Raw genomic sequence first — 123,689 nt, 5'->3', positions numbered from 1 at the left:
TCTCTGAGTTTCTCCCATTTGACGTGAACCTGCACATTCACACACTTTATAGGCACATCATCCTGCATAGTCGGATCCCAGACATTCTTTCTATATGCTAGCACAGTCTCCTTTTTTGGTTTACAACACAATGCATAACTGAAAAAGAAAAAAGAAAACCTATTCAAATTATTGATGACGTATGCTGACTGTACAAAGATTACGCTTGTAAAACCTGTCTGGTTTTTCACTTGTAAGTAAACAGATAAAAAAAATCTACTGTCATGGTTTTGTGATTGTACACAGGAGGTATTGATAAATTATGCAAATTGTGCTGTAAAAATGGCTGTTGCCCCATGTCTAGATATTAAATATCAGTACAAATGAAGTGTTGTTGTGGTCTGACTTTGTTATATACTGCATTTTATTAGTAATATTGATTGCAACACAGTTTTATTTTGAAAAATCATAGCTTCCATAGCTGGTCTCATATGATGTTATAGCAATTATATGAAGTTACAGCTTATGACCACAAGGTGGCACCACATGCTTTCCCTTTGAGCATGTCCAAAGACTTATAAGTCCATGGTGACAACCTTATAGGGGCCTGCACAGATGTGGTTCACATGCACAGGTGTTTTCATTCATTTAAAGTATGGTATGGCCCCACTGACTGATATATTATATAATTATATTATTAATACTTACTGATTAAAAGCATGGTGGCATCATTCAAACCTCATTCAAACAGTTTGAATGGTGGTTCCATTCTGTGGCTTTGATCTAGTAAAGGATCGAAGATGAAAGACAACAGATTAAAGCCACTGAATGGAACCAACCTTTAGAACTCTGCTAGAGTTTAAAAGGCAGGTCTAATATTCAAACCTTCACGCACGTGACCACATTGGAGTAGGATCAACCAGACAATCTTCTATAGACCACAGTCTACGGCAGATAGCTACAACTTTGCTTCACTGAACACTTCGAGGCCATTTCAACTTTGTTTACCACGAACTGAAATGTCTCGACAGAACAACCCGAGAAACGGCCCAAGAAACATGGAGCAAGTGGTTCACGCCAGTCCTCAGGGCCGCCCAGTATCTCACCAGAACGAGGGTCCCTTTGACTTCATAGAGAATCCAGCTAAACGCTGGGCAATGGAGAAAAAGGCTATGGGCTTCAAGATCCACAACCTCAAGTATCAGCTCAACAGACTTGAAGGTATTATGGAGCTCAGGGAGAAAGCGTTCAAGGTCGAGTACAAAAACAAGCACGAGACCATCGCATCTCATGAGGCCCAGATCTCAAACCTGAAGACCGATCTCCAATTCCAGATGGCGCAGGTGGATAGCCTCCAGCACCGGAGCAATCAGGAGAAGGAAGACATGGCAGCAAGACTGGAGGCAGAAAAACAAAAGCTGTCTGAGCAAAACGATCAGATGCTCCAGCTGAATCTCGACAACCAGAAGAGCGTTCTGCTCCAGATCGACCTGCAGAAGAAGGTGAAGCAGTTGGAGCAGGAGCTCCAAAAGAAGGACGATGTAATCCTGGATCTCGGGAAGGAGAACGTGGGTCTCACTCACAAGCTCACAGAGACCACAAACCAGCTGACAAACAACAAAGCTGAATTTCTCCAGAGCGAACAGGCTTGGCAGACAAAATATAAAGCTCTGCAGGAGAATTTCAGCGAGCTGGAGGACAAAGAACAGAGCTGGAAGACGAGAGTAGAACAGGTGGAGGAAACAAACCAAGAGGTAGAGGAAACAAACGAGGAGCAAAAGGAAGGTAAAACAGATAAGAAGATCAGGAAGAAAGAAAAAAAAGGGATGAAAATGAAACAAAAACAAGAGATGGGAGACCTGAAAAGGAAACAAGAAGACGAGAAAGAGGACCTGAAAGCTAAACAAAAGCTGGAAAAGCATCAGGAAAAGGAGATGAAAAAGAAAGAAAAACAGATGAAGGCAGAGCTCCAAAAGAGAGCAAAGGAGGAGAAAAAAGAAATGAAAAGAAAATCTCCCTCCTCCCGTCCTCGGATGACTTTGCCTTCATTCCTCCATCCTCGCTCCACCCTCTCCCCCTCGACCTCATCCTCACCCCCCTCTTCCCACCTGCCTCCATCTCTCTCTGAACCCCAGCCCGTCTCCTAATCCTTTCCGATTTCCACCATTCCATCGTCCCCCCCATTTACTTGACAGTGGCTCAGCAATCAGCCTCACACAGAAGGGTTTTCTCCTGGTGCTCAGGTTTCTTCCCACAATGAAATAAATATTTCATTTAAAAAAACACTAAATTGCTGTCCACTGTCTCAACTTGACTTGACTTGACTTGACTTGCCCAAGAAAAAGTGACTTGAGACTCGGACCAAATGACTTGAGTCGAATCAAGTCATCTGGTCTCAGGTCAAGTCAGGTCAAGTCAAGTCAAGTCAAGTCAAGTATGTCTGTGTGGGTTTTCCCCTGGTGCTCAGGTTCCCACAATAAATTCAATTCGCAAATAAAAAATGTTAATTAGATATATATTATATTCTGTCACATTCATCCTTTTAAAAGTCTAACCTCAATGTAGCACTGTAGATGTTTACAGATAGCTAGGACCAGAGTCTGGGTTCAGAGGAGCAGTTTATAGCTCGACACAAGAATAACAACCTAACACATACTGTGCACTTAAATCCCCTGAACATAATAAAACAAGATCTCTAAACAGTATTTAGTATGTCTGAATAAGATTTAGTACGTGTCAATAAATAGTATGCCAAATGCAGCATGCCAAACAATGGCTGGATGTCCTACTGCATTGCCCAACTGTATGTTCCATTGATGTAGATCTAATATATTAACAATCTAGATTTTTTAATTCACCGATTGCGTAATTTGTGTCAATTAAACAGTGTTGATGACAATATTTTCACCTTGTAATTACACATTACAATCATTTGTTGCCCCATTGTTGCTCCCATCCTCAACACAGTCAGATTTCTCTGTGTCTGTCCCTCCACTGACTACACTCTGCTCTTGGAAACTGGAAGAGTGCTGAGTGCCCTAAAATGCTATCCTATAATAATTACTGTCAAAGCAGGCAAAGAGCCTCACACTACAATCCTCTCCAAAAATACTAAACTCTTTACCATTCACACTGCTAATACATTTGATGTGACTGTAAATTCAAAGGCCCATTTACATTCTAACCGGTGACAATTTCGGTGGGGCATAGCCTATTTGTTCCACCGAAGCTAATGTTCACAGCCCAGATGGTCAGACTAGCAGCTAGCGAGCTTCTACACATCAGTGCCCTACAAACGTTGTCCTACAGGTTGATGGTGCTAGTCAAAATGAGCAATGTCACGAAACAGGGTAGTTTGCAAATTGACAATGTGCTATTAGCCATTAAAAAAACTAGCTACCAATGCAACATCTCAAATACATCAAATACACACTTATTTATATACAAATATACAGAAACTAGGGCTGTCAAAGTTGAATATACCTGACATTATCGTAGTTTTATGGTCACAGGTTCAGTACTTAAGATGCTTTTTACCTTTAATCCCTCAGGTAACTGATGAAAAAAAAAAATACTCAGACCACATTTAGTGCAAAAAATGTCCCATGTCAAAAACTTACATAAAAATACTCAATATTAATATAATTTTCAACTTTCACCAGGTTACATTAATAATTACTACCAACTATTCATTCATTTTCAGGATATCAACCCTTTGTTTACATGATGCCACTGTTTTTTAAAATAAAAAAAACACACAAAAAAGTTGTTTTCCATGTACATAAGATATAGTATTTTATTGCAGTTTTTGACATGGAACATTTTTTGGAACGAAACGTGGTCTTTATCAGTTGCATGAGGGTTTTGTTTAATTATGAGGCAAAGCCCTCTAAAGCACACAAGGGAAACAGCATGTGTTTGACATGTGGGCCAAAATACAGGTAAATTGCCATATCTAGTGAAAAATAGTAAAAATTACAAGAACACATCCAGGACCACAGAATGAGAGCCTGAAAACATGGGATGCATTATTGTATGCTGTAATGACAGTGGGATGAAAGAAAAAAAGTTTTAATGGCACATAATAGGCTATACATAGTGTATTATAGACATATTGTATGAGCTGAGGTTGAAATTTAGAAGAAAAGGCATGTATGCAATACGCATTAATACAGCCAAAATGATCTAAAACTGAAAGTTAAAAAGACGTATTTAACAGTTGCATGAGGGTTAACATAATATCTTTACTTTCACTCAAGTGTGACTTCTGGGTACTTTTGACAACACAGTATGAGAGAAGACTATCAGACAGAAGACTACATGACCCATAAATGGTCGTTAATCAAAACAATGGCGCCCTCTGGTGGTGAGATATACCATTACAGTGCGAGCCAAGACGGAACTTCCTGTTCACAGTGGATGTTTCCTTCTATTTCCTACTTTAATACCCTGGTGCTCTTGATATAAAAACCCTGGAGTCGTGCAGTTGTGACTTTGCAGCACAAATTCCTCTCTAACTCTTTATAACTCGTATTTCCTGTACAAGTCGCAGACTTGAAAATATGTCCTGAAAACAAAAAGCGTCTTATCTCTAACTCACAGTCGTGTCACCGCAGCTTCAGGACGTATTGGCGGTAATAATAATACCTGACATATAACACGACCTCAGCGCCGTTTCCTCTTTCTTTCTCCCAGCATGCACCTCCTCCTCCTTCATCTCTTTCACTTTCGCTCTTGGAAGTATTAGAACTACACTGCGTGCAGAAGACGACACAGTAAGTTGAATATTTCTAACACATAGCGCACGAACTGACTGATGTTGAGAGTGGAGGGTAACTGAAGAAATAACAGCCTCGGTTTGGGCGAAATAATAGTATTTGTCGATGTGGATTCGTGTCTGTAAATGAATGGAAATGTGTGTGAAATCGGAAGTGTCGCACTTCCAGCTCACCTGTCGTGTTTTAGCTTTGTCATTGTCTTATTCACTGTGTGTTTGCGTGGAGGTAGTTTGATTAGCTATTCATCTACCACTGAGTTTTTAGAAGACAAATGAGACAGATATTAGGAGCATATTAGTGTCACCTACACTGAATGCATTTATTTTGAAAGTGTTCTTATTCTAAAGACGTATGTGTGTCCTCAGGTCCTTCAGGAAATAAGAAGATGCACAATAAAGTTACAGTATATCTGATCATAACAATCTACTTGTATGGTGTTTGTGTTACAGGTGACAGGATTTCCTGCCTTCGTTGTCACCATGTTCGTGGCTCCTCTCCTGCTCCTGCTCTTCGTCCTCTTTTCTTCCTCATCAGGGGCGCAGCTGCCAAACCAAGGCCAAACCAAGGATGTCCCCATAGCCACCAACGGCCAGCCATTTCCCTGGGACCGCATGAGACTCCCCAAAACCGTCTTCCCCCTCCACTACGACCTGACCATCCACCCCAACCTGACCACCCTCGACTTCACTGGCGTTGCTCGCATCCAGCTGGACGTGCTGGAAGACACCAGCACCGTAGTTCTCCATGCCAAGCAGATGCAGGTGTCCAACGTGCTGCTCCTCGCACCTGAAGGTGTGAGGCCCCTCAAGGTTCTGGAGTACCCTCAGTTCCATCAGCTCGCCCTGCTGTCGGACTCGGTGCTGACCAAAGGTAGGAGGTATGAAGTTCACCTGGAGTTTGCTGCCAACTTGTCCGACAGCTTCCACGGTTTCTACAAGAGCAGCTACCGCACCAAGAATGGAGAAGTCCGGTAAGAGCACGAATTACCTAATTTTCTGTTTCTTTTAAAGGAGCTCGATGTGAGATAAACGCAATAATTCAAGCCCACAACTGCTAAGACTGGCTTTCTTTTCTTTAAACTACTTTAGTTGGATGTATTACAGGATACAGCTCCTGTGATAATGCTGATTGTCCAGACATATATGCAGGTGGAAGCACCAGGGTTGATGGGAAATGTAGTTTTAACTGTCTGTAGAGACAACACTAGCCTTTGCACCACATGCATGAGAGAGAGGCCATCAGTAATGTTGTTTATAGTATTTGTACAACAAATTTGCAATGATAAATAGATTTTTAAGTTTGCTACATACAGCCGCTTTAATTATCCTTGGTGTCTTCTTAGACCATGTTATGTTAAACATAAGAAAACATTTATTCCACTATATTTTTTTTTACTTTTTTAGGGTTCTGGCCTCCACGCAGTTTGAAGCCACCTTTGCTCGTGCAGCCTTCCCCTGTTTTGACGAGCCGGCCTTCAAAGCCAACTTCACCATACAGATTATACGAGAGCCGCGCCACATTTCCATATCCAACATGCCTAAGGTACACATTCATGCAGCGATATCAGTGTACTTTGTTTAAGGTACATAAGGATTTATAACAAATTGAGTTCTGCCTTCAACTTAAGAAGCAATAACATTTTTTAAGAGGTCCTAATTCACTGTACTCTGTGTTTAATTGACCTCTTTTTTTCTTTTCTCCATTTCTGTCACTTGTGTTTCTAAGTTAAAAACTGTCGAGTTGCCAGGCGGTTTGCTTGAGGATCACTTCGACACCACTGTTAGGATGAGCACTTACCTGGTGGCCTACATCGTGTCTGACTTCCTGTCTGTGAGCAGGACCACCCAGCATGGTGTCAAGGTGAGGAGGACAACTGACCATGCCGTCATTGAGCTCTCTTTCTTAATTTGTGTTTACCTGTCTTATAGTCTTGTATATTGTATTTTGAGGACACAGCTTTTGTCTTCATTGTGTTTTTTACTTATTTCCCAACAGATTTCAATCTACGCTGTAGCAGAGAAGATCGACCAGACAGCCTACGCACTAGACGCTGCTGTGAAGCTGTTGGACTTCTACGATGACTATTTTGATATTCCCTACCCACTTCCCAAACAGGGTCAGTGGAAATACATGTTACTGGAGTAGCAGTAGCTGCAGTAGTTTGTTTATGAGTCGGTTTATGGGTTAGTAGTGTTGTAATATACATACTTCTACTAAACTCAGAAAAGAATCAGCATAAATAACCACCCCGTGACAGGATCACAGGTTTGTGTCTGTTCGTCTGTGGAAATTGTGTGGTTGGTTAGTGAATGTTTGTCTTTTGCGTAAACATCTGGGATCACAGCTTGTTTAATGTCTTTATGTATGGTGTGAGACAACATTTAACTTTGCTAAGGCTGTGTGCCTGCTCTTGCCAGTCAGCTGGATTCACAAGATAACGTGATCTTGTCATCTTTCAAATCTATGTTTTAAAGACATGAAAATATTAATACATAAAGAAATAATTCATATACTTAAAGCTGATTTGTTTTGCTACATAAGAATTGAAGGGAGACCTAGTTGGACCAGTAGGTGACATGAAATAATTATATTTAGTTGTATTTATGTGCTTGCTGTTCTTCCCTGCAGACCTGGCTGCTATCCCTGACTTCCAGTCAGGTGCGATGGAGAACTGGGGGCTGACCACCTACAGAGAGACAGGCCTCCTCTTTGACCCTGACAAGTCCTCAGCTTCAGACAAACTGAGCATCACCAAGGTCATCGCCCATGAGCTTGCTCACCAGGTAGAGGCCTTGCATTTTTTTGAAAAACTGATTTATCATTCTGTACAAGAATAGTTGCTTCACTTTTATGGTTTCTTTCTACAAGCTGAGGCTAAATGTCAGCATTTGCATCAGTTATAGATCTGTCACATCCAGAGTCTTTAATGCCGTATAACAGGAATAAACTTACAGATGCATATTTTAAATTCTTCCATTCAGTGGTTTGGCAACCTGGTGACGATGGAGTGGTGGAACGACCTGTGGCTCAATGAGGGTTTCGCCAAGTTCATGGAGTTTATTTCTCTGGACATCACCTACCCAGAGCTGCACGTGGTGAGAGCTGATTTTTAAACTGCAGTGTATCTTTTTCTTTCTTTTTTTATTCATACTCTCCATCTGCCTCTCCAAGTCAAATTCAGAAATGTGTTCCCATAAAAACACTTTCTCTCTCCCAGGATGACTTCTTCTTGGGGAAATGTTTCGAGGCCATGGAAGTGGACTCCCTCAGCTCCTCTCACCCAGTCTCAACCCACGTGGAAAACCCCATGCAGATCCAGGAGATGTTCGACGACGTGTCATACGACAAGGTCAGGCTCATTCTGCCAGCGGAGTAGCCATGTGGTGTTTGCACACTTTGATATTGGGACTCTTGGTATAAAGTAGACTCATGTAATGTAATAAACATTCATTTTTTGTTTATTCTGGTTCTGGTTGCCTCTTTGGACGAAAGATTATGATGGTGAAAAAGGGTAGACTTTGTTTGTTGTACCTTACTACTAGACTACAGAGCAGTGTCTTTCCTCAGGCTCCTCAGTTGATCCTCAGCACTTGGCCATTAAAAAAAAGTTTTAATTTTATGACTTATCCCAGTGACAGACATTAAGAATAACTATAATAATCTTCTCGCTGATGTTAAATGGATCAGTTTTGAATTAAGACTGTTTCAAAACCAGTTAAAAGTTCCAAGTAGTATGTTTAAATCATAATTTGCGTCAATGAGTTATTCCTAAATGTGCAGGCAAACGAAACATAATAATACAGGTGCAAGTACTCATAGAAGTATTTGGATTGTTGTTGTTTTTTTCAACCCGCTTGTGTATTTTTCAGGGAGCATGTATTCTGAATATGCTACGAGACTTCCTGACTCCTGAGGCCTTTGAGATTGGCATCATCCGATACCTCAAACGCTACAGCTACCAAAACACTGTCAACAGCCACCTGTGGGAGAGCCTGACTGATGTGAGTGATTTGTATATTTGTGTGTGTCTGTGTGAGTATTGCTAAGTGGTTGAGGGATACACCGCAATGTACATTAGAGCTTAAAACAAGTTATGCATGTTAAAACCAAGTGCTTTTGGCCAGCATACCATCTGGTCAAATTGTCCAGTTTTGTCTCAGTAGTTAATATGGCCAATGACACAATAATCTTATTTAAAACACTGGTGTTGCCCTACAGACATTTTTCAGGGGACAAATTAGTTGATTTTACTGCTCATGTAGGCCTGTAGTACTGTTGTAGATACATCATTCAAGACCTGGTGTGTTTGAGATGAACGTGTCTGCCTTTGTTGGCACTGTTATAATTCACTGCTGAAATTTTGGGCCCCTTTCCACCAGATCTGCAACTCAGATGATCTGGACAAAGGCCGATTGAAACACAAGGAGTTCTGCTCCAAGCGCGACCTCCAGTCTGGAGCCTCTGTACGTTTTCATCCATAGCAACCAAGTTAAACAAAGCCCCCAAAATTCTTGTTTTCTGTCACTGTTTGTCATGTTCAATCAATTATTGTGTTGGCAGAAATGGTACTCTGGTGATGAGCTGGATGTCAGGGCCATCATGGACACGTGGACGCTGCAGGAAGGGTTCCCGCTGGTCACTGTGGAGGTCAGAGGTCGCGAGGTCAAGCTCAGTCAGGAGCGCTACCTGAAGACTGACGACCCCTCCCTCACTGAAGGGTAAAATGTCAGATAGAGAATGTCATGGCAACAAACACAAGTGTACAGTGTCAGTCACTGCAGAAGTCTCTTCCTGCATAAAACCAGGGTGTCATCTTCACTCACTTAATAGTTTAATCCTGAATGATTAGATAACTGATTGTTTCGTCCTTTATAATCATTCTTTTAATTATCATTGTGTGTTGATAGATTCCTTTGGCAGATCCCCCTGACCTACATGACGAGTGCTTCCAGCACCATCCAGCGCTTCCTGCTTAAGACAAAGACTGGTGAGTGGGGATGAAGCTTACTTTTAGATTGCTATATTTATATGTTTTTATCCACATTTTATACATGAAAATTTTGATCCTACTTCACGTCAGAGCTTGTCTTTACTCCTCCAACATGCAGACGTCCTGTACCTGCCGGAGGAGGTGGACTGGGTGAAGTTCAATGTGGACATGAGTGGCTACTACATGGTCCACTACGCAGGCGAGGGGTGGAACTCCATTATCAAACTGCTGCAACACAACCACACAGCCCTGACCAGTAACGACCGCGCTAGCATCATCCAGAATGTCTTCCAGCTGGTCAGGTCTGTTCAAAGATCCGTTGCCCTGTGGTTTTTAAATCAGCCAAATGCAAAATAGAGGAAATGATAGTGTTGATTTGAACCCTGTGACGTGTGTTTGTTGCAGTGTAGGGAAGGTGAGGCTGGACACGGCTCTGGAGCTGTCTCTGTATCTGTCCAAAGAGACGGCGATCATGGCTGTGACGCAGGGCTTTGGAGAGCTTGTACCTCTCTACAAACTGATGGAGAAAAGAGACATGGCTGCTCTAGAGAACCAGATGAAGGTTAGTGAAGGCAACATGCATGTCATGTCACAAAACAGTCAAACTATCTTATGGATAGTGTTGAAGAATGTGTACGGAGTCACCCAAGTGAGCATGCATGAGACAAACAAAATGGAGACCTACTCATGAAAAAAACTGCTCCATATTGCTAACAGAGATCAAGAACTCCTGAGTCATGCTTCCCTGCATAAGTACTGAAAAATCTTGAAAACCAACGGACTGTGCACATGTTGTTTCAGCAAAGTGCTCCTTGTCACTTCTGGTTATACAAAATAAAATTCCTTTCTGGCATCGAACCTGAAAACAACAAGTTGAAACTCTACTTTTTTATGATCATAATAAAGGTTATTTTAACAGTTGATCACTAATGTTATCATTTTAAAACCTTCATAAAATCTATAATCAAAATTGGAACTGGTGTCTAATTGACAACACCTCCAGCCCTGATTGAGACTGCATGTGTTTCTCAGGGCTACATTGTGGATCTGTTCCGGGGACTGATTGATCGGCAGGAGTGGACTGACTCTGGATCAGTGTCAGAGCGAGTGCTGAGGAGCTACCTGCTGCTCTTCGGCTGCGTCAGGAACTACGCTCCCTGTGTAGCCAAAGCCACCCAGCTCTTTAACAAGTGGAAGGACTCTGATGGCACCATAAGGTCAGGGGTCATAGTCCTAAAAGAGCACCCCAACAGTCTCCTACAGATAATTGTTCACAAGTCTTCTTTACAAATAACTGTCTGTAGTCAATGTAGAGATTACAAGCTTTTAGAGAGTTGTTACTGAACTGAATGCCTTCTCTGTTTTCAGCCTCCCTGTTGACATCACCATGGCTGTGTTTGTGATTGGAGCTCGAACACCAGAGGGGTGGGACTTCCTGTTTGAGAAGTACCGACAGTCGTTCCAAATGTCTGCAAAAAGCCGCATGAAAAGTGCGATGGGCGTCACCCCGCTGAAGGACAAGCTTCAATGGTGGGTACATTATATTACACCCTTTCTTTTTATGCTCCTTTCTGTGCTCTCCCACTGATTTCTCCCTTTCGATTTCTTTCTGCCCTTTCACAATCCTCTTTCCTCTTGCTTTCCCCTTTTTCCTCTATTCCTGTCTGCAGGATGATGGAGCAGAGCCTCAGTGGTGAGATAATGAAGACTCAGGACCTCCCAGATGTCATCGTCTCTGTCAGCAGGAACCCACATGGCTACAAACTGGCCTGGGACTTCTTCCGAGCCAACTGGCACACCATGATCAAGAAGTCAGTCAGCACTGTCATGCAAATACAGCATATACATACTCTAATTTTTAAACATTTTGCAACTATGTGAAAGCCAAAAATGTTTCACTTAGTAAAGTAGGCTCCTTCTTAAGTTAATTTGAAATAAGTGTTTGAAAAGAGTGTTTTGTTAGCTTGTCATCTTACAAGAGAGACTCAAAATGGATTCCTTTAAGCTTCAAAAAGTGTCAGTAACATAACTGTTTTGAAAAACCTGCCAAGCTCACTTTGAATACTGTTTGCTTCAGATTTGACTTGGGCTCTCACACCATATCATACATGGTGACCGGCGTGACCAGCCAGTATTCTACCAGGGAGATGTTAGATGAGGTAAGCAAGGCTGCGTGTCCATTATTGACCACACTTTTGGGCCTCAAGTACTTTTGTCTGTCTATTGTAAGTGTTTTCCTGTTGCCTCCAGAAATTGGAATTGTAATTATGTTCCTAATTTTAAAGAAATTCCGTAAAACTGATCCTTGTGATATGATATGATATTTTTAAATCCACCTACTCTGTACTCAGGTGAAAAGCTTCTTTGGCTCCCTGACCGAGGAGACGGGCTCAGAGTTGAGGTGTATCCGGCAGACCTACGAGACCATTGAGGATAACATCCGCTGGATGGACACCAACCTTCCTCTGCTGCAGGCCTGGCTGGACAAACGCAGCCGCAGAGCCGTGCATGAAGATTTATAACTCCAGCGGAAACAAAAACATCTGGAATGGACAATTATGTTGCTAAAGACGTTAACTGCAAGAGGTGTGGGTATGAGGCACAAGACTTAGAGCATCTCTTGAATCACAAATTTGATGACTTTATAATGAGGACAGAATTCAGACAGTTTAGCAATTCAACTTAATACCTATGACTCCTGACATCCCCTCCAAAAATGTGAAGATTTCAAAAGCAAAACTAACAAACAAGCAAACAAAAACCTTTGGATCCTGTGTAATCTCAATGCATATTATTAATTACCCACACCTGACCGACCTGACTTAGCACTTGCGTATCAACACTTGACTTGTTGAATACACAAGTGCTATGTTGACTTGCATAACAATGACTGTGCTACATCTGAGTGCTGATCAATGGGGGTGTTTCTCAGGTTTAAAAAGAGATCTAAGTAATCATAGATTTCCTTAAAGAACCCCCACATGGCAGAAGTTGAGGATGTTTTTCCTCACCTGACCATTTGTGCTCGGAGCTGTTTGTGTGTGTTTGTTTTTTGATGTGTGTGTTTGTGTGAAGTGAAGTTGGTATGTGTGAGCGTTTCCTATGTAAAATTTTTGTGAGGTTTTATTCATGCTGCATTATCACTGCAGAGAGCAACAACATAAATATTGTAGAGTGTTGTACCATATTAGATATCATATTTTTCTCAAAATATTAGGTACCAGACCACTCCTTTTCACATGAAAAACAAAACAAACAAAAAAAAGGTTCCCTCTAGAAAAATAAGCCTGATAGCCTCAGCCTTCAGTGAAAATGCTGCAAAATGTGGGTTATCTACAGCAGCTACACCCGAAAGATTTCTGAAACAATTGTTTGTACAAAAGTTACCCTAAAGCACTTGAATTATAATTGACTTAAATATGCTGAAAACTCAAGATCACTGATCACTGTTTTGCACTATTTGCCTGAGTTTCCAATGTTGGGAACATTAATATAAATTCTGACATCACTTCTCCTTCTTGGTAGCATTCTTAACTTTATTTAACTTCTCATATAGATGAGAAAGAAAGTGCACTATCAGGAATGTGTTGTTATGTTTTATGCCACTGTAAAATCACTCTTTTGTACGACAGGATTCAGAGCAATGCTATTGTTTTGTAAGGAGAGTATTGGGTTGTTTTATTAAACATCGGACTAATAAAGTTGATTTGACTTTTCATATTTCTATTTTTTTACTGCGTTCCGTTATTTGTATTGTGGTGATATTGCTAATCCTTGCTTCATAACCCCTGAGAGTGGATGAAACCTTTGTACCATTTCACCCTGATCAGCAGGTCCACACCCAGCCAGCAGTAAAGATTACATTTCCTGGTCTGTGGGGCAATTTTGCAATCATTTTGTTGACCTGTGTTTCTGTTCGGTCACACAGAAACTCATACGTAACATCAAACTTGCGCCGGTGGCCAAACCACCTGAGGAGTATTTGTCTTTAAAGGGAAACTCCGCCATTTTGTATACATGAAGATTTGGCAATGACGACAGTTTCCTTATGTCCTCTGGTTCTCTGGGGGACATTTCTCAAGTCTGTGAAAATAACCTCTGATGATGTCATTGTGATGTCAACAGGGGTTATCTCAGCTCGGATTAGAAGACAAACAGGGGTGGTGTGTGGAGTTAATAAGACATGGGGGTTGAGTTCCATTATAGTAAATGTTGGTCGAAAGGGTAATAGTAATATGTTAAATATCAGTAAACATGCACATGCAATATATTCACGTATAACTTAAATACCATTCTTCTTCTGAAACTTCATCTAGGTACAATACGAACCTTTTGATTCTGACCACTTTGTTATGTCCTGTGTGCTATTATTGTTCAACTGTCGTAAATTCTAATAGAAAATACCAAAAAACAAATAAAGAACAGAAACCAAACCAGGTTTCTTTTAATTTTTTTTTAAGCCTGTCTTTTGCAAGTGTCAAAAGTGTTACTGATCCATATTGGCAGAGCCCCTGTGATAAACAACAACTTCACCTGTCACTTTGACTGAGGAGCACCAGTATTGACTCTCTGCTCATGTAAACATTGAAGAACCTCAATAAAGGTGCTCTTGACTTGGGAAACAGACTTGTAGTCTTCCCCCTCTCTTTTATTTTATTTCTTTTCAGTTTAAACTAGTTATTTTACTCCTCCGCTCTTGTCGCTATGAGGCCTTGTGGGGAAAGGTAGCTGTTACTTTAAATCTTCTAATGCTGCCATAAATTCTTCTGATGGACCTTTAGCACAAACTAATAAAACACACTGTCCAGCTGATAAAACACACGCATGCATTCATATAAGTGAGAATATATATGAAACACATAACACCTGTGTGTATAAGTTAAACACACTGCTGACATACAAAAAATACTCCAGTTTCCAAAGGGGGTTTTAGGGGCTTATATATTGTACATGCTGGGCTTTGCACTCACTTACACGCATTTCACACACACACACACACACACACACACACACACACACACACACACACACACACCGCCTCCTCATGAGCACACCCACTGCACTCTGCTCCAGTGATTTTTCCCTCACCGTTGTACACCTGAGGAGAGTCGTCTCTGGACTGGAGGTAAGAGCCTGAAGTTTGTCTTTCTGCTTCTCCTTCCTTTTTTATTAAACTTACAGCTCAATTTCTAATCAAATCAAATTGAATGGAATCAAAGTATCTCAAATGAATCATACTGGGAGCTGTTTATTTGTTTAGTCAGTATTTACAGACCGGGGCCCTGTTCCAATGTGCTCGCTGATCATGTGCGTGTGAATTTTGACCTCACCTTCCTCTCGTGATTTTTGCGCTCTTTTGTTTGCCTGTTTTTGTATTAAGAATCTATGCAGCATGTATAAAGTGGTGATGTTTGACCACCTAAAATTATGTATAGTGTTTTTGTTTCCTTTCTGAGTACAGATTCAATATCATGTTGAGGACAAAGTACTTTGATGTTCTTACATAATAAAAGTAGTGCAATCACACTGTAAAAATAAGTACTTATTTGTGATTACCCTTTTATTGTAGTCCTTCTGTATCATAAACTAATATATTGTTCAATTATTATGGCTATAACATTGCTATTAGTGTTGTAGCTGGCGAGGGTAAGCTAATTTTTACTACCAAACTTTATATATCGGAGTGAAATGTGCAATATTCCATGTCAAATGTAATACTAATAATTAGAATAATAAAAATCTTTCTTTATGTAGCACCTTTCTTAACAAGGTTACAAAGTGCTTGTACAAATAAAATAAAATACAACACAGATAAGCTAGAAGACAATTAAAACAACATAGTCCCAAACACACAACACTAAGACCGATAAAATGAAATACTGAAAGAGTTCAGTTAAAAAAAGCATTGGACATGATTATGCAAAAACACAACACACAAAGCCAATTCAAGCTGTTTTAGTAAGTATTTAAGTATAAACAAGCAAAAAATATAAAATGCTCAAGTGAAATACAAGTACGATACTTGAGTAGATGTACTTTGTTATATCCACCACTGACTAAAAGTACAGTAGGCAAAAGGTTAAAGGTCAGTTTTTATTTGTGGCTGATGGTAATTTTGATGAACACCTGTGATCATGAGGTAGGAGTGGTATCTGAGGCAAACCCAGTTCAGTCTAGTCTCTGTGCATGACTCATGATGGGACACATAAGGACTGTGTCTGGAACATCTTTCAGGGTGTTAATGTGAACCTGCCCAACCCTCCTTTGATAGAAATGATGTCCTGTGAAAACAATGCATCTCTTAAACATCAACTTTTTATGAGCCAAGAACAGCCCTCCGCTCAGCTTGATGTTTCTGTTTTTTAAAAGGTCGATATTGGTAAAGAGAAAGAAGAACCTGCTCAACCCAGCTGAAAAGTTTTATGTTAAATTTATTTCAGACCACTGATACCAATGTCTCTGACCTTCTTTTACACCATAAACTAAGGCTGTTGCTCACCTGATTGGTTTCAAAGCATAGTGGAACAAATCTTATCACCAGACCTTTGCATAATAACACCAACTAGTTCAGGTAGACTGAATGATTGTAAACCATATGAGGTAACTACAGGACAAACTGTTTCCCAGTAAGAGTTGAGACAGGCAATTAAAATTGGCAAAACATTTATGGGTCTCAAGTTCAAAGTATAATTCATGTAAGAGATCAAGGAAGAATAAAGATGTGGAAACTCTAGTTGATAATCATAGAAATACAATTTTTAGATAAGTAAAGCATGCAATCGATGACAAAAATTAATATGCAGTGTTCTTCCTGTTTCCCCTTCAGGTTCATTCTGTGGTTTCTGCATCTGATACGTCCATTTTGGTCCATTAAAGGTTTATTCACGCAGCGCCAAGGATGCCATCTGAGTTCATTCTAGAGTAAGTCATTGTTTTTAATGTTTCTTTGGTAATTCATTTAAAGCAACATTATTTAACTTTTTTTTTTTTTTTTTTTTACCTTAGTTGCCTTCTACCTTAGCTTCAATATCAGCCAGGTTTGAGTAAATCTGTAATGGATCAAGTGAATGAATAGTGTTTAGGTTAGTCTAAAGATGCAGTGAAATGGTGTTTGCACTATTTCAATTGTTAATGGGGCTGGCCTCCATGGATCTAGCACGTCCAACAGATGCTCCATCAGATTGGGATCTGCGGAAGTTGGAGGCCCGGTCAACGCCCTGGGCTGTTTGTTAAACCCGTGTTACCCCTCTTATGACCAAACTGTCGTAAAATTACAGTAACAGAAATGTAATTAAACTTATATGGGATTTGGTAGGGGTTGTGTTGTGCAAAAGGTACTGTCACAGATACAGAGCATAAAAAATCCCTCATTTCACCATACAGCCGTGGTCTCTGAAATCATAAACAGTAGCAAAGTGTCATTTTCTCCCTGAAACAGGTCATCATTTATCTTTATGAGCACATCTACGTCAATAAAGTAGTATCAATAAAACAATAAAACCAGTATGTCTTTGAGCTCTAACAGGGCCCAGGACCTCCAGGACCCTAAACACAACATTTAAAAAGTATTCAAACTTAATAGTCATGACTATTCCTTTAGCAATAATGATTAAGACCATATGTATGTGTTTCCCACACTCTCTCTCACTATTTTCACCCTTCTCCTCTTCCTTTCCAAGGATCTTCCTGGGCATCCTGGGCTTCGGCCTCTCCATCTTGTTTTGCACGACTTTCTGCAGGGCTTGCAGTCGTTTCAGGGAGGAGCAGATAGAGAGGGAGTTGTGGAGGCGCAATGAGCAGGAAGTGCGCCATAATCCGATATTTTTCATCCCCTTCCCCAGAAATGTGTCAGAGGGCGAAAACCATTTAAGGCTGCCTCGATACAGCGAGGAGGTCCAATCACCACCACGATACAGCACTGCTGCTTACTGTGCGCCCCCACCTGCCTATAATGAGGTGATTATAAAACAAAACTCAGTATAACATTATAATGTAAAAACTTTTGTGTTATAACAATACACTACTACTCTTGTTATAACATTTCACACTTCACATTATAACAGATTAATTCATTGTTATAACATAAAATGTTTCATATTCGAAGATATTTTCCCATTAAGAAGATATTATCCCGTTAACACAATAAGTTTTAATGTTATAACATGAAACATTCCATATTATAACAAGATATTTTCACCTACTAACATGTTATTTTTCTGTTTTTAGATTATATATTCATGTGACATTATCACGTCATACATTTTAATGTTATAAACATAAGTTATCTCGTAAAAACATTAAATGTTTCACATTACAAGATGATAATTTATTGTTAAAAAAAAGCGTTTCACATGATAACAACACTAACATTACAGGTATTTTCTCACTAGAAAAGATATTTTCATGTTGTAACCACACATTTTTTCATTATATTATCACGTTGTAAGGTAATGTTATGTTCTAACAATACATTTTAATACATGAAATGTTTATTATTATATTATCACATCATAATGTTTTATGTTACAACAATGAATCATCACTTAATATAATGAAACGTTTCATGTCATACATGATTAATAGTATATTGTTATAACAAGAAAAGTTTGTGGTAAGTTTTTATGATGTAATAATGTGAAAATATTTCATGTTAAATTAAAATCATTTTGTTATAACAATAAACTACACACGTTGTTACATGAGACTGATTTGTTTTTCTTTTGTGGCGTGGCACCAATAGGCTGCCATATGATACAAAATGAAAACCAGTCAGACCAGGACGCAGCAGATCTTGTCCTATTTTGCCTTCAGGCAAATTCACAGCAAAAATAACACATAAAATCTACCTCAGTGTGTATTTTATAGCATTTAGATTCTAACTTTGTTCTTCTTCCTGTGTGTTTCAGCTGGGCTTTAAGCCTGATGATCTTCCCCCTGCATACACAGAATCTAACGCTCCTGGGTATCCCAGCACACCGCCACCACCACCACCACCTCCATCCCCACCACCCCTACCTCACACAGACATGGTTCAACCACAAACACGGTCACAACAATAAGCCAGGACCACAACGCTGTGCTTATGTTGACGTCATGGACAGTCTCGATTATAGGACTGCCTAATGGACTACAGTGAGCTGGTACTGGAGCTTATAATTAGTTTTATTGTGTGTGTTTTTTTTATTGTGGTAAAATGAATATGATGTCAACACACAGGGTCTTTAAAACCGCAGAGAGTATACAGGATATTCTCTGAGCCAAACACTTAAGACCCAAAATAGATTATATTTCCATGCATGATTATTGTTAAAATGGGATCTGTGTGCATAATTTCTCTTGCTGGTATTGTTGCCCACAAGGAGGTTATGCTTTTGGTCGTGTTCGTTTGCAATTACAGCTTTTCAATTTGCAGGGTATCTCAAAAAACACTTTAAAGGTATTCGTGAAATTTATTGTTAATTCAGGTGCAAATGTGAATCCAGTGGTGCCACCATGTGGCTATTTATGAAGCACATTGTTTTGGTTCATGTCTCCTAAAATATGACAAATGTGTGTTGTTTTTGGAGGACTCCTTTTACCAATATGTATTAGTGCCAGCACAGATTTTTCTTTAAATGTTTTCACACCAGTTTCTTCACACAAATTATTTTATAAAATGTTGGATATATTTAGTTCATGGTGGAACAACATCGTAATTGAATTTAATGGAATTTCCTTTACCCTTGTATTAAAACTGAAATATTCACAGACAGATTTTAGATATTTGCCAGAAATCATGGACAGTATCATCTACTCAGGATCAGTCTATCACTGTGCGGATTTTAATGCAAATTCTGATCCAGATCCAGATGATCTTTTGTAAAAATGATAAGTTTTGAAGATCCTTCAGCCTCAGGAATGTGTGTGCTCTCTGAGCGCTTTCTCGTTAATATTTAGTTTATGTGTAATATATAATGACACACTGGATGTAGCAGTTATTTTAAGTGGCTGAATGATGTATTCATTTTGCATTTAAATCAAGACCAACTTTCTGAAAGCCTTGACGGTGACTTGTTTTCAGGATTGAAATTGGATTATACGTAATTTATTTTCTTCTTTTCTCTGTTGTCACTCTTTTGGTGACACTAGACGCATGTAATGCTTAATTCCAGGGTCTCATTGTATTTACGTGAAAGCTTGAAAGCTGTATTTTAAGGTCAGAGGTGTGCTGTATCTAAAGTCTGTACCAAATGATGTGAAAAGTACAGATGACAAAATACTGTTTAAACAGCCTGCTCTGAAACCAAGAGAGCTGCTTTTTCTGTGTGAGACTTTTATTTAAAACTTTAATTAAACAATGACAACACTGTCAATGTAAAGTGTAAATGAGCAAATTGCACATCAGAATGGTTTAAATCTCAGGACAAGATGTATATGATACATATAGTAGCTGGTCTACTAACAGATATCTGGATAGAATGACAAAAATGTGTGTCACTCCAAGATACGTCTGTAATATCACACATATACTAATGTATCTGAATACATTTAATTTTGTACTATATTTCCATGTAAATATAAGATGTTCATAATGATGATATTATCATATGTGGCTTTAATGTTTTTCCAGTAAACAATAAATACAGCACTGTAACTGAACTCTTTGTTGTGTATTAACATGTATGCACAAGAGCCTTCCTAAAAACCTTGCAATAAGCAAAATATTATTGTATTATTGCACAATTTCAACAAGACTTGTCCAGCAGAGTCCACTATTGCACCAAAACTATGACCAACTGTATACACGTTAGCCAGAAAATTCTTCAGGTAAGAGTCCTCACTGTCAAATAAATGAATAATAAATGAATTCACAAGATCCTTCTTCTATGTGCACATTTTTCTTCATTATGCACTCACGATTTGTTTTTCCTCACTTAGAAAGTTACATGGAAAAGTCTTTCAAACTATACTCAACAAAAATATTAAGGCAAAACTTTTGTTTTTGCTCCTATTTTGCATGAGTTGGACTTATTTCTCTAAGTTCTTTAGAAGAAAATTTGTTTAAATCAGTGGTGGTGAGCACTTCTCCTTTGCCGAGAAAATCCATTCACCTGACAGGAGCGTCTCATCAAGTGGCTAATTAAACAGCACGATAGAGGAGTGCCTATAACTGGTCATTTTGAGAGAAATGAGCCTTTTGTGTGCACAGAAAAAGTTGATCTTGGGACCAAAAACAGAAGTTGTAAGTGCTACATTGTAGGCAGTTGGACTTGTTTATGTTTCTTGAGACGTTTCACCTCTCATCCAAGAGGCTTCTTCAGTTCTAACTAACTGGAATGAAGTTGCCGGCTGACGTGTAGGTGTGAACCCTTAAGGTCATTAAGGTCACGTGTGACTCATTAGAGCCACATGTGAGTCGCTGACCCAACCGGCATTCATGTGGGTCATTAGGGCTAGGTGGGTCCAGGCGTGAATGGGTGTCCCTCGGGCGAGTGAACTCAGGACAGCATTGTGAGTGAGTGATATGTAGTGTTGTAGGCCACGTCCTCTGTTCAACGATGGTTGTTCCAATTTAACACCTCTTTCAAACCGTCTGGTTTCTCTGGCCAAGATGTGTACATTGTTGTCCTTGTGCTTTGCGATATAGCACCTAGAATTACCCTGACCTGGATGAATGAGAATCTGCATCAACATGAAAACAGGAGTTTTGCGTTTATTAAATGTAGTTTGTGGAGAATCATAAATCAGATACTACTTGTTGTTGCATTCAAAGACATTCATGTAACTGAAATTGTGGGGATATCTTTTTCTTGCAAACACACGCACAGGGGCTTGGATTAACTCTTAATCACATTTCATGTTTCAAATTTCTCATTAAAAATGATTCACATCTCATACTCTCATCCATCAATTCTTCTTTCTTTCTTTTTCCTCATGTGCTGCACTGGTTAAGAAGAAAGTCAGAGTATGTTGCAGAATGGCAACAATCGCCGACATTGTGGAGACAGGCTGACATACAGCCACACATGGTCAGAGTAACATGTGCCCCAAACATGTGTCCCAGACATTTACACATGATCTGTAATCCTAGATATGTCAAGGGGGCTTCAACGTGTCCTTTCTCTCTGTTTTAAGGCAACTGGATGTGGTGTCGTCTGCCAGCCTTCCATAAGGGGAAATCATCTCCTCTTATACATATCTTTACTGAGCTATGCTATCACTTACACAGCACAGGGTGTGTGTCTTAAATCCCTTAACATCTTTCTTCCTGTGCTAATTTAAGAGTGTACTTTCACAACTTCCTGTCATTGAGAACACATCACAAACATGTTAGTCCAGGGGAGACAATATGACATTATTGGCAGCTTCCACAGCAGAAACTAGAAAAACCCATAAATGGAAAACATGTGCTGTGGTTTGCAGCTACACCCTGTCACCTCTCTTCTTTTTCTTTTGTAAAGTTTTTTCTCTCTACCTCCCTCTAGCTCACAGGGTTTTGTTAGTGGGGAGCGAGGGCTGCTAGAATAGTCTGTAGATAGTGAAATGTTGCTTTATAGTGCAAATTAAACACTAGAGGGCAGTGTGAGTGTGTAGACAGGCCAAGCGTGCGGACACTATGTCTTTATTTATGTTACAAGGCAGTTCTTGTTCAATGGCAGCTTGACAGCAACATTTTAGAAAAAAGAAAAGAAATCTCATATAACAGTAACTTATTTTAAATCACCTCTTAAAACCCACTTTTATGAACTTGCTTTCCTGTGAAGTCACCCTTCTTTTGTGATTTTTCATCTTTCCATCTTTTATTCCTTTTACTGCTCTTAGTCTATCAATCTGTTTTAATTCCTCCCCTGTGATGTCTTTTTTCTTACCGTCCTTTACTGCTTTCATTTGTTATTTTTCATCTATTTATTGTCCTTTATTCTTTTTACTGCCCATAATCTTTTTTTTATCGGTTCTTAATTCATTTGATGTGATGTCGTCTTCTTATCATCCTTTATTGATTTTATTCTTTTAAGTTTTATTTCAGTTTTATTTTTGCATTACCCCCCCTTCTTTTTCAGTGATTTTGCCTGTTTTATCGCTTTTATTCCTTTTATAAATAAAGTTTATTGTTTTTATTATTAGTTTTTTATTATTAGTTCTAAAAACACACCATCAATACCTAACATCTTTATTACAGTGATGATTATGACCTCCACTATCTTATTGTTTATATGTTACTACTGTGAGCCATTTAACAGCTCGGTGATTTTGGCCCATGCACACAGGCAAAGCAGCCCTTGTATGGTGATTTGACTCTGTACCAAAGAAGTATTGACTTTGGAAATGTGCCCGAGGTTATCAAGTAAAGTATGATTCAGAACGTTGATGGCGCAAGTGAGTAATACAAGCTTGATTGGGTGGACGAGTGACGTCACACTCCTGCATCATTCTGTAATCTGGCTGTCATCTGGATCACCTATTTCCCCACATGTCTTCACCTTTTTCTTTCTCATTAGACTTCCATTCAATCACACCAAATGTATCAGGAAATGTATTGTTATATCGCAATCAAACTCATTAATGGACATTTACTCCTTACATGCTTTGAATGTTTTGATATTTCTAAGTCGGCTCTTGTCTTTAAAAGTGCACATTTGTGTTTAAAAATCACTGAAAAATATTTAGGGGGACACCTTGAGTGTTTCTGCGTGGCACCTTTCATACCACAAAGTATTCAGACTAATAACCTCTGAAATCAAAAACAACTTCTCCTTTTCTACTGTATGTACATGGTGTACCATGTGCTCTGTCTCACATTTGTACCCACCCTCCTCTCCCCGTTTCCTCCACTCCCTCTCACCATGTTTTACTCTCTGTGTCCGTCTCTCTCTCTTTCAGGCCCACGGTTACACACTTTATGGCTTTTTCTCTCCTCACACCCATCCCCCCATCTCTCCGCTTTCCTCATGCATGGCTCCCTCCATGTTCTCCATGTGTCTATACAGTATTGTGCATTCAACCATATGTATATCTACTTTTTTATGCATATATGTCCAGTTATTCTGGAACGTAAACACATGTGCATACACATATGTTATTTACATTTCAAAGAGTGTCTTTATCGCAAGGATTGGAAGAATTTATTTTGAGCCCTACCCTATAACACATGCTGACCCTTGCTGTTTCAGAGAAATTGTTTTTTTGCTTTTCCACACGCACACTCACACTCAGGTAAAACTGTTTGGTCTGATAAAATGATTGGAGATGATACAGTACATATCACACAGGATCTTTACATAGTTACAGCCAAAATGAGTCCTTAAAAAATGATTTTGTATTTGCTTAATCCAGTGGCTCTTTACTGAAATCTGCTGCATTTTCATATCAATATTGAGATAAACACTCAAACCCTAATACACGTTGCATGCATGAACTACTACAGCAAAGGGAAATGTAGATGATCTGACCATAATTTACACTTTTCTCTATCGTTGAGCTGGATTTGTTTTGGCCAGACTGATCTGGACTACAATTCAAAACATTGTTCTGTTGGTTTGAATAATGTATCGTCGAAAATGACCTACATGTGGGCACTTCAAGCATTGGTTTAAGAGGTCAGTCTGCCCACTTAACTACAAAGAAATCTGTTCATTAGTGTCTTTCTTAGAGATCCTGCCGACAGACAGACGAACAAACAGATCGTTCTGGAAACAAACAAAGGAAGAACAGTTAAGCTCAAGTGGAGTTAATTTAGTATCTGATTTTTATTGAGAAAAGAAAGCAGATTGTTTAAGTTTTCTGGTGAATCCGAGTTTGAATACCGCTGGTCTGCAAGAGACACGAGGGATCCTGGAATAGATTTAGATGGAGAAACCCCCGAGGGGCTGCACACAGAGGGCAGCACAGATAATATACAAAGGAATGGATGGGAGGCTTTATCGTCCGTGCATGTGAGCGTGTCGGTCAAAGAAGAACAGTTTCAGAGCAAGAAGAGAGGAGAGACAGGAGACTGTGTTTGTCTGTCTATGTTTGTGTATGTATGTCTGTTCTCTGTTGAATGATCGCTGAGCACAGTTGCTTTTTATATTTTTTTTACTAAGATGACCCATGTCTCTCCTTACCTTCCTCCCATTCTCTTTAGTCCCCCTCCCCTCCCCCACTGCTTTGTGATATGAATACACGCTGGAGAGTCCCTGGCACTACACTGTCTGACGAAGCTTTACACTGTCTGACGATACACTCACTCACAGTGAGTCCCTGAACTGCTATTTTTGTACAGCCTCCATTACTACTGTGACTCTTCATCAACACATAAATGCTAACATACAATATGTTGAGCGGTGTGAGGTCCTTGGCCCTATCAGGATTTTAGTGACACCATCCACAGGCTGCAGGTTTTCTTGATCTTTCATTCTTACTTTTCTCAATGTAACTGCTGTGGTCTGTTTTTAATCTTCTTCTTGTGTGAGCAACCATGTTCATCCACTGTGCAGTGATTCTAACCTCACGTTTACCAACTCTACAACAAAAATTCACTGGATCTGATTGTTATTGAATGTAATTGTTGTCTATTGAATGGGGCATTACTATTTCTTATTCTCTTTTCTTGTTGGTGTCATTTAATCTAGTTAGTGAGAAACATACAGGGGCTTACTCGGGCTAAGTAAACAAAAACCGACACAAGAAGCAGTTGGATTGATTTGGAAATGTCTTCACTGACTGAGAAGGTAAGCCATGAGCCTGATTGGTATGGTAGTGGATGTTATGAGCTGACCAAGCTGGTTGTAAACTACTGTGAGCCGATCAGCTGGATCAAGCAGGTAATGAACTGGTGCCATACCAAGTTTTTCAACGGCCCATTAACCCAAACCCCCTGCCCATGTGGCTGAATCTGCCAGGGGTTTGCCCTTCATAAGCTATCTTTCTGTCCTGACACAAAAAATCTCCAGGAAGAGTGTTTATTTTCAGAACAATATACCTTTGGAGTCATGGACTTTTGGCCCAATTGGGACTTTTTTTTCAGACTGTTGGGGTTTCATTAAGGTGGTGTCATGATGATCAAGTCATGACACTTTACCCCCCCAAGTTGTTACCCGTCCTAGCAATCGCTGATATCTGACTAACCCTAAACTGCAACTGAAATCCTCCTGAAAGCAAAATAACTAAAATTCTGAAAGTTAAAAAAAAATATGTGAAAAAAACAGAGTGGCACCTTTCAGATTCTGTCTGTTTGTGTAAGTGGGTGGGCTGGCTGCTGTTGGTGGTATTCAGAAAGGTCAGGGGTCACAGGAATTGGTGGGAGTTGGTATCACTAGAGAGGGTGGGGTCAAGGGTTTGAGTTCAAGGGGTATCATCTTTCATCAGAAATTTGTTTATCGCCAAGGGTTTTCACTGTCCCACTTTACAGAGATGAAAAAATGTGAATATTGACACAGTCTGCCCACAAATCTTTGGAATATTGGAATTCTGCGCAAAGTAAAAGCTCGGAGAAGTGAAGTTCATCCCCCTAAAGTACTTTCTAACTCTTGTTTTGAGAAGCATGCTTAGTGGATTGCAAATGTTATTTATTTAGCCTCACAGTGGTGCTTGGAGACAGTATGTAGTCCTCTCTGGTCTCATCCAAAAATAACATCTCAGAAGTTTTTTGTTTTTTAAAAAAGTCACAATTTACCACGAAAAGACACAAAGTATTAGTAAGAAAGCCCCCACCAAATAAAGTGACCATCTACATCGCTGCTGAGTAGAAAACAGCCTCTTTCCCCAGTGTGAATTAAACAACTGAGGCCGCAGTTTCTCGGGACAAAAAGTCTGAAAATTCCAAATCTAAAATGAGGTATTTACGCAGTCTTTGTCTTTGTGTGTGTTTGCATTGCTGGGACAGGGGTGGTAACTATAGAGCTGACCTGGGGTGTTTGTTGATGAACAACATTCCAGTGTGTGTGTGTGTGTGTGTGTCTGTGTGTGTGTGTCTGTGTGTGATAACCCAGTTCAGCACAAGTTAACATCATACGTCTATTTAAAGACGGTGATTCCTTGCTGACCAGCTGATGTGTTTCAGCACAATATTAGCCTTCATGATGCCTCGGTACAACACAAAATCCCCCAGCAGACACACACATCTTGGAAAAACTGTCGTAAAAGTATTTACAGGAGTTTTATCCCCCCTCTATTTTTTTCCCCTGTCACACATGCTGTATATTCACAATAATTTACCATGAACTATGAGTAAAACAGGCTCAACATCCTCTGTTGTATTTGAAACAGATCTACAGCTTTTCACCAGCTCCATCAGCTACTATTTCATCATTTGAATGACTCGTGTCTGAGGGCATTTTTCACACTCACAAGTGAACAGGCCACGCTGAGGAACGTTTCACACCAACAGGCGACCTCTTTAACATGCTGCACCTCTGGCAAATGCCATTTGCAACTCAAACACATTCTCCAGGATCTGACTGTTTGCAAGACATGCGATCAGTCTTGCATCAGCTATCATCTGAATATTTGCATTGTAAACAGCAGATCAATTGCAGCTGGGTGTGTCCTGTCTTTTTTTTTTCTTCACTTTTTTTTTGCAGGCTAAAGAAAGAGGGGGGTTATCCATTGCTATGTCTCCATCGCCGCCCTGAAGACAAGATTGGAACATTGATAGTATTTAAGTCATGCATGTTTGAAGCATGTTTATAAACACAATCAGCCCCGTAATCAGTGACGACACCATCCATTGTATTCTGGGTTAAGATCACAGTGGTGATGAGGCAAACCCTGTCTTAAGTGTAAAGTTAAAAACTGCAGTTTAGCCCAGAAATAAATGCACTATTTCTTCTTAAGCGAGGCCTACTTTTGCTTGACTTGGCACTACTATTAACCGTTCAGTAGCATATGACCAGAAAAACCTGCTTTACTGACTGTGCTCAGCAGCAGCCACTTTAAACGTACACATGTGCTCATGGTATAGACAGACTGATGAATAGATAACCCAAGTCTTGAAGTTTTAACTGATAACAGCACAGGAAACTGCTGCATTTTATATTTGATTATTTAGACAAACTTTATTTTGAGCTTTAGCTTGACAAAACCTCCTTTTTTGTGCATGCTGCAAGGTCTTAAATGCATAGTGGTCAAACTAAAATTAAGATTGTTTTCCATCATTTCTTAAGATAATAGTAACAGTAACGATGTTGGATCCTAACTCACAATGAATGATTAGTGAGATGATCTCCTTTTAGGATCAGAACAGCTTTTGCATTGACCCAATCAGTCAAATCAGAAGGAATATAGCCATTCAGGAAATTCCACACTGGTGAGGGATAGATTGGTTGGGTGGTGGAGGTGTGAAGCTGGATGCAACGCGATACAATAATGTAACAGATAGTTTGAATACTTCTGTGACAGACTGATCACTTCATGTTTTGCATTCACAGATAATAACTAGACTGATGTGATGAGGATGATAGATAACAGTCTTCCTCCTTGAATTTATTTATTTAATTGTAAATAATTCTTAAAAAACTCTTTTGAGCCCAAGTTTGACTGTCGTCAGCAACTGTTCCTGTCTGACTGACATTGCTCTGCTGTGAATTTATCAACTCAGTCAAATGCAACACTGTGTGATTAATTGTTGATCACTAAACACGCAGTATAATCAACAACTTAATAGAAGAAGAAGTACAAAGCAAGTCTTATCAAAGAAAAATAGCGAGGTGAGGTGATCATACCCCTCTCTTACGCCTGTACCAATTTGAATATAACACAAGTTAACAAGATTAGTGTTTAACATCACAAAGCAGCGCCCTTTTGGCAGCGGTTGAACCATTTGGTACCAAATGTGATGGCTGCAACACAGACTGCAAATTACAAAAACAGAGCAATTTAGTTACTCTTTATGTTAAGCATGTTCGAAACCAGACATAGACATCAAAATAAACCCTAAATCACCCGCACACACAAAAAATTACTTTTATATTAATTTATTTATAGATTAATATCACTGTGACACAGATATGCAATACTTAAATGAACAGAAAAGATTACACAACATGTCCATTTAAAAGTGATCACAGCTCTAGTTTTTGTTAAACACTGACAAAACTGTAAATGAAAACAGAAAATGAAAGGAAGGCCCAAAATCTAAAAGGCTTATAAAAGGTCTCCCTCAGCTTAGATTAGAATAATTACATTAAAATACGATTTTGAATTCGAACATTTAGTTTCCAAAAATAGTCATAATCCAAATGATACTAGAAGTCCATTATTTCCACTTGCCCAACACGGTGTAGGTGTACTTGTCCTTGTTGATTTCATCAAGAAAGAATGTAGTATGGTAGCATTTACAGGACTGCATGTTCCTTGTGCTACAAAACTGACTACACAAAACATAAAAAACAGAGAAAGAAAATATATATATATTTTAGTGTGTGTGTGCTGCATTGCTATGCTCCAGTCAGAAACAGGTCACAATTTCCCACTTAGCCAACACTTCAATTTAACATACTGCAAAATCTAATGACTGAATTCTCATTAGTGTGATAACTGTAAGCATGAGTGAATGCTATGTTGGTGTTAAGCTCAGTGCAGACTGACCAAAATGTAGAGCTATGTGTGAGTCATGTCCTAAAAGAACGACTGTTTAGAGGAAAAACTCATCTATTTTTAAAAATCTGTACCAGAACTGAAGAAGCCTCTTGGCTGAGAGGTGAAACGTCTTCAAGAAACTGAAACAAGTCCAGTTGCCTATGATACAGCACTTAGTATTACCATGACCTGGGTGACTGAGAACCTTCATCAACATAAAATCTATATTACATTTTATTCATATATTTTAACTCCTGCACCATGTTTGTCTTTTCTCATTCCTCATTTTACTCGTGTTATTTTCTTTAGTACATTTTGTACGAGCATCATTAGAGGGAGCCTGAGAGCAAGAATGTCATTGCCAGCAACTGCTTCTGTAAGGAACTGAAACAAAGGAACTGTAAGGAACTCAAAGATTTGCTGCTTGGTAACTTACTGGTTAAAGCCACTACAGTAACCCGAAGGTCATAGTGACAGATGTCATGCAGAAGTTTACTCCAGCTACAGTGACTATAATGGAAAGATCACCGGTTCAACGTGTACATGCTGGTGACATGTAGAAGTAATGTATGAATGTAATCCATCTGCACTCCACTCACACTGTTGAGGGATAAATCAAGTTTCAAGCCCTCAGGCGAGACAGCCACGTTGTGTAATGTCAGCACAGTATGTAAAGAACAGTTCAGCTGCACACTGAAACTGCACAGCCTGTGTGGAGTAGAAACATTTTTATTCGAGCTCCTTGCTTCTTTTACAACATAAGGACAATGAATGACACAACCCTTGTTCTTTGCTGTAATTATGCACGAGTATGGCTTTACGAAAGGAGTTGGAGACAATGGGCGCTCACAGCAGATGTGGTGCAGGGGGGCGTTGGGCGTAAACATGTGTGCATGTTTTCTTTCTCTTCATTCTCCGGATGAGATGCACACAATGAATACTATTCTCTGGCTCCATCATTTTAATGAATTCAAAAGAGTTGACAGAGGCACACACTGTTTTGCTGTTTACTGTTTGTGTGTGTGTTTTCCTCTCAAGAATAAGGCTTTACATGAATGGTGGCATGCTTTATGTTCTGTATGTTGCAGACATATAGTAAGAAAGTATATGGAGAAGATGCAGTTGTTGCCATGTGCTCGAGCCAGAAAGTATTTCTAACTGATCCAGGAAAAGGGGGTGTGGCACTCTGAAAGAGCGTGGGCCACTCACTCTCTCCCTCTCTGCTTTGATGGAGTGGTTGCATAATATATCCCACCATCCAACCAATAGGTACTGATACAATCATCTCACTGAGCCGTCGTGCACGTGCACGAGTGTTAGGCGGGGGGTGTTTCTGTCTCTCCACGCCCCCCATCCTTCATCCCAGTGCTCCCATAGGTTCGGTTCAAAGGTAACAGAGGGACCGGGGGCTCTATAAAGATCCGGAGGGTCCACGCTGCCACTCTGCTCTTTGCATTTCTTCGGTTCTGTCTTGTTTTTATCACCAGCACACATCAAAATGCCCAGCAAGAGGAAGAAGAACAAGCGTCGCATGAGGAGGGTGGTAAGTGGTCGCAGGCGCTCTATTTCTTCGCGCTAGGTTTTTTTATTCTCAGCACGATCGTACCCGAAGTCTGTCGAACTTTATTCAGAATGAGGAAATGTTGATAAACAAATGTTGTTTTTGTAAGTTATGATGATCTTTTAATTTTGTTTTTCTCCAAATTTCAAAGCCTTGTTTGTATCCTGACCCATAGTGATTGCTGATGCTGATGCTGATGCTTGGAAATACAAATGCGTAGTGTTGATGAAGGGTGCGCGCGTGTGACCGAAGTCAACTTTTAAAGGAGCGCCGAATCATAACAAAAAGATATAAACCACAGGATGTTTTTATTCTAATTTGTACGACCGGTTGTGTTAATTCTCCTCATTGAAATATTTGTTTTTATATTACACATTCGCTTTGTTGTCTCCTTTCCGGTGACGCACTCATCTCCGAGGAGCGCTCCGTGCGTAAAACCTCGCAAAGATGAAAGTTGTACCAAAGATACGCGACCAAAATGATAGAATAATTTTCACTAACACGACAGTAAATATGCTTTTTCTGCACAAGACGCAAAGAAATTCCTTGGCTTTGCTCCCGCGCTCCACGTGCGCGCTGCATGAAATGGTTAAGTCCTGGTTCAGCCGTACACCTCTGTGCTTTCTTATCATTAAACGTGAAAAATGCCACGTTCACTATACTTACTTAACAGTAATTCAAGACGTTGAAGCGGTAGCGTTGACCTGATGATTGGCATATTTGACTCCGGTCCCGCCCCTCTCCTCTCTTAGGTAACTGGGAGAAATTTAACTTCTGAACATTGAGTGCCCAAAGAGAAGAAGTGGGTGTGACAGAGATGGGGAGGGGTCTATAACGACTGAGAAAGTAACACTGGAGTTCCAATGTCTCAGAGGGCAGAGGTTACTCCACCACCAAACACTCTCCTCAATCAGTGCTTATTATAATAAGTAATTGCTCTATAATCTTATTTCAACTTAAAAAACATCTCTTGCTTCACCATTAAAGGCTCAGTCCTCTGGCTCTGGGATGATTTCTCAGTATAGAGTTTGTGGCATTCTTCCTCAGGCACCCCCCCTCCCTCCCTCCTCCTCCTCCTCCTCCTCCTCCTCCTCCTTAAGCCTGTCCGCCTGGCCGGTCCGCGACTCAACGCCACACAACTGTATTTGGTAGTGTGTGCACCAGAGGAATGTCTTGCCTTAGTTTTGCCAGATTGGAGTCTGCACAATCTCTCTGATTCTCTCTCTGCCAGCGACACTTTGATAAAAACGGCCCCTGAAATGACTTACAGCTCTGTGTTATCACCAGTCCCCTCAGAGGTATCAGAGCACAGGAAGGGAAGGAGCTGCAGGACACTTAAAGGAGTCGAGCTTATCTTCAGCCACACATGCCTTTATATTTAAGAGCCCCCACTTTGGTGTTTCTCTCCAATTAACAACTTAGGTTAATTGAACTTTTTATTTGACTCTGTGGTGGTGAGGTTTGTATTTCTAGACAGCGAGCTATCTCGAGGCAAAGGGAGGGGTTGTTTTGACGGTGGCTAGATGGACAGGCACGGACACATGAACTTACACACACATGCCACATTGGCTTACAGCATCGGTCTCGAATGCCTTACTGGCTGTCGGCCTAACAAAAGCATTTTCGGCGAGTGATTGTAACCTGATTATAACCTGATTATGATGTGATTAGGCCCACTGTCTGGCCCCCTGGGCATCCAGCAGTGCTGCTGACTCGCACGGTTTCCATTCCCGCTTCACCAGACCTGTCAGGACTGCTCTGATTCAACTAATTAGCCCCCATTATCTAACTAGCTTTGCTGGGCCCACTCCCAGTTACCCAGCCCCTCCCTCGAGTGGTCTGCACTCCTAAAACCTCCCATCAAAGCCCGGGGGGGTTTTGTCCTGAGCTGAAAAACATGTTGGATCGGGCAGGGATGGCATGTCCGGTATTCCTGCAGACAGAAATGTGCGAGGACGAAGCTCAGACTGACAACAACATCAGTCAACACCATGAGGGCATCAGTAGCATTTATACCCCTAAACCTCTTTTTGTGTCTGTTTTTTTTTTCTATTATATTGTAATAGTCTCTTATCACAATGATAATGTAATATCAATATCTCACCAGGCCCACCATTATTATCTAACAGTTTACTCTACATACATAAAACTGAGCCAATATCATTTTCCGCGACAGAATGAGCCATAGCTGCAAGATCAATGCATGCAAAGAAACTTTAATAGTCATATCACTAACCCAGTCTTTTTTGCGCATTTTCCTCTTAACAGCAGGCCCAGAGGAGGGCGCTTGAAGAGCAGCATGCAGCCAACCCACCGGTCAAAGCAAGCCCCGGGATCGCAGTGAGTGCGCCCCCTGCAGCAGCCCCGAAGAAAGCTGCTAAAGTGCCAGCACCAGTTCCAGTAAAGATCCCAGAAGCCGTTCCCATCGCTGTCCCCATTGTTGAGACCCCTGTTGTGGAGACCCCCGTTGTGGAGACCCCCGTTGTGGAAACCCCCGTTGTGGAGACCCCCGTTGTGGAGACCCCCATCGTCGAGACCCCCGTTGTGGAGACCCCCATCGTCGAGACCCCCGTTGTCGAGACCCCCGTTGTCGAGACCCCTGTTGTCGAGACCCTTGAAGTAGAACTCAAACCAGTTGTACAAGAACCTGTCGCAGAGCCCGTCCCAGTCGAGGTAGAGACACCAGAGCCCGAGGCTGTGGTGTTGGAACAGACTCCAGCAGAAGTCGTGGTCGAAGTCGCAGCACCGGTCACTGAAGAAGCACCAGTTGTTGAGACTCCACCAGCAGAGCCCGCTGTAGTTGAAGCTGAGATTGTAGAGGAGGCTGAACCTATCATTCCCGAAACAGAACCAGAAACTGAGGTAAGATTAATTAAGAGTATCATTACTAATGGGTTTCTTCTAGACCAACCCTCTAAACCAACATATCAGTCTAAGGTTCCTCTGTACGTCTGGTGTGATGGCTCCTCAAAGGCCATTTACTTTGAGTGTAGATTTTGAACTGGGTAATATTGTGCAATAAGGCATGGTGAGCAAAACTGAAGCAACTAGATTTCAAAACATGTTGTTTGATTCTTTGGTGAATCAACCAAGACAGCTCACCAAGTTGGTTCCTTCTTGTTGCAATGAGTCGCACAGGGTTCACCATGTGCCTTCATTAAAACTGCATGCAGTTGCCAGGGAAGGGTATTTTTATTTTTTTGGCCCAGTTAGGTGCTTGTTATGTGTAAATGTCCTGACTAAGAAATAGTCTTTAGTAGGCTCCAATTTTGCATATGGTTACAGGCTGTTTCTGTATATAGTACTATGTTGGTTTTGGTTTTTTGAACGACCAGATTAGAGTCTGTTTGGTCAAATGGTATGTTCTGTGTGTCTGGGTCCTTATGGGAGAAGGGAGGCAGGTTTGGTGGGGGGTGGGTCGACAGAGGGAACAACGTGTTCCATTTAGCAACGAGGTGCAGAGTGGGAGAGATTGTAGGCTCCATCAGTGGGAGATGTCATTATACAGCATCCCTTAATGTCTGTGTTACTGAGTAGGTTTTCTTTGGAATTAAAATGTTTTTATTGGTGAGAAAAATAGGGAGTTTGCCCTCTTAACATATGTAGTTATCACCATGATGTACTTTTTCATTTTATCATTGTGCTAAAGGAAGAGATTTCCAAATGCTATTTTGGATGATACACAATTTTCTTGTAATATATTCGATCAATGACGTTGGTTTTGAGTTTTAAAGTCAATGAAGTTAGTGAATGGGATGAAAAAGCTTGCTGTTTGGCCTCAGTTGTAGTTCTAGAAATGCTTGGCCTTTGGCTTTTTATTTTAGCAAAGCTGTAACTTTTACTGCATTTTGCCTGAAAGAAGCTGTTTACCAAAAGAAAATTAAGAAAAGTCACTAAATAGTAATTGTTTTCACCTTCCAAATCTATACATTTTCCTTGACTAGTTAAAAAAAGGACAAATGATCTTTGTTGTCATGAAGCTAACATGTGCGCATTTGGGAACAGAATGTTCTGTTTCAGCTGGTAGACTGCAGGCTATGTGCAAACGAACACACAAAGCCGCACACAGCACATACATGTACATCTGTGTGCCTTGACTCACCGCTCATGCACCCGCACACACATACAGGCACTAAATTTATGGTCTTCGCTTTGCGACTGAGTCACGACCACATATGGTGCACATGTATGTGCTCACATGTGTGTTAGTGTGCATGTGAGTGTATGAAGGTTCCCTGTCGATGGTTGTTGGCGAGTAATCCTCGGGTCACCACGTCCAGATCCCCCCAACCCCACGTGTCCCCACCTTCATGCTTCCCTCCCACCAACCGACGGACTCCCTTTTTCCTCCCCTCTTGCTTTGCTTCTTCTCCGCTCCTTCTCACTCACAGATGGGCCAGATTCAGCTCAGACACGCACAGACACTCTGAAATTTAGTCATTCCTGGATATCACTGCACACACTTACAGTAGGAGGTTAAATAAATGGTGCAGGTAACATTTTACTTGCTTTGTTTTATGAACTTTTCTCAGATTTGACTTTGCTCACAGTCAACTTACACACCTAAGGCCACAGTCCTGCAAGAAAGTGTTGGCATATCGTGCGGTCAGTTGGTCGATAGGTGATAGAGCAGGTAGAAATGGGGCTCATATTCAGCTGGCTTTGGGACGAAAGAGAGGTGGCCCCTCCGCTTCTGGGTGTCACCACGGAGACTCAGGTGAGTGCGAACCCACCACCCGATCCACCCGGACCTACTGAGTGTGTTTCATTTTTCTGTGGCCTGAGGCAACAGTGGGTGTGGCTCCTGCCGAGGCTGAACATTTTGTACCAGCTTGCTCCCTCTGTCCTCCTGCAGGCCTCCACTCCTCCCCCATTCAGTCCCTCACCCCTCTTTTCCCTTGTAAATTCACTCTCCCTCATCACTCCTTCCTTCCCTCCCACCAGTTGTTCCTCTCCTCCGCCCTCCCTCTTGCACTTCTCTCTCCTTCTCTCTTCTCCTCTTGTCTTATGGCAACCTATAGGCTCTCTTAGCTCGTCTTCTCAGCACGTGCACTCGTTCACCCATGTGTCCCCCTTTTTATCACAGGAGGAGAAGGTGGGTTATGAGTTGCTGGGAGTTGGGGAGGGGGGGCATCTGTCTGTAGAAGTTTGTGTCTGTGTGTAGTTGTGTAGTTTAGCCTTTGGTATTTGGTGCTCTGAGAAGGAGCTTACAGACAGCTGCCACAACCTTGTTAAAGTATGTGACAGGTTTCTAGCTGAGGGATGACTTGAGGTGCGTTCACTGTCAGTTTGTTGACAATGAAAATGTTCATTATAGCATGCTTACAAATGATTAGTAAGCATATTTGCTTTTGGCACATTTGACACGAGAGAGAAAATAGAGGGTGACAAAGACGTGTAAAGTGACCCTCTTTAACGTTTTTGGACTAGGTTGGAAAAATTATCACCTCATGGCGAAGCACGTGAGGGGACCCAGCCCCCCCCAAACACTCCACACACATGTATGTACACATGCAGTCGCTTCCCTCCCTCCCACTTTTACAGGCAACTTTTATGGGTTTGCTTTCGGGGCACTGTAGGGCTTTGTTAGCTGAGCCATACATTTTTGCTCCCTTTTCGGTTAAAAATGTTTCCTTTGCATTTGTGATGACTCTTCTTTCATACTTTTCATAAAATGATTTAACAAAAACCTTTGTTGAAAAAAAAAGTTTTTCTTTATTTTTAGTTGTTTTGTTTGGAAGAAAGGAATAATTAGAGTGCAGGTACATTATGTCCTCTATGGGTTAAAAAGTGACTGATCCTAGATCCACTCTGGTTTGTCTGGAATGTGTCTTTTAGTCAGACTGGTGATGAAAGATCTGTGTGCAGATCAGTTTGGTACACAGTGTTCTGATGCTGGGACAGAGTGGAGGGGGTGTGTATACTTTATGTACATTTATGTGTGCACGTGTCTGTGTGGGTTTTCCTGTTAAGCAAAGGAAGCCCTATAGTCCAACTCCCCCCTTCTTTCCTTTCCTCCTTCTGTCCGCCCCCTATACTATACTATCCCCCCCTGGGCTATATAACTGGAGTATATATTTACCCTTCTCCGCTATACGTGCATTTCTGCCCACTTGGCTTTTGTTCAGGGGCTGTTAAAATCCAGGAGGAACCGGATTCCTCACCACCCATTAGAGCAGCACAGAGAAGAAGGTGGAGTTAGTCAAGAAGCTTTGACTGTAATCAGCATTTAGAGAGTTTTGACACTGTACTACCTACTGTACAAAGATGTTTTTCTGTGGATTTTGATGAATGAACGACTAGCAGTAGCAGACTGCATGCACCAGACTTGTCCTACATTGAGGACAGGCTGGTACAAGACAAATATAAATAATTTACTGTCCGACTTTGTGGTTTTGCAATATTTATGTGCTGCTCCATGTGATTGCCAGTATGGCTCAATTCACTTGGACGCACAGTGGGTGCCGCCGCCAGTGGCCATTTAGGCTACTGCCAGCTGCTCCAGTAAATCAGTGGCGAGGAAGATATGGTGACTTCTGTTGTGTTTTGGGCATTTTTTAATCATTATGAGAATTGAATAGTAATACAAAGATGTGATAAAAAGATGTTGGAGCTTGTGTGGGTTTTTAGAGTCAGGACCTGGTGACATAGGTAGTTTAATGAGGTGAATAATTACATTTTCTAAATGAGCGCTGTCTTGAAGAAAAGGGGGCGAGAAATGGGTGTACCAGCGTCCAGTTACGCAATTGGTTGTTAAATTCCTGTAGGATGTATAATGTTCCTCCCCTCCTCCTGAGCTACAGCTACACTCACACACAAAGCGTACTCTGAGAAAAGTGTGCGCACTGGTTGTGTGTATGTGTGTTTGTAGGAAGTGAAAGCACAATTTGATTTTTTGAACTTTTTTGGATGCAGTAAAACTGGCTCAGACTCTCACTGGCTTTTCTCTGTTAAATGCCTCGAGGCTGTCACAGCTACAGTTTGGCTGATGATCTGTTGAGAAGAAGATCAGTTTGCTGCGGGCACATTTTTTTGGACTGGTGTGTTTGTGCCGCTTCCAAAGCGCAACCTCTTAAAAGAATAAAACAGGATAATAGCATCAGCAGGCAAGAGGCAAACATTTTTAATGGCCTGTAAATGCTTGCTAATGTACTCCCGGGTGCCTAATGACATGTACTTCCTGCCCTCTCCGCTCTATTTTATTAGATTTCATACATGTTTATCTTCATGATTGTTTTGCTGACTCGTGAATAAACCCTCTCTTTTTCGCTCCACAGGTCATACCCCCAGCTGAGGCTCCAGTGGAGGCTCCTGCTGAGATTGAGGTAACAAACTTGCATTTCATTTTTACACACACACAAACTTGCGAACACACACTGAACCCCTTTTCTGGGCCCCTAACCTCCACTTGCTCAGGCAGCATATCTTTGTGGTAAAAGCCAGAGGCAGATTACACAGGTGTGAACGGGTATGAGAATAACTCACTGTGACACATTTCAAGTGAAACTCGTTTTGATTTTTGAGCAGCTTATCACAGAGACATGTTTACATGTCTTGTCAGCAGAAGCTTACAGTACAGTGCTGTAACTGGCTTGAGCTGTCAGAGGAAATAAATTAAAAAACGACTCACTCTGCAGTAACAGAAACCTGTGTTGCAGTGACGCAAGTTTCCCAAGTTTCCATCTAATTGATTAGCTGCCATTCAGGCTAACCATGCAGCCCTTATGTAAAGCACAAAACAGTGCATTCATTGAGTGCGAAACTCTGCGTGTAAGGTAACACATTTCAGTCTGTGCGTCTCACCAGAACAGCTGTGCAAAAGATGCATTACATGAAACCACAGTAACTCAGAGTTTCCACCCGTGTTTTGTAAGTTTATAGCAGCAGTAACTGAACAAAAGACAAACCTTTCAGTTGAAAAGTTTGTCTGACGTAAGCTTCACACCTTATAAACAGCCACACTTTGCTTCAGGTCTTTTTCTCTTACGTGACACGGAACTCACCTACTAGAAAAAAGTCCAATGAAACACAAATGTCAGGTTCAGGGGGTTCACAGGGGCAAAACATTTTTACCAACTTTATTGGATCAAATCACATAAAGGATCTCATTGGTGTTTATTACTGTCCAAATGAAGAAAGAAAACAACTTAATATTGCAGTTAATAGGGCTTTAATGAGACAACAGCAATCGATCGATCAGTTTATCCATTTGCTTACGTGTGTCCTTATGTCTCATTCTCCAGATTCAGACAGAGGAGACAGCAGTCACAACCACAGAGACAGAACAGGTAAGACTCTTCCCAATGACAGCATGGTTTGACATTATCGTCGTATCATCGGTATAATTTCATCTACATTTGACATTAGTCTGAATCATACGCTCAGCCATTAAGAAGAACCTGGTCGATTCATTCACTGATTCACATGGATGTTTCGTTGCTCATTCCTTTGTTGCATGCTGCATGGTTTGTTAATGTGTGCCGTGTTGATTTTGCATGTGCAGACACAAAATGTCTGTGAGCCAGAGACTGAAGTGGAAGCTGAGGCCTTGGCAGAGGAAGACACAGTCATCGAGGCTGAGGCAGAAGTCGCCATTACAGAAGAACCAGAGGTAGAGGCAGAGGCGCCTGAAGCAGAAGCCGCTGCAGAGGAGACAGTTATTGAAACAGTGGTGGAATCGGTGGAACAGGTTGTCACAGAGGTACCTGAGGCAGAACAGGTGACTGAAGTCAGTCCTGCAGCTCCAGAAGAGGATGACGCTGAAGTCGAAGTGTTGCCTGAAGAAGAAGCACCTGAAGTCTCTGCTGAGCCAATTACGATGACAGAGGTGCAACATTGATACAAAACTTTCCTCTTCTCTCTTCAACACTCTTTTTTAATCTTCTTCCGAGGCCACAAAATGACACAGAAGTGCATTATTGACTTATGTCGTTTTTACATTTTTATTTTGTGATCGTCTCTTGCATGTTGTGTGCAGCATGTGGTGTGGAACAGTTGTTATTGTTGAAGTTTCCATCATTAATCATTCAGGAGTATTTCTGCAAACGCTTGTCTGAATATCAAACAAAGAAGAGATTATTTTTCCCTCTCTTTTTAATAGCTCACAGCTCAAAAGAGTGATTTGTTTTCATTGATTGGGCTATCAAGCAAAAAGTAGAGCTTCCTCAATGGCTACATAGTTTACTGGCAATGTTTTTTTATTTACACACCTGCAGCAAAAACTAAAATCTCACTGTGTCCCGCTTTTTGTTTTGTGTACTCCAGGATGCTCCTGTCCAATCTGTGGAAATCCCAGAGGTATGTACACCATATGGTTGCTTGAGCACATTTTAAGTATTTGCTAATGATGAATAGGTTTATCTTTGGTATAAACAGTACAACTACAAAAGTAGAAAATGTACATCTGCATGTGTTGACGTGGCACTATCTGTTGTCTCACCAGCTGCCAGTCACCATCCCTGAGGCTGTAGTAGAGGAGGCTGATGCCCCCGTAACCACAGTGGAAGAGGTAAATCCTAAAGTCTTGAACAATTTTAATCCAAATGTTATGTGACAGTTTTATATTCGAGACATAGATCTACCTGAAATCACAAGTGTTTAGGTCATACTATTAATAAATCGAACTCATTTTCTCCTGGGATGCTCTTTAATTAGTCCCCCTAATTCATTGAGTCTACGCGTTGTGTGTGCTGGTACGTCAAAAATCTGAAGATGTCCTGTTTTTGTCTTTTCTCACCAGACTCCTGCCACACAGGAAATCGCTGACAGCCTGGTCGACGACTTTGTTGTCACAGAATCTGCCTCAGCAGTGGAGGTCGCTATTGCTGAGTCTGCTGCTGTCGAGCCGGTGAGAACGACACAAGGAATTTATCATACACACAGACTCCATTTGCTACAGTTAATAAGCAACATCTTTTAAGTCCCAAGAAAACTGGCATATTATTTGCATCCTGCCTCAGAAAAGCTACCGCAATCTATTTGTACAAATTCTCATGCTCAGCTTTTTTTTTTACCGGCGCCTCTCTCTGCTTGCTATATTTAGGAGACTGTGGAAGTGAGTGACACTCTCATAATCCAGTCAGAATGTTTGGATGTGACGCCCGCCGAGCCTGAGCCCGCTCCTGTTCTTGCCCCTGCAGAGGAAATGATCATTGTGAGTTACAGGCTTTTAGCATTTCAACATAAACATAAACATTTTATTATTGCTTGACTCTTTTCTGTGTTTTTAGCCATCTAGACCTAACCTCCTCTCTCTCTCCCTTTCCTTTCCAGGATGCCACTGCTGAGCAGACATGTCTGGATATGCTGTCAGAAGAGCCTAAGCCAGAAATCTGTGACATGTCATGTCAGATGCAGCTCGCCGTGGAGTCTGTGGAGATGTCGGTAGAGGCGACGCTGAATGGACACATTGTTCCAGAGGTCTCCATTGAGGGCTAGATTCACATCTCACAGCTTGGAGGACCTTTTTTTGTCTTTGTAAGTTTCTCACAATATTGAATCAGTCTTTTATCACATAGATTGAATCTCAGTTCTTAGGTTTATTTGACAAAACTTCCAGCAGCCACTAACCAGGCCCCTGTCTTCTTCATATTCTCTTTCAGATTCCCCTTTGGTCAATTGGCGGACTCAAAGCTTTAAAGGGAGTCAACCAGTTGGCGTTTTTTATTTTTTAGGGCTTACGACAGAACCGCCAGGAAATTGAAGGGACATCCACACTTTGAAGTGCCTTTCCTGCCCTTGTTCCTGTCAAAAACTCCAAACCAGATGTCAACATGCCAAAAACGGCTGCATTCAAGGCAGCACGACAGACTGTTGTCATAAGTGTGCAGAAATGGAAACATCGTGACTCCTTTTTCTGTATTTCTCCCCGAAAGCATGTTCAGTGAATTTGTGTTAGCAGTGGAAGCAGAGGTGCTAAAGAGATGGAGATAAAACGAGATCGACGGCAGTGCCTGATAATTCTCTATGTTCCTATCTCTCCAGAATGTCTGCTTCCATGCTGCATACACTCAATGCGTGTGAATACTGTAGCATCAATGAATGGTGCTATAGTTTACACTTGAGCCTATGTTCATATGGGTGGGAGGGACAACTTGTTCTGTTGTTTTATTTGTCTCACATTTCAAAATCACAGATTTTGCCCTTTTTACTCTTAAGGAGACACGTGTACAAACTTCCCCCCTTTGCCTTAATTTCTGTCCCCTTCTCTGTTCTTCTCTCTGCCTCAATAAAGTGCCAACTCTAAGGTTAGTGTGACGCTAAAACACAGTTTTAGATTTCATGGCCACTGGAGCCTGGACAGAGTATAAGGGGACAACTGAGAGGTCATTTTCCATTTCTTTCTTTTTTTTCCTCACTTTCTCCTTTTTTAATTTTGTATAGACTGTATGGTGTGCTACAGTTTTGTGTTCAAAGTCGGTGCTCTGGAAGGGGAAATGTAATGTGATCTGGTTGTGTGGATCGCTGTTGGGCTGATTGATCCACCTTTGAAATAAAGCTGTAACTCATCGTGATAAACAAGGACTTGTTTTCTTTCTTTGGACTACTTCACTCATAAAATACACAGACAGGAGGAGAGATACTGTATTTTTACAGTTCATCTTCCAGGTCAGGTCTGTACTGGCAATGACTTAACATTGTGAGAGCCTTCGTAGATGAAACATCTTTATTATTAAAGGACTTTACTGTGGTTTGTCGCACAACTGCAACATTGTGTCTGACTCAAAGGAAATTAGTCAAATTAATTCTGATCATTACTAACTGCAGCTGGAGTAGGAAAAGAATAAAATGGATTTTTAAAATTTTAGAGATTTAGTCTGACAAACAATTACACTGTTTACAATAACATACCAAAATCTTAACCCAGATCTAACCAATTCTTCTTTCTACTTCTTTCACTCAATAAAAGGGACATGGGTATAGAATTGGGCTTGTTAATGAATTACCCACTACATTTATCATAGAATAAACTAAATTGCAGAAAATGCCAATTTCTATGAAATGTTCTTTTAATCCAGAAAATGGTCCGTCAGGTCAGATTTACTTTTATTATGAAATGTCTAAAAAGGTACATGGGTAACTTACTCACATTAACTTAAAATAATACAATTGTTGGTATCATCCACCTGGCTTGGTTGTGTCTCTTACAAATATTCTATGTTTGATAAATCCTTAATCAACCAAATCATTTACACTTTCTGGTCACAAACAAAACAGCACACCATTACTGGGATGAGATTGATAAACTGATATTCAGTACCAAAGCACACCGACTGCAAAGTTTCTACCACTGAGAAGTAACTGGTCGTGAATCTTTCGAATAAAGACAACAAAGCAGATCAAAATGTTTTTTAATTATTTGTTTTTGCACTGAAATCTACATTCATATTAGTATGATGTAATTTGGTACAGTAAACACTGTCGATGTGTGGTTGTTTGACCCTTCCTCTTTATACTATGATCATACTGTCAACGAGAGTTTCAACTGAATTTCAAGCATCAGTTTATTTATTTTTTTCTTACTTAGGTTTACTGGCCCCTCGTCTTGGAATTTTAACAAAATGTCAAAATGCAGAACAGAAGCACCAAACTCTGCTCTGCCTTCAGAGGAAAACAAAAAATTAACAACAAAAAGACAGACCAAACAGACAAATGATAAACACATACCGCTTAACAACATAGAGGATATATATTTGTAAAAGCACATTCGTATTAATAACAATGCTTTGGAATGAAAACAGCAACAGAGAGGCTCACTGTGTTCAACCAACAACGGTCCCATTTGCACTCAGCACATTCCACTTATATATTATCTGATTTTTTTGTTTTGTTTTGTGCCATTAATATGCATGAATACATGTCATTATAACCCATAACCCTTCCCCAGAAAAAACATAATAATAAATAAGAAAACAGGTGATTTGATTGGTCCATGAGGTAAAACGTGAAATAAAAAAAAAGAGCAAAAAAGTTGGAAAGATTTTTTGAAAAGACAAACATCAAAAAAAGGGTTGCAGAAAGAAATTAAATTAAGAAAGAAAAGATTGTGACTGCAGATAAGAAAGCATGAAGTCTGAAAGGATTTCACTATCTATTCCCAGAAAGGAGAACACACACACACACGCCCACTCACTCACTCACTCACTCACTCACTCACTCACTCACTCACTCACTCACTCGCAGTCAGGCATGAAGCTCAATAACAAACCAATCTGCGCAGGCTGTAATCTTAACAAAGCCACTTGATGGGTGATAATATTTCTATATTTACACTGAAGTGATGAAAAATGCTCAGAATGAACCCAAAAAATACATGAAAGCATAAAACCAAGAGCAACCAGATTAAATCACCATATTCTCTTTTCATTCCTTCACTTTTTGATCTCCTCCTATGCACCGACAGTAAAAAAAGAAAAATGTCCTCTGAACTGGGGTGCTGGAAGAGGGTGGGGCTTACAGAGACAAAGAGAGGGCTTAATAATGACATTGACGATGGAGATGTGTGAGCGCTGGGAAGGCATGTAGTATGCCTCTCAGCGTCATCATGCAGGTAGACTCTTCTCTGTTTCTGCTACAAGAAAAAGAGCACTTCAATAAAGAGCCCCCCCTGCCCATTTTGGACTACCCTGGTTTTGAAATCCGACACACCTTCCCTCCAGCTCTTTAGAGGTCCTGGTGTGGGAGAGCATGCAGTAAGCTACACAGTACAGCCTGAGTGGGTGGAATTAAAAGAGCACTTCAAAAAAAACAACAACAACAGACCGCCCGCTCGGGTTTATACGGGGCTCCTTTTTGTTGGAAGTTTAGGATGCAGGTCTTAACACCAATCTGAGGAGTGTGTTTATGAAGCAGTAACTGTGATGGTAGAAGCAGCACTAGTAGTGTTCAGCAGGCAATAGTCTTGTCTTTCTGGAGAGGAAATGGCTCAAGAGCAAACCGAGTGCTGATCCCGAAATGTGTAGCAGTGGCACTACAAAGTATTAATGGGTATTATCGACCGATCTATCTTGTTTTAAAACCCTAGGATTTTTTAATCCTGCTTCTATTAGAGACAGGATAAGAGGTTTTTCCTTTTCTATCCATTGGTCACTGTGGCCGATATGTTCCGAGATTCATCAGCAATGGTGGCGATTTTTTTGTTGTTGAGGCAACTAAGTTTTAAAAACATTCAAATGTTCTGTTAACGTCCATGTTGGCTGGCATGCTGAAAAATTTAAAGCCATGTTCATTTTTTTGTCTCACCAGTCAGGTCAATGACTGGCTGTTTGCAAATTGATTGAACTTATCAGCCACAGCCAAAATTTACCACAATTTTATGAGTGTGGGGTCGTTTTATCCTTTTATCTGAACACCACTGTCATGATAATCAGCTTGGTCTTCTTCAAAGTCTTTGTATTATCTGATTTTTTTCCCATGTTCTCTTCTTCATGTGATTGTCACCCATTCCTCCCTCCTGTTGTTTGCAGCACCACTCAGGCAGTCGTACAGGTAGGCAGTGAGTTTAAGAACTAGCACAATCTATTTATCTAACTGGCTCATCAGGAACCAGCGAGGAAACTTTTCAGTACAGCCAGACTTGAGGCAAACTGTCTTTTTCCTCGACTGTAGAAACAGAAGAAAGTAAAGACGGACGAGGGGAGTGAAGGGAATGGTAGAGAGGACACCTCTCAGAGGCTCTGCGCCCCCTAAGGCCCAATGTGGGCTCAGTCCTGTCCAATCTGGCCCAGTCTAAGCCGTGTTTGGTTAGGCCAAATCCAGTCCAGTCTGGTCTGGTCTGGTCTAGCTGGGATCCAGACCAGGGTTTTAGAAGAGTGCTTTGGATCCCTGGTTCTCGAACTCTGACCAGGCATCATTTAATTCCATGAAGATCATCTTAGCGTATTGTTCATAAGGCTTGCCTGCTGCCTGCAGAGGGAGAGAGAGACACATTGTGAATTAATAAAAAATAGAGACTGATACCTAATATCAATTTATTGCCCAGCCCTGCTTTAAATAGTGTTTATGATAAACAGAATTAGATTTTTCCTCGTCATTGTCTCGTAAGTTTCCATTTCTGCCTTGGCTAAATGCAACATCAGTATGATATACTGTACCTTATCTGGATGGACAATCAGCGCAGCCTTCCTGTAGTACTTCTTCACCTGGTCGGGTGTCACCAGGTCAGCCATGCTCACAGGCTTCCAGCGGGTTTCACCCTCCCACAACACCGTATTCAGAGTTGACAGCAGAGCTCGGATGTTTCGCTCCTTCCCTTCAATCCAGTCCAAGATCTGAAGCAAAACGATAAAACAAACCTTTATTACTTTTAGCATGGAGAAAGGCTGAGTAGCACTTTGAGGCTACTATGCGTATGGTCTAGCAGGGATCCAGACCAGGGTACCAATAGTCTTCCCTACAATATGCAAAGGTCTGGGTATCACCTGCCAAAAGGTGCCATGTTTGGTCCATCTAAGAAGCCTTTCTGGCAAGTAACTGAAAGGACCAATTAAAGTGGCTCAGAATCCCATTTTGTTCTTGCAAAATAATCTGTTGCGTATCTCAGTGGACAAAGCTGATTTACTTTATTTATTTCTAAAGCACTGAAGATGCATTCTGTTAATCTAAATAATGGAACAGTGACCCTTCAGTCACAAGAAAACTGAGCTGAATTTAAATAGTTACCTGTAATTTTAGTGGATCGATCTCTTTAGTGATCTCCTGTCTCCTCATATCAGCGATGGTCCTTGGTCCCTTCCTATCAGGCCTAGAGCCAAAACCTTGAGTCTCCAGCAGGTCCTCAAAATCATCCTCCTTCACCTTCGGCTTCGGGCCTGCGAGGCAACACAGCACAGAGAAATTTATGGTACAAATTGTTTGGGAATAAAAAGATGAAAGTACATTTTGATTGGAGAAATCCTTTGACTGATATTCTTAAGAACTATTTTCAGAAGCTTGTGAATTCTGGTGCTTATTACAAATCTCATTTATTTATTTATTTATATAAGCGAAAATTAAAACCCCTTTTACCAAATCCAGGACCACGGACTCCTCTGTCCTCTCTCCCACCAATGACACTAGAAAAGTTGAGGTTGTAGTTGGGTTTGTTGGGCTGTGCGCCTGCAGGCTGAGACGCTGAGGATGCTTTGGGTGTGGACCCAGATCCTGACCCAGGTATCCATGGTTTGTTCTGGGCAGAGGTGGGTCTTCCAGATTGCCAGGGCTGGGCTTGAGGCTTAGCAGAGGAGGGAGGCGGCTTTGTGCTAAAAGAAGGCCCCGAGGAACCTGCCAAAAACACAGAGAAATTATAGTAACTTGAGGTAAATTTATGAGCTTATTATTTCATAAGTTATTTTTTTCTTTTCTTGAAAGTACCATTACAAGCCATTGGATGTCTGCCCCCGCCCCTTACCTGGTAAATTGGATCCCAGGTTTCCGAGGTCGGCAAAAGGATCAAAGGTCTGAGACTTGGCCTTCGACATAGATGACACACCAGAAGCTACAGAAACAGTCAAAATATGTGAATTAAAATCTTCTGGGTTCATAGTTTTTAAGATTGTCTAAAAACGGACAATTCAAAGGGATCCGCAAAGGTTCAGTCGGCCACAAACCCCTAAACAATGTTTCTCCACCTACCTGTGTTGGTATAGCTGGGTTTGCTGGTGGTGGCGCTCATGCTAGCGGTGTTGCCAGCTGCCCAGCTGTCCCACCCACCCAGCAGGTCTGGTTGGCTGGCTGATGATGTCATCTTAGGGGTATCATTCACTAGCTTATCTGTTAAGACACAATCATCCAAAGTACCAACAATTAAGTTTCTTTAGGATGTTACCTTGATGAGGCAGCAGAGGAACTTTTGGGACATAATCTTCAGTGATGTAACGGTAGCCAATATACTTACTGAGGTCGAAGAGGCTCGTATTGGAAGCAGGAGTGGCGTTACTGTGAGCTGAACTGAACCCACTGGTGGCTGAACTATCAGAACCCAACAAGTTTCCAAACAGGTCCGGTCCAGAGGCCTGCCGAGACGAACCCACACTGGAGCCAACACCAGAGCCAGACCCCATCCCAAACGGATCAAACAGGTCGCCCATGGCTAAAACACAGACACAGTGAAAAAATGTAGTAAGGATGACTGGAAACCTTTTTTTTATAATAATACAGCCAGCACATAATAAACCTCGACCCTTACGTTTTGAGTCTGGTGTAACCCCACTGGTTGGCCCACTGAAGAACAAGTCTTCCTGCACTGCTCCTGTCTGACCACCAGGGGGAGCGAACAGGTCATTAAGGAGGTCACTGTTGCTGGATGCAGCCTTCATTCCTCCCTGGCCCCCTTGATGAGGTGCAGAGGAGGAGGTTGAGGATGTGGGAGGGGGTTGAGGGTCAGAGTTTAACCCCAAGAGGTCAGCTGTGTCACCTGTAGGAGTTTCCTGGGCTGAAGGAGGGGAACTCTGGGGGGAGACAGGGGACACCGAGAAGAGACAGAAGTTAGTGGAATGAAGGAGGAAGAAAATGTAGCATAACATTTAGATATGACAGATTGTAGATTATGACATAATCATCCCTCCAAGACTTTGCCCACCTGGAAGTCAGCATCAAACAGTGGTTCGCTGGGGTCACGGGACAGTGGCTCCCCACTGGGGGCAGAATAAGAGTAGGACTCTCCTTCTGATTGATCACTCAGGTCCTCCTGGTCATTCATCGATCCCCTTCCTTGACTGTCTGAGGCATCCTGAGAGCCACGCACATCTACAAATACAAGTGGAAATCTTAAGAATCAGTATGGGGGGTGGTAAATCAAGAGGAAGGCAAATGTTTTATGTTTTTTCTGGGAGAATTAAGGCAGACAATTAACTCCTTTAGAAAGGAGGGCCATAACCAAAACACTAAGCAAAATATAAATTATTTTACAGAGAAATTTTAAAGCTGAATTATTAAGATGAGAACACAAGTACAGTACCTTCCCAATCCAGTGTTTGGAAGAAGTTGTTGGCGTTACTATCGGTGCTACCAGGAGATTCTGGTTCTGCTGTATTGGAGCTTTCTGGAGTCTGAGCCGGCTGGGGCGACTCAGAGTCATAAAATGCTGAGGAACCTGGCTGACGAGGCAGCTCGGGCTTACCTGTAGTTGTGAAATTTTGATGTTTACTTCATGTGCACATTTGAATGAGAAAAACTGGAGAACAACATGCTTCCAATGGACTTGAGTGACGAAAATAAGACAGCTGTCGGATTTATAAGTGAATTGAGAAGGAATGCCACCTACCAAATTTGCTTAGGATCTCCTGCTGTTCATCACGAGAGGAGAAAAGGATTTTGGGGTTGAGGCCCTTGGTTTGGAAGCCCTCCCAAGGAGGGGTCTTAGTGCTGGGTCTGTCCCTGGGTTCCACCTCAATGTCCAGGTTGACCTGGAACAAGTCTGGGTACTTCTCCTGGATGTCACAGGCATCCAGGTCATACCTGACAGGAGAACAGGTAGATGGGAAAAGATGAAGTTATGGAGAAAGAGTTAATTAAAAAATAAAAGGTCTGTTGTAGATGATTACAGTGTAAAGCTTTGAGTGTCAGTGATCTTGTTTATTCAAAAGTATTGCATTTTTTAAACTTGTGCACATACTTGGCAAATTTGACAGTGGTCGCATTTCTGGGGACAAAGCCTGTGTGGAACTGGATCTGAAACATCTTCATAGATGCCATCTGAAACACAAAAGTAAAGAATTTTAAATAAGCTTGTTGTCCATATTCATCATCATTTTCCTTGTATCTATTCTAAAACTGATGATCTTGTGTGTCTGCCTGTACCTTGGCCTGCAGACGTCCTCCCAGTGTAGATCTTGCATGATAGATCACCACCAGTACATCTCCTTGGACTGTCACATTGAGAGGGATCTCCGCTCTCCCGTCCTCCATCTTAAAATCCCTGGAAAAAGAAAAAGAAAATTAATAATTGAACTTTTTATCTAGGAAAAGCGAGAAGGAATTCTTGTGTGTCTGTGTTTCAACTTACTTCATCTTGTCATACTCCTGTGATGTGGTGAGGACTCTCTCGTCTCCAACATAGACCTCGCAGAATGGCCTGCAACCATTACGCTGCTTGTTGAACAGCGGCACGGGTGTCATGATGATGGAGCGAATTATTATGGGCTTGCTGTGGGGGATGATGGGCTCCTCTGCCATCATGTCACACATATACTCTATATACCTGCGACAATCAAAAGCGAGGATTGGAGATACATAACAGCGAATAATTTGTGTAGGAGGAGATAAAAGCTTGAAATAGAATACAAGAAATCATTTGGGGTTGGCTGAGGACCTATTTCGCAAATCATGGGTCAAATCAAATGACCAACACCCTGAGTGTGTTACCTCTTGTGTGAGGGCGCAATGCCAGGTGGGCAGCGTTTCATTGAGAACATGTAGACAGCAGCCTCAGCTGTAGTGAAGAGGCGACAGAAACACAGGAAGGAGCAAACTGCCACTGCTGATGCTGCCCGTCCGTCCTACCAAGAGAAAAGATGAGGGTGACATTAAAAGATGTTGCGGGCACCTAATCTTTGTTCCTTATTATCTACTTATGTCAGGATCTTGACTTCCTTTCAACCCCTGAAACCAACTGAGCATGAACCAAGTCAGTCATCTTAGTCATCTCTATCATAAGAGGTGACTCACCAGACAGTGTACTATACAGATGTTCCTCTGGTCTTGTTTCAGCCATAGATGCATGTTCTTGCACACACTGTAGAGACTGCGCAGGTTGGGGGCACGGCGCACTTGCCAGTTACATTCCGATACCTGCACGCACAAAAAAAGGACACACCTGAAGACAACAAGAACCTTGCAACTTTAACAAAAGCAAATACTGTGGCAATAATAAAACTGTGTATTACTGTGCCAAATAGAGAAAAACACTACTGACACTGTGACCAAAATAAGCTATCCAATCCATGACCCATGACCCACATTGAGACAGGGGAGTTTGGTAATATCAGCTCTGACACACATCCACCCACCAAAATGGTACACGCACACACACTCCATACCCTGTTGTGAAATCGTGAAGGCCTATACGATCGCTTGGAGAGATTGTACACAGCATAGTGGCCAGCATGACGTGAGTCCAGGAACAGACGGACGTCCTCGATGTTGTTCTTTATCGCTGACTCAACCCCCTCTGCTGGGAAGGACATGACTACACAAACACACACAAATACAAACGTGAAAAATGAAGTTAATACATTACTGGTTATGGGATTATGCAGTAACAACAACAGGTTTTATGGAGGGTACGACGCCTACCTGCTATTCTGGAGGTGATGTATGAAATATCCAGGTCCCCTTTAGCATAGCTGTAACAGACATTACAAGTACACTTACAAAAGGAGTTGCTGTACAACATAGTAGGGAGGAAAAAACAAAATCCCTAGAAATTTTTAAAAAGAAACAAAACAGTTTGACTAAGGTCTTGAAGACTGCACAAATACAGCCACTAACAAACAGGTTTGTAACACAAACTGGTTAAGAAACAAGAAAGCTTTGCATTACAATATACTGAGAGATAACTGGTTTTGACACCACAAGGTTGCAGGATGAAGAGGTGCCTAATTGATGCCTGATTGGGCATTTCCGCTGGGGCTACCATACAATACAGAATTTTAAATAGCTCTGATGAAGCCTGCCCCACAAATCAGACTTAATAAACTCACAGTTGATGTTTCCTGTGAGTCTTTAATGTAGCACATGCATCTGCCAGATCCTTGTTGTTGCATGAGAATACACTCAGTAAGATCCTTACTGTATATAGCTCCTTTGGGGTTAAATATTGTTGGCAGTTAACTGATGTAGAAAGTACGCTACATTGGACGTTACAGCAAAAGAAACCGTATTTGAACAATGACAACAGCAAGAACAACGCAACATGATTCCCACTGAATATCAAGATCTTGTACACACAAACAAACTATAGGTCAAGCAAAAAATAAATAACTAAATAAATAAAACAAAATAAAATAAAACTATGTACACTGGTGACACAAACTGACAGTTGTATCTATATGGTGTCAGGACACACAGGCGTTTCTGGTTAGGACACAGATATAGCTGAAATGGTGATTTTAGTAAGCTGTGGAGCCAAATTAAAATGTTTCAACTACCATTTATTTAATCGCTCATTCATTCATTCAATCAGTCATTCATTCATATAGGCCAGTGATTCTCAATCAGGGGTACCTGTATCCCTGATGGTACTTCTGAATTTGGTGGCGGGTATGTGGAAAGATTGTAGCTCAACTAATTTTGAATGAATACATAAATAAAATACTAATTTGATTCAACTAATAAAAAAATACACATATTGAATCAGATTTAACACCCAAAACAATGTGTTGCAAGTGCATGAAAACACGGGAAGTTAGCAAGTGAGTAGGAACGTTAAAATAGTTCGTTAAAAGTGACTGATAACTGGCTGAAATGGATACCTAAAAGTATGGATAAACTGTTCAAATAGTTAGCTTAAAGTAATAGACTATCAGATGAAATATTTAGCTAAATGCGATGGATTAACACTTCAAAAGGTTAGCTAACAGTAATGGATAAACAGCTGAAACTGTTAGCTAAAAGTAATGGATACATTGATGAAATAGAAATCTAAAAGTAATGTGTAAATGGCTGAAATGAATAGCTTAAAGTAATAGTTACAAGACTAACAGTTACAAGAGTTAAAAGAAGTGGATAACAGATATAGTTTGCTAAAAGTAATGGAGTGGTTAGCATAAATGGTGGTATGAAGGAAGGGGTGCTTGAGTTTTCTTGACAGGGCTGCTGGGGTCATCTACGCCTGAGAAAAAAGGTTGGGAACCACTGAAATAGGTTAAAGATGAAGATTAGACAGCTAGAAATTCTTCACAAATGATACCAATGACTGGTATAACAAAAGCAGCTAAATTAAGTTGACAGACCACTTCAACTTTGACAAAACTTTTAGAGATGTTGCATAGCAGGTGTTGTAAAGAGGATGTCAATGCCACACCACTAGCTCTAATTTTAATGTCTGAAAGAAATTTTAGACTTGTTAATGACTGTCCAAATTATTTACATGCATTAAGTATATGTGTCACTTGTTTTGTTATTCCCTGATGATGTTTTCCAATCATTTGACCCTTTCATTCACTCTTAAAATTATACTCATTCATCCAATCAGGTCACACTTTGCTTTCATTCAACTGAATTATTGAATGTGTGATGTTAAGATCAGCAAGCTGTGATGACAGACACAGCACAGCAAACGGCTTAGTAGGGGTTTTCTTTTTCTAAATCAAACACAAACTACAGGAGCACACAGACAGAGCAACGCATGAGCTGACGCACTTCACCGACCCATATTTACCTTGGGTTGCTAGGTGATGGACACATAGTGGGACCATGAGGGATTGGGACAGAGAAAAGAAACAACAAAAAAATAAACAAAAGGACCAAACAAAATGGAAGAAACCGATGATATAGTGACCAAATGAAACATTAAACTTGAACGGATATGGCTAGAGTGGCTATTGAAGGAACACTTTGCTGTTTTTCAACCCTTTTACGCACGTCAGTCACAGAAGCCATCTGTCTATTACATCAGCAATCATTGTGAATGATTTCTGCAGTGTCACTGATTGTTACCATTCACTGACTTGTTCTTAGGTCAGTGAAAGAGCTGCAGAGAGACACAATTTGATATAAGGTTTGTCTTTACAACTGCAAAGTCTGCCATCAGAGTGTAAAAACACATTTCAGACAGTCGAGCAGCAAAATGTTCCTTTTAAAAGGTAAAATGGGGGGCAGGGTAGGTACGAGTATGAATGGTTACATTGACAATTTGAAGATGTAAAATCATCTACATTCACTTCAGGTAGCTGCACCTGTGATGAAATACGATGACTGACAATAAGCAAACCATGGACCATGAAAGCATACTAAAGCGAACATGGTGGTGGAATTGTCTAGTTTAAATAAGTAGGCATAGGTGAAGTTAAAGTAGCCAGTGCAAAATGTGAAAAGTTTAACTGAAGTATCAGTCCACACCGTAGGTTAACAAACATTATAGGAATCGTGAGATCTTCAGCCACACATGCCAAAACTGCCATGTAAAATGAATAAAGCACAATCAATGCTAACTGATGTGCCAGGACAATTAAGATAAAGTGAAAAGTATATGACTGAAAATGTGATATGAATAAATAACAACGATTATCATGGAGCACCTTACCTGGCTACTGACTGGATGACCTTAGAGGAAGTGTCCTTTATGTTGGTCAGGAAGCGCTCTGTTCCTCCCCTTAAGATATCAAAGAGGCCACTGCCTGCCTGATCAGGATCGTACACTCCTACAGGTATGATATGAATACACATAAAAACATTTGCATACATTGTCATGGCTTAAACACTGACGCTGGGTTTAGTCGAAGTTCATCTCACAATGACAACCAAATATCTTTGCACCAGAGTATTTATAGCATTTGTATTTTTAAATTATTACCTAACAAATGGACCTATATGCATTAGAAAATATATGTTTACAAAGCTGGAATAAATGATTAGTCGGAAAATAAGTTTGTTTAAGAAAAACATTTAAAAGTAAATGCATAAATAAATAAACAACACAGATGACTCAGACTGACTCATCATTCATTTCCCAGTTGTGCTAGTATGAATGGACAGGAGGACTGCAGACACTCCTCGAGGAAAAGAGCAAAGATATTCTGCCTTCCGACAGATGGTGGAGTGGCAGTGCAGAAATCCTCTTAAATGGACAGTACACAGCCTGTGTGTGCGTGTGTGTGTGTGTGTGTGTATGGTTGTTTGTGTCTATGGATGGGGAAAAAAGATAAGCCTATTATGCTACTTTAGAGAAAAAGTGCCAATTTAACAAAACATTTAACAAGCTGGAACCAGAAAATGTTTGACGTTTTTGCCTGGAAAATTACTTTTTTCATAACTGTTGGAAATTAATTTTCTTTCAATCAGCAAGACAATTAATCATCTTATCTTTGCAGCTCTAACTAAAATCAACTTATGGACTTGGTATCACAGCCATCACGGCCGGTGACATACACATTAAAATCTCTTATTGTTGAATATGTTACACAAGCTACATCAGCTTTATGATCAAGATCAGTGAAGGTTGGTGGGTTAGAGAGTGACTCGAATATTGTGTGTGCTTCGAAGCAGTAAGTGAAAGCATGGTGAACCAACAACGCTGCTCCAAACGAATTTCAAAATGATTTAAAATAAGAATAAGTGTAAAATATCTATAAAGTAGTCTATAAATCACCATGCAAAGGTTGTCACGGTCATTTCTAAAAACAACTGACACAGTGAATGCAGTGTGGGTGGGATATGGGTGGGGTCTGCAGTGTGTGTGTGTATACATATGTTCCCGACTGATTAGGAATTACTGTAAAGGTTATAGAAATAAAAAAGCCCTGCTCAGTTGCACCTCAAAGGTACAATTTATAAGACAGTTCTATGGCTGTTTCTAAGTAATAACATGAGTTATGTTGTTAGAGTACAGTATAACATATTTATGGATACGCTAAGGGTCCCTGTGGGGTTATTGGTTGTCATTCATCAAATCAGTAACTTGTTAAATCTTACTTTTGGAAAGAGCCACCGATATAATGACACAACATTACTGCTCTGTTTTTAGAGAAGATTCAGTTTCACCCTCTCCAACTGAAGTGTGAACACTTGAAACAAAGACAATTGCAACCTTTCTAACAACCTTGCTCTGTGTGTTTGGGACAGTGTCCCAAACACACAGAGCACCAACACAATATTGTTATCTAGACGAACCTGCATTGTTGTGGACGTTGTGGATCTGCATGGGCGGCTGGGCTCCATTGTTGCCAAAACCTCCGTTCTGCTCCAGCAGCTGCAGACATTCATAGCCATCAAACACTGGACGCCAACAATAGTACGTACTCAACATTGTAACAGGTAGGTCAACAAAATAAAAAACAAGCCGACGAAAAAACTTAAAAAACTTGCAGCCAAGACCTAAGATTTTGCCTAAGATGTCAAACAAGGGGCAGCAACCAAAAAGAGGTTAAGAGACAGAGAGAGGGGAAAATCATCAGAAAAACAAAGATATTCCCATGAAATGCAAAAAACGAATCTAAAAAAAAGGAAAATTGGATTAAAAAAAATACCAAATTACATAGAATAAAAAAGAATAAGGACCACAAACAGAGGAACAGAGAAGAGCATCAATCAAATCTTCAGTGTTAAGCAACAGGTTTTTGCTCTGTCCCTAAATGTAAAACTACAAGTTCAAAAGAACTCCAAAAAGGAGATTTAAAAAAAAATTCTGCATCGGACGTGCTCGATAGAATAACTTTCAGATGATAACTGGAGCGTCTGGGTCTGCGTTAAGGCAGCCGGACAGCCTCTGCCTCTTGCTTCCCCTCTGGTGATGTCTGCCGTATTTCCCTCTCAGTGTTTCACTTCCATCTCTGCTCCTTTCCTTCACAAGTTCTCTCCTCTCCCTCCTCTCTGCTCCATCTCACAGTCTGCCTCTCCATATGTCTGCGCCGCGGAGCAGCAGAACGAGGAGGAGAAGTAGGATTATACTCTCCTTATGTCCAGCAGAGAAACCCCTTCTTAACCTTAATCAGATCAGCGATCGCCAGATCTGCCCTCGCTCTGCACACATTAACCAGCCTTATCAGGATTCACTTTGCTAAGAAATCGGTTGAGATATAGAAGAACTCTTCAATTTACTTAATTGTTTTAAGCCATCACATAATCCTGGAATAAGATGGAAGAGTCATGTGTCTGCAGCACTAAAAAAATAGATAGTCTCTGCAGTGGTAACCAGTGTATGATTTCCAAAAAGACAGAAAAAATAATGTTTTCTGACATTAAATGGATAGAAATATAATTCAGGATACATACACTGGCTCAACTATACATCAGCCAGGTGACACATCAGAAAGTTGTAAACCTGGAGTCTTTTGACATTGAAATCAGCTTTACATCTTATAAATCACAACTGTGGCTGAGGATTTGGTGATAAGTACCAGGATTTGTGGATTTGTGGTAAGAATCAGAAGAAGCCGCGGCTGCTTAGTTGGTAATGGCCAGCCACCATGCAGGGTAAAATGCTTTTCTCTTCCAAAACTGCAACTAAAGTCTTAAATCTGATTGTGCCAAATTAGCCACTGTGGGTGGTAGATGAAAGAAATAAGTGCCACCCAAAATACTGTTGTACTACTGAGGTGTTGGCTTCGCTTCATGCTTATTTTTAATTCAGCTTGACCCATTTTCCACCTCTATGTCTCTCTTTGGACCCATTAGGACCATGCCAGCTGGGGAAGAGAGGAGCTTGGGATAGAGAATACAGACTCCTTTGAGCCTGCCCCTGTGTGTGTGTGTGTGTTGCTTATGTGTGTGGCTGAACAAGTGTAACCACATCAGCAATTTGAGGACACGATTGCGCACACACACACACACACACACACACACACACACACACACGCGCACACACACACAGCGGAAGAAGCCGTGTGGTCGGCCTGTCAATACCCTGGCAGACACTGAGGATGTGCTCCTGTGTCTCAGCTAATCAACTTGTTTACTCCCAAATGCACTTGATGAAAGTTGTCTCCCTCACAAAACTGATACCCGAGGGAGAAGCCTCTTTTAACAGTCAGAGATAAGACAAACTCATAAACCACACGCCCTTTAATACAAAGCCATGGACATGACTTTGCCCCATTTCAGTGGAATTAATACCTGAAAATCTACAATCTTTTCGTTTAAAATAAATCAATAAACTAATGGCTTTTAACTTCAAGACAAGGACTGATAAATAGTAGTAAAAACGGGAATAGAGCAGTCTATGTGCTAAAGATAGCACAGTTTTAGTGTAGTATCACTTCTTAAATCTGGTGCGGTGGTGTTTTTTTACAACACCACTGAACACAATCATGCGTACCTCTGTAATAGGAGACTTGGGGTTGACGTTGCGTGCTGCTGCTATCTCCTGGAGCTGGTTGACCAACTCTGTAATGGACAGACGCTCCTCTGGGTTCACCTTCAACATGGAACCTAGAAAGCAGAGAGGAGAAGTTAAAAACCTGATGAGATACTTAGAGATGAGGAGGATGAAAAAAACGTAGAGACTTATTAAGGAAATTATGGAAATCAAGGATGTGTTGATTAATTAGTAACAATTTGTCATTAATCACATTCACACTATTTAAATTCATATAGTCCTTTGAGGTTAATTATTAAATTTTAGCACCACTGTTTGCAGGAAAAGGATAGATTTAAATTATCCAGCAGGTGGAGCTATTCAACCTAATTAGTTTAGCTTTAACTGTACTAAAAAGCACTGGCAGCAATGCCAATTATGCCAATGCCAATTATTCATCTTGCATTGGCATTTCAGGCTACTGTATCTTTATAAATGTTATATTTAGATGTGCAATCCTAAACTTATTTCTCTCTGGTGAGGATGACAGTGAATTTGACCAGCTGTGACTTTCGGGCACAAGAGCAGCTTAAACCAGTGGGATCGATGGCTAGATGGACAGAAATCAGAAACTAGCAGACACCGAATGAAAGCACTCACGTATGAGGTCGTGATACACAGTGTACTTGACATCGTTCTGAGGGATGGAGTATTTGCCGTTGACGATCTGCAGCTTGGCCCCCTCCTCAAATGGGTGCTGCTTAAAACACAACAGGTAGAGGATGCACCCGATGGCCTGCATGGAGAGAGAGGAAAAAAATAAAAACTACAATAAACGGTCAAGCCACGTATCTTAATAAACAGAAGGTGATTCATGAAATAGTCCCAACAAAAGATGTTGACACAAAACACCGTTTGGTCCAAGCAACTAGCGGAAAAAGGGCTAGCTAATGTTTGTTAATGACTGTAAATAATTACCCATACAAAACGCTTTGTGTTTCTATGTCTTGTGTGTTATTTTGCCTCTGATAAAGGAAATACCTATTATCTAGAGCCTGAAAACATACAGCAATTTGATTGACTATCTGCTGACTATAAGCAATGTTATTTGCCGTTTTGACAACACAGCTCAATCCTCATAGATTCCTAAGACTACTGATCTTTACGCAGAATCTCTCCCCGACAGGTATCATAACGGTTAGTTTGGCTGTAGCAACAGTCAAGTCTAAACCATGACTGATTAGCTGCAACATTGGAAGAAATGAAAAAAGCTCTGACCCAGATGTCCTGTTTCTCATTGATGGGGAAGTTGGAGTAGAGATCGATCATCTCCGGCGTTCTGTACGCTGGTGTGGTGTTCCTTGTGATCTAAACACAGACAGAAAAAAGGAATCTTAACACAGAAGATAAAACCAGAGCTAAGTATTCAACTATACTTTGCTGGTAAATCTGGGCTGACGTTCAACAAAGTCATATTTTCTTTCCAAATTTATAAAATTAGGGGAATGCTTTGAGAAAAAACTCCTTTCTTCTCAGTATTTTTCATGAAAAAGACACAATGTTATGTCTTCACGCAGAGAGCTCACCAAGCTTTTAGAAACAAATGATTCACATCTGAACTACAATTCTCACGCAAGTCATTACATCCAGAAACCAGAATTTCTGGAGACCTGCATACTGAGGTCATCTGTGGCAAGACTCATGTGTGTGAGTCTCCGCCTGTGTGATTATTGTATAAATAGAATTACACCTGATTAAGCAGTGCTTCCTGGATGTCTATCTGTTAATTTAATCAAGTGTTTCTGGTTCCTGTTTATCATTATGATGGCAGTACTGCCACTGATCCACTGTGAATTCAAATGCGTTTTGTTCCTCTCAATTGAAAAATTGACTTTCATGGTGGAAAAAAAAGGGAATATAAACTGCATCAAGGAAAACTTTGACAAATTTGAACCATTAGATCCTCAAATAAAATGTTTAGCAGTGTGAAATGTTTATGTAATTACTTCACTTTTTTGTTTGACTTCAACATTCTCAAAACACACATTAGTTGTTAAATCAAAGCCATAAATACTATTAAATAAACTCAAATACTAATATTGTATAAGGAGGACCCTGTTGAGATTAACTGATGCTCAAGCGCGTATGTGTGTGTGTTTGTGTTCGTGTGTTTGTACCTCATCCTCCACCATGGACCTCTTCTGTGCCGACCAGCTGTAGTCGGGGTAATGTGACACTGTGGTGGAGCTGCCAAAGTCACACAGCTTGATGGTGCCCTGGTTACTAATCAAGAGGTTTTCAATCTGCAACACGTCAAGTAAGCAACAGGTTAGCGTCTCAATCAATACAGGTTTAAGTACCAATTAGTTATCATAATAGGCCATCATTTAAAGTACTATCATTTGAGCTTTAAGTTGCTTATTCATACAAAATAGTCATATTGAGGCATTTTATCTAATTAATGCATAATTAGCTCTTTGATACATCATTCACTGGTCCAGCTACTAAGCAACATCAAACCTTGAGGTCTCTGTGTATGATTGGAGGCTTCTGTTTGTGCATGTGCTGCACAGCACGGCACGTCTGGTAGAGGATTTTCAGCACAGTGTCACATGACAGAGGAGCCCTCTGCTCTACCCGCTTTATAAAGTCCACCAGCTGACCTGAGGCACAAGAGATACAAACAGATGAATGAATGAAAACTCGTCATTAAAAAGCAAAAGTAGCACTTGCCAGTGCCCACATGCCTTTGTTTCCTGTTGATTGTAAGTTGTCAGATGAAATTTAAAAAAACAATGCATGAGACAGATAAAGGTTTTGCATCATGCCATAGAACAGTGGATGTAAAAATGAAATCAAAGTGTTTGAATGGTGCCAATACATCATGTTCAGGGGTAAGTCAAGAGTGGCTTATGAAAGAAACCTACTGAATGAAAACAGTCTTGTAAATGAACAGTGACACTGAACAGACAGGAAGCTGAGCAGGAAGTAGAGCCGCAGACTGGAAACCGCCTCATCATGTGTGCTTTCCATTTAAAGTTCTTGGGAAATGGTTCTGACGACTCAGATTTACTGCAAGTGCTGATTCCGTCAACAATGCAAAAGTTGGAAGACAGAGTCGTGGTTTCTCTGTGTGTAGGAATGTGTGTATTTACCTTTGCACAACTCTGTGAGGATCAGGAACTCGGCCTGTCCGGTGTCGGACTCCTCCTTACTGATGGAGGCTGCAGAGCAGAACTGAACCACGTTGGGATGACCTGACAGCTTTTTCTATACAGCAAGCAGGTCAAGGAACATACAGCAGAAACACTCCTTAGTTGTCAAGCCAGTTAATTCAGAACATCAAGCTGAAATCTCTAATCATCCTCTAATGACAAATTCTGCCATTCACTTTGATGCATAGCCAAGCAAGCAGAGTAATTTCTTCTTCTTAACTACTACTACTACACTATTCTAGCTCTCTGTTCAAACAGTAAAAGCAGGAGGAGATTATGGTTGGGCGATAGAAAGAATTTGTGGTGACTTTTAGACTTTATGTTTCTGCCTCATCAGCATTTATTCTAAAACACAATGTTGCAATGAATCCAGGAACACAGTGATTCATTCAAAAGTATGACGCAATGTTCTACGCAGCATGAAACGTTTGCCCAACTATGCACTAGATGACCCCAACATGGGTGCTGGCCAGAAGATTTGTCAGTTCACTCCACTGAAAGAGTTATCTTGTTGATAAAAACTGCAACTCGTTGATATAAACAGTAGCTGTGTTTCCATCTGCTGGTTTGGATTGAATAGACAAGGCTACGCAATAGTAGTTTCATCAGAAAATGGCGGTATAGGCTACATTACGCATGGCTGTAAAGGAGTAGAAGAAGTAGAGTTTGTGAACTGGAAACAAAACCAGTTGTTTGCCAACTGCCAACAAACCTCAAAGTAGAAGAAGGACAGGGATAAAGAAACAGAAACAGTCACATTGGCCATCTACAAAGGAATGTGGGAATTAATCTTGGAATGGGAATTTTATAGAAATATCCAGGAAACACCAACAGCGCACACAGCAGCGTTTCATCCTTTCTCTGATTGGAAACAGCTGCTCAGTCATGAGAGTTAAATGTTTGCTACGTTAGAACTTATTCGGAAAAGGTAAAAGCCACCACAAACGAGCATAAAACCCTTTTGTTTACGAAACTAGGGATGTTTTTCTCAAATTTCCATCACACTTTTCAAATGTGATACTTCAAAATGCACATAAAAATACATTGAGGAAAAACACAGCTATTGAAAAAGAATAGATGCTTCAGTGCTTGGATCATATTCCTTCCTGCAGCCACTGAATAACACACTTGTGAATAAAATCCCCTCAAAGTGCTTCTGTCCTGCTCATTACACTAGAGTGCTTTAGAAAAGATTCATTAGACAAGCTTTCAAGGACAGAATAACATAAAAAAGAAGCCTGTGTTTGTGAAACCACAATGCTATTATAGGTTTAAGCACTGTAAATATATATTAGCTTGTGTGGTGCTGCCAATACACTACAAACGATCCAGGAATGACAGTATACTATCAACTTGCCTATGTCACATGTTAACCTCTGCTATGTGCTAAAACAGAAATGCTCTACACTTATTATTATTAAGACAGGAAAAAAAGTGGCTTTTCATGAGGGTCTGGAAATGATAAAGGATACCATGAAGCAGACTTCCTGTATGATTTCCTTGCTCTTCTCTTCCTCATGGGACAGCAGCCTCTGTAACAAAAGCATGCACACAGACCACTGGTTTGTTGCCGTCTTGTCATCAAACATTAAATTAAAATGATCGAACACACTCTATTAATAAACGCTCTATACAGTATTTACTTTGAAGAGATCATCATATTAACTGCTCCTGCTTCACCCAGAGTGAACCTTAAAACCAATATTTCCAGGCAAGCAAAATCCAAATATTAAGCACATTAATGTTTTTCCCCAACCATTTCCATTTCATCGATACAGCTATTGTGTAGCAGCGTGCTTTTCCCTTGTGAATTTATCATTTCAGTTATATCAGATATATCAGACAACAACACACAACCCTGTAACCCGATTCAGTAGTACGCTTTCAACATGGACAGAATAATAAAGTATGGAGCAGATGGTCCCTACATAATCAGAACTGTGCCATAATTCTTTGAGCCTTGTCGGTCTCTAAGAAACAACCTGCTCAATGAATGTTTCCTCAGCAATACGATCCGAGGTTAGCATATTAGCATAGTGTCAAAAAGGAAAAGAGCAGAAGGTCTCCCTTTTATACATACATGTATTTATACACTCTTACTGGTTTTATATACATATACTTTGTAATGTAAGGTATTGCAGTTCTGATGAAGCAGTGTAGTGATGACATTAGGCGCTAATTTGTTATAACCTGCCCAGAGACGGATGAAAATTAGCCTATTAGCTAACTCTGGCACATTAGCATTGATGTGTAAAATGAAATGTGCGTCGTCACTCGTTAATAAATAAATAAATGAAATAAATAAAATGAAGGTGTTAGTACTCACTTGGATGTCCAGTCGTATGTAGTAGCACAGTGAATACTGTATACTACCTTCTGATCTGCATTTACCACTTACCAGTTAATACAGACAAAGCTAATGTTCCTGATTTAGAGACATTGCCACGTCTACTAACACAGGAGTGAGTACAGTAAGAGTGGTTCAACGTGTGACAAGCAGGAACAGGTTGAATTTTCTCTGTGGGTACACCTTCATTTTACCTTGAGGGCATAGTCTTTACCACTGCTCATGTCCTGGGCTTCATACACAAAGGCAAATCCACCTGAGAAAAAGAAGAGAGCAACCAGGATGTTATCTTGTTGAATAGTTTATTGCACTCTTAAGCTCTTAAAAATATCAGTCTCAGCTGTTAATTGAGTGTGATGTGTTGTAATACAGAGTAGCAATTGTCTTGAATTAATGTCACATTTCTATGTCTGAGTTCTTCGGGTTAGCTTGCGGCAGCAGTCGGTGTTACACAGGTGGAAGCTGGAAATACCACCAGCACACCATACACCGTACGGCCATTCAATTCCATACTGACTTTATTGTGACTATAGGGAGCACTAAAACAGCTACGCCCCGTTTCAGACACATACATAAACACTTAAACCACAAAGCTTTGAATTATAACCACAGTGTTATCTGCTGGCCACTCAGCAGCCACATCAGAGAAGTTGGAGCATAAGTGCCTTGAACAACACAACACAACACTACATGACCAAACTTTCTATCACAAGCTCCCTTCTCTATTCTTCGGGCCACCGCTAATCATCAATGATATCATATCATATCAATGATAATGTGGGCAATCCTGCAGTAATAATAAGACAGCCATTAGAGAGGAGGAAGAATCAGTTGCCTGCTCAGACGTTCTCCAGTCTTTCACTGAAAAAGCTGGAACAGACTGTTCCCATTTGGACGTACAGTACATACTGTATAGACCACACCACTTTAATTACAACTCTACAAAGCAGTGCTGCTGAGACCAGAGCTTAAAATGGGCCATCGGTCGCAGTCTAGTTCACTAACAGTTTCAACACTGCACAAACCAATTCATCTATGAGATTTAATCACCAATGTGGCAAGTAGACACAAACTGCTGGTTTCCTAACTTTTTCATCAACTGTGTGTGTCTGTCCTCACAACAAAAATGTAGTCAGCAAGTCACAGTCCAAACTAGGCCCTGGGGAGGTTACCATAGCGATGAGTAAATCAACTACCAGCCTAACTTTGCTCTGTGAAAACCTGAATGAGGGCACTCAAGATTCTGATCTTTGAAGCTTTATTTACAAAAAGGAAAGACTGCCCAGGCGTGTTCATAGGCTTTTACTTTGCCAGTTCTGATTTTTTAACCTTATTAGGGATTCAAAACAGCAATCTGATAGTCACACAACCTCAAGATTTTATTATGAAATAACAACAATCTTATATTGCAATTTGAGCTCATTCCTTGCACTTAATGCATACTTAACCTCACTACAAACACTTAGCACAAAGTGTAGCAAGCTATCAAACAAGTCCATCCTATAAAGCAACTTTTATCACCGACTTTGCTTTAAGACTGCACACCCTTCCCTGTGGGGTATCACATGTCTTCCTCTGTTTTGTGTTGGCAAAGGGAAGGACTGTGACTCGAAAGGCTCCATTTCCTTTGCTCCAATTACCAATCCATTCCAGGAAAAATACTGAAAAATCAGCCTAAAGATTCTACTCCATTATACCCAAACTTACATTATCTTGCTTGGGTAATTTTTTTGTGCATGTGCTAAATAGTTACAGGAATAAATAAGGAATAAAGCACGGCTCATCCACCCTCGCTCTGAATAAAGAGGCCTAGCTTGTCTACTGTTTCACCTGCTCAGAAGAGAGCATCGAAGCCAAAAGAAAGGAAAGGCCAGGTTTCCTTATATCCAAATAGATTCTGTGAAGTGAAAGAAAAAGCTTGCATGATTGTTGCCTATCTGCCCAAGTGGCTGATTTAGCAGACAGACAAACTAGTCATGGCCCCAACAAAATAGAACCATCTGGTTACAGTCATCCATTGTATTCTCTGAGTCTGGTGAAAGACCTTGGTGAGGAAACACAACAAAGACACTTTTTCAAACAGCAGGATGTTTGAAAAGAGCAAAGGCATGGTGTAAAATGATCTTGACCTTAACCATCTGCTTTGGCTTGAGTCTTGTGTTTAACTTCTCTTTAACAAGCCATCATGGCTGAGGATGCACCGTCACAAGACTGATTAGTTGATAGTATGGTGTAATTGCAAAAAGTTAAATAATAACGTTTTTTATAATCAGTTAACTATAAGTCATTTATTAAGTAAAAATGTAAACTATTAACTGGTGCTCAATTGTGTGCATTTCTCTGTTTAACAGAATCAGTTGAATAATGGGATGTGATGAGTATTTTACACCATTTTCTTGCATTTAAAGACTTAACAATTAATTAAATAAATAAACCAATCCATTAATCAATCATGAAAATAATATTTTTTGGAGCTTTACTAGTGTTGATTTCCCAATCTGCTGTAATGTTTTTTTTTTTTTATAACATATGCACATCTATATCTAAAAGACAGGCTTGAGAAGGACTAGAGAGGTAGTGGGAGCTGAACTACAAAAGAAAGACTGCTTCTATCAAAAATGTCTCCTTGCACTTGAAACAATCTGACGGTATTAGCCAGAAAGGTCCAAGAAAGGTGTACCCAATGCACACACCACTAGCTGACAAAGAGAACAGAGCCAACTTCTTCAACGTCTAGCTCGTTTTTTGGATGTGAGGAGGGGAGTAATCTAAAAATGCGTGCAACGTTGGCCGACTTTGTCTTGGTTGTTAAAAATCACAAATAAATACGATTAAGCTCCAATTAGTTATTTAACCTTTTAATATTTATTTATTTGTGTGTTGTTTTGATGGCTTGTGTTGTAGGAATGTCATGATAATAAATTACATAAAAAGTGGAGCAAGTTTGCTTGATGAACCCATGGGGCCACACACCACGAACACAATCAACTCTACTGGTCTGACTATGCTAATAAGCCTGCTGACACTTAACAATTGATTAAACCACAGATTTAGCCACTTGTTGTTAAATTGATTTGAGACTGAACACAAAATAAAGGTCCAAATTCAGGGTTGGGGTTAGTCTGCTGTCTGTCTGCTCTGAAAGCCACTTCGCAAGTAACTATCCATGTATGGCAGCATAGAAAGAAATGTCTTGCCGCTCTGCGAAAAAAAGACAAGAATCCCTGCTGAAAGCCACGGAGAAGAAACCTGAGCTTTGGGTTCACACTTACCTTGTAACCAGACACAGTTGTTTTGTTGCATGCAAACAAATTCAGGCTGCTAATTTTAGATACAAACTCATTATTATAAACTTAAGTTGCTGAAACACTGCTTCCTTTGAATTTTGCAGGAGGGACGCTCCCAGATTGTACTTTTATGGTAAATATGATCTTAAGTCTTGTACAGTATATACCATACTATATCTCCAGCTTGCTAAAGAAGACTCAACATAAAAAAAATCGTGATAATGGAAATCCTGATCTAAAGGGGATGGCAAGAAATTGTAAAACTTGTCAAACTTTTAAGGTGCCATGTGAACAAAAACATAACTTTCCTGATGCTGACCTTCCAAGGACCAATTGAGCCATTTAAAAACCAGGTTCATCAACGCAATTGATCTTTTCTTGACAATCTGTTCTTCTTTTACAGCCCTAGCTTGAAACATAACAAGTGCTGGCACTCAACCATCTGTCACAAGAGAGGACCCAACAAAGCTCTGCAGAGGCTTGGATTTGGCTGTTTGTATAATTAATATTATAAAGGACTCCTTAACTTCCTTGGTGGATAAAAGGTTGGGTAACATTTGCCATCACTGATATTTACATTCCATCACGCCATGCCTTCCTCATCTTTCTCTAACGATCTTACTCTTGCGTCAAACACGTCGTGCTGCCAAGGAAGATGATAAGGTTTAAAGGCATGTAGCTAGCTAACTATGGGTTGGGAGCTGGACATGAAAAATACAGCTTTGAATACATTCGTGTATCTCGCTGTGACTTGTTGGCGAGCTGAAAGGCAAAGTTGTCTCTGCTTCACGTAGACATACCACAATCTAGAAACGTCCTTGATGCTTGTGAGACACACACGAAACCAAATTATCAACTGGTGTTTACTTGGTGACTCATAGCTCTGCAGGTGCAATCGCTATTGTCATTCACTATCAGTACAAGTGAGCTATGTCACTCAGCTAGCCTGTTAGCCGGCTCAGCTAGCTAGCATACCTAGCCGCGCAAGACGGTGTCAACATTTGTCGTGGTGGGACATCATCTCACCTTCCGCGATGACCCTCTTGATCCTCAGTTTCATGTCACCGAGCTCAACGACCTGTCCGACGAAATCATTCTGGTCCCGGCTGGCCGCCCCGGACGAGCCGGGCCCGGCTAGGAAATCCAGTGCCGACTGGAACAGGGACATTTTCTCCAGCGCCCTGCTTCAGACTCACAGAGGCCGGCTCCAGGTGAAGGTATGCTCTCTCTAAATCCCCGCAGGCTCAACAGAAAACAACTTTCCGCAGGTGTAGTCTGTTATAAAAGCTTACTAACAGGTGTTATTATCCTTTCTCTGGAAGCAAACATTCTCTTCCTGTTGCTGGGCTGACGAGGCCGCCACCATCTCTAGCGCCGACTTCCGTGAAGGGTGGTGACGTCAGGACACGATTCAGTCATGTGACGTAAAAAAAATAAATCTTACGAAACAAAAGGGATGCTTGTCTTTAGAAATGTACAAACCTGGGGATGTCGCAACGTGTTCAAGCCAACTGGAAATTAATACGTGGCTAAACTGAACAAAAAAAAAAGTATGAAAATGTTGATTTTGTATTCACAATATTCAAATTTGAGATGGATTATGACATTTCTGTGGCATATTTTTTTATTGTGATGATGGAAGATGAGTAAAGTAATAATAATGTTAGCCATGAACCCCCACAACCTGGGGGTTTAATAAAGTATTTAGTATCATATCGTATTGTGTTGTGTTGTATCGTAAATGAATTAAGATGCGGTACAACTTGTACTTCTGGTGAATCTTCACTTTGATGAATAGAAAAATAAAAACTCTTTCAGCTTAAGGTGTCTTTATTTGAATTTATAGCATGTTTATTAAAACGCAAGTCTGACATCAGAGAAGAAATTGGTACATGGACACAATCAAACCATGAACTTAAAGTAACTTAATGTCTCAACTCTATACAGTAAGATGTCCCACATCTTACAGAATCACGGCCTCAGAGAGGAGGCAGACGATGTGTGTGTGGTCCCTGTGTTATAAGGGGAATCATTTTTTCAAACATCCAAAGTTTGCTAAGTGTTCCAAGCCTGAAAGACAGTTAGGGACTCTCAGGTCAACTAAAGTTAAACGCTCCTTAATAATCATAAATTTTCCCCTAAAATTATTTGTTTATGATTACAGACATTTTGATTTCAACAAAGAATGTGGTTTTGAAACCAAGAGCCCAAAAGTCTGTAAGTCTTTAGTTTGAAGAGCTTCACAAGATTCAAAACGTGTAAAAATAATATTCTCGTATTCATGCATTAGTGCGCCATCTACTGGACACAGAGTAGAGTGGTACTGTATGAGTTTGATCTGGGCCTTGCTCCACACACAGTGACTTTCAAGTGGTGCAGCAGATAAACAGATACATTCCCATGTTATGTTTACCCAGTCATATAAAGCACAGGCTTGAAAACATGTGAGGTCTTTCCACAAACCTGTCAAATGATTTGTTTTATATACAACAGAAAAATCAATGTTGTTGCCTCATCTACAATAGACTTATAAGGATATTTTTCGATAAAAAAACTGTTTCCACCATTGAAAACATAGGTGATTTATAAAAACCTGTTGTCACCATTTACTCTCCTTTAAAGTGTCATATATAATGAGAATGAATGAATGAACTTTATTTATATATAGCACTTATCTAAACACGGTTACAACGTGTTTCACAGGAAGGCACTTTGGTATTAATATCTATGTTTTTGAATAGACAACATTATTCTTCAATCTGTGTGTCATATGTTCAACTCTGTGGCTGTGAATGTCACTGTGTGGATATAAAATGTTGTTGGACATCACTGTTATCAGATGTTTTGACCATGCTTGTGTGTGTGTGTGTGTGTGTGTGTGTGTGTGTGTGTGTGTGTGTGTGTGTGTGTGTGTGTGTGTGTGTGTTCTTTTTCCATACTGTTGTTGCTAAATGCACAGCACTAAGGAATATTTTGAAAAGATTCAGATTAATACTCATTTGAGTAAAATTATCAGGCCAGCAGCTGTATTGCTTATAAGCTTCAGGCAATTTGATTTATTTTCTTTATATTCATTTAGTAAACCACTCTTAAGCAAAATTGTAAAATAAAATTCACTTTAAAACAATTTTTCACATTTTTGTCATACAAGTCATTGGAAGGCTTGCAACCAAGCACAACTGTTACAGCCCAATAGGGGGAGCCACATCCTTTTCAATCACAGAATGTCATATGTCAAAAATCACAAAACACAAATGTTAGGAAACAAGCAAATGAATCGTCCTCATTCCTCCCATTTGTAATCAGAGTTTATCCAGGAGGTGTATCCAATAAGCATCCCTTGGGAGAAGGATCCTGTCCCTGTACATGCTGAAGAAGGGCAGCTTGCTGATGAGGATTTGTGTGGCAATATTGAATATTCTAATGGTAGTGCTGTCTTTGTCTTTCATTTTTACATAGCCGAAGTGTGTAAGATTGCAAACACCTGGCCTTTCTGTATAACTCTCTAAATGTTGTTTTTTTATGGCCGTATCTTGTATATATACTCATGGAGACAAACTTTTTGGTGGTTGATGGGACTGATTCTGACTGACATTGAAGTTGGCCTGAAATGGCCTCCCTGGCATCTCTCAACAAAGTGTCTTCTCTATGTTTATCCTGGATCTGCCTCCACCCTGCGGTCCAGCCAAAATTCACATTTTGTAAGAAGCAGTTGCTACAGTCATTTTGTTTCATCAATGAATTCTTTCCCAATGACTGCGGATCCTCTGATGTAAAATGTGTCAATGACACAAGCATTATGTCATTCCTGTGTTACATTTTGCAATACATTTCATTTATCTGATAATCTTATCCAAAACTGCCTACAATGAACCCTACAGGGCAAAGTCTATATGAAATGTTCAGGAATTTGTAGCATGATTTAGTATACTGCAGCAGAATTATATCAGAGGAAGGAAAATAGCCGGTATCAATAATATTTCTTACTGATTTAAACACTAACTTATGAATCTGCCTCCAGTGTCAGTCCAATTGTCCGCCAACTTTGGCAACTACAATTGTTTGTTTTTTTAGATGCCATGTCATGTGAGTTTATGATGATGAAAGTATTGGGAACAGGTATTTGTTTTATGAAACTGCAACATTTGCATCCTGGTTAGAACAGATTAGTCATCCGTGCAAACTGTCAGCTGTGTGTGTTAAAGATATATTGTTCCAGCCACCTGTTTTCCAATATCTACACTACACAGGTGGGTTAAAAGGATGATTATACCATATGATAACTGGGCAAGTCAGAAGACACATTGTGGTGACTCAGTGATTCCACATATATCAGACCCATATATTTGTGTGGATTCAAGGGTATAAGAGGTCAGGTTTGAGAAATGAGTCCTCCATTTTTGCAACCGGACCTAGCAGCTCTCAGACAGCTCACAACATTTTTAGGTAGCCCAGTCTGTCTCTATTTATAGAAACCTCTGTGTCACTTGTACAGTGAAAAGACATTGAATTCAGTCATGAAGCAGGGATGTTCCCTCAGGCCAACTTATCTGACAAAAAGGAATGAAAGGATTTTGGCGCCCTTCTCTTAGTTTTTCTGTATGTATTTTAAAGCCCACATGTGGGTTTTTAGGTTAATGTTTAATGTAGATTATTACCATTTAGACATGGTTAATACATCTGGACAACAAATGACAAAAGGGAACAATTTACACAAATTATAAGAACATCAGATTGTGATGAAAAAACTATCCAAACATAAATAAAACACAGTCATGGCTCATTAATGTGAAATTGTCATTAATGGGGGTATGCAAGACATGTGGCTAAACTGTAGGCGAAAACTTCCATCATTCAATGAAACTTGGCATGACACCACCAGACAGTGAGGAGGATCTTTCTTCCCCCTCGCTGATTGGTCACACCCCTAAAGCGCTCCTACACTCTCGTACTCCGATTGGTTCATTCGCCTCCTTTGAAGCACCAAAGCCAGCTTGGCATTGATCGAACCACACGCCAGTCCAACAGTGACGGTACGCCCACCGCATAGACCCATCAGTCGGCTGATGTGGAACCAGTGTGCCCAGGACCAATCACAGCTCTTCATTTTGACAGGCAAGTTTCCCGCGTGCACGAGAGACTCGGCTGTACAAATGTATGGCGCGTTCACGTGCGGGGCATGTTCAAGACTTCACCGGGATGCAAAAGTATCCACAAAATTTCAAAAACAGGCATGAAGATCTCTTGGAATAACTCGCGTTTATAATATCTATGATATTCACTCTAGTAATTATTTTGGTAATTATTTTGTAATTGGCTTTCCTATGTTGGGTATCTCATATTTTGAATGAAACAGTGTGAATGTGAAATATTGTAAATAAAAACAAATATAAAGTGATGGAAGAGGTATTCAAAACCTTATCAGTGCTGCAATGTAGAAATGTTCTATTACAATTAAGTCATGCAATTAAAATCTTACTGAAGCAACAATACATAAGAAAAATATGCTTACATATCAAGAGTAAAAGTACTAATGCAGCAGAATGACCCCTGTCAGTTTTCTTATTATATTTGGTTCATGACTTATTATTGCTGATGCACAAAGGAGCAGCAGGTGGAGGTGATGCTAATTTTAACTCCATTAGTTTATTCCATGACATTGCATCATATTTTATGAACGGGTCGTACTTTTTGAAGGAAAAACTTGATCTGATCTTCAGATGAACAACTATAGCTGTCAAATAACTGTAGATTAGATCAGATTTTATTTTATTGAGATTTTGGTCACCTATTTGCTAGTGTAGTAACACCAACACCCAAAGTAGCACATATTCCAAGCTGACTTAGTTCAGGAGCCCATCTAGCCACTGAATAATTAAAAAACTTTTGTAATATAATTGATCAATGAAAGGCTGGGCATAAGTGTTACACTTGGAAAAGGGACCAATAAAGCAGGCAATGAATATGAATGAAACCTTAAAACTAGAAATTGGTAAGACTGTTCATATAAAATCCAAATATATTAGATGAAAAACTATAATTGCCTCTGAAAAGTTGTGATGAATAATTGTAACTTACCATTAGATAGATACCACGACCTCCAAATTACACTTAAGTTGGCTACCAGAGTAAATAGTACATTAAACACATTTTTCATCTAAATACTTTCTTTTTGAGTTTTGGCTATCTCATATTTTAAATGAAACTGTGGAAATATGAATCATTAATTCCAACAAATGGTTCCAAAAAATTTTTTGGGTGGGATATATGAAGGATCAGACTATGTTGCTTTCATTCTAGGCTAATAATAATAATTAGGGGTAGACTGATTATTGGCCCTGGACGATTATTTGGGCTGCTGTGCAGCATTTTTCCGATTATTGGTATCAGTGATTTTTCCTTCAGATTGCCAATAAAATAAACTATTTTTAAAATGTGCTACTTTGGCTCTGATGCAGCATATGCTCACCCAATGTCCCGCCTATAAACACAGAAAAATCTGAATCTGCAAAGTAACCAGTTACTAAATGCATCAAACAAATGTAGCGAAGAGGAAGTATAAAGTAGCAGAACATGGAAATACTCAAGTAAAGTACCTGAAAATTCACTGGAGTTTCAAATTTACTGCGAATGAATATCGGTCCCAAATATTGGTTTTCAGTTGTCTTGATTTATAATAACCGGTAGCGGTATTGACCCTGAAAAAGCCATATCGGTCGACCCCTAGTAATGATATCTTGGTTTTACATAGTGCCTTTCAAGAGACCCAAGGACACTTTACATTAGGGAGGCTTAGGCTTAGGCTAACGCTTCATTGCTTCATTGTGATTTATTTATTTATTTTCATATACTGGGTATTTTAAATGAAAGTGAAAAAAACTGTATGTAACTAGGAAAAATCAGGATAAGATGTTGGTCGGAAGCTAGCTCTCTTGCATCAGATAGATAGATAGATAGATAGATAGATAGATAGATAGATAGATAGATAGATAGATAGATAGATAGATAAACTAAAGAGTACACCTGCCAGAAAATATTGAATTAGATCAAACCTTTGCAAAGAAATACATAAGTACTGTACCAACTTGGTGGAACTAGGTGTTACAACAATAATCTAAGAATTATACATCATTAAATGTGTGCATATCTGTACTGAAGATTGAGGAAAAGCTTCTCAGGATCCTCTAGAGGTCCAATCAAAGAAGACCTTTGTTCACTATTAGGTGTAGTTCATGCTGTGTGACAACAGTCTTGAACACCGCGCGCTCTTGAACTTCACTCGCTGTCTACGTCATGACGCCGGGGCGTGGTCTGACACTTTTCCTGGGCTACACCACACGCTCGCCTTTGACAGTGAGTCTTGCTAGCTGTCGGGCACTCTTAATTCCCGCAGCCATTCAAACTAAGCAGCTAGCCTGTGATCTAATTTGACACCAGCACTCACCTTTAGGGACAGATAGCTCCAAGGCAAGGCGCTCGGGACTCGTGCTAACCGGTGTTTTTGGCAGCCGACTAAGGGGACGAAGATGTCTAAAGACACGGAAGGGAAGAGCGAGAAGATTATGGATATGGAGAGCAAGGTGCTTTGGTACCCGGACTCCAAGAGGAACACACAGATGGATAAGTTTAGGATACAGGTCAACGGGGACTACGGGCTTAATCTTGGTGAGTGGAGAGGAGGGAGGGAGGGAGACAAACATGGAGACAGACAGAGAGAGAATAGTATTTTATTGGGCATACGAAGCTGGATATCTGAGCTAAAACGCTAAAGCAGTGCCCCCCCCATTCTTGCTATCTGTCTAGCTTATACACAGACGGCTATGTTGTGCACTACCTCTAAATTACCATTAGCCATTAGACAATTTAATGGTGGCATGTACACATCTCTGCAGGTAGGGATATAATTAAAGATGGCCTCTAACATGCTCACCACACCCCCCCTCTGAGAGTAATTAGTTGTTTATAACGCTGCAGCTCGGTGTGCTTTACCCCCAGCAAAAAAGGGCTGCCAGGCGATTAAAGAGAGCGGCCTATTTCAATTGTGTCTTTTAATACCGTGTCAGCACGGTTCAACAGGGTTCAGGAGGAATGCTGGAAAACTTGGTCTGCAGGGTGATGAATGAATAGAGAGACAGAGAAAGGGAGAGAGTTGCGTAATTGGAGAGAGATGCTGGCAGATGTGTGTGTAAAGTTAAAAAAAAAATATCTCTGGGTCCTTCTCTTCTCTCTGACCCAGTTTCATTTGTTCTTACCAGCATATTGATTGGATTAGAAACGTTTCCTTTAAATCACATACACTACACTCTACATCTTATGTCTTTTGAAATCCTGCATTTTTTTTTTTTAACAAGCAGCCCCCATAAGGGAACATCAGTCTGGTTTGCTTGCAGCTCATAGACACATGCAAGCTGATTAGTGTGATTGTAAGTAATCCTTACTTAGCTTTAAAGGGTCAGAAGCTTAATTCTAAATGGATCAGATATTCTGTCAATGAAATTTGTAAATTGTGATTTTGTTGTTCTGTTCTGTACTCGTGAGGTCTACTGCATGTCCGTCTGTCCGTCCTGGGAGATGGACCCTTCCTCTGTGGCTCTTCCTCAGGAGCCCATTGAGGCAATGTGATTGTGATTTTGGGCTATATACATAAAATTAATTTGAGTGAAAAAAACAAATCTGAATAAGGGATTTACTTTACAGTGTTGATGTATACAGTTCAGGTAATAATGTACCCACTGACTGAATTCAACTGAGCTTCACTTTTGACTTTTGACATTCCCTATAAACTCTGTGGAGAAAGCTGGAGTTGTGTAGGAATTTTATGACAGGGCCATGGAGGCTGATTTCAACCCATGGTGTTGCAAGTAATCAATTTGCCTTGTACTAATGTCTGATGTTTTCATGTCAACTGTAGAAACTTCTGTGTACGAGCTGATTGTCATTTATCTTTCTGTTAAGAATCTGTAGTAATCACTGATTCTCTGTCCTCTAGCCAACTACAATGACCTGTACCAGTGGTCGGTGGACAGCTACTCAGAGTTCTGGGGCGAGGTGTGGCGCTTCTGCGGAGTAGTCAGCTCCAAACCGTATGAAGAGGTGAGTCCAACCTCTGCTGGTACATTGTCATCTGAAGATTAAAAAAAAATACAAATGATAGAAGAGAATGGTGCCAACAAATGTGTTTTTTAGGTTCGGCAGTGTACCTGCAGGCATACCTCAGACATACACAACCCCTTTGTGTAACACTGTGCATTTGAGCATAACATGTAATTATTGGGCCACCTTCATTATCACCAATTAATTTATCACCAAATTTCCAAACACAATAAAAAATACTGTGGTGAGTTTGACTGTTATCATATTTCACTATTTTTGGCACATGTGATTGACAGTTTGTCATTTGTGTTGCAACAAACCCATCCTTGAGTTATCTGGAAGGACATGTTCGTAGAGCTGGCAGTCTTTACAGCTACAAGAAAGAGCGCACCGTGTTGCTGGATTGTTGTTTTAATGTTACGCCCTGTTGTCCTGCTCCTGTGGCCTGACAGTCAGCTTTCTCATCCACATGCATGTAGATATCTACTGTAAGATAAAAAAAGTAGTGAACATGAACATTGTTTTCTGAATGCTTTAAGTACAAGTATGACCAAATAACTTCCTTCTTTTGCTTTGAGTTGGTTAAAAGTCTTTCTTTATCATCATTTTCATTGGAAAGGCAGTAATCTGATATGATGATATGATCATCCTACATAAGTAGATACATAAACCGCTAACCTTTCAATTTTTTAATATAGGAGAATCCCCTATTGATGATACCTGTCAAAGTGACTACAAGAAGAGAAAAATCGGCAGCTAAAATTCTCACATGGCAGATGTATTTATTCTCAATTCACCTCATTGACATTAGATTTGTACCTATTTTATCAAGGTTACATTAAAAAGCAAAACATAGAATTGAATGAATTATCTTCATACGTGTGTTCATTTAATTTACTGTCAAGTCTCTTAATGTTGATTAGTTCCAGGATATGTTAGCCACATAGGTGGAGTCTGTTGTTAACACACCCTTTTTGTACACATGGATAACACTGTCCACGTCACATTGGCCACATGTTCTTTTTTTAGTCATACATTTTATTATGCACTTAATGCTCTCTGAGCTTCGCAGCCCCAGCAGACATTGGAGGGAAGACAGGGAAACAATTAACCGGTTCTAAGTGCTATACTGTAGGCAACTGGACTTTCCAGTTGCAGTTGCCTACAGTATAGCACTTAGAATTACCATGACCTGGATGACTGAGAACCTTCATCAACCATTAACCAGTTAATCAGACATTTTGTAACAGTGCTGCACAGTGAGCTGTTTCTGTTTTAAGAACAGTGACACAATCAGACAATCAGTGTTATAGTGGTAGATGCATATGCTTGATTAGTGTATAAAACAGTGGCTTTCACTTTTGAATGCTTCTGTCTCAGTCCTGCATAACAATTCTGAGATATTCTGTTTGTGTAATCCATTTATTTTACTATACAGTATAGTGTGCCGCCTATTTGATCGATACCAAGCATTTTAATTAAAAAGTAAGAAACATATTCAGGACGCAGCTTGGTTCTGTGCCAGCATGGTTCTGTCAATCACAATGTCTCTCCTGTGTGTGTTCCTGATGTTTGTTTTATGGGTGTACACCAGGTTGTTGATGTCTCCAAACGGATCTCAGATGTTCCAGAGTGGTTTAAAGGGGCTCGGCTCAACTACGCTGAGAACCTGCTCAAACATGCAGACCAGGACAAAGTTGCTCTCTACGCTGCAAGTAAGTATATGAAGCACATGACGCTGGTTGAAAGCTGTGTGACATACAGCAATAAGTGTGACACAGTGCTGCACCTTGAATGTTGTCTTTAGTGATCTTAATCTTTGGAGTTTCAGTGGATTGATGCTAAGTCTTTTTTTGCCTTTTTAATTGTTGATAAATTCAGACTTGAGCTGTTTCAGAAACACACACACAAACCGTTTTTTCTATCTTTTGAGGGGAAAACCATTGGCATTATTACAGTTTAACTTCCAGCCTCTCTACCAATGTATTTCAGCGCTTAGCATCTTTAGATAATGCAGCTCAGTGTCTATTTCTGGCATTTGTTTCCGAGGTGCATTATCGTTGGCGCCGCTGTTGCAAAGACAACCGGATTGTTTCTGTTTTCCACAGAGTAGCAACCACCAACAACACAGCACAAGTTTGACTTTATTACTTTGTTTAGTCTTTAATGGAGACGTGAAAGCAGATAAAAAAATGGTGCCATGCTGCCAGCCTGACTGGATCACCATTTTCCCAGGAGATTTCATGCTCCATGGCTGACAAAATTGCATAGTGAAAGCGAGGTTTATAGGTAACCAATCTAAACACTGATGGTGTTATTATCCTATTGCTGTTACTTCATGCAATCAACAGTTACTTCATTGTTATCATCATTCATCATCCTGCATTTTCAGCAAGGCTTTGCAATACCTTTTTTGTTCCAAAGTGTTTAGCAATGCAGTTCATCTGTCTGGTGTCGAAACAAATCATTTCTTCTTTAGGCCTTTTCTGGCAATTCATGTCAACTTCCAGTTTTTAAAGTATTACAGTTTAGCTTTCAGCTTCTCTAGCAATGTATTTTAACTCACAGCTTCTTTAGGTGATGCAGTTCAGCTTCCAGTTCTGTCAGTTTTATATTTTTTTAGATGCCAGATTTGTTGTAGCACTTTAGTTAATGCACTTGAACTTTAAAAATGCAGATTTTAAGGCAATGGGTTCTGTATTTATGCATTTTCAGCAATGCTTTGAGATTCCTTTGGGCATTTAAACACATTTTCTGTCGGAAATTGAATTTTCTAGTTTTCTGTTTTGTTCTCACTCATAAAGCACATCTTTAAACACTCAAACAGGCAGGAGCAGGTCAGTTTTATGTTTTCTTTGTTTGCCTTTTTGCATTCTGCATCTGGTGTTATGGATCTTCTTCCCAGGGTAGCTTTTAAAAAGCTGTGCTTTCCCCTTCCAGTTTTCCCATATGCCTTACAGATTGGGTTTTTTTGTCCCCTAAGGCGCACAGATTGTGTCTACTCTCTGTTTTGTTTCATCTTCACAATTTCTATTCACAAATCAACTAAGCAGAAAGAAAGTTAGGAAGACACATGTAGGAACATAGTTGAGGGTGCATCTGATTACAGAATCGATGCAGCGGTGAGGCCCACACGTCACTTCTTTATCAGATTTAACCGCTGCTCCCTGCTCTATCTCTCAGGTCTGTCACATACTAATGGGTCTGCCTATCTTCATTGCCTTATCTGTGTGTATGTAAGGCAGAGTGGGCTGTACACATACAAACAACCTTCCTCAGGAGCTGTAATGTAATTATGAGAAGGACCATTGGTCACAATTCTGTGGAGCCTCTGTGAATGTCAGGAAACTATTACTTAGAGACAAGAAGGTTATTCCTGTCTGTGGCTCAGTCCTGCCTCACTATCATTCTTCATTTATGTCTTCATCTCTGTGTATCTGTTTTTCTTTTTCATGGATTGGAATTTCAGGAGTTTTATTGGCATTTCCATCAACCCATAAATAAAAGCTCCAGTCACTTTATGGTACACAAAACCTAAAATGTCCAAACCTATCAAAATATGCCCAGGTACATTTTCTGTTGATATGTACATATTTGTCTCTGTGCATGTGTCTCACTCGTCTTTGTGTTTCTGTCTACCAGCGGAGGCAAATGACGAGATTGTGAAGGTGACATACGGACAACTGAGGTCCGATGTGGCGTTGTTTGCTGCAGCCATGAGGAAGATGGGCGTCCAGACTGGGGACAGGGTCGTAGGTAAGTCTCGGATTTATTTCTCTTTGTCTTACAAGGGGAAAACAAGAGAGAATGGAAAAAATGGCATCAGCATTTTCTATAATTTTTCTCTCCCAAGTGATGCCAAATGAGTTGCTCTCCTTTCGACTTATTTCTTCGTATTTCTTTGTCTTTCACTCTTCTTCATCCTCTTCCTCCTTCTTTCTACTGTCTTCAACCTGTTGCAGCATGAGATGGACACTGGCTCTTTCACGTTAGCTCTGTGTGTTTGAGTTTGAGCTCATTGGTAAGAAGGGCTGGCTGTCTTGGCACAAGTCGCAGCTCTTTATGAAAGGCACCATTTAGCTTTTCAAAATTCATATTTGTACAGGGAGGAATGGCTGAGCGTGCACGCTTTCCAGCAAGGCCCAATGTGCCAGTGCGTTCATCCAGATCTAAAACTAAAAAGTATAACCTGCCACTGAGCAGCTGTTAGAGCTGCTCAGCTATCTGGAGTTAAGTTAGTTTGTGGTTGTCGAACAAAAGCACCCCAAACTTCTGAGCTGCACCATTCGCTGACCAGAAACCATTTGCTGGCATTAAGTCAAATGTGTTTAGGAATTTTTTACTGCATTTATCTTATATATTGTACTGCAGATAATTCTTTCTTCAGTATTATTATTTGTCACCAGGAAGTATTAAATATAGTTCAGCAAGCCTTTGATTACAGATGGAGGCTGTACATTGCTGTCCACAACAAAAGTGTATTTGTATGTCTAATTTCAGCGGGTTTTGTCTTTCACTCTCTGTTTCGTTCTCTGTTCAGTGCCACATTTCCAGCCAGGATGCTGTAATGTGTATTGAGCTGCTTGTGCTGTGTCAGTATCAGCGGCTTCAGTTACACAGGGGTTGTTGTCAAATAGTAGCATCTCAGATGTCTGGACCTTCAGTTCTTTGAAACATCCTCTCTTTTCCCCTTAAGTTGGATTGAACACATCCAATACAAGCCTTTTTATTGTAGATGTTTTTGTCTGGATAGATATGACAGAGAACAGGCACAATAGAAAGAGGTATTGAGTGTTTTTAAATGCTGAACTAGAGAAAATTGATGAGGAAGAGGGCATCTGGATTGTACTGCTTGTCCTTAACACACCATTAGCAAAAAATGTAGGTATTAAAGGATGGAAATCTGTACAAACAAAAGTATTTAAGAATCACTCTGACCTCAGTCAACAAACTCACCCCTCAGTAGACTAGCTAGTAAAAGAGAATGTGTGGTTGTACGGGTCAGTTCCTTGTTATGTCTATTTGATTAAAAAAAAGGCAAACCTCAGACTATATTCTGACATGATCAGTAAAAAATAAATGTCCAAAAATCAGGGAACCTAAATACCTGGACCTCACGTATGCAAAAGGTTTCCTGCTCTTATTTGAAGGCAGCAATTTAAGTTTATGGCTGCCGTTCATGAGCTTGTATCGAGCTACTCTTCATGAATGACCAGGGTGTGTACGAAAGTTTCTGTGTGTGCGCTCGAAGGAAAGATGGATATTGCGGGAGAGAAATCCATTAGCTAAATGACTTAAGCTCTGTGGGAATCTCATTAGAAAGGCAGGAGGGATGGTGGGAGGGGGCAGAAAAGGGGGAGAGAGCTGGAAAAGAAAAAACACACGCAGGGAAAAAGAACGAAACACCAGCTACTTCATGCCTCCTCTCTCACTTCTCCCCATTTTCCTTTCTTTTTTTCTTTTTCTCAGGTGTAAACAAATAAAATGAAATCACTCACTCTCCTCACATATCTTAACACAAATCTGTATGTGTGTGATTGAATGTGTGCGCTCACTTGTGTGTGTTAGAGACAGAGATGTCCTTGTCCCCAGGTTGTAACTAAAATGTCTTGTCAGTGTCTGTAATCCAGGAGATATATGAGCACTTAGCTGATGAAACCAACCAAGCTTTATAGCTGGACATGAGCCAACCCAGCGCGCACACACACATGCACTATTTAGTACCATTGCTCGTCTCCTTGGTCGCGTCATTCTCAACACTGGACTCCACCCTCTTACGTAGCTTGTATCCAGCCTTCACGCCCACCATTCATCCACTGGGGAATGCATATTCTTTTAATTATGTGTCACAGGAAACAGACACAGTCTCATAGTGTTGACTAATATGACTGTGGAGTCAATAATATAAAACTAAAATGAATCAACAGGAGCTGAAACTAAAGAAAACCGTAAACTAGCATGACACACACACACACACACACACATACACACACACACACACACACACACACACACACACACACACACACACACACACATTTCGGTGTGACACATGTGGCTTGTTTAGTATGCCTGTGATTCCAAATGTAGTCATGCTAGCAGGAAAACAATGTGGCATGAAAGAATGAAGAATGAAAGTTACTTTTACAAAATATTAAGTGTTTAATAAGGAAGTTGAGAATGACAGTAAGTAACAAATTAGTTTTTCAAGTTTTTCAAACTTCATTGACCTCTGTAAAATGTCTGCAGCAGGTAATGAAGTCCTTCACTGACATGTAAAAGACAAAATGTGATTCCGACCACAGTTTTCAGATGGTTTATATACTCTTGATACTTCAAGACAGACATATTCCGGCCCTTTGATTATTTTGTTAGTGACTAATTAATCCATTTATAAGTGATGTCTGTTGCCAAGCACAAACATACTCTTATTTCATTAAAAAGTTTGAACCCAGGCTGTTCAAGGAGAGGGAATTTACGAGAATCAAACTGACAACCTACTTCTAACTTAAATGGTGCATTATTACTTTTGTGTAATATTCAATTATCAGTTGAATTTCAAAACAACTAAAAAAGCGGAGTTCATTGTTAGTTTTAACAAAGTTTTAACACATTTAAATTCCAAGCTTTACAGATCAGACATAGGGAATGTAAAAGTCCAGCTGTGTCACCAGTTTGTTTGTCCTATGAACACTCACAAAGACACACATGCACGTGGGTAGTTTCATTTGCTGATCGACAGTAGGCGTGTCAACAAACATAATGATACACCCACAAGGGCAGTGAATAAGGAAACTGCTAGTAAGTTAACATGGATATAAACGATACACAATTCAATAACAGTAACATAATAACAATTAGCTTAGCAATTTTATTATGAGGAAGAAAGGTCACTCAAGGGGCAAACCCAGTGTGTTTTGTTTAGTGACACTGACATCACTGTGTTAACAAGACATTTCCACAAGCCTTTGTACAAAGACTTGAATTATTTAAACTGCCTGGTATAATCAAAGTTTACCACAGAACAGCTTCACAGGGATTAAGAGTCTTCCTCCACGCCACGTTAAGAGAAGTTTGTCCAGGAAGGATTCAGCTGATTCCAAAGCAGTGTCGCCAGTCTTGACATCCTGTCTCTGTAACCATTATTCAATCACTGCTCATCTCACACTGCTAAAACATGAATTTTAACGAGGAGAATACAACAAAGTCATCTTGCATCTTGTACTCCAATTCACCTTCTATTTTATGAATTTGTCAGGTGAAAATACAGTAGCCAAGTTTTTTTTTTACTGGTTATCAACATGCACGCAGACCAGTGTTGCTACAGCGTAGAAAGATAGTGATTCATCCTGTTATAGTTGCCACAAAGGCAGTCAGGCAAGGTGTTGTCATAGGATTATGATCCATGACGCTATCTGTCCTGCTCCAGTGTAAGAAGATAATAATTTATGAGAGTGTCTGCCGGTAAAGCCGGTAGCAGGCAGGTAATCTGTCAGCCCGAGATGTTATCCAGGCAGGATCAGCTTCCTGGTTACAGCAGGAGTCAGCATAAACAACCAATAAAACCATGATTACTCATGATTCATTGGAAGTGACTGTGTGGTTGCAGTTGACCAGTCAGACTACCAGCTGTATCGCTGTTTTATCATGTTAGATTAGATAGATGTTATCGGCCCTGTGTTTAAAGGTAGGCCAGTTTATTGTGTATTTATAGTGGTGGGATGTAACAATGTACATTTACTTCCAGAGGCAAATATTGTATTCTTTAATCCACTACATTTATTTGACACCAGTTACTCTCCTCTTAAAGGGGTCATTTGCAAAATATGGCCAGAATTCACCTAAAAGATATCACCGGAGTAACCAACAACCGCTGCTCTTTGCTAGCTATCCTTGGCTGTAGCTAGCTACCGTTAGCTAATTAGCTCAAACCCAGTTAACCGTGGAGCCAGTCACGCTTACTTACTCTGAATGGCTGCATTGACACCTGGCATCTCAGATAAAGTGCGTAGTAAGTAAATCCGGTGAATACGAGAGATATGATAGCATTGCAGCGAGATGAAGTGTCTCTATTTGTACTGACTGAAGATAAACATGAATGAATGGCAGATCATGGTGAGAATTTCAATACCGTGCATTACTATGTGGTATTGTTCATTTCCCATGGTTCATGGTGTCTCTCTCTCTCTCTCTCTCTCTCTCTCTCTCTCTCTCTCTCGCTCGCTCTCTCTCGCTCTCACTGATGTGTGAGTCTGTCTAGTGAAAAGACTTGTAGTGTCCTTGGGCACCATTTCCTATATTGATCAAGGAATATATCACAGCAAGACAGCAGTTATGATCTCAGCTCTGCTTGTTAGGAATGAAATATTCTCACCGCCCTGGTTGATATTCATCACATCTCTCCCGCCCTCTCTCGCTTTTAACATCCTCATTCTTCCTCTCTCCTCCTTTTATCCGGATCGTTTTTTGCTCAATATCTCTCTCCCTCTCTCTTTGTCTTCTTCCACTCTTCTCTCAGTGAGGTGACCTACTGCGTGATAGTCTGCAGTTATAAGACCGAGACGACGTAACCGATCCAATTGCTCTCATTTTCCTACTGCTAGATATCACATAACCGAGATGACTGAAAGTCCAACAAACTTTAGAATCATTCCTGAGTCTTTCCTTCAAGTATAATTCATTCTAATTCTGTTTTTATTATAACATATATGTTTCTATGCTATATTGTCTCAAAAGTTGAAGTTCTTGTCACATATGATGTGTGGTTTGGGCAACAACATTGCATAACTTATTTCTGAAAATACATAAATTCTGTGCTGCTAGAAATGTGTTGATAATAACAGTAGTAGTATTTGTCTGTTGATATCGTACTAGTGTGAATAAGCTGATGATGCACTTATGCACATTCTTCATGTGTAGCCATGTTGTCAGTTTGTTATTATGTATATTTTATACTTTTATAGATCAGCATAGATCTATAGTCATTTCTAATAAATGTGTGTCATTTCTAATAATGTTCCCCCCCTCTCTCCCCCTTCAGGATACCTACCCAATGGTATCCATGCATTGGAGGCCATGTTAGCAGCAGCCAGCATCGGAGCGATTTGGAGCTCCACGTCTGTCGACTTCGGAGTCAACGTAAGGACCGCGCTGTACTGCTTTGGGCTTGTAGTTCTTTATTTACGTGTATTTGATTTATAGTTTTTATTCCACATCAGCTGATGGGGCATCAACACTTTACCTTCTCATTGTATTTAGTCATTCAAACTAGATTTTGTAATAGAAACAGTTTCACATGCAGGGAGGTATGGAGAGCCTTAAAGGATAAGTTAAACCACAAATGAAACTTCAGTCCTTATCTACCCGCCCCGATGCCGATGGAAAGTCAGGTGAAGCGTCTGAACTGGTTGCACAAGCTCAACCATGTGCTGAGGGTGTGTACAGCATCCTTTCAGATCAATGTTGGATCTCGCGGCTTCCAGGGTTTCCAGACTTGGATTACGCCGCACGAGCTTGATGGAGCCATTTTATGTTTCACTTTTCTTGTTTTAAAACAAATCCCCATCTACTCCAGTTGTTAAGGAGAAATGCTGTTTTGCTGTCGAGCTCCAGAAATGTTTTGTGGACTACAACACTTTCCGTTAGCAGAGTTCAGATTTAAACAAGGAATCAGGTCCATCAGGCAAAATATCATGAGACTGTCCTATTTCCTGGTCTCTGCTTCTTGTTTCTGGTGTGCTACTGTCCCCTCTGGCAAGTCAGAGAATTACACTTCACAATCAGACCATGTTTCCACCCTGAGCAGGAAGTTAAATGAATCTATTTTCACAGTTTATGCTTTAATTTGGTTGTAATGTACAGATGTATGTTGTGCAGACTCTTTATGAAATTCATCACACGTTTACTTTTAAGCTCATCTCCATCCTGCTGTGTGAATCACACTGTTACTCTGCCATCACCTCCTTCATTCTCAGCTTCCACTAATATTCTGCTATTTTGCAGTGGTGTTATCTGTACTCAAGTAGAAATTATGTTGAATCGGAGACTAAGCAGAGCATAAATATTGGAGGGAAAGCTCTTACTGCAGTAAATTATGAATTTTATTTTCCTGTCTTCTTACTCCAGTGCTCTCATTTTTAGTTAAAACTCCGTATTCCTCTCCCCTAAGCTCTTATTTAATCTCAGAATTCCTTTCTGTCTGACACGACCATTTCAGATTTATTTTCCTGAGCCTTGTGGGTAACTTAAATTCAAATATTTTTCTTTAATTTCCTGCAGAGTTTTTGCAGACTTGAGGGTTATCTGCGGTTCTAATGATTCATTCTTGCTTTTCATTTTCATACTTTTAACCCTCTCTCTCTCTTTTTTTTTTGGTCTCAGGGTGTTCTTGACAGGTTCTCTCAAATCCAGCCCAAGCTGATCTTCTCTGTTGCCGCTGTGGTTTACAACGGCAAAACGCACGACCACATGGAAAAGCTCATCAGTGTTGTCAAAGGTTGGCACCCATACAATGTGTACAAAAAACGTTTGGTTTGAATGTCTGCACCCACTCCAGGATTACCATTGTTTAATTAAAGAGACAAGTACATTTTGCTTCCTCAACTAATGAGTGGTAATGCCTGCTGAATTTTTTCATGTTGTTAAAAAGGTTTTGACCTCCTTACAGCAATTAAAAACATTTATGCTAACAAGTAGAAAGAGAAATTAGCGTTTAGACCAGCAGAGTAGAATATATTTGCTCCCCTGGGTTTCAACAGTGTTCCAAATGAAACTGTCGTAAGATTTAACACATAACAGATGCTGGATAGATTTAAAGTATGAAGTAGGATCTCTTCATCTGCTACCACAGGATGTCCACAGAGTTACTAAGCATCTTTGAGTCCCTTACAAAAAAGTCTTCTGTGAACAAGAAAAAGAAAATGTGTTTTTTTCCTATTCTTTGAAATGACAACGCCATTCCTCTGGTAACTCTCTTAAGTGTGAAGAAACAAAACTCACTGTCTCTCTCTCTCTCTGTAGGTCTGCCTGACTTGAAGAAAGTCGTAGTGATTCCCTACGCTCGCTCCAAACACGAGACTGACCTCTCCAAGATCCCCAACAGGTACGTGTCTGCGGATACAACCACACTGAGGTGTTAAAACTGAGAAGCTGATCAGATATACTCTCTTTACCATATATGGTATCAACCTTTGACTCATTTTTGTCTGCTTTTCTTTTTCAGCGTATTTATAGACGATTTCTTGGCGTCTGGCCGTGGCGAGGGCGACCAGTTTCCTCAGCTGGAGTTTGAGCAGCTTCCGTTCAGTCATCCTCTGTTCATCATGTACTCTTCTGGCACCACGGGAGCTCCTAAATGCATGGTCCACTCTGCTGGGGTAAGAAACACACCGACCTCCATTAAACCGAAACCATATTTATTGATCCCTCCGATTTTCCTCGTTTGTTGATCTGGCACAAACGCAATTTGTCACACACACCACTGATCATTTTGTAAATGATTACATTATGTAAATCAGGAATAAGAAACACATTTAGAATTCAGAACAAAGTGACGCTTTTGTTCCTGTTTTTGTTTTTTGGAGATAGACCACAGCTGTCACACACACACACACACACACACACACACACACACACACACACACACACACACACACACACACACACACACACATACACACACTGGTCCCATCTGTTTGCAGAGCTCTCCTGGGTGGGGCCACATGTACAGTTTGATATTCAGTACACACCATTCATTTTTATACACATGTGGACAATTTGAAGTGAAGGTGATGTTCTCACCAAGGCCGGAGTCATGTTTTCAAGATGAAGGACAGGAAAAGAAGTAAGAGAAGCAAATGGTTAGAAATTGTTTGGTAAAACTAAATTCCACAGCTGAGGAAGCAACTACAAAACAACTCACCACAAGGTCCATTTTTAGCTGTTCTGGAGCTTTTGATTATATCACATGATCTTGATCAGCAGATAAGAGTTTGCTCAGTTTTTATGGAATTATAGATGTTCGAATGTTTATTTTTCCCCAAGCATTTCAAGGATTTCTTAGTCACTTTTGGCCGGAGAGCTAACATTAAAATATAATCCTTGTTCTTGGAAAGTGGAGATGAAAAACATTAATTACAAAGTCCATTTAGTAGCTTCCTTGGAGCTTTTAACCATGAATATGTGATCCTATTTTTAAAGGCTAATGAAAGCACCCATTCCTTTAATATTACAGCTGTCACAGATCCAGTCATGGTTCACACACTACACACAAGGAGTAAAACCACTGGATTATGATGTGATCCTTCAAGACATGCAAAATGTGTTGATGTATTGACAGCCATGCTTTTATTCTCATTCTGTGAACAATATGGACTCTTACATATACTTGTCATTTAGTTTTGTGTCACACTTTCCACCACAAGATGGCAGCAAACCTCCATCAGCACATCTTAGAAAGGTTATTGGCTCTCGAGAGTGTATGAATGACATTTTTTTTTTTACTTCCCGCTACATACCACATCTGAGTGAGCGAGAGCCTCAGATGAATGTGTGATTTAAAAAGGACCACTGCACTTTAAAGGCTGAAACACTCAACATTCAAAATGGGTTAGCACACTCAGACAAATGCATTCACACCTTTTTCACAAATCAGTCACTGTCCCTCTCTCTCTCTCGCTTTCACACACACCTATTGTTTCTTTTCTCTTTTTGTTATTTGCCTTATCCCTCCTGCCTCCTCTCACATCAGCTCTTCTATCCCTAACTTGGATGCATTTTCTCTCTTTTTTTCCCCACTTAGTTCTATTATTCTCATTAAGTGTTTTCCCTGCTTTACTTCTTCTCGTCTATAGCTTATTTTTCTTTCTTTCTCCTTTCCCCTCTCTTTCTTTTTTACCCCCTTCTTCTCCCCATGCTGCCGATAATTGGACAGTAATGCGATGGTGAAAACAGTCCACATCGTGACGCTGGCAGTCCTCTCTGGCTCTACCAATTAGCCCCGGCACTGTTGTGCTTTCTGCTTTGTTACGGCTCTGTTAACATGCTGTCAGTAGCAAGATGGCACGCACCAAAGGACGGGTATGGCAGCTGAGTCCTGCCAAAGATTACATGCACACACGCACACACCTGTTTGTGCGAACAGAGAGGTACACATAGGCTCAAAACTAAAGCACACACACACGGTCACACACACTCAGTTTATACGCACCACCAGCGATAATAACCCATCCAACTGTGATGGGTTGGTGACTGCGGGAGAATTCACACTTTACACAAATTGCCTTTTTCGTCAAAAGAAGTGCTTGCGTGTGCTGTGTGTAGTAGTCTTGATCAGAAGCTTATTTCTGCACTATTGAGAAGACGGTTTAGAAATATTTTTTTCCAGTTGTTTAGGTGATTTTGTTCGGACTTAAAGGTAGAGTATTTAAATTACAGCCTGGTTATTCATCAGCAAAGGTGACAGTCTTTTATTTTCAATGTCATGATTAAAATATTAACAAAAACATTTCTTTATCTCTCCTTCTCTTGCTCGGTCTCTGCAGGGCACGCTCATCCAACACTTGAAAGAACACGTTCTCCATGGCAATATGACCAGCAGTGATGTCATCATTTACTACACCACGGTAGGTCCAGAAACCTTTTCACAATAAGGATGCTCCTGGTTCCCAAATTTTGAAGTTGTCTCATCTTAGATACCAGCAGGGGTAGAGTGTTAGGTTTTGTGGGGTATTTTTAATCATGAGGCTGGTCACAAGGACACACACACACGGATACACACATACACACATACACACAAACCGATCTTGTCTAATGAGCAGCACTGAGCGCTGAAGGTCAGAGCTGTGCATAATTTTTAGTTATTCCTAGAAGACCCAAGCTCCTTTTGATTATAAACACTAAGGAAGACCATTTTATGTTCATTAAAGCTCCATTTTTCGTGTGTTTGTGTGTTTTACACATGATTAGTTGAAAATTTTTGTTTGGGGTGGGAAAAAATAGACGAGCGCACATTTTCTTGATTTAGACATTGATTCTGTCAACCATTGCTATCATACAAGGAGGTTTTTTAAGGTTATTGCAATTAAATACCTCTTTTCTTAAAAATATAAGTGTGCACAATTGGCCCAATCCTAATACACCCTTGCCCCTACCTCTCCGTTTTGCGGGGCAAAGTGTTAGGGCTACATGGCCCTCATATCAAAGGTTTTACAGAGACACGGGGTTATAGAGAGCTGAAATCACAAAAATTCATTTGTCTCTTATCACTGACTACTGTACGAATTTTCTTTCGCTATAAGGTACCATGGGGCACACCTGAAGGGGTTGGAATTTGCCTCTCTATGAGAGCTCTCTGTCACTAGTTTGCTAATGTCTCGGTAGCTGAATAGCTAGCTAGCTCACCTTACATTGTTATTGCTGATTTGTTCATGACAGTCCCACATTTTGACATATTTAAATGTTGCATTGGTCCCTTTCGATGATATATGACGTCTTAAATTTGTCAATATCTGCCCATTTTATTGCATTGAAATTACAATGATATAAACGAGAGCAAATCAGTAAATCCTCACATTTCAAAAGTTGGTATTTAACATTTGTTTCTTAATGCCTTTATTGTTTTTTTCAATATTCAAATGTCAGCGTTATTTGGCAGTTATTGTTATTATATTACACTGCAGGTTTTTACTGGCAACAAACGAGGCCAAACATACACACCCACTTATTCTCTCTGCTCACATCTCCCATGCAAATATTTCACGTTTTTTGCTTTATGAATAGTTGATCAGCATTGTTGCTTTTCAATCAAGGAATTGATTAACTGACTAATTGAAGCTGCATGTGTCATACGCTACATGCGCAGTGTATTCTGCTCTGCAGTCAATTGTCTGAAGCTCAGCAAGCAGAAAAGCGAGAAAAACAATCATGTGAACCTCAGATACAGAACTCAAAGTCCGCAGGAGTTCTCAATTTTGCTACCCATTTATCCATGTTGATGAGAAAGGAGTGTTTATACCAGATAAACTGACCGCTGTGTTTGGATCTGTCTGTGTGTCTGTACGTGCACATTGTCCTTAGACCGGCTGGATGATGTGGAACTGGCTGGTGTCTGCTCTGGCAGTCGGAGCCTCAGTGGTTTTATATGATGGTTCACCACTAATGCCCACGCCCAACGTACTGTGGAACCTGACAGACCAGCTGGGGTGAGTTAGACACACACTCATGCACACACACACAACGGGACAGGAGAGGCTGACAAAAGGGAGTGACAGTGACTGAATTGTTTTGCTGTTTGATGCTTTCTGCTTTAAATTGATTTTTATTTTTAAGCCCCGAATTTAGATTGCCCTTTGAAAACATACTCCTGTTATGAAAGTATTTGTCACCATTTCTATTATTTCTTTTGGTGAGCGACAAAGAGACAGACATAGAGCGCACAGAAACAAACCAGACAATGAAAGGAGAAAGATCTGGCTATACAGACTTCAGAGTTTGAAATAGAGTGTCAGCTAAGGGAAAGGTTTTCCTTTGAGATTTAGTTTTAAACCACAGAACTGATAATGTGTTTACTTAATTGACAACTTGCACACAAGAGCAGACCCTATGAATAAAGATTTCTGCTGTTTATAATGCGAATCAAGAGTGGAGACCCTCTGCAACTGATCATACAATAAACATTAATTATTTACTTACTCATTTATTACCCCTTATTTAAATGGGAGGGGAGAAGGGAAGAGGATTTCAAAAGGATGGCTTTGTCAGAGAAGAGACGAAGAGAGACAGAAGGAGGAAATCAAGTATAGAGAGGGTAATGGAGATCATTTTGCTTCATTTTTTACACTACAGATAAGCAGGGCTATTATTTTGTGCATAGTTTAAGAAAATCCCAATGGAAAATAGGAGCAGACTTTTTCAAACTTGGCAAAACTTCATTTCAAGTCTCCAGCCAGAAGCAAGCAATGCAAGAGTTTTGCTGGATGTAGTAAATGTATTGAGACAATTCAATATACCGTTTCTCATAACTCTAAAAGAAATCAGTCTCAAATGCACTCCAAACTTCCTTATTGATCACAAAAGATGAGTTGCCTCTTTGTTATTTCGAAAGTGCACTGATGAGTTGTATTAGGCCTCACAGGCATACTTTAAGTCAGCAGGGTTAGCCATCCCTTAAGCCTGTTGTCATTGAGATTGATGGCGATGCTTGAAATCTGGATGAACCAAGAACTCAGGTCAAACCTCAAACCAGCCAGGACAGCTGAAACCTCGAGTGAGGATACACATGATAGCTGAGTGTAAGAAAGGCTAAGATATCCACCCAAACTTGCAATGACAAGTTTGGCTCTGTAGTCCACACTGCATGGCTCTACTTAGGTGCAGCAATTTGCACTCATGAGCAAGACAACAGTGTGCTGCACTCTACTTCTTCTTCTTCTTCTTCTTCTTCTCCTTCTTTTTCAGTGGGGCATTACAAACCAACTTAGGTGCGTATCACTACCTACTGTATCAGAATGTGTAGATCAGGGTCTGCCCAAAGTGGGGCCAGTGGGCCAAAGTTGGCCTGCAATAAGGTTTATTTCAGCCCACCAGATGTTTAAATTCAGAAGTGAATTTAAAATGTATTTTTTTTCCTAAATAATTCCAATAGCGCTTATGCTCTTTTATTTTTGTAAGGTAAAATGCTCTTTAAATATGTTGCATCCTTAATTATTCATAATTTTTCATTATCTAAGCATGAGTGACACTTCATGCAAGAAGTCAGACAGTTAAGGAAACTTGAGATCCTGGTAAAATTTCACATCTGGTACAATAGTACATTTCAGTACGATAAAGTTTTGGCCCTCCAAGGAAAAAAGTTTTGGCACCACCGGTGTAAATGCTGCAATTGTTTAATCAATGAGAGCATTTTGACTTTGTATTATTGGCTCTATTTATCAGCTATAAATTCACGAATACCGGGTCAATAATTTGTTGGTCTGATGTATATCGTGCATCGCAAACCTCAAGTTCACCATCTTGTCCAGAGGCTGTTCAAACTATAGGATGGTACAATTTGGACACATCACATATGAAGACAAGGGAACACATGTGGCCTGATTCACTCCTTAAAACACATTTTCCCAGTAGGGAAACAGTAGGTTTTATCAATATCGAGAAAACATTTGGAGGAGTTTAGATAGATAGATAGATGGATGGATGGATAGATGGATAGATGGATAGATGGATAGATGGATAGATAGATAGATAACTTTATTAATCCCCAAAGGGAAATTATGTTATCGTAGCGGCGGGTACATTTAAATACAAATACAAAATACAAGGACAAATATAGAAACAATAAAATACTATATACAATAAAATAAAATACTGAGGTAGAAGAGAAAAGGTAAGAGACACATGAGGTGCGAGAGGATAAGTCTTATGATACCAGCAGTACTGTACATAGTGTATAACCACACACCCACCTACCGTACTGTATATATCCTTTATATGATTCAAGAAATATTTTCACCAACTGTAGGTTCACATTCAAAGTAGCACAGAGGATATCATCCTCTCTCTCCCATCACCACCACCGCTATCACCATTATAAACAGCAGATGCTAAACCCAGTATTGATCTTCTATTGTCTTGTGACGACGGTAAGAAGAAAGAGGAAATGTTCAAGGACAATAATGTTTGAGTGTATGTGTGCAGGCAGGCAACTGATTGGTTCAAATTTAATTGAGAGGACAGTGAGCGTATATATTTTCCACATGTTCCATTGTTTACTTCTGGGGACGAAAAAGGTATGTGAGCGTATGAGCTCAGCTCTGAGACGTCAAGTAATTCTCGTTTTTTTATCTTAGATCAAATTATTATATTCTGAAGAGCATTTTAATTCATTTACTCAGTCATTCATTTTGTTCGTTTCGATTCAATTGCGTCAAGATACGTTTGTCTTTCTAGGAGATATACAAAGAGACATTTAAGTAGTCAATATTGCATTAAATTTGGATTCAAAAACTATGACAGTGTGACTTAATCATCCATTTTTCATTACCAACAAACATAGATTTAGTTATGCTCTTAAGTTTTTATTCAATTACGCACTAGATATTTTAAATACATCACTGTAACAAGAGGAATATGTGTCGTCTGCGAAGAAATTTGACATTTCACAAACATTACTTAATAAAGGGTTGGAGGAAGTCCATGCTGAATTCTTTCTGAACCTGATGTGTCCTTGAACGACCCAGCTGTAGAGCCAGCAGTTGCAGATTGTGTCATATGAGGTACTTCCTAGGTGTGAGTGTGCGCAGTCAGTCAGCCTGTGGTTAAATGTTGAAAAAAAAGCACTGTGTTCAGCAAAAGGAAGACCCTTTAAGGCATTGATACCACAGATACATCTTCAGTGCAACAGAGATGGCATATTGCCTTTAGCAAGGAGGGGAGCAATGGGCAGAAAGATTTGACACAGATGGGGAGTAGTGGAAACTTTTGAGCCAGTGTGTCAAAAAAAAGTACTTCCACTGCAAAAACTTAGAGCAAGATGTGTCAGTAGATCCCAAAGCTAATGAGCTCCTAGTCAATTGAACTATTAAATATATCAGGATCTTTAAGTGATGATTGGTTCTTTGATAGAGTAGAGATTTTTCCCATTTTCTTAAATTTAATGCTTAGTCAACATCTACAGTATTGTTTGATTTGAAGTAGCTTTTTGATTGGGATAGCTGCTCTCATCTTTCAACCACACTGCTGGTTTTCCCCAAAAAGAGTTAAAATGATGAATGGAAAATAGAGTTGACAAGGCTAGAATACTATTTTCATTACCCACATAAAGTAATGCAATAGAGGGCTGTCACTATGTCAGAAAGACAGATGGAAGCTTTTAAACCGTGTGAGGATTTCTGAACCAATTAAGTGCTGATGATGCCGCCTCAGACACATTTTCCAGATCCCAGCGCTATGTGGAAAAACCCTCTGGGAGAGGCTGACATGAAATATTTTACACCGGCATCTTCTGAATTGAGGTTGGATGTTTTAATTGGGGCTAAATCTGTCAGATGCTTGGAGAGTCTTAAACGTACATTGAGGCTTCCTCCCTCCACTGCCTTGAATTTTGATATTTTTGGAATTGTAATAACCACTTTGCTGTCAAATTCCTGAGCCTCATCACGCTTAACAATTGTCAATTACAGTTTAAATGTCCGCATGGATATTTTTTGAGAGATGCATTTTCAATTACGGGAAAGGAGTGGTGATTTTACACAACAAGTTTTCTGTTTGCCAAAATGGATTATTAAAGTTTTGCTACTTTGAGAAAGGAAAAAAAGATGAGGGGAGACTGAAGCATATGGGAGAGTCTCAAAAGATTTATATGTAGTTTATTTTTTGCTGTCCAGAAGGTTTTTGTACTTCACGGCATCTTGAGAATCTGCCTTTAGAGACTATCGAACTAATGTGAGCCATTGCAGAAGTAGTCACAAGTTTCTCATCAGACGATAGCCAATGGGTTCCAAGATTACATTTCAGCAAAGTCATTCCACCTTTTTTTACTCTCCACACGGACTGTTTACCTGCATGCAACCCCGCTCAAGCATAATTGGGAAATAATACTCTGCCTACAGATTCTGCATGCAGATATCTGTTCATAGAACTAAGTCCAAAGCAACGTCAGTGCTGAACTGAAAAATTCTTCAGAGTCATTTATTTCCACAAACAAGAAGAAGTTTCATACAGTGGCAGCATGTATGTCAATGTCTTCTGCACCTTTTATTGCATGCCACCTAACCCCTAAGTGCTCAGGCAATTCTTCCTCTCCGTGTCATGTAGGAAAGAGAGATTTAGTGAGACTCCACACAGAGGCCGTAGTGAAAACAAAAGCTGCAGCATTCCTGGGTAAAGCATGGAAAAGGTTACAACATTTATACTTGTGACAGGTTCCATGTTTTCCACAGGACTCTGGAGGCTTCTCTGTTTTCTCTGAGGATCTTCTTGTCTCTTACATGTATTGTCCATTATGTGTTGAGCGAATTTGTCAGAAAAAGTCTATACCCCCTATACTTTTGTATCAACTGTGGAAATGTTCTCTTTTGCAAGCAAAATTCTCAGTTATCTTCTTTTAGAGGATACAGTTTAGCAGATTGCATCTTGCCAGCTGAGTCACAGTTTTAGACATGTGGGCTTTATAATTTAAAATATCCCCTTGTCTTCAAGCTGTGTCTAAATGTTATAAAGTGGAGACTCAAGTCTTAATTAAATTCTTTACAAAGATTATTTATCCACAAACTAAACAACACCCACACTTGTTTTTGAAGTGTTAAATGCAGCACATGGATTTACTGTAGATTTACTTTGCCACGTCGGCCTCTACTTGATTGTCTGCCACAGGGTTAGGCTGTAGCACAAAAGGAGAATGCTCTATAGCAGAAAGTAGAGACTGCTTGACAATGCTAGATAACAGAATGAGAGTGAAGTGCTGTTGGAAAAATAGCTTTTAGCGTGTTTGCGTTTTCAGTAATGCATGAAAAAATAACTTTTGCATTCTGGGGAGCTGAGGATGTTTGTGAAGGGAAGCAATTAAAATGACTGTTGTCATGATATGGAGGCTGTCTGTCATGCTGAACAATTCCTCTTGTATTACATCACATAACACCAAGGTACGTAATAAACTTGGTATTTGTTGCTTTTTTTGTTGAACAGCGGTTTGAAATCGTTCCTGTAGCTCCTGAGAAGAACACAGTCCATTTTTATATGTCAGTTCTTCCCTGGGTAAAGGACAAGTGGGAGAGTAGCTTAGAAAACATGTACTGACAAGTGACACTTCAGTTGCTACATCATGACACGCATAGAGACACATTAACGTGACAAATGCTCCGAGGTGCTTTTGTGTCTGATTGGCTTCGAGTGTGTCTTATTGGCTAAGTATCTTTCACTGACATGTCTCCCTGGAAACTGACACATAGGTACATATAACACACAGGCACACAGACAGAGACTCACAGCTTCTCCTCCACCCTCCATCCTAAACACCCAATTAGCAGCAACACCTGGCCACCTGCCTCCAATCAGAATAGGGCGAACCTTTCCATGGTAGCCAGCAACGAACAAATCCAGATGCGAATGGGGGGTCGGAGATGATTGATAGAATCGAGAGTGACTGTGTGTGTGTGTGTGTGTGTGTGTGTGTGTGTGTGTGTGTGTGTGTGTGTGTGTGTGTGTGTGTGTGTGTGTGTGTGTGTGTGTGTGTGTGTGTGTGCAGATGACAAATGGGGCTTTTGTGTTTGAATCTATGCCTGTCATCTGCCATATCTGGTGGCTGTGAGTGAATGAAATGTAATTTGCAAAAAATTACAGAAAAAATATATTTTATAAAGAAATCATTTAAATAAGGACAAAATGAACGAAAAGAATAGCAGCACAGCAGTATGTTGTTGTCTAGTATTCTCTCCAAACTGTTTGAATCTTTGTAGATAAAAGGGTGGATGATATAATGTAACAATGAGATGATAAAAATATGTCAATTGTCATGTGGTCTTTATCCCTTTAATATTTCTTGATGTATAAGGCCGTTGTGGGCATGTTGCAAATCAATGAGCAGGCTTCAAGGCACAATTGTATTTTTTCAGTGTGGTAGAAGCAGTGATTTGTCACAAATCTTACATGCTGGATTTGCCAAAAAACAGACATTCAGGTCTGGTTAATCCACAGTGTCTCCTGTAATATCATTCAACTCTTTCCATTTGAGATATTTCTTGGCACCTTCACCCCAATTTACCTCCCGTCCCAACCCACTCCTTCGCTCTCCCTTTCAACAACCTCTATTACTGCTAATCGATTTTAACCGCTGAGACAGTTATTTAGTGTCAGACACAGATTCTTTTTTTTATCTTTTTGGAGTGACAGACATGGTTACCATAGTGATAGGAGGCAATTTGATTGATTTGATGTCAACAAAAATAACTTGAAAAGACAGACTGAGCCACAAACACACCCATTCAGAGAGGCAGACTTTAAAAGGCCCTTTGTTTTAAAACTAAAACTGCAGGGGAACACAGAAGTGACGTTTTGTCACTTCTTGCCTTCCACATGTTGTCCAACTGTTGTCAGCTGTCACGGTGACTTCCATTCACAAAGAAGAAAGCCACCTTTCAAAGACATTTCATTTCAGGGTGGTTGTGTGCAAACATCCTGTCAATACCTTCTCCTCTGAACTATTTCCTTGTGGACAAGGAGACATTTTGTCCTCTTATGCTAGACTGGCCATCATTGTGTTTTCATTTGTTCAGTTGAAAGTCAATTTCCAATCAGTTTTTTTTCTGTGCAGTGTTCTTATCTATCCAGGAAAGGTTGACTGAGCACACAAGCTCTGTTTCAGCTTCACCTTGCTTTACATTTACCCAGTCACACACACGTCTCCCCTGGGAGCTTCTGAGGACAGCCAAGCTACTGAGCAGCTCCACTGGAGCAGATGGGATTAAGGGTAAAGGCTGTTCACTAGCTGTTGCCCTTTTTTATTATTTTTACATTCAGCACACAGATGTTGAAATTATGCCTCGTCATGCATAGATTCGGGGCAACAAATGGAGGCTCGTCAGTTCAGGCTGAGCACTGGAGTCGCACTTGCATCAGCTCCTTCATTCATGCTTCTCCGTCAGTGCCTCATTCATCAGCTGCTTTGCTACCGGCTGAATAGTAACATCAAACCATATTAATACAGGTGTATAAGACCTTAAGAATACTTCTCACTATTACTCCGCCAATACAGATTGGTTAGTGTTGGAGCTCCCTCCACCTCCGAACAATCCTGTATGTTTTTGGAATCATTGGTCATAATGGAAAAAATGTCTTGTTATTTCCTATTATTATTTCGCATCGGTCAGTTTTGATGAATGGACATTGGATTTGAACATTTGATAGGATTTCATACAACTTTGACTTTTTTTTCAGGGTTGTAAACAGCAAATTGCCACTGATTTTGTTTGCAATCACTTTTCATAAATCTTCATTGACTACTACATTTGTACTAAATTGTCCTTCCGCTCCAGCACCTGTTTTGTTTTCTTTATTTTTCTGCCAATTTACTATTATTTCCCCTTATTACTATTTATATTGTATATCTATATCATAAATATATTAGATGTTAAATTAACACGCCAGTTTCCCACTTGTTAATTGCATATCTACTATGCGTAAGTGGTCAGTTTCTCGAATTATGTTTGTTTTAGTCTAGTCTAGACAGTTTATATTATTCCTAGCCGGCTTTATTCCTTCCTGAACAAATTCTGCGACACTTATTAATGCCTTCTTTTAAATTTGGCATTAAAATGCAATACATTAAGTTGTTTCTTTCCTTGTAAAAAGTGTCAGTTTGTCACAGCACCGCTGTACCAGCCTGTCTGCTTGCATGTCTAAAGTTCATGTTCCATTGATGTACCTCTTTATTTGCACATATGAGCGGGGAAGTGAGATCCAATCACAAGTGGTCACTCTAGGCCGGGTGTGGCATTAACTGACGGGCATAAAGCTGTCCCTGTGTGATCGCATCACTTAGGGTGGATTTTGATACCAAATGTTAACAGCCTCTAAAACATACAGACTGGAAGGCGGACAGACAAGTATGCATTTATTTGTTTTATTTTGAGGGACACAGACTAAAATTCCCAGTGTTAACCATGGCAAATAATCATTATGTTGCACAGTTCGTCAGCCTGTCTGTCCATCCAATTATCTGTCCAACACTTTGGTCTTGAGCGAGATATCTCTAAAATGAAATTGACCATCCAGACTGCCATGATAGTTGGCAACAGTATGCATACCGCCCCAGAGGATGATTCATAATGTTTGCTAATTTGGTTCTGTTGTTTAAAGTTTCTGCTGTCACAATTCAGAATACAGTGCATCTATGTAGGAGGGCTTTTGCAGTGGCTGTCATTGTTAGCAGCAATGACGCAAATTCATTTTTCCCCCAAAATAATGGACAACGTCTTCCACTTATGGGAAGTGGAGTTGTGTTAGTGTTTTTTTTTATTGTTGGAAAAGAATGCTTCACTGATCCTTTATATTGCTGTGCTTAAAAGAATAATTTTCGTCTTTATCGTCATGTCTCTCATCCATCTTTTTCTCTTCTCCAGCATTACTATCTTTGGTACCGGGGCCAAGTGGCTGTCCGTGCTGCAGGAGAGGAACCTGAAACCTGGTGAGTTGTGGTCCCAATCACAAACGTGTACACACCTACATGAGCATGCACACAGACATCCAGAGACACACATGGACGCACACAAATAACAAGCATAAAACTCAGAGAGAGATGCATTCACCCACATACACACACACACACACACACACACACACACACACACACACACACACACAGACACACACATCTACAGTGAGAGAATGGAACCTGGAACAATAAGAGCAGATGGACACGATAATGATTATAATAGTGATTCTGTTTGACTCTAAATGTCCTTCATGCCATTTACTGCATGAATCAACAGTTTGCCCTGTGCTCTGGTGTTTGACACTGAATCGAATGGATAAAAATGCTGTTATGATAATTCATGTGAGTCATGGATAGGAGCAACTAATTGCTTTTAGTGTCACAGCTCTCTAGAGACAGAGCCAGGTCTCTACACATAATCAGAGTTGTGTCAGTGCTTATTAGCCTTCCCGCTAACCTTCATACATGCCGTTTTCACTGCTTTTTGTGGAACAAAAAAAAGAAGTGATGTTAAAACTATTGCCTTTTTGCTGGGCTCTTTTATAAAGGCATGCACTGTGCTGTAACAGAAGAAAACACAAGGCAGTTTTACAAATTGTCCAGTCCTTAATTTGGTGTAAATTCAATCCATCAAGCAGTGCTTCTTTTGATGATGTTTAGATTTTTATACCTTTTTTTTTTTCCAAATAACCAAAGCTTTTGCTTTTGTTTCTCATCTTTTTTGTGCTCCTCTCCTCTTCTAATGCTAAATTAGCACTTATAACCAATGTTTATTGCATAAACAGTTGCTGTGTGTCTCTGTTCCCAGAACATAATCACCACAAATCTTTATGCATGGCGCCTGCTCTGTGTGTGTTTATGTGTGTGTGTGTCTTTCCGCAAATGATAAATAAGCTCAACACCAAGGAATGAAAAACAAAATGTCCAAAAGCTGCTCCATCTGTCTGTCTGTCTCTGCCCCACCCTCTTCAGTCAGCTAGCCACTTGATCCATTAAGCATTGTGTGTGTGTGTATTTGTTTGTTTGTTTGGATGCTTATTAGAGAAAGAGAGCGTGGCAGAGGGAGTTGTGTGAATCTGTGTGTGTTTGCATGTGCGTGCATGCGTGCGTGTGTGTGTGTGTGTGTGCAATCGTGCCTCCAGTGAGCTGGGGATGGTAGGGGGAGGTTCTTCACTGGTTGCCCCAGCGGAGGGGCCCTTTTCCCTCGGCTGACATTTGGACCGGACACCTGGAGGCCTGGTGGGGGGTAGCACGAGTTCCCATTGTGTGTGTGTGTGTGTCTGTGTGTGTGTGTGTGTGTGTTTCTGTTTGTTTGTGTGTTTATGGGGTCAGGGTCGGTTGCTGGAAGCTTATTAGTTTGCAGGATGTTATTAGCTTGTGGATTGGGTATGTGTGACAGTGTGTGCACACATGGACCTTTGGGGGGAAAGGTGTGTGTGTGTGTGTGTGTGTGTGTGTGTGTGTGTGTGTGTGTGTGTGTGTGTGTGTGTGTGTGTGTGTGGTAGTTAGTACATGCAAGCTTGTATGCTGTCACATCAGGGTGGCAAACTGCATTAACACAACATGTAGGGGTACATGGAGTGGCGCACAGGTGCACGGTTGTGTTGAAATGTATGTTTGTGTGTGTGGATTCTTAATTTAGTTGAAAATCATTGCTGAATGTGACTGTTAGTACTACAAAACCCTTTTTATTAAACAAAGCGTGCAAAATGTTTCATTTATAGCTGCTGTAAGTGAAATCTTTTTTTTATTAAAATAAGTGTTAAATAACTCCCTGTTCCAGCTGTAATAGAGTGTCTGGTCAGTAACTCATGTCCCTCCTCCTCCTGCTCATGCAGTTAAAGAGAAATACATTTTCTGGTATCCCTGCCCACTTCATCCAATAAGGACAGAGAGCTATGTGAAGAGGCCACCTGACATAATCCACCCACCCAAACACGTTGCAGATTGAGGCCTCTCCCTCATGGCAAAGGCACTCTCCAATGGCAGTGGCCAACCCAACAGTACAATGTGCCCTTCCACACCAAAAACCTGCACAGGAATGGCCAGAGGATTGTGACAAAAAGCTCAAGGCATTGACCTGGCCTACAAATTCCCCAGATCTCAATCCGATCAAGCATCTGTGGGACAAGTCCACCCAAGTCCGATCCAGGGAGACCTCACCATGAATTTGACTTGACTCTGACCCATTGAGGCATGGACACGCAACCTTTAGGGTTGTCCTGTGGTGTCTGGCATTAAGGCATTGGTTGTAAATCCTTCGAGTCCTGTGAGTTGTGAGGTGGGGCCTCCATTGATCGGACTTAGTCTGACACGCCCCATGTGTGCCCATCAGATCCAGATCTGGGGAAGCGTTGAGGCTTATGTCTCATTTCTTGGGCCATTCCTAAGCAGTTTTTGCTGTGTGGCAGGGCGCATCGTCCTGCTGGGGGGGCACTGCCATCAAGTAATGGCGTTACCATGAGGGGTTGTACTTGATCTGCAATGATCTTTGGGTGGGTTGTGAGTGTCAAAGCTGCATCCACATGAATGCCGGGGACCAAGGTTTCCCAGAAGCACATCTGCAATTTTTTATTCATCTTTTGTCCCTTTTCCTTTTTTTGTAATATTTTCTTCAATCTCTCTGTCTTCCAGGGGAAACGCACAACCTCCAGTCTCTCCACACCATTCTGTCTACTGGATCTCCTCTCAAACCTCTGAGCTACGACTACGTCTATCGCTGCATCAAAAGCAACGTGCTGCTGGGCTCCATCTCAGGTGACTATCTGATGTCGGGACACATTTTGTCCCTTTTTTCGTAAGGGTGCACATAGCAGCAGCTTTTCTAAATGTTGTTGGTGTCTGCCACATTAACACTGGCAGCTACTGCCGCAATAATGCAACAAAGCATCTGTAACACAAACACAAAAGGACTGACACATACTTACGAAATTCAGAAAAATAAATTGTATAGGACTGTAGATTTTCCTCACCACCCACAATCTCACTACACACACTCACACGCACACAAACACAAGCCCTTTCAGCCCATTGTTATGTTGACAGGGCAACAGAATGCTGTCTGTCTCTCTCTGTGAGTCCTGAAACGTTTAACATTTAGCACAGACTGGGTGACTGACGTATTACGGACACACACACACACACACACACACACACACACACACACACACACACACACACACTGAGTAGCAGCTTGGAGCGTCACACATGCAGAGACTAACAGCGTTCAAGCACCAGGCACATACTGTGAATGACAACCCAGATGGGTGTTGCTTATAGCCACAGATGCATAGATGCATAAATGCATACATACAGTGACATGCAGGCTGAAGGATTTTGGACACACAAGCGGTGACTGAAATGTCACAGACGAGGCAGAAATCTGGCTTGAGACGGAGAAAAAGAGACAGACAGTACAGGCTGATTGTCTCAAAAAATGACGTTATTTTTTTTTATAAAAATCATCCATATCTCCACTTGTCTCTGCACAGCCTTTGTACTTTTGTGTCGTTTTTTAAATACTGGCAATCATTGTTTGGGGTTGTGAGAGGGAAACCCTGGGTCTTATTTATTCATGGTTTTGATCATTATAACAGCATTTTATTCACCGAGTGTGCTGAGATTTAGGAACATGGTGACAACATAAACAGGAAGTCCAATGAGGCAAGAAACTAGAACAGTGTGATGAGCCAGCCTGTTCTCACTCTCAATGCGTCAAACATGAATTATGAATAAAGAGTGATTTTGTTTTGAAGTTATGTTACTGTAAGTTACGAGACAGAATGTTGTTATTTTAACTCAAAGTGTAATGTTTTCCTAACCCTAACCAAGCAGTTTTTGTGCCTAAACCTAACCAAACTGCGAAGATTTGACTTTGTTAATAGTGTCAGACATAGTGTCAGGTCTCATGGGTCAGAACCCAACAGTTCCTGTCTGTCACAGTGAAAATTAGCTGTTTATGTTGCATCCCTGAGAATGACACCGTAACCAATAGAAATGATTGAGACCCAAGTCATAATAGAATTATCCTTTACAATTTTTATTTATTTTTTAAGCAAGGGACTAGATCTGTATGTGTGTCCTCAGTGTAAAACGGCGTTCGTGTAGTCATGTGTGTGTCCATGTGTATATTCTTCAGAGCAGCAGGTCCTGCCCCAGCCAGTTTCCTCCTTGTCGGCAAGGGCAACAGCAGGCTCCAACCCTGTTGGCTGCCAACCGACCTAACCTTGACCCCCGAGGTCAACACTCTTGTGCTTGTGTGTGTGTTCTTAGGATTTATCACAGCATATGTGACTGACTGGTGGTCACGGTGACATATGTGATGGGGCCCCTTTGCCGATTTCACCCTGTGTGACTAAGTGTGTGTGTGTGTGTGTGTGTCTATCTACAAACATGCATGAGTTAACTTAATTTATTTTCAGTTTATGACATTTTTTTTTCACTTTTTGTGTATTTCAGGATGTGTGTGTGTGTGCGTGTGTGTGTGCGTGTGTTATCCTGTCAGCAGGGATTTCAGACCCCCGTCGCTCCTCATTGGGGTGTTTTAACACTTTCACTGCTGGATTTCCTCCATCCTAATATGCCTCCGCCTGACTGCCCATATGTCACTCCTCTGCTCCATTTTTGCTGCCTCTTCCAGCATGTGTGCCTGCAGAAGTGTTTACTTTGTGTTTGTCTTCCTGTGACTTCCCTCATGTGTATTCCTTTTATAATTCATTTTTGAATACATGAATGCCTGCGAAGGTTAGCTGGTTGCCTTTTTGTCTCAGTCGGTGGCTTTGCTCTGACCCCACACTGTGCCAGAGGATGTTCAAAGCACTCATACCTACAGAAATGAAAGCCAACTTGTGTACACACACACGCGCACACAAATATATTCACACAAACTGGGGGGTTCAAAAAAATCTCTTTCTTCACTGTTCAGAATAGTCAGTTCTGTTAGAAACATCAGATCAGTGTGACAAGTTACCCTCTTGTGTATACACACACAACACACACACTAAATGGCTGATGATGGAAGGCATCCCGAGAAAGCAGCAGCGGCTTTTGGCTTTAAAAATATTTGTGTGTGGGTGTGTGTGTGCGCCTTCCTGTGTGTGTACCCGCCCATTAAAGTGACTGTAATAATAAAATAATTGCGTGTCTTCCCACTATAAGTGTGTGTGTTTAATCAGAAGACAAAGTTTCCGCTTCCTCCAGGGAGCCAATTAAAGCTCAATAAAGAACCTGGCAGAGAGAGAGCGAGAGGGACAGGAAGAGAGAGAGCGAGGGAACGAGCGTAAAAGCAAGCGAGGAGGAAGTGGTACAAGGGCAGAGAGCAGCTGAGAAGAAGCAAAGGAGATCGATGGATGGAGTCTATGATACAGAGAGGGAACGACACAGGGAGGTAGAGATAGAACAATGGGAAGGGAGATGAATAGAACGTGTCAGAAATAGTAGATGATTGGAAGGTAGAAAGAGACAAATGGATGGTGCACCAGTGTCAGTGTGTGTGTGTGTGTGCAACAGTGTAGAGCTCCTATATAGGTCAATGGAGGTGGAGCAGGGTGCTAACTCTGCCAATTTGTGTTGTTGAAATACCAAATTGATACAATCTTAAAGTTTAGTAACATCTCTGAAGATTTTTTATTGGTACCTTATCCACATGTTAGTAAACAATATATATAAAACGTTTCCCAGTTGAGACTGACTTCTTTTAAAGTAGACTGATATAACTTCAGTTTTATTAAACTTAAAGCTGCAATTATTTATTTTTTGCCACTAGGGGGCAGAAGAACTCCACAGCAAGCTGACAGGCATGAAGCTCTGACACGTTATTACCTTATTACTGCGAAAACAATGAGTAATTCCCTATTCTGATGATGAATTAATCATTTACGTCAATAATAAAGCTTATTAGCCAAACATTTGGTGGTTAAAGCCTTTTAAATGGGAAGATTTGCCGCTTTTCAGCCGCAGTCAATGCTTGCCTACGTCTGTATGGTGGGTCGTCCACCCAATGATGAGGCATGACATCCTTGCGTGAATGTGTGATTGAGCAGCAAATTAGATAAATATAGTGCATTAATCATATAGGATCATTATGGCTAATGTGTTAGCAAACAGAGCGAGATTATATGTTTGTCACTGTTAGCTTTTCACATTATACACCATCATTTTATTCATTGTAAACATAAAATAATATTTATTAGTTAAGCTTTAAGGATGAATACAGTGTTGGCAAGAAGCTTTAATGTAAACAAAACTGGGACCTTCCTCGTGTGAGGTGTTTCATTTCAGACTGTCAACACACTAAATCTCTCCCTCTGTGTCTGTTCTTCTTTCGTCTCTCTGCCAAGGCGGCACTGACATAGTGTCATGTTTCATGGGTCAGAACCCAACAGTTCCAGTGTATCGCGGCGAGATCCAAACAAGAAACCTGGGCATGGCTGTGGAGGCCTGGGGCCATGAAGGTAAGAGTGTGTGTCAGCGTGTTTGTGTGCATGTTCAGAGTGGCTGCATCGGTTAGAAAACTCTTAAAGTGATTTATTGAACAATCTAAAATAACAACAGTGTCTATGGGACCATGTTGAGTTTATAAGGAAGATGCTAGGTTGAATCCGAAGAGGGAAAAAAATGAAAAATCTGCTGAGATGTCCTCGAGCAAACTTCCCATCTACTTCTGGGGCTAGTAGCTAACAGAACCAGACTGTGGTTACACTTGGTTGCTTCCATATGTGGAAGTACCTGCATGCTTTAATTTTAAGATAGCCATTGCTGAAACATTGCGGGGATAATTAGTGAACCGTCCCTGGGTAAATACTGGTCAAAACTTAAGGGAGACTCTATTTCTTTCCATTTACAATGGGACTCAAAGCTTTCGGTTTATCTCATTGATTTAAGTCCCTTGTTCCCCAGCTACCGATCCCTGTTGCAGCCAGTACTGGTGTGTCTCCACCACCTCAAAGGAGAGTGGATTGAGGGATGATTTAATGGAAGAGTTTGGGATTATTTTAGTCGGTCTGTAAGCTGATAACGCCGTCCTGAGGGAGGATGTGAGGCCTGTGTGAAACCACACACTAAAGTATATCAGGTTCTCTGAGTGTGGGATACAGTACAAGGTGATTTTTTTTTTTTTTTTTATCTGAAAATGTTTTTTTGGGTGTGTGGCCAAATGTGTCTGTGTTACTGCAAAGTATTTCCAAAAGCCTCTAACTTTATTTTTTGTTCTTGTGAAATCTGTGCATGTGTGTGCGTGTGTGCGTGTGTGTGTGGGGACAGGTAAGCCTGTATGGGGAGAGAGCGGGGAGCTCGTCTGCTTGAAGCCAATCCCCTGCCAGCCAACGCACTTCTGGAATGACGAGAACGGGAGCAAATACCACAAAGCGTACTTTTCCTCATATCCTGGTAAATACACATGCTTCGTACATAAAAACAAACGTACGTACAGTTAACATATACAGAAAGAACCCAGGAAAAAGAAACACTTGTATGATAAAATGCAATGCCGTCCAATAGCCCTAATAAATTGGACAAATTAAATAAATTACACCTATTATTGATTTTATCATTTTAACATATTTTATATCATTAATTTCAATCTTTGACACATTTTTCTGTTGCTCTTGTTTTTTTCATTGTATGTATTGTTTTTTCTTGTTTTACTTTGTTTATTTATATTTTTCTATTGCCAAAAATGTCAGCGAAATAAAAAAAACTTAATACTGTTCCATCTTCTTAGGGGTGTGGGCCCACGGAGACTATTGTAAAATCAACCCGAAGACGGGAGGCATTGTCATGCTGGGCAGAAGGTCAGCCATTATCTGTTCTACTCACTGAAATTGTTTTATCACTGTAGTTTTAATTGATTCATATATTTACAGTACTTCACAAGTTGGCAGATTTCAACAGTTTTTGTGGAGTCCAGATATTACATCTGAGATGCTAATCCTTTGAATTTCTTCTGTTTGAGGAGAATGAAAGTAATTTAAAATGGCCTTTTTTTTGCATGAGATTTGGCACAGCACAACATTATATTGTTCAGAAGGCGCTTGAGCTGCTTTATGGCACGATAGAAGTATATTGCTTTATGTCAGAAAACACTAAAAGAGGATTTAGTTCTTCTTTATAAACAAAAAGGACATAAATATACACATATGGAAACAAATAAACATATTTTCCATATTGTATATGTATAAAGACAGAAAAAATCAGTAACTTACAGAAACTGAATTCGCTTCTATTTGCTGGTACATTTTTGTTCTCTCCGTTGCAGTGTCTTGTATCATGTGTGGCAGCTTCCCAATGACAGTCACAGGAGTTTTAAATCTTGAACTTGTGTTTGTTCTGCAGTGACGGTACATTGAACCCCAACGGAGTCCGATTTGGCAGCTCAGAGATTTACAACATTGGTAAGTCTTGAACATGAAAGGTGGAGCAGAGTGTGGGTGTAAGAAAAGAGAGGCAAAACCATTTTTGTGAGCTTAAATTGACTCACGGTCCTATTTATAATGGCCAAAAACACATTTTGCCATCCCTTCATCCATTTTTTTCATGTGAGCAACACTTGCCTTTTTGTTCAGCCAGAAGAATCTCACAAAAGCACAGTTTTGTGGTACTATTGACGGCAAGAAAGCAGTGTTTCTGTGCTTAGTCTTGAAGTTGTAAGTGGTGAAACATTTTCTCTCTTGTTGCCAATTTCCTCAAACCCTTTTCCCCCTCTCATCTTTCCTGCCCCACTCTCTGCACTTCTCACCTCCTCATCTCTCCTCTCCTCGCCTCTCATCTGCTCCCCTCATTTTTTTGTTTTGTCTCCTTGTCCTCTACTCTCTCCTCTCCTCTCCTCTCCTCTCCACAGTGGAGGCATTTGAGGAAGTGTCAGACAGCCTCTGCGTCCCTCAGTACAACGCCGACGGTGAAGAGCGGGTAATTTTGTTCTTAAAGATGGCACCTGGTAAGCCCTTCTCAGCGGAGTTGGTGGCGAAGATTAAAGGAGCCATTAGGAAAGCTCTGTCTGCTCGACACGTCCCTGCACTGCTGCTGGAGACCAGAGACATTCCTGTAAGAAAGAATATCAATCAGATGTGAATAAACCTGTCAGATTATCCTATCACAATAGTTACAGCTGTAAAAGTCATTCTGGCTTGACTGACAGCCCTTTTCTTTACTCCTCTGCAGTACACCATCAGCGGTAAAAAGGTGGAGGTGGCTGTGAAACAGGTGATTGCCGGCCGGGAGGTGGCGCAAAGAGGAGCTTTCTCCAACCCTGATTCACTGGACCTTTACAAGAACATTCCTGAACTGCAAAACTATTAAAGATGAGGCTTCATGGAGCTGAAGAGATGACCAACCACCTGAGAAGAGTTCAACTTAGTTTTTAAATTACCTTTATTCAAATTTACAGGTACAGAGAGACATGCAAAGTGCATTGTAGGGATGGTTTACAAAGGCACCATGAGCTTTGTACAGGGCATAAAAAGGAGAAAAAAAATATGTACGTCAAAATAATACTAAAAGGGCACAAATAATATGTAAATAAGTCTGTGGTATCAGGCAGACGAGAAAACTGTATGTGTACTGCTCCATAGCTTTCAGTGAGCAAGCAGCTCTACCATGTTGTGCAAGTAAAATGTTGAACTGGATTCAGCTTTGGATGTAATACGATGTGCACAGCAGCGCTTGTGAATAAGCTCAATACTCTGAAGCTACCAACAAAGGAGAAGTGTAATTTAGCATCAAGTCCTTTGCTTTGGCTTCACAGTCTGATCGCTATCAGCCAGTGAAGAGCCGTATCTCTCTGTGTCACCTGCTTTAACCCCCCCGGTGTTGGTTCTGAGTGGGTCCCAGACTGAACATCCATCAAAAGTGTGCAGATAAATGCACACAAACACCTGGGATGACAGCTTTGGCTCATGTCACCATATCATTGTCATGTGGTGTGTATTGCTTTATTACATGTATATACATATGAATATATATTTTTTGGACTGTGAAATTCCGTTAACATTATAATTATGCATTGAAAGATAGTGACTTAAACCTGTTAACCAAAGTGTGAGATATAGAGGGTCGTAGTTTGAATAAATGAGATTCCCGAAATAATTGTACTTACTGAACTTTTGACCCAACCTGAAAAGTTAGTAATTTCTTCCGTCACACTACTGAAAGAGAGCAAACATTCAATTCACCACAAAAGCCTGTTTTTTTTAGTTTGATATCTATCTTCCATGTTTGTCAGAACTTCAGATAGCTACAGTACACGCCTGTTACTACCTTGTACATGGGATTTATTTATTCAAATGTCATCATACTGTTTGGCAAAGCCCAAAGGCTAATTACTGCTATTAAAGGTAAACTGCAGTGGTTTTGGTCACCAGTAGCACTACGGAGCAACATGGGTGTACAAAAACACTAATCAATTTCATTCATGCTATGAGAAAAAAGAAAACAGAATGTGAGTTGTGGAGAAATCCCAGATATTAATGTGAGAGAAACGAGTTTTGGAGAAAATTTAAGCTTCAGGAAGTTGACCATTTTGATTCAGTCTGTCTTGGTTATTTCTGGATTTTAAACACGTTAAATGTAAGAATGTAAATAAATCAACTGAAAACTCTGCAGTTTATCTTTAATGTCACTGCTTAAATTAAAAAAAATAATCCACTTTAAAGGTACCCTGTGGAGTTTTTGGCCACTAGTAGCGCTATGGAGCAATGTTGTTGTCACACAATTCCACTGATTGACATGTGGCAGTAATGACGAGAGAAAAGAAGCATCGACAAAATGTTGGGAAGAAGAAGACTGAAAGCTATGTGGGTGTAAAAGCTTCATCTTTAAAGCACTGAAACAGAACTTAATTTTATTAGAAGAAAACTCCACAGGGTGAGCATCAAAGTCTCTCAGATGCATTGGTCCTCTCTTATCGAGACAACTGTACACTTTGCACTTTAGGACTGTATGTGCGACTTTGTTGGAGGTGAAATCTGGTGAAACATGGCTGATCTACTGTTCCATTATGCATGCAGGTTATGCAGATTTGCTTCTGCACCAAACGTTTCTTCTAATAGGCCCAGAGTTTGCAAACATAATTCTGGGTTTGTCACATGTAAATTGATTGTATCTGGTTCTTCCATGTCTGCCTTTAGTGAATCTAATAATGTAATTTTAACTTACTTCAGTGTTGCTAGAAAGTTTATTGAATCAGATATAACAATTGTCTTTTGTCTTTGTCTTTCTACAGCAGATAATTTTCTCTTTCACACATTACAATGATGATGGTGGTCATTGTCTAGGTCTTGTTTATATTTAAAGTCTACATGGCAATGAATATGGATGGTGAACTCTTTCTATTTTTACAACTTGACAGTGTTCAGTCAGAGTTTTTCAGGGGAGTATTTGCATTAGAAACCACTTAAGTTGAATACCAAGGGAGATTTTGTTGCAAGCTTGGGTGCATTTCCTAGTTGACAACTGTCAGCTACCCAAAAAAGTAAAGCCAGTCTCAGAGGAAAAAGCTCAAACAAACTATTTTGTATTCCCAAACTACAGCCTTTTATACCTGTTACAGATTTACACAACCACATTGCTTTCCTAAGATAAACTCGGAGACCCTTCAGCTTGCTGAGTGGACACAGCACATCGTTCAAGGAAAACAAGAAGGTTGACTGATATTGAATCCTTGCATGTTTGTCTGCGACATAGAGCTTCACCTTTGGGTTTCAACACCATCAGCAACCAAAAACCATATCATCACTAGATTAGCATCGGTGCTTCAGTTAGCATCTTGTGATGTCTTGACCCACTCAGGATGCAAACTAACCCTGCTTTAGGATGAAGAATAAACAACTGTCAGACTGCTGGAATAACAGAGAGAGTGTGTGTGTATTTTAGCAAGTGTGTAGAAGCCAGTCATTTTGACAGACGTCGACTTCAGAAATAAACTTGGCGGTTTTAAAACTCCCTGTAACCTTTATTAGTGTGAACGCTCAGACCTGCCAGTCAGCCAAACTTCAAAACATAACAGAGAGGAAAATGTAAAAATAGAAAAAGTGAGACTTGGTGAGAGTCCAGTTCCTCAGTGTAGAAAGTCTCACCAATCAAGTGTTCTGGCATTTTATTTATTCCAACCTTCAGTCCTTCAAACATGAGAAAATGTTTTGTTGGCATCCTGTCAGTTTGTAGAAGAGAGGGTTGAATATGGAGGAATGTCGACAAATGAAAAGCTGAAGTGTTTACCAAAGTCCAAAATAATAACCATCTGATGAGTATGAATGATAAGCGCCAGCAGTCCCCCGGGGAGGCTGTCTGTTACTGTGATCAATCCCATGGTCTCCTAACAGAGCACACCACAAACCACACACTTTGTTAATGGCTTTATTGTACACTCTGTACTTACAGGGGTTGGCAGTTAATTAATTCTTGGCGCAATCGGTGTAAAATGTAAATTGAAACTACACAGACTAATGAGTTTGTTTATTTTGAGTTATTCTATTATGAACTGACCGTGGTGCTTACTTCAAAGTTTTCCTTCCACACTGAGGAAAATTAAATGTGGAGTGGATTAGAATGCGACTCCCCACAGTTCAGTGTATTGTGTGACTAGTCAGACTAAAGAACCATTAGCGACTTCATTGCAATGCCAGTACGCAGCGCCTGTTTCGTCATCCATACTTCTCTGAAGGGTTTGAAGCCTCGGTATAACCTTTTTACCATTATTGTCAATAGAGACAGAAAAATGAGTACCTGGATGTAGCAAAAGTGCCGAGCAGATGGCAGCCAGGATGTGTTATCCTGTCAAACGAGGCATGCCCGCTTAAATGAATCACTTAGCCCTTATCTGTTAGAAAACAGGGAAAATGCCCATCATAATTCCCCAGAGTCCAAGATGATGTAATAGTGAATGTGTCCAGTTTGACAAAACAACTCTGTCTCTCTGGGAATTAGCTGGAGCTCTCAGTCTCGTTTGACATTTTGGTTGTGTGATAACTGGCGTCAGAGCGTCGGATGTAAATGGATGTCCATTAACCAAACGTTTGTCTGACCTAAAATTACTCAAATTTATCAGGAATTGACAATTCCCTCCCTCGAGCAAAATACATGTTAGAAGTTAAGGTTTTCTTAATGACTTCACTTCAGCAGTCTGGATGTTTAATACTGGCCTCAAGACGCCATTAGAGGATCTGCAGCTGATGATACCTTTGCACTGGCTTCAACATAAGCCTGTGGTTCTTGGCTACATCAAGTTTTAGGTTCAAAGTAATTTCACTAAATTGCTCTAAACACTGAGCTTCCTCGATGATCATACGATGAAGATCCCAGAAAGCATCACTTGAATCCAGAGACATGGATTTGAGGCATTGTGGCTTGGACCCGAGTCGACTCCATTCATTTTTTTAATGACCTGCAACTTGACGTGACAGAAAATAAATGACTAGCGATTCAACTTGGACTTGGAAGCCAAAGACTTTTGACTTGACTTGGAGCTTGACTTGCCTTAACTAAGGACAGGACTTAACTTCAAGAAAGACCGACTTGACACTTTTTACTCGATTCACATGTCTGCTTTTGAGTGTAGAAGATGTGGAAATTACCATGCCTCACTTCCAACTGTGATGGATTCAGTGCTCATTTGATTTCCTATATTTCCTACATCTTTGAAGTGTTGATGTGTTGCTCCCTCCTACTGTGTCAAATCTTCCATGTCCCCAATTATCGTCAGGTGACGGTGCGTTCACTGAAGCCTACCTTCTCCCTCTCACCCCCATTGAAGACATCTAAATTGGTTCCCAGTTCTCCTGAAAAGCTGATCACAATGCAGTAAAGAGCTTCCATGTGCTTTGCTTCTGCTAGGATGTCGTGCTGGCAGGAAATGTAGCACAAACATGTTAATCTTGAAGTGAAAACGAAGCACTTCGACCCCCACATGCTTCCATATTTAAATCTCCAGAATGGAGAGAAGCCATAGAGGAGGTCTAGCTCATCATTCATCATCTGCGGGTGCTTTGCCATATGTTTAGCTCCTGACGTCATAATGTACTCAGGCTTGAGGTACCATTTACGTTACAGAACAAACTCTTTGAATCCCTCGCCCTCTGTCACACTGATTCGCAGCGTATATCTTGTCCAATTGGCACCCACACTTTCTCCCACCGGCTAGCAGTGATCTTTGGCTGCGAGCCATCGTCAGACATGGCAGCAGGGTGTTTGTTCTTAATGTGGTAAGCTACAGCATTGTTCTAGCAGTATATGAACATGTTTAAGGACAAATATTTATAGTAATAGTAATTAGGCTGTAGAGTCAATAAATTGGAGTGAAGAAGACGAGAGTGATAACCATAAATATTACTGTTCAGTAGATATTCAGTGATCAAAACAGTGTCTTCAACAGCCAATCTGCCGTGTGTTTCCTTATCAATTTGTTCCTCGCAGAACACACCGTGACAGCGGTTTTTATTTCATATTCACTGTCAACAATTTGTTTGAGATAACTCCTTCCCCCAGTCGTGTATCTCTGATAGTAATTCTTTTATATGCCCCTCACCCAAATGGATTTCTATTTGTTTTATGTGGCCATTCGATTGAGTTTGACACGAGGAGCAGCTAAATGGAAAAGAATCTCTACCGAGACTGGTGCCTGTGCAGGGTGGCCCAAATTGAGTGGAGCAGATGTGCAAATTGCTCCCGTACAAACAATGTTTTTGTGTCCTCTGGAATGGCCTTTGTGACTTTATAAAACATTAAAGTTGTGCTGTATAGATTAGTTATTAGCTGGGGAACTTTATGCAGAGTTATAGGTTTAAAAAAATAGTGTTAATCCGAAGAAGCAAACCAGAGAGCTGCTCAATGCAGCTGCAGTCTTCTGCACGGGACAGCCGACCAACACCAATGTGTGTGTTGGGTTTCTTTTTCTCATTTTTATATTTGTATTTTTATTTTACATGATTACCGTGTGTCTGGTAATCTCCTCTGTTCATTTTGTTAGTGTATTATTGCTATTATAAGTTTAGAATTTTTTCCTTTTTTAATTTAGTGGAGAGGAGGTCTGTTGTAATTGCTTCCTTTTTTCTGTTATCTAATTTTATGCATTTGTTTGTGTGCAATAAAAAAACTGAACTAAGCCAAGCTATTGTACGCCTGATGACCAATCTATTGTGAAATAAAATCTGTTTTTGGATTACACTGCAAAATCTTCCTCTCATCAAAATATTCTTTGCCCCCATCACTTGTTTCTGCACTATGTAACTTCAGTGAGAGGGCAGGATCACAGCGTTACATACATGTTTTCAACACATAACATTGTTATGACGTAATGAGTTTAGTGTGTAGTTAGCACCTTCATTACGTCTGACAAATTGTAACAGAGCTGGGATTTGTATTTACGACAATGGTGTTGCACTCAGAAGCTGTGGGTTGTGCCAAACTACACAAAATGTCAATTTCTACGTTATGTTTCTTTAAAACAGCAGACAAACTTTCACTACAGTAAATATTTTGACAAAATGTAAAATTTTGTGCAGAGCTAGATAGACATTTTTGCAGTGTGAATGAAAAAACTCCCTTGTTTTTAAGGCTTATTAATTGCACATTTACAGTAAACTTGGGATCATGTGTTGGCATTTCTTTATCTCTAAGGTCAGCCTATGTGAGGCTTTAATAAAATCTCTGACCCCAAACTGTTCAAAAGCCAGACAAGATTTATTTTGTACCAGGGAGCTCCCAGACATGAGTGTATATAACAGGGTGCGTGGTGTAGAGTGAAAGACGGAGTTGTACATCAAGCTACAATGAAGGGATCCAGTTCCACATACAGTATAGGTTAATTCTCTATACATACCACAGTTGCCATTGATTTGTCCTAAATATCAATGTGAAATATAAAGAGTGCAGAAAAAGGTTAAAAAGACAAGAGTGAAGGAAGCTGCAGATCAAAAGGCAGGCAATAAAATGTCAAATATTGATGGAGTGATGCCTGCTGTGTCTGGCCGTCATGATGGATCAGACGAATGGAACATTCCTGAGACATACAACGAATCAATAACTAAACGCTTTACATGACAGCAGAGGGGATGAGAAACAGTTGGGGGTGATTCACAAGACACACACAGGATTGTGTACATCAATATGTGTCTGTCTGATGCTATTTTGTAGATTCATTCATTTATGATTTTAGTCCAAGTGATAAAAAACACAAAGCTGCATACAAGAATGCTAAATATTCCTAAACATAAGGGTAACTGATTTATTTTCCCCTGATGCAGAACACTGACTCTGTTATGAACATGTTGGTTGTGTTGGTGAGGGCAAAACGTTAATGATTCTTATGTGATAACTAATTTCCTACATCTGCTGTCTAAGTAGAAGAACTTAGATACAAATAGAATAAGAAGACAAAGTGCAACTTCCCACATCACTGCTGCATTTTGCTTCTTAGAAATCGTTGCATAAGTCTTCTAATATGCTGTGAGATGTATCTTTTATTTAATGGAGAAATTCCATTTTAGGGTTAGTCACAGGTTACATTCAAACATATGCACGTTCATTTTTGAAGGTTTCCAAGAATCTCTTTCCTTTATCAGATTCTTTTCTGCCTCTCATTTCCGCCTAACATCCACATCCACCTGTCTTTTAATCAGTATTCAACCTGCCTCGTTCTCCTTCAGCTACCTGTCCGGTTGTCTTTTGCTTCAGCACTGCAGCCCTCCTGCTTGCCTGCCTGCCTTGTTATGACCTTTTATATGCCTTTTTGGACTTTTTGTCTTGCCTCACTGCCCTCCCCTTTTGTTCAGGTCACCTGTTCTGACCGACCGCCTGCCTACAGAACCTCAGTTCTGATAATAATCATCACAGTAAATGTAGCATTTTCCCGACTTCTCTGCATCTTGACTCGTGCATTTGAGTCCTCTAACTGTTCTACGGAGCCACGACAAGTTAGACTGCACAATTTCTTTCTGCCTGAACCTGAAAAATTAAGAAAAAATACATCTTGAGTCCAGCAGTGTCCTTTTGGCTATTATAGAAATTTATGCAGCTATTTTTAGGCTGTCTGAATAACAACTTTTTCTCACTGTCACCTGACAATTGCCTGCAGAGAAAAGTACTCAATATAAGTACAAAACATCAATGTATCCCCATAAGGGCTCTCAAGCGAACACTGTCAGAGGAATCAGACTTCCTGATGTTTCGCTACAGTTTTCAAGAGTTTCAGCTCTCTTAAGATGCTATGAGCGGAGGAAGCCCGCATATCTTTTAGTTATTTTAGTTGCCTGTGGAACGGTGTTATGATTCTGGTGTCTTTGCAGTTCTCCTCTGTCACTTTTGCTACCACCCACATCCACACTTAGTGTCGTGTTTTGTGCAAATTACCAATACAGACTGCTCTGATGTAAAATAAGTCATATTTCAACTTGCTTGCCTGAATGAAAACCTCTCTGAGAACTGAAAAGGAAAAAGGTTTAGGAAGGAGTCAGTCTGACCTACTTTCCAAATTGAAACAGCATTCAGTAATTTGTTGCAATAATGTTCCCTTGATTAACCTAAACGTAGTGTTCTGTAAATACCAAGTGTAAATACTGAAGCGCACAATGTCAAGAAAAATCCAATCCTGACTGTTGCATCTGCTCAAGATCTTTATTTCTTCTGCAGGTGTCATGTTCTCAAATAAATCCCCAATGATTAGATTTAAATTGCCTTCTGCTTTTATTTAAAAAAAAAACATTTTTGCTTGAGTGTGACTGACACAATTCTGTGCTTTCAGACAGAAGACGGTGCACCTTTTGCAGCTCAAAAACAAGCTGAAAAAAGAAAACCGCACCATCTGATGTAAATTCTCCTTCTCCACGTCTCAGTCTGCTTTCATCAAACTTCACAGAAGGAAAAGAGACGAAAAACAAGAGAAAAGAGCGAAAAGCAGCGCGAGAGAGAAAGAAAGCAAGACTAATAAACAGTTGGAGACAGGTGTGGCAAGATGGCGCAGTTGAGATACAAGAAGACGAACCAAATGGGGATAAGGTAAAGGAAAGGGAGGGAAATGAAAGAGAAGGAGATTAATCATACTTGAAGTCACAAATATAAGCCAGACGGGCTGAGCGCCATGAACATTTTGATTTTTCTCCAATTCCACCTGTCAATCTTGTCTTTATTTCTGTGGGATTGTTCAGCTGTAGGTGGCTCCCTGCTTTGTCGAGACAACCGATGCTCTCACTCTCTCGCTGTCACAGCTTGATTTGTGTTCTATATGAGTGTACTCTCTGTGTGTGTGTGTGTGTGTGTGTGTGTGTGTGTGTGTGTGTGTGTGTGTGTGTACATACGTATTTGTAGCAAGTCTACTCTCCAGCTCCCGCAGACATCATTGACTTTCTGCGTGCATCAGTTTAACTAAAAAAATCCTGGCTCTCCTGTGTGACAGCAGAATCTGTGTGAGTGTAAAGCGAGAGACTGATTGGTTCAAATTTGTTGGAGAAGGTAGTCTTCTGCTTTTTTTTTTTGCTTTTTTTCTCACATATCTGGACTAGTTCTGAGAAATAGTTATTAAGTGGGATGCATTCTGGCAGTTTCACTGGCCAGAATAATAATATCACCTTCACTCTGTTCAAACTAGGCTGAACGTGCTGCGATGGTACAGTACAATAATGCTATGCTCAGTCAGTTTATGTTTGGTGTCTTTTGAGTAGTTACTGACAAAGTGTTGTATTCAATTCAGTATTACCACCAAACAGAATTAATGCTGTCATGTGTTATCAAGCAAGCTAACTGAAAACCACTCGCTCCAAATTCTGCAGATTTTTCTGCTGGAATCCATTTGGGCTCAACTCATTATTAGAGGTGGAATGTTCAAGAGAGAGGTGAAGAGGGAGCGAAGCAAGAGAGAGCTGGGCATCAACAGAGGGTGAAAATGGCACGAAGAGCTTGAATATTTTCACATCCTACTCTGTGAGTGAGGAAAGACAAACCAAAATGGTTTTGGTGAGTTGTATTTTGTTTGTGCTGAGTTTGAATGAAGTGTACTCGATGTTGAGTGGACGAGGCGATTTGGCTCGACTTAGGAAGGTTAAGGAAATAAACTTTGAGAGTGTACGGTTGTATTTGATAGCTACAAAAATATCTACTCTCTTGACGTTTTGCTTTCAAGAAAACATTTTTTTTTATTTTGTTTACTTTTCAGACGAAGGAGCTTGCATACATCTCCCTGCTGAAACTACGAGGGCTATCGCCTCGGCTAAACGTCTTCCTTAATGGAACATGAAGACTGTTCCTTCCTTACATTCTGTTGATAATTTTTTTTCATTACTCGAATGAAACCAATTTTCAAACTCAGCCTTTATTTTGAGCTCAACTTCACACCTGTTTCTGACAAAAATGTGTCCACAGACAGACATACTGTATAAACACATGGCAAAATACTCAAAATAGCTTCTGTGGCAGTTCCCGCTATGTTAACAGCATATGCAGGAAATGGGTGGACATACTGTCTACCATGCTCTGCTGTGTAGGACAGATCTATTTCATCTGGAATCTTTTCAATATAGTTTTGAAATATATATTGTAAAGTTTGAGCTCACTTCCACGACTTTGATTGGCAGTTATTTCCAGTGATCCATGTGCTGAAGTTAATTTGACAAAGCTGTTATATGCAGACTACCATACAATCAATGTATACATGTTGTTGGTGTGACCAACTGTGTCTGTATCCATCCCACCAGCTGTTCTGAGTACATTTTACACCTGGAATTTAAGCACAGGAGTCTGGTGCCCTTTGAGTTCTGTCAAAATCAGATCAGTGGCTTCGGAGATTTTACATTTGATTGACAGACAGATACAGCTGGATGCATCCAAGTGGGGCAGACGGAAACAGACAGACAGATGGATGGATGGATGGATGAATGGCATGGGAGAAGATGCGGTGAGGAAGGAGAGAAGGCCGTGTTAAAGGAGAAACTTTGAAAGTAAAGCTTTCTAAGGTGCCAGTTACGTGGTGATGGAAGACGCTCAAGCACAGCAAAGCCACAGTTCCCTTGAGAGAAATATAGTTTTGCTAACAAAAGTTACCCAGAAAAAGTAGTTCACAGTCATTTTTTAAATAACTGAACTGAAAATTGGAAAGGTTGTATAATCCAAAAATAACAATTACATGACAGCTGAGGTACCATGGATGAGGATCTTTTCCCAACTTCCAACCTTTTCTAACTTTTTCTACTTCCAGGCCTTTGCTAAGACCACCACCACCTCTGTGCTCGGCCTTCATTTTGATCTCAACTACAGACCTGTAAAGATGTGTGAGTGTATCTTGCATGTTTGTGATGCTAACAAGCTGAAAACAAAGACATACAGGGTGACAAAATTAGCAATAACTTTTAAGAAATGTTGAAGGACGAATTATAAAAAATGGCCCTGAAGACAGAAAGTAAAAATGACTTTCACTTCCTGAAAGTCTTATTCAGGAGTCAACAGAAGTCTATGAATGTGTTAATTATAAAGAGTGAGGTGCATGGAGAGAATCAGGTTGATATTTCCCACGGTTTAGTCCATTAGCCCCCATCTGCATTGATCTGTGTCCTTGATTGTGCGATCAAATTCATAAGAGACAGAAGAAACGCAGGGAGAAGAATTCATAACGCGCACACACACATATATGAGATATCGCTTTCCATTTCAGTTTATCAGGGTCAGTGGATTACACAGGGATAAAGTGTGTGTCCTTGTGTGTATATGCACTTTCACATGCACACACACAAGAAAACACCTTTATCAGGGTAGCTGGATTACACAGGGATAAGGCTCGACTCCTGATATTGACCCACTGACTAAACACACACACACACACACACACACTTTACATTTGCTCACACTGTGTACACACACAAAACACAAACCCACATATAGAACTGAGTGTGTACATTCCACAAGCCATGCAGATTTATACTTTCACTATGGACATACAGGCAAGTTCTGTTTTAGTCTGCTCTGGTCTGGCCTCATCTTCTCTGTCCTGTACTGTCTTTGACTCTCCAGATTCTGATTCTCGGCTACAGTCAATCTTTAAGTCATTATAGGCTATTTACAGCAGCTCTTTTTAAATAATCTAAAGGCTTAATATTACTTAAGGGGGCTATATGTAACAAGTTTAGTTGAAACCTTCAAAAAAGTAACTGAAATTATCATCAAAATGTCAATAAATAGCAGTTTTGACATTGTGATGTATTCTGCTCCAAAGATATCTGCTGTAGTTAACGTGCTAACCAGCTAGCTCCCAGTCTGAACCGCTAGCTGCATGGCTAACTGAGCTAACTGGCGAACAGCACTACAGTAAGAAGCGCTCACCCTAGTGATATGCTGCACCATATTTGTTGTTGACAAGCTGCCGATTCTTACATACTGCATCTTTGACCCTCAAACTTCAAACTCCGTACTTTGATCATGTTCACTTTCTACTGCTTAACTGATTAAGCTTTGGTATTAGCGATAAGGCTTTGCTGTCTTGAGGCAAATTGGCGTCACACATATCTTTTACGTCCCTCTATCAGCTAGGAAACACACCATTATTCTTTTTTCTCATTTCAGACAGCCTCCGCAAGTAAAACAGGTCATTTCCACAAAACAAAAATAACTGCCGTAACATCAAGTCATGTATCTGCATGCATTCAAATCATTGTATATTCTTTTTTCTGTATGGGGGTTAGCATCACGTGGGAGGTGCATCCACATTTGGTCACATACTGAGCTGAGCAGGATGTGCATATTCGCATGAAATTGAAGGGGAGGGAACAGCAGCAATGAGAAACATGATTTTTCACAAGCTTGCGTCTGCATGCAAAATGCAGATATGGCAAAAACATATTACCCACTGAGGCATGAAATTCATATTAGCATGCATTTTGTGTTTTTAATGAAAATGAATACGGGGTGAATGTATTTTTAACTTACTATCTGTCCTTTTCTGTTTTCCATCATCACATGACTTATTCTACCATACATTTATACAACATATTTGACACTGAATTAAAAGATAGTTTCTCACAGAATTGCACATCGGCTTTGTGCACAGACACACATGCACAGTGTACTTGCTTTATTACACTTATTCTGTGTTCCTTAATGTCTCACACACACACCACAGACACTTCGCCCTCACTGTCCCCTACAAACACACACAGGCATCCCTGAGAAAGACACACACATACAAACTTTATGCAACTGTAGCCACCAAACACATTTAGTGCTGCATTGAGGGTTTTTTAAATTAGGTTGAGGAATCATTATTGGAAGTCTACATAAGGCAGCGATATTAATCTGCTTTATATAACACATCTAGCCTCACTGTGGGAAGATCCTCACCTCAGCACTCCGAGCGGGATTGTGGATCGATTGCATTTTCATCTAAGATATTAAAGAGGGCTAAAGAATCATCACCTGGGAGTGTTTTCCCCGTCTCAGTCAGTCTCTCCTGTGAACCTGAAAATCTGTACGGACCTCTAAGATCTGGGCCGACACTAATAAGTGTGCAGCTGACGGAAACTTATTAAAGGCTCAGCAAATAGACGGCTAACGACAGCTCTGGTATCAATTCAGATTCGATTTTTGTGAGATGGCACCATTGTCACCGATAAATTTTATACTCTGCCGTAGGATCTCAGTTTTGCAGACCAAACTCTCTGCTCCGAAGACGAGTCTGAGGACAGGTTTAAGGAAATTCGAAGTTGATTGAAAGTAATTCTTCTGAACAGGTTCTTAGAGTGGCCTACAAACTTTCTCTCTGAAAATAAGATGAAAAACAAAAGCTGGCACAATATCCTGCATGCTGAGCGAAACAGCTATTTTGGTAATATTCCCTCACAGTCAGATCTGCAGGCACCTGTTTGATGCCATAACCCTCTGTGTGGAAAGAACAGAAAAGGGATGGAGGTTCAGATTAAAATCAAGAAAAAGTCAAATGTGGTTGCATGCCTTGTAGACTCCAAGTTCGACAATGTGGTTGACCGCACGCCACACATCATAGCACCTTCCGAAACTGTTTTGATGGACATGGGGAAAGTTGGTTACTTCTATGTTATGTTCCATTATTTTACCTTGGATCAGCTACCATATATCTACACTGACGCAGCATGATAGAAAAGCCTGGCATTAAAGGACCTATTCGTAAGAAAAATCAATTTTTGAGTCTCATTCCCAAATGGGATTGCAGGATGGGTTGGCCACCATCCCAAAGTGTCAGTTTTTGATGAGTTGGGAGTGAGACTCAAAAGACTATTTTTTCTACAATATGACCTTTAAGTGTGACCTTTACATTGAACTAATTCTTTTTTGAGTATACTCAGATGTTTTACTGAAGTAAAAGTAGTAATACCACAGTGTGGAAATACTCTGTTTCAGGTAAAAGTCATGCAAAAGTACAAAAGTATAAGCATCAAAATATATCTACATCAGCAAACAAGACCATCAGCGAGAAGAATGGCTAATTCAAAGTAGTTATTCTTTAATTCCTCCAGAAATCATAACAATACTGGTGAATGTTGATAACTTTAGCTTTCTCAACAAAATTACTATTACTGAGCAACCAAGGCCGCATTCAGATTAACTAGGTTATGAATAGCACTATAACAAATTTGGCTATGTTTCACCATTATCATATTATTACAGTTATCAAACCTATATTGACACACCATGCATCCTGCAAACAACTGTTTGAATAAAAAATAAGTAAGAAAAATACATTTAATGAATTCACAAGCTAGCCAGATGTTTATGACATGAGGTTCTTAGTAGTTCTTAGTAGCTGCTTTAAGTCAAAGTACGAAAGTATAG

The 123,689-nt window shown here is 40.3% G+C and overlaps 5 protein-coding genes and 1 long non-coding RNA gene across 6 annotated transcripts; 5 read left to right on the top strand and 1 right to left on the bottom strand.

Moving 5' to 3' along the window:
- The first annotated feature begins 4,428 nt into the window (after positions 1-4,428).
- Positions 4,429-13,463, top strand: erap1b (endoplasmic reticulum aminopeptidase 1b). The gene is made up of 19 exons (XM_073466914.1): positions 4,429-4,754; positions 5,207-5,727; positions 6,161-6,299; positions 6,483-6,617; positions 6,753-6,873; positions 7,386-7,540; positions 7,739-7,852; positions 7,975-8,106; positions 8,627-8,758; positions 9,137-9,220; positions 9,318-9,475; positions 9,665-9,744; positions 9,866-10,049; positions 10,153-10,309; positions 10,780-10,964; positions 11,116-11,277; positions 11,418-11,558; positions 11,825-11,906; positions 12,099-13,463. The coding sequence occupies exons 2-19, from the start codon at positions 5,237-5,239 to the stop codon at positions 12,267-12,269; spliced, it is 2,823 nt and encodes a 940-aa protein (XP_073323015.1). The 5' UTR covers positions 4,429-4,754; positions 5,207-5,236; the 3' UTR covers positions 12,270-13,463.
- A 1,336-nt stretch (positions 13,464-14,799) lies between these two features.
- On the top strand, positions 14,800-20,385 carry LOC140996301 (uncharacterized). Its single transcript, XM_073466657.1, has 4 exons — positions 14,800-14,872; positions 16,574-16,668; positions 17,427-17,703; positions 18,654-20,385. The coding sequence occupies exons 2-4, from the start codon at positions 16,646-16,648 to the stop codon at positions 18,804-18,806; spliced, it is 453 nt and encodes a 150-aa protein (XP_073322758.1). The 5' UTR covers positions 14,800-14,872; positions 16,574-16,645; the 3' UTR covers positions 18,807-20,385.
- Positions 20,386-30,761: 10,376 nt separating this feature from the next.
- Positions 30,762-42,323, top strand: LOC140996345 (uncharacterized). Its single transcript, XM_073466719.1, has 11 exons — positions 30,762-30,826; positions 33,113-33,706; positions 38,122-38,169; positions 39,088-39,132; positions 39,348-39,671; positions 40,109-40,141; positions 40,287-40,352; positions 40,584-40,691; positions 40,887-40,997; positions 41,117-41,320; positions 41,446-42,323. The coding sequence occupies exons 1-10, from the start codon at positions 30,782-30,784 to the stop codon at positions 41,279-41,281; spliced, it is 1,539 nt and encodes a 512-aa protein (XP_073322820.1). The 5' UTR covers positions 30,762-30,781; the 3' UTR covers positions 41,282-41,320; positions 41,446-42,323.
- Positions 42,324-43,177: 854 nt separating this feature from the next.
- On the bottom strand, positions 43,178-67,953 carry gak (cyclin G associated kinase). Its single transcript, XM_073465959.1, has 29 exons — positions 67,649-67,953; positions 63,530-63,591; positions 62,461-62,520; positions 60,929-61,043; positions 60,294-60,436; positions 59,951-60,076; positions 59,052-59,141; positions 58,434-58,569; positions 57,795-57,907; positions 55,652-55,730; positions 54,066-54,183; positions 51,116-51,165; positions 50,860-51,008; positions 50,489-50,611; positions 50,186-50,319; positions 49,827-50,021; positions 49,622-49,739; positions 49,437-49,516; positions 49,086-49,279; positions 48,780-48,941; positions 48,402-48,568; positions 48,009-48,270; positions 47,718-47,912; positions 47,456-47,593; positions 47,232-47,318; positions 46,850-47,104; positions 46,505-46,653; positions 45,937-46,113; positions 43,178-45,748 (listed from the first exon to the last, which is right to left on the bottom strand). Exons 1-29 carry the CDS (start codon positions 67,788-67,790, stop codon positions 45,647-45,649), a joined length of 3,921 nt encoding a protein of 1,306 aa, XP_073322060.1. The 5' UTR covers positions 67,791-67,953; the 3' UTR covers positions 43,178-45,646.
- Positions 67,610-68,075, top strand: LOC140995837 (uncharacterized). Its single transcript, XR_012178789.1, has 2 exons — positions 67,610-67,839; positions 67,945-68,075. It is a non-coding gene; the product is annotated as an uncharacterized lncRNA (long non-coding RNA).
- Positions 68,076-73,952: 5,877 nt separating this feature from the next.
- Positions 73,953-110,556, top strand: aacs (acetoacetyl-CoA synthetase). Its single transcript, XM_073466717.1, has 18 exons — positions 73,953-74,287; positions 75,612-75,715; positions 77,310-77,430; positions 79,358-79,471; positions 84,756-84,853; positions 86,096-86,210; positions 86,735-86,816; positions 86,937-87,090; positions 89,257-89,337; positions 90,791-90,915; positions 99,826-99,890; positions 102,552-102,674; positions 106,256-106,369; positions 107,178-107,303; positions 107,638-107,707; positions 108,249-108,307; positions 108,754-108,956; positions 109,074-110,556. Exons 1-18 carry the CDS (start codon positions 74,149-74,151, stop codon positions 109,209-109,211), a joined length of 2,031 nt encoding a protein of 676 aa, XP_073322818.1. The 5' UTR covers positions 73,953-74,148; the 3' UTR covers positions 109,212-110,556.
- The last annotated feature ends 13,133 nt before the right edge of the window (positions 110,557-123,689 follow it).

This window comes from Pagrus major, chromosome 5 (assembly GCF_040436345.1).
Source record: "Pagrus major chromosome 5, Pma_NU_1.0".
NCBI lineage: Eukaryota > Metazoa > Chordata > Actinopteri > Spariformes > Sparidae > Pagrus > Pagrus major.
This window is presented reverse-complemented; position numbering and strand designations above follow the sequence as displayed.

Bases quoted from the DNA above. Each gene is read 5' to 3' on its own strand.
- erap1b (XM_073466914.1), top strand. From the start codon at position 5,237: ATGTTCGTGGCTCCTCTCCTGCTCCTGCTCTTCGTCCTCTTTTCTTCC. The intron at 6,874-7,385 runs GTCAGTGGAAAT...TCTTCCCTGCAG, and splicing joins CTACCCACTTCCCAAACAGG to ACCTGGCTGCTATCCCTGAC. The intron at 9,745-9,865 runs GTGAGTGGGGAT...TCCAACATGCAG, and splicing joins CCTGCTTAAGACAAAGACTG to ACGTCCTGTACCTGCCGGAG.
- LOC140996301 (XM_073466657.1), top strand. From the start codon at position 16,646: ATGCCATCTGAGTTCATTCTAGA. The intron at 16,669-17,426 runs GTAAGTCATTGT...TTCCTTTCCAAG, and splicing joins CCATCTGAGTTCATTCTAGA to GATCTTCCTGGGCATCCTGG. The intron at 17,704-18,653 runs GTGATTATAAAA...TGTGTGTTTCAG, and splicing joins CCCCACCTGCCTATAATGAG to CTGGGCTTTAAGCCTGATGA.
- LOC140996345 (XM_073466719.1), top strand. From the start codon at position 30,782: ATGCCCAGCAAGAGGAAGAAGAACAAGCGTCGCATGAGGAGGGTG. The intron at 40,142-40,286 runs GTATGTACACCA...TTGTCTCACCAG, and splicing joins AATCTGTGGAAATCCCAGAG to CTGCCAGTCACCATCCCTGA. The intron at 40,692-40,886 runs GTGAGAACGACA...TGCTATATTTAG, and splicing joins AGTCTGCTGCTGTCGAGCCG to GAGACTGTGGAAGTGAGTGA.
- gak (XM_073465959.1), bottom strand. From the start codon at position 67,790: ATGTCCCTGTTCCAGTCGGCACTGGATTTCCTAGCCGGGCCCGGCTCG. The intron at 55,731-57,794 runs GTACGCATGATT...GAATGTCTGCAG, and splicing joins CCAAGTCTCCTATTACAGAG to CTGCTGGAGCAGAACGGAGG. The intron at 54,184-55,651 runs GTTCGTCTAGAT...TCATACCTGTAG, and splicing joins CAACGTCCACAACAATGCAG to GAGTGTACGATCCTGATCAG.
- aacs (XM_073466717.1), top strand. From the start codon at position 74,149: ATGTCTAAAGACACGGAAGGGAAGAGCGAGAAGATTATGGATATGGAG. The intron at 90,916-99,825 runs GTGAGTTAGACA...TCTCTTCTCCAG, and splicing joins AACCTGACAGACCAGCTGGG to CATTACTATCTTTGGTACCG. The intron at 106,370-107,177 runs GTAAGAGTGTGT...GTGTGGGGACAG, and splicing joins GGAGGCCTGGGGCCATGAAG to GTAAGCCTGTATGGGGAGAG.